This window comes from Emydura macquarii, unplaced genomic scaffold (genome assembly GCF_026122565.2).
Source record: "Emydura macquarii macquarii isolate MOO-44397 ecotype Brisbane River unplaced genomic scaffold, CSIRO-AGI_Emac_v2 contig_3390, whole genome shotgun sequence".
NCBI classification, from domain to species: Eukaryota; Metazoa; Chordata; order Testudines; family Chelidae; genus Emydura; species Emydura macquarii.
The window spans coordinates 4,961,588-5,105,766 of record NW_027133527.1 but is presented as its reverse complement, the minus strand read 5'-3'; the positions used below and the strand labels follow the sequence as shown (position 1 = coordinate 5,105,766).

The following is a 144,179-nucleotide window of genomic DNA, read 5'->3' as shown; positions in this document are numbered from 1 at the left end:
TCATCCTGTCCCAGTGCAAAGTTACGTACATTGCTACGGGTCTGATTTTATAGAATTTTACCCCACTGGCGAAAATGACTGCGCAGAGTGTAGGCGGATAGTAGAAATATTCCCCAGGGCAGGTACACAGGTGGGAGTGAGATCAGATTCAGACCTGATATACATATATACTGTGCATTGCCTATCAGATTTGGAAAAGCAGGATTCCCTGGAGCCTCAACATCAGCTTAACCTTTCATCTTTGAGCTAAACAGGATCAATTCTGTATCTGTGTCTTTTGTTGTCCAGGTGTCCCCTTTCCTCTACTTTTGTGCAGTTCACAGTGTGGTGGTTGCTGCCCTCCACCCCAGACATAGTCGCATTTTGGTGGTGCTGGTATGCATAGAATATCCAGCACTTTGTAAAGTGCTATTATAGGATGAAGAGCATTAAACAAATATAAAATACGATTATTTCTTCAGGGCTAATGTGGTGTGTTGCCCAAGTCCAGTGTAAGTTTTGTAGCAAGATCAGCCTTTGCTACATATATCAAAATAGAATAAGCAAAACTCTCAGTTCCAAGAACAGCTGTGTGAACAGGGCTGTGTGTGCAGGCACGTAAAATATTTCCCACTATTTTGGTTTGGTGCTTGGTCCAAATGACACATTGTTGTTTGCAGGATCACGCAAAAGCTGCATCGTTTCTATGCTTTCCTAGGACAGGAAAATATCATCACTCAGCAATGACACGGTTTCAGTGTGGAAATGCTAGTCCCAAAATGGAACTGAGATAGAATTCCCAAACTCAGGCGAGAACGTTCAAGCACTTTGAAAGCTGTTGCTAATATTTCATGCAACTCGATGCTGGTGATGGAGCTTCTGGGACCCGAACAGCTCTGCCTATTTTAATCCAATGTGCAAATTTCATATATATAATAAAATTGCAGGCTTTTGAAGCCATTGGGGTTTGACTGTTTTGTCCTGTTATTCATCTAAAAAGTAGCACTCGGGGACGGCTGTTTCTGCAGCTCCACGGGGGCTGGAGCCAGACAAGCCTGGGCTACTGCGAGCAGACAACAGTTCTAACCAGGGAGGAACAGAAAGGGTGGGTAGCCGAATAGAAAAGAAGGGTATGGTTGTCAGACCTCTGCCAGTTTAAATGGAACGCCAGCAGCTCCGGTGCTGTCCTCCTGTATCGCATCTACACCGGCCCACAGCTCGGGGGGAAGGAGAGGGCCAGACGCTTTCCCATGGGCCCCTTAGGTTTAGCTTCCACCTACCATTCACACGCCATCCTGGCTCTCTCAGGCCGGTGACCGCAACCAGGTGAAATGTTCTGTCCCCAAAAGCACTCAGCAGCAGAGGTGGGGTTATAACTCGCTAGGTTCTAGCTGTCACGCTTTGCTGGCTCCCTGTTGCTTACTAGAACAGCGTGGAGCATAGGCAAGGCAAACAGCGGGCTCGAGGGATAAGCATCTGGCATCCTCCCAGCGCTGCCCGGATGGTCTTGTCCCACCCAACGCTCCCTTCTGCCCCCACAGGACTTAATCGGCCCTCCCTGCTCCATTGCTGCTTGGCCTTCACTACTCAGGAGCTCGCTTCTCTCTGAGGCCAGTAAGGGACAAAGGTCTCACCCTGCTCCAGACACACCTCACTGGGAAGAACCCCTCAGAGACTGAAACATCCATCGCAGTCACTCCCCTGCTCAGGCGCTTGGCTGCACAGGGAAATCTCAGCCAGCTCTGGAGGCAGCATTCCAAAGCCGTGCCTTGTCTTACATCCCAGGGCGCTCGTAACTATCTGTGGCCACAGGCACACAAACACTGTGGTCGTGGGTTAACCACGTACAGACTTGGGGGTATGGAACTCCCGACTTTTCACTCTGCCGCCAGGATCCGTTCCTAGATACACAGGAACAGCGCTGGGTCCAGCCCACAGAGAGCCGTGGAGCAGATCTGCAGCGGCCAACAACCCCGCTAATACCAGCCTGTGTTACCATGCAAACACACACACATGCACCGGGGCGTGAGTTTGAGATAGATGCACCTTCCTCCTTTAGTCTGTTAGTTACTCTGCGTGCCCAAGGCACAGAGACCAGATGAGCCTTAGCACCTCGCAACATGCTCATGAAAACATCTTAGCCCAGGCCCAGTATTCATTCCCTCTCCTAATGACAAAGAGGAGGGAATCAAGCACTGGAATGGGTTACCTAGGGAGGTGGTGGAATCTCCATCCTTAGAGGTTTTTAAGGCCCGGCTTGACAAAGCTCTGGCTGGGATGGCTTAGCTGAGGTTAGTCCTGCTTTGAGCAGGGGGTTGGACTAGATACCTCCTGAGGCCCCTTCCAGCTGTAATATTCTGTGATTCTAAGTTAGATTTCATTCACCTGTTCAAAAATCCCTCCTGTCCCGGGGGCAAAGAGGCAGGGGGAATTTTGCAAGGATGCTATAGAGGGGTTATTTGATTACTGGTCCTCACAGCTCTAGAGAGAGGCGAGGCAGGAAAGACTAAATATATAAAGACAAAGCCCTGAACAATTGGCTAGTGACACAATGGTGCAATTTGACAAATACTAGGTGCCCCAAAATGTTTCGGCAGCAAGGAGGGAATCCGCCAGCCAGGCACTAGTGTCTTTTGGTTGTTCCCTTGTTCAGATGTGCCCAGATGTTTCTGACCATCTCGCCTGCCTCCCTCTCCTGTTCCAGGCAGCTGAAGGGCTGTAACTCACATCAATAATTCCTCCTGCTCGAATGATGTTTCCCGGATGTTAGTGAATGTGTCCGTTGTCAGATACGCCTGCCATCTTGTCCCACCCACGGGGAGCAGGAGGCAGGAATCCCGTTTCTCACGAGATTTGCGTGGCATCGCATGCAGCGGCTCTCAGAGATGACTCACGCGTACGCACACTTCAGCTCTTTCCAGTTCAGCTTTGCTGGCGTGACCCACCCAGGATACTATCTGGGGCTCGATCCCTGCTGGCCATTTGTCGGCACTTATCCATTCCTGAGCCACTGCTGGGTGGCGACGTAGCATGCCACGTGCCCTGCTCTCATGCCAGGTGCTTTCTCAGGCAGCATCTCCACGGGGACAGAGTCAGAGGATGAGCGACAGGAAGTGTGCTCCCATTTGTCCAAGCACGTCGTTCCAAAGTCCCGGCACCAAAATGGTTCTCTGCCCAGAAATTTCTATGCACAGCTGTCTTCTATTTGCTGCCACCCCCCATGGTGCCTTCTCTGATCCTGAAGTAGGGAGGGAGGGGAAGTTTGATGAGAGGAATTAAGCATTTCAGGGACTTGGGAGGAAGCTGTGGGGGGATATCTGGGATTCAGTGGGTACTGATGGAGGATAGATGGTATCCAACAAATTTGGGATCTGTCCAGCCCCTAGAAGTCAGCGCAACTGCACAGCGCTCCTGTTCGGTTGTGGGTAGCAGACTGCACCTTTAAAAGCAGGCTGGAGGGCCCGATTCTCTCTGTTGGAAGGCAGAGCGTCTCTCCTGCCAGCGACCACCCCACCAGCTGCACCGTGCTTGCAAAGCGCGGCCCGGCAGGTGTGTTGTGAAAAGCTAATTGTTTTGTGCTACATTAAAAATGAGTCACGTGCGTGTTGACATTTCATGATGTGCTTGGCAATTAAATAACAAAGCTTGCACGCCTCTCCTGCCATCAGCAAATGCCACGGGGTGTTATTAAATAGAAGCTGGAGCTGCTAATAGGAACAGGATCTAACAGCGGCAAACAAATCCCTCCATGGCACTGAAGAATGAGATGGCTAATCACCGGGGACTGGCCTTCTCTGCTCCTTCTTACGGGGATTCTAGGCAGTGGAATGATTTGGAAAGCGCACACCCCATGTGCCCCCAAAACAGTTAGCAGCTGAAACAGACTCTCCAAATCTTCCCTGCACCCATGGGAGCCGGCGAGGCAGTGAGCAGGCTGGAGCGGGCTCTTTACGGTGTTGAGAGCACAACCACAGAGGCCAGCACTTTCCCCAGACCCAGCTGGCATTTGAGCAATGCAGCCACCGCCGGGGTTGGGGGACTGGGACACTGCACCCCAGAGAGTGGGGGAAGGGGGTCAGGAGCACGTCAACTTCCTGCTCGCCCAGCCTGGTAGCCGCTGAGCCCAGCTGCACCTCAAGCCTTTCCTCTGCAGTGATCTCCCTGCTGATGGGCCGGGGACTTTTCCTCTGAAGCCCCAGTGCGTTTACGATATCTTGGCTACACCGGTACCCTCACGGTCTTTGTGGCGGAGGCCTCCGCCTGCCAGAAAGTGCTAGGAGGCCAAGACGCACTGTGGTCTTTTTCCCTCTGTAAAACAACCATCATCAAGGGAAGGGCAGGCAGCCTCCTGCTTAGAACACCAACGATAGCAGCCGGGAACCAGGCCATAGAGCAGGGTTGAGTAAATGCAATACATACCTGTGAACACTAGAGGGAGCTTGACCTAAGAGGCAGGAAAACAAGAAAGTATCAAGACAAGGTGGTGGGAGTTTGCATAAAGAGTTGGAGCCCTAGCCCACCCTGTCTCGGAAAGCTGCTTCAGAGCTATGAGCGGGCCACGGATCTCAGGCATCCCAGTGTCAATCTGGAATCTCTCATTGGAACCACTCTGGATTATACTGGGCTAAAGGTCAGCAGGGTCTGGCCTGAAGCAGGCTAACTCTGAGCGACTCCCACCCCTCCCCAATGCCCTTCATTTCAGTCCCGAAATTCCTGCTGGTGACATGAATTTGGTGCCCCCTCGCTGGGACTGTTGAAAATGATTTCAATCAGAAATGAAGACTCGGAAGTTCCAGGATGAGTCCGGCATACTGAAGGAAGAGATTCCCACAGCATGTTGAGTCTCCTGCAAGGATAATATTTGTGTGTCCCTCCTTTTGGGTCTTTGTCCCACAGTGCATCGTTCTTTGGGGCCTTCACAGATCGAGAGACACAGTCAGCCTTGAGCAGGGTCCCTTCTCTGCTTATCTCAGTGGCAGGGCTGCATACTTACTGCAGAGGAATAGTTTGTCCAAAGCTGGCTTGAGGATGCCCTCGTATCAGGTGATCCAAACCGGCAGCTAGCCTGTGCTGGAACTAATATTATGGAAATTCACACTGTGCTGCTGACTTGGCGTCACAGTGGTGCAGTATTTTCTTTTGAGACTCTAATTGATATGTTTATTTGCAATTTATTATTCAGCCACTAGATGTCTCTGTGTGGAGTGCCAGAGATGATGCCGTCTCTGGTAAACAGAAAAAGTTGGGACTCAAGCTTTGAGGAAGTCCATCCGCTTGGTCTGTAGCTGTTTTGTTTAACAGATGCCTCCTGTTAAAGAATGATTCTGATTCTTGTATATCTTGACAGAGACATATCACAATATCTAGCAAACAACAAATCGTGCAGCAATAAACATAAACACAACAGCACTGACTGTGCTACTCAACACATACTGAGAATTATGCACTTATTTATATTTATGAGGTTTTTATCTTGTAAATGTTTCAGTTTCTTCCATAACAGGACTGCCTGTAGCTCAGTGGCATCACTCTAAGTTACAGGCAATTTGCGATATTCAATTTTTGTAGAACACGTAAAGAAAGATCTAGCCATGGTGATACTGGCTCTGTGTCACTTTGGGAAATTGTATGCTCCTTGCATAAAATACCTTCTGCCATTTCAGATGGATAATGTACAACTTCACTTTCTGTCCTGAACTGTTTAAGGCATTGCTGTGCATTTTAAAAACAGCTGCCATCAAAGGTAACGTGTGTGTTTGGGGGTCATGTACCCCCCCCCAGATTTATGCCAGGGTTTATATGACCTGTCCTGAAGCCTGCTGTATACCGTCAGGGGCTTTAAATTGTGCCCCCCACCCCCACTATTAACAGTTACATGTAATCTCTGGCTGCCATGTTCCAACCCAGAAGTGGCTGCATGGGGTGATCCCTTTAGAATAATTTTGTTGCATGAGTTGGGATCTTTTTATGAAAGGTGCTGCATAAACAGCAATCACTAAGAACAATCCAGAGGATTTCTATCCAGACTCCAAACTCAGCTTTGGATCCAGATCTCATGACCACCCCTTTTAATGAATCAAACCAAACCCTCAGCTCTGAAGCCCGCGCAGACATCGAGAAGGTCAGAATCCAAATCTGCATTCAAATTGTGCCACTTGGGAATCTCTGGAATAAACAATGAATACAAATCGACGCCCAGGTCTGAGGATGGAAATCCTGGGGGAGTCTATAAGAAAGTATTTCTCCTCCCAACACGCTTATTCTATATTCAAACCCATGCCCCCCGGAGTAGGAGGACAAAGACACTACAACCAGTGGGAGATCAGTAACAAGCTGATTCTCATTAACGGGACAGCCGCTCCGTTCCGTAAGACTCTTTGGAAATTTCCATTGGTCCTGAAAGGTCCTTTCCAGGCTCTGTACCACAGCAGCCAGTGGTTACTCAATTAGAAAGAGAGACAGTTCAGTCTTCCTGCTCTGTCCTCATAAAAATCCCCATGCTAGTACACATCAAAGGAAGAAAGGCCCCCGCCATAAATCGGCTCTGAACTCAGACAAAAAGCTAAAGTTTCATGATTATATTTTTCCTCCCCCAAACTATAAAAAATGCTTCTTCTGCTCTGACTCCAGCAGGCAGGATCATTAAATACAGGCTCTTCCACTGAAGCAGAGGCTGGTCATGCCCGCAAGGTTGCAAACAGTTATCATTAGTATCTCTAGTTTTCACATGCTCGTAACTTATCCCGAGGGCTGAACTTTCCCAGGCTTGGTCTTTGCCTGATGGCAATTTTTTTGTGTATGGAAAGTTTGAGTAAATTCCCTTCATTCATTTAATTTTAGTTCCAGGAGAGTAAAAACCCAAAGGGAACTGGGCATTGTAAAAACAACAACTTCTAACAACCTTCTAACCACACGGTCCTGATGCTTGAGAGCTGAACCGTGGGCCGGAATATAGCCCTCAGTGAGGAATGTGTGATCACGGCTGTGATGTGTTCCTCACCACCACGCTGCGTGCAGTTGGGGAAAGAGGGCCTGCAGCCCAGACATCTGCAGGCATCGCAGCCCAGATTCTCAGAGGGTGTAAGTGGGAGCTTAGGTCTCGTGGGGGCAATGAAAGTTAGGGTTCAAAATCCCTTTGAGGACCTGGGTCCCTTCTGCTTTTATGCAGCTCTGGGCTTTACCTGTTCTCTGGGGATTAGCAAGTCACTTTTTCTATCTCGATACTAAGCTGGACCTTTTAGATCGTGCATGTGGTTTAAAAACCTTTACTTAATTTAATCTAATAAGAGAACTGTGACTTTGGCTTCTGACGTTAGTTCTTCCACTTTTATCTGCAGTGGTTATGCTGTAGTCATACGTATGTGTCATGTATGGGTATGCATGTGTCACTGCGACGGAGATACCTGCCATAGAAGGTTATTTGATAATGAATGAGACCATCTATTGTTAAAGCAGAGACTTGGGAAGGTCAGGCGAAGATATGGGGCAGGTGGATCTGTTGTTGCCCTTTCCAGGAGTAAAATAACTGCAAAAGGACTGTCCGGCATGGTCTAGATAATACGTAGACCTGCCAGAAGTGCAGGGGACTGGACTAGGTGACCGCTCGAGGTCTCTTCCAGTCCTGCGATTTTATGACTTTCATGTGTCATCCTTTTCCCGTGGGATCCCTGAATCCACTCATGATTCACTAGCGTAACAAAGGAAACCCAGCAGTTCTCGCCTGCAAACGGTCCTCAATGGGGCTCTGTTGGACCGGTGATTACATAGCCAGAGATTATAGCCGCATCCACATTTCGGTGCCAATAAACCTTTGATGGAGGAAGCAATAACTCATGGATCCTGAAGGCTAGCAAAGGAGGCCAGAATATTAGCAAACTGAAACCCAGAGACTGTGGTAAGATTTTCCCACCTCAAGCCTCTCTTTTTTTGTCTGGCTGCTACATTTCGCCAGTCTTCACTCAGGAGAAGGTCTGCTGTAGCCTCTAGCCAATGGGTCAGAGATGGTCCATACACCATCTGCATTTTCCTTCTCTTGAGTGACCTTTATGAGGCCGAAAGCTGACTGACATCTTCAGCTAGGAGCAGCCGTCCATCAGCTTACCTGCCGGGCCATGTGACACATCCCTTCTCCAAAGCAGGGTGTCTTGCGTTGCTGGGCAATGGTGGTTTTTCCGACCATCTGCCTTGCACGAAGGCACAGATTGAAAAATAGCCACTGCTTTCTCCCCAGCAGGAGAAAGTCTTGAACATCTTTTCAATTAGGAGGCAGTTACCATCCTCTGTCAGCTGTTTTCCTCCTCAACCTCCCGACCCTCCAGCGGCCTTGTGGGGCAGGACTCCTGCTCTGCTGCACGTGATCCAGCCGGCTGAGCAGAAATTTTTAGTTCCGGACACACTCAAATGCCTCTTCGAAGGGGAATGCAGGGACTGCAGCCTGTGACACTTGTCATTTGTCCTCCCTTCCCCCCTCCCTCTGCCCTGTTTAGGGTCTCCAGTAAGGAGACAGCTATGCCCAGCAGCTGGTCGTGCATCAGTCCGCCTCTGAGCTGCCGGGTGGGGGTGGTACGATCTTGAAATGGGGTCTGCTGCAAATTTGGGCTGGAGGTCTAAGCTTCCCCGGTGTCTAGGAATATTCGGCTCAGAGTTTTTTCTCTGGAGCCATGTCCAGCGTTTGGGAAAGCTGGGTATATTTTCCCCCCGGTTTCTGATCACCCCAAGGAGCTGGTTTTGTCAAGGTATCTCTCCCATGCGGTCCTAAGGCTTTAAAGACTTGGCCCCGGGAGGCTCAAAGCATCCTCCGCTTCCACTGAGGTCCGTCAGAGCTACAGAAGCTCAGCAACTCGCTGGATGGCGCCTTAAAACCACATGTGCAGAGCCAAGCCGTAGTGATGGATGCTAGGCCCCAGGCACACACGCATGCAGCTTTTCAATATCATTGCCCAGACGTTGCCCAGCCGATGCATCACCACAGGGGCTGCCAGCGCAGGCTCCAGAGAGATCACACAGCTCCAGCAGCCGCCGCGGGGGAAGCATCTGCAGCTGATTTAGGCAGATGTTCCATGGCAGCGTCCCCGTGGTCAGCTGGTCTGGAAGCAATGAAGGCTGGCTGCAGGGGAGGGCGTCCCCAGGGCATAGCCCAGTTCTCGATGGGAGACCAGAAATCCGCGTTTGGGGCTTCTGTTTAAACGGCACATTCACCATGGAGATCAAAAGCCGCACTGAGCGGGGCTCCACCCCGATAGATTGCAAGGTCCTCATTATTGCAAACCTCAGACAGCTTGAAGGGAGAATCACGTCAGGGAGGGACTCCCCAAAAGCAGTGAGGGGTTAAGGCAGGAGCCACCGGCCTATGTTCTGTGGAGGACTGCCCACGTTCAGATGGGCTCTGCTTGGCACTTCTCTTCGCACATACTCAGCGGGGCCAGGGACCCTCACGATGGAGCAGTTCAGGCTAGCTTTAGTTTGAGTCTGTCCCTGCGGAATATGGCCCTGAACCAGAGCCATAGAACTCTTGTGCTGGCTCTCTGTATAAGGATGAATTTCACCATTGCTCAGTGCATCCAGCGGTTACATGCTTTGCTGCTTCGAATGGCTTTCTGACCAGGGCGTCGCTCACGTGTAGCTTGAGTCAGGCTCAAAGGTTTTTGTGGTCCAGAGACTTCTTGTAGCCTGTAGCAGTGACTTATGTTGTCTGGCTTCAGGCCCCATTAGCTGCCTCAGTTTACCCTCTCTGTCATCCCCCCAACTCCCAGCGTGGGTAGGCGGCTGAGGTGACTTGCCCTCCTGCAGAGTCACCAAAAATCCACCCTTGTCAGGGTTCATCAAAAGCCAGATGGAAACACAAAAGCCACCACCCCAGAATCTTGCCAGGGTTTTCTCTGAGTCGGTCCTCTTCCTTCCTTTCCCCTGGGCTCCAGTCAGAGCCTCCTTCCTCTTGTTGACAGGAGTGATTGTACTGCCTCGTAAAGGTGGCAGCACAAGGGGAAACCCACATCCACCCTCGACTGCAGGTCACCGGCCTTAAGACCCTAAACCATTGAGCGATCTACCCCATTACTCAAACTGCCCCGACTTTCCTTCTGCGGCACCAAGCCTGGTCTCCTCCACGAAACTTTCCTAGCTACGCTTCAATAGAACATCCCCTTCCAAGGTTGCCTTTGTAGCTCCCAGAAGGCTAGTTCTGAGTCACAAGACCCGCTTACCCATTTCCTTCACCTTAGGAGGTGGGCTACACCTGTCACAGGTGAGACTGAGATGCAATCCCCTCTTAAAGGGCCAGCTCACCTTGAGACATACTCACTCCAGGCAGCATTTGGTCCCATGTTGAGTTGCCCATAATAACCCTTAAGAGAAAAGTCCTAGTGAGAAAAAAATCACTTCTTTGGTTCAAAACAGTCTTTCTAATGGAGACTAATGAGCTCAAAGCCACTAATCATAATATAATAAGTGAAAACCCCCCAGCATTTGCATTTGATCTGTCAGGGATAGTAAATGGAGAGGGTCATGTTCCCATCCATTGTGTCTGCATGTGATTTCCATTGAATGCTTGGCACTTATCAATAAATTTGCAGAAGCTTAAATACTTTCAGCTGTGTTGGAGGGAGGAAGTGATACGCTCAGACGTGCCAGGTGAAAAATTATTCATTGATAAAGCTGAGTCCAGACAGGCCTTCTTCAGAGCAGGCCAGCTCAAGCTTCTCGCTGTGGAATTTGGAACGCCAGCCAGGATTCCAGATGTTTTCACCCCCTCTTCCCCCACGCTGCTGCCACAACACGCTGGGCCCAGCACCAGTTCAAAAGCAAAGGCCAGCTGCTCAGTCAGTGCAGACTAGCGTTCATCCAATGAAGGGCTAAAGCAATTGACACCAGCTGAAGATCTGGCCCCCTACTTTATAAAAGATCTTTATTCTGACACGGAGCGTCCTGGCTGAATGATTTATTGACAAAAATGGACCTGATTCTCCTTGTCTTACCCAGTGTAAATCAGAGCAACACTATTAAACGCCATAAAGTTACACTGGTATAAGCCCGTGTGAGACAAAATCAGACCAGAATCCAGTCCTTTTCCTGATTATGAGCCAATCACAGTTTTTTTCAAATGTGCTCATGATTCATAAGAATTCATTGAAATAGTTGGATGAAATTCTTCTAGGTGGTGGGATTTGCACAAACTGTTCTCTTCAACTAATCATAGAATCTTAGAGTTGGAAGGGACCTCAGGAGGTATCTAGTCCAATCCCCTGCTCAAAGCAGGGCCAACCCCAACTAAATCATCCCAGCCAGGGCTTTGTCAAGCCGCAGCTTAAAAACCTCTACAGATGGAGATTCCACCACCTCCCTAGGTAATCCATTCCAGTGCTTCACCACCCTACTAGTGAAAAAGTTTTTCCTAATATCCAGCCTAGACCTCCCACACTGCAACTTGAGACCATTGCTCCTTGTTCTGTCATCTGCCACCACTGAGAACAGCCTAGCCCCATCCTCCATGGAACCCCCTTTCAGGTAGTTAAAGGCTGCTATCAAATCCTCCCCCCCCCCATTCTTCTCTTTTGCAAACTAAACAGACCTAGTTCCCTCAGCCTCTCCTCATAAGTCTTGTGCTCCAGCCCCCTAATCATTTTCGTTGCCCTCCGCTGGACTCTCTCCAATTTGTCCACATCCTTTTTGTAGTGAGGGGCCCAAAACTGGACACAATACTCCAAATGCGGCCTCACCAACGCTGAATAGAGGGGAATAATCACTTCCCTCGATCTGCTGGTAATGCTCTTACTAATGCAGCCTGATATGCCGTTGGCCTTCTTGACAACCAGGGCACACTGCTGACTCATATCCAGCTTCTTATCCACTGTAAACCCCAGGTCCTTTCCTGCAGAACTGCTGCCTAGCTCGTTGGTCCCCAGTCTGTAGCAGTGCATGGGATTCTTCTGTCCTAAGTGGAGGACTCTGCACTTGTCCTTGTTGAACCTCATCAGATTTCTTTTGGCCCAATCCTCCAATTTGTCTAGGTCCCTCTGTATCCTATCCCTACCTTTCAGGGTATCTACCACTCCCCCCCCCCCCAGCTTAGTGTCATCTGCAAACGTGCTGAGGGTGCAATCAACCTCATCCTCCAGATCATTAATGAAGATGTTGAACAAAACCGGCCCCAGGACCGACCCCTGGGGCACTCCGCTTCTGACTGGCTGCCAGCTAGACATGGAGCCATTGATCACTACTCGTTGAGCCCGATGATCTAGCCAGTTCTTTATCCATTTTATAGACCATTCATCCAACCCATACTTCTTTAACTTGCTGCTAAGAATACTGTGGGAGACTGTACCAAAAGCTTTGCTACAGTCAAGGTATATCCCATCCACCGCTTTCCCCACATCCACACAGCCCCTCACCTCTTCATAGAAGGCAATCAGGTTGGTCAGGCATAATTATTATGTATATTGTGTGGCTGGTCATCCAAGTCACCCGGTAGTTTTTCTGCTCCCTAATTGAATGACTTGAAACTTTTAAAAGAGGAACCTAGCAAAGAGCGAACGTGAATTTTCAGATGAATGATTGCACATGCTAAAATTCATGAAAACGTCAGGGTTGGTGGACATCCTCATGAAAAGCCAGTGAGCATCTGAGAACTTGTAAATGATGAAGAAGAGAGCCCATGAATAGAAGGAAATGTAACATGGGATTCAGAAATAAAGTCCCAAATCTAGTTTCTCAGCTCTGTTCTCTATACCCAGGCGGGAGCATCCAGTAGTTTGTGAAGAACTGTGCACCTAAACCCATGCAGTATCTCCTGCTATTCCTGTCCTGGGCCACCCAGCTCAGCTTTGCTGATGTACACCATAGGCTATCCTTGTTCTGTGAACAGACAGCTGCTAACGTGCTGTTGGTTCCCCCAAGGACGTGAATGGGTGTTAGAACTCCTGGCGTCTTAGCGGCATTGGGAAACTTGTAAATCTTAAGTGGGTTTGAAAATAACTTCCCCAGCCTCTGAGAGGGCCAGGTTCAGATCCTGCTTTGCCAGTGGTCACGAGTGTGAATTGTTAGTGTTTCATCTGAGTTCTCTGGTGGATATTTGTCCATATCAAACATGAACCAACCCTGTCACAGCTGAGTGTAATTGGCAGTCTTTGTAGAAGAGACACCCATCTGGGGGTCCTACTGGTTGGGCATGTGATGCATCCATAGAGCTATCTGTCTGGGCATCCATCTCTCATATACACTCAGCCCCGCTCCTCCCTCCTCCCCCCCAGCACCTTCCCGGACATCACATACCTCCCATTTACAAGCACCACCACCAAAACCTCCTTCAGGAGCAGCACACTCCTGCTACTCTGCGGTGTCCTGGAGAAAACTGACCCCCACCCCCGCATGCTACTACGTCTTTGCCAAAAGCGTTTTCACTTGACAATAAAACCAGGAATGGTCAACTCCTTAAGGAAGAGGGGACTGGAGAGCTCCTTTCTCCAATAGGCCGCAGATGTTGAACTACAGCAGTAAGTTGGTGGCAGGGCAGGTGTGTCTGTGTTCATGCACCCGGCTAATAGATCTTCCTCTGAGTCTGTCTAGTAGAGGCCACCTCGCCCGCTGGTGTGAGTCAGGAGCAGCTCCAGGGCAGTCAGTGGAGACAGGCCAGTGTGAAACCAGTGTGGGAAGAGAGCAAGGCACAGTTCAAATGCGGTGTACATCGGTGCTCTTCTCCCATCATTGGGGACACGTGATCGGCAGTTCAGAAGGCGTTTCCATTCTCCCCCCTGTAAATTCAACCCTCCGTTGGCTTGGATTGGCCAAAAGAATCTGCCCAGCGTCCTCTTTGAAACAGCAGCCTCACGCCCGCTTTGAGGGCTGCGATGTCTCTCTGCTCCTCCCAAGGGGCTCAATGAATCTTCAGCTGAGCGCTCCCGTCTCTTGCCTTCATCTCCGTTCACAGAGGGAGCAGGGGGCGTGAGCCCGGCATGCCGCCCAGCCATGGACCCTTTGCATGTTTGCACTGAGCTGGCAGCTCCTCCTTGAATGGGGCGTGATGGCTCACGAGCCTGGACTAATGACTGCTGGGAGCTCACAAGTGCTAGTGGGGGCGGGGAGGTGAGAGAATCATGCTTTCTAATCTGACATCTGCACTCTCTAGTGGGTTGGCTTTGGCCAGGCGACTTGTCTTGCTTGCTGAAGGCCCGCTTTAAAACGTGGTGAAGGCAGATAATTGCCTTGACCCTACAAATCCTTGCCTGGGGCACCTGCAGAACATCGGCTGCTCAAGTCCCCGTGTCTCCCGATGCACCTCAGTTCTGACCTGTCCCAGTCCTGGACCTTCTCCCCACTGCCCTCCCAACACATCTTGATCCTGGCCTGCAGCACCCCTGCTAGTCCACTCCCGCTATCCTCTGCCCAGCTCTGCCAGTGCATCGGGATCCAACTAGCAGCATGTCTCCTGCGCCTTTCTGGGCTTCTCCAACCATACCACATTTCACGATGGCTGCAATATAAACAGATATCCACTGTGGGATGAGGACCGAGAAACCACTGAACTAGAACTTCACGATTTGAACCCGGGTCTCCTGCCTTAACGCACTGGAGCCCTGGTGGGTTCCTTTCTATTTCTGGTGACCATGTGCCCAGCACCGAAACCCCATGATACATTAACATTTTGAATTGGCCAGGAAAGAGATCAGACACAGCATGAAAAGACATATTGAAATGGCATAGCTTGTATCCAGGAAGCACAGTTGAAAGACCTCGTGGCTGATGATGGGACAAACAGGGATCTGTCAATACACCGTGGCCATAACCAACAGCATATTGAGTGACAGTGGCAAGGGATCTTTCAACACCCTTAAGAAACTCACTAAAACCTTCACTCTCCAGCAAACTGTATTATCAGGCACAGTAGATGAAAAGGTGCTAACAGAAGGGGAAGACATCAAGCAGCCCTGGAGAGAATACGGTCTCAGTGAAGCCCTTATGGATGGCCCAGATGAGTGACCAGTGCCCATGCATTATCCAAACAACAAGAAGTCACTTCATCTTTCCTCTCTCCGTGCCTCAATTTCCCCCCATGTCTGTTCTGTCTATTTAGACTGTAAACCCTTCAGAACAAGGACTCTCCCTTACTGCATGTCTCTGCAGTGCTTAGCACCATGTGTTGTGGGTTGGTTGTTTCCTGAGTGCACCCCCCGTGGCCAGGGGAAGCTTTGCAGACATCCTGCCCCTTTCAGCGCCCTCTTGCTGGTCCCGTAAGAGCTGCATGCAGGCGTTCATGTGGATAACAACACCCTCTTCCTGGGGCTGGTTCAAGAACAAAAGCAGTTCTTAACAATCCTCAAGGGCCCAAAATAAAGTCCCACACCCCACAACATTCCATACTTAGCTCTGGTGTCATCAACACTATTGACTTTATCAACCAAACTTGTAATCTCATCAAAAACAGCTATCAAGGTAGTTTGACAGGATCCATTTTCCACTAACCCATGCTGATTTGCATTAATTACATTACCTTCCTTTAATTCTTTATCGACCAAGCCCCGTATCAGCCGCTCCATTATCTTGCCCAGGATCCATGTCAGGCTCATAATTATCCGGGTCGTCCCATTTACCCTTTTTAAATCTTGGTGCAATGTTCTTTTTCCGTTCAGTTTTCTGGAACTTCCCCAGTGCTCCAAGACTTACTGAAAACCCACACTGATAGGCCAGTGAGTTCTCAGCCAGTTTTAAAACCCTTGGATGCAAGTTATCTGGACCTGCTGAGTTAAAAAGTCTGACTTTAGTAGTTTCTGTTTATTATCCTCCAGAGAGACTAGTGGAATGGAGAGAGAGTGTTTTATCACTACTACATGGAGCTATATCATCTGTTTTCCCCCCAAATGGAGAACAGCAATATTTATTGAACATTTCTGCCTTTCCTGCATTATTATTGATAATTCTACCATTTCCATCTAGTAATGGATCCGTATCACTTTCAGGATTCTTTTTGTACCTAATACATTTAAAGAACTCCTTTTTGTTGTCCTTAACGCTGCTGGCCATCGACTTCTTCCTGTGTCCCTTGGCTTCCCTTATCAATTTTCTGCAATTCCTAACTTCACATTTTTTCTGATTAAACTCTTCCTCCTAGCTGATTTAGCTTGTAAGTGCTTTAAACATTGTGAAAATGGCCCTATTAAAGCACCAAGTATATATATTACTGGTCTGGACTTTATTCTGCTTCCACATTAAAAATACGATCAAGTCATGATCACTATTACCTTAACTACCATTAATTTTTAGTTCTGTGATCAGTTCCTCTTTCTCTCATAGGACAGGTCGAATAAAGAATTCCTCCATGTTGGCTGCAACACTTTTTGAGTTAGGAAATTGTCATCTATAATGTTAAGAAATGCCAAAGATGTTTTAGGACTGGCAACATGAGACCTCCAGCATATCTCACTCAAACTGAAGTCCCTCATCATCTTGCAGCTTTTTTCCTACACATTGTAGATAGGGACATAAGGACCCAGTCATCCCGTTCCTTCATGTCATTTGTTGGTCTGTAGCAGACACCAACTAATACCCCATCACGTGCTTTATTTGTTAGGACATTGATCCATAAGCGTTCCAGATAATTTTCTCCTGAGTTACCAGTGACTTAGAAACAAGTACTGCTGTTTTGGACATAGAGAGCCAATCCCCCGCTTCTGTGAGGAAACCTGACCAGAGTTTGGGCCTAGAAGTTTGGAGGCATAAAGCTGGGGCCAGAAGGTTGAAGTCCAGCTGGGAAAAGCTGGGAGGATGGGCTGTGGAAGAAAGGTTCTGCCTGGCCTGATCTACTGGGTTAAGGCCAGGTTACATTGGAGCAGCAGTATTGCCCACCTCAAACATGCAAAAGTCATGATGTGCGCCCCCAAAATCATGAGATTGGCTTAAAAATCATGAGATTTAAAAAAAAATTTTTTTTTATAAAAGAAAAAACCCGTGTGGGTGTTTTGTCTTTGCCTCCTGGTTTCTGAGCCTGTATGGCCACACTCAGGTCACATTTTCAAGCTTTTCTCTGCAACAGTGAGGGCTAGAATCTTATTTCTTTTTTTTAAATGAAAACTGAGATTCTCCCCTAATTAGTGCCTGCAGGAGCAGCCGTGGCTTTATGTAAAACATGAAATATCCTGAGCCTCATGACAAAAATCAAGGGAGTTGGCCACGCTGAATCAGGCTGCATCCCGGGATCTTAGCTCGGACTCTCAGTTGGAGAATCTTTGATTGAAAAGAGCAGATAATTGAATCAGACACTCTACATCCACTTCATTGATTAGCAGAAGGCCCTGGAGTGTGTCTCTTTTAGACACCATGTCAGTGCTCAGCACATATTTTACTGCTCACCTAACTGGATTGTTTTAAAAGCTGTTTGGCAAACACAGCAGTAGGAAGTGGAGGCTTTGATCCCGGGGAACATTGTCCCGTGGGGCTGCATCTTCTCGCTCTGCTCTTTGTAAACATGAGGACGTTTTTACCAGGGATGCGAGTGCTGATTACTCTTGTGCATCACCTCATCAAATCTCTGCTCCTGAGGGTCTGGTGCAGGGGATGCTTAGAGGATCCCGGGGGGTGGCATGTTGGCTGTCTCCTCTGAAGGCAGGAATGGATGGTTTTAAGTACAGCAGAATTTGGAGACATTATTTTGACATCTGCTGGGCATTTACCACAGTGTATGGCATATGCTTTGTAGGAGAGATGCAGGCCCATTCTGTTTAAAGGTTGGTTCCTCAAAGTGCTCTAAAATCTGCATCCTTGCCTTGCAGTTTGCTGTGCCTCATACAGGTGCGGGGTAGGATTCGTGATCTGAATTTGGGATCATAGATTTGTGCTTGTAATGCTTATTGGCCGGTCTGCAACCACAGCAGTAAGCCCCAATGCTAGTGACAGCTAACTGAGAATCTCTTCTATTGCACGAGGGTAGAAGGGCAGCTGTTTTGGATCTAGAAGTTCTTGGTTCCTCTTCTTTCTGCAGAAAAGGACCTGGGGGTTACAGTGGACAAGAAGCTGGATATGAGTCAGCAGTGTGCCCTTGTTGCCAAGAAGGCTAATGGCATATGGGCTGCATTAGTAGGAGCATTGCCAACAGATCGAAGGAAGCGATTATTCCCCTCTATTCAGCACTAGTGAGGCCACAGTTGGAGTATTGTGTCCAGTTTTGGGCCCCCCACTACAGGAAGGATGTGGACAAATTGGAGACAGTCCAGTGAAGGACAACAAAAATGATTAGGGGGCTGGAGCACATGACTTATAAGGAGAGTCTGAGGGAACTGGGCTTATTTAGTCTGCAGAAGAGAAGAATGAGGGGGGACTTGATAGCATCCTTTAACTACCTGAGGGAGAGTTCAGGGAGGATGGAGCTAGACTGTTCTCAGTGGTGGCAGATGACAGAACAAGGAGCAATGGTCTCAGGTTGCAGTGGGGGAGGTCTAGGTTGGATAATAGGAAAAACTTTTTCACTAGGAGGGCGGTGAAGCACTGGAATGGGTTACCTAGGGAGGTGGTGGAATCTCCATCCTTAGAGATTTTTAAGGTCCGGCTTGACAAAGCCCTGGCTGGGATGATTTAGTTGGGGTTGGTCCTGCTTTAAGCAGAGGGTTGGACTAGGTGACCTCTCGAGGTCTCTCCCAACTCTAATCTTTTATAATTCTATGATTTTTTTTTTTAACTGCTTTTAACCTCAAGGAGAGAGTTTACAATCAAACAACTAACATGAAGGTTAGTTTCCTGAATCCTTACAGAAGCACGTAGTTATGCTAATATGGCCCACGTTTCCAGGGTGTTGCTCCCAGCAACCAACTAGCCGGACAGCAAAGAAAGGTTTGATGGCGCAAAAGTGAAGAGGAAAAATATAATCAGAGCAAGCGAGCAAACTTTAGAGCGGTGAAAGACAGACAAGGGAGGACGGAATCCCTCTGGCGCTCACAGGCAGAAGATGCAGAATTTGCCACCCCTCTTGTTCAGTCAATACCAGGCCGTTAGAGGAGACAGAATGGGCTGGAGGTGGATGACATGGCACTCGGCTCTGATCCTCCTTTCTGAAGATGCAGGTGGCAGCGTTCGTTGCTTTCTGAGTGCCTGGCCACAGAAGGGAGCTGGAGAGGAGAACAACTGGTTGAAACTCAGTCTGGAAAAGGGGGAGGCAACTTGAGGGACTGATGTTTTCAGCCATTCCATCTGTGGTTGGCGTACGACCACTCCTTGTGAGAGGCTCTCCGTTTTGGGATGCTTTCGGGCCTCCGGTTGCTCTTGGATTCTCAGGTGAGAGTGGCAACTTGCAGCCCGGTTTTCAGTCTGTGCTAGGTGAGAGCTGCAGCCTTTCCTTTCTGATGGGGCCCTTATCACAGCCATCCACTCCCAGCTTGAACACTGCAGTGTGCCCTAACTGGGGCTACTCTTGAAGATCCTACAGCCGTTCCAGACAGTTCAGCATGCCGTCTGCCCCTCCTAGTGGAGTGAGTCAGCGTCAGCTTGTTCCACCTCACCTCCATGAAGTGCATGGAACAAGACGCTTTATCTGCTTCTGGGAGCGGTTCAAGATCTTGACTGTAATCTGGGAACCTGCCTGGTATCTATTCTCGATGCCTTAGAGATGGGCTACGATCCTATGAACCATCAGCTTTTATGGTGATGAGGGTCATATAAGTACCGGGATGGGTGGATGGATTGTGGTAGCTGAACTCCTCTGAAGTGCTTTGCTGACCAGCCCTAGATATGTTCTGTCTGAAGCCAGCATCTGAAGCCAGCATATATAAGGATCTCTGCCCAGGGAATTGCTCCTGGAGTGTTTTCCAGAACCTGAATTTACCAATCTTCAGAGCACAGAGTCCGACGCATCCCGTTTGTAAGCCATTTCCTTTGCTGGATTATGTATGAACTGGCGGCATGGTCTCGGGAGTGGGGGTTGTTCATTGTGGCGGGTTTCACGGGGATTGAACGGTTAATCTGTACAATACAGCCAGATGCTACGGTGATGGGTGTGAAGCAAATATGTAAAGGGGGACTCTCTTAAAACTAGGCATGCAGTCTTCCATCTTCAGACGCTGTGAGAGGAGCCTAGTGTATCCTTACTCAGTAGATACAAGATAATTTCCCTGCTCTCTTTCAGTCGCCCTGGTTTCTCCTCTCTGCTTTAACAAAAAAGGCTGATCCAGACAGCCAGGCTGGGAAATTTGGCGGATCACTTGCTATCTCTTGCGGAGAAATGTCATATGACAAAGGGAACTGGCTAGACTGGGATGTGTGGAGTCCCTTTTGGAAGGACATGGACAGCCCAGGTCACAGGAGAGGGCAGACTTATTACACCCACACCCCTGCCATTGGGGCTGACTGCCAACCCGGAGCAGCCGTACTGCGAGGGGACAATGGGTTGGTCCCCCATCAACCAGGCAGTCTCTCGACTCTCTTCTGAGAGGCTCCCAGCTGCACTGGCGCCTGGGTCCCTATTTACGGGCAGCAGGGCTGAGACAAGCAATGTTTCACACAGACGAGTCTTCGGACACTGTTAATAAGCTAAGTGGCATTCGAGTCAAGCGGTCTAGAGGCAAAAGGATCCCAACTATTAAGCTCCCCTGAGCCATCCAGTCTCCTCGGCCGACTTGACTTTGGTGTCAGTTCTGGAGTCATCCAAATTCTCAGCAAGCAGAAAAAAAATCTGCTCTAAAACTTCTGAAAGACACCCAGAGATCCTGCCTCCTGTTTGCCAGCAATGGCGTCGTGCAGTGGTGGGAGGTGGGGGTCCGGGCGCCTGGTAGGATCCTTTCTCCCGTAATCGACGCCCTGTCACTGCAAGCTCTCTCCAACCCCTCGATGCCTTGAATGAAGTTGTTCTTACCGTGAATCAGTGCCGTCACGCTAACAAGAGCTGGCAAGCGCTGTTGGCGCTTTGCTGAAGACTCAGCGTTAGTTTCTATTTATTAACGTGCTCCCTGTAACAGACTCACTTCCTTGTCTTGAGCTTTATTTCTTTTCCTCCCTGCCTGGAGATGTGAGCATAGTGGAGTGGGAAGGCGGAGTGGGCGGTTTATCTGTTCTCCCTGGAGCGTCTATGTCCTCTTGCTAAATAGCTACCACATAATTTCAGAGTGAATGGCAGCCTCTTACTTCCACTAGTGCACTAGGGGGCGATACTCCCCCCCCTTTCTCCAGCAGTGGGAGCACATCTGTGTTACAGAAAGCTGTCCTGCTACATTCCAGCATTCTGATACGGTTGCCACTCTGATATAAAAAGGGGGGGGTTTGTCCCGGAAACCCCAACTTGCCTGGAAATGTTCCCCCTAGTTCTCATGCACTGTGTGAGCTGATTAAAGCACACTGTGCTTTACAAAACATTTAAAAGACAAGGTCCCTGCCCTAAACTGCTTGCAGCCTAAGACAGGTAAAACACCAAGCGGGGGACAACCAAACAAGTTTAGAGACATCAGGCAATGTTTTAAAACTCACTTCAGATGGGGACAATTTGTAGAATCTTGGGAAGTAAGGATGGAAAAGGAATCGTGGACCAGATTCACCCTGTGAGCAGATACAACTCCGTTAAAGTCACTGGGCCACATTGAAGCCCTGGCATAAACTGATGCAACTGCCAATTAAACCCCGCACATATGCCCCTTGGATCTCACCAATACACCCTCTGATGCTGTTGACTTCCCCGTATAACTGGACTCCGTTTGGTCCCCAAAAGTGCACTTTGCCCATCCAGTTCATTGAAGCTTGCCTAGTGCATTGCGATCCTTAGATGGAAAGCACTAAACAAGAATTATTATTTATTCTGATTAACACGCTGTGATTTCGGAGTCTGGTTTGTAAATGTCACCACTGTGCTGTTTAGTTTTTTTCTCTAGACCCGCCCGTTCTATTTAGAAAGAGCAGTATCTGGTAATCACCCATAGACGTCTCCAGCTATGACGTGACTTGCGGAGCCAACATTTCTAGTGCACTTTTTGGGTGCTTTTGGGGTAGAATCATCTGAGCATTAATAGGGTGGATTCCACTGGAACAAAATATCATCTTACTGCTCCTCTGCCTGCCTGCCTTAACCACTTAATCTTGTGCCTGCCTGTCAGCCCCTGCATTTTGCTGGCACCTCTGAGATTGCTGATTTTAGCTAAAAAAGGCCTTAGCACAGAACTGGAAATGATTTAAGTGGCAGTGTTTCAGAGAGCTACTGATGGAAGGACTTTTCTGTTAAGTAGCAAGGATGTTCCATAAACTTAGATCAGCCTATATATGCTACTACTGAGGGTGTGGGGTGCAGATGTGTACAGGCGTACTTAATTTAGTAAGTGAGTCTCTGTCACGTTTTATTTCCATTTCAGTGATAAAATGTTCCTGGGGTGAAGAAAGGAAAAAGATGCTGAGAGCACTGGGTCAATATTTCCCCATTGTAAAACAAATTTGGAGCACACATTAATCCTATAGCCCCTAGATGAAGGTCCAAATTATGCTGCCAGATACAGGGTAAAATTTTCAAAAGTGCCTATGTCCCATTTTCAGAAGTGATTTAGGCATTGGGGCTAGATTTTGAAAGGTATTTAGATCTCATGGGGGAAAAGGTCAGGTACATTGTAGCAAATCTGTAGCTACATATGCATTTATGGTTGTCACTGTGCTGCATGCCTTGGCCATTTGGAACTTCACAGCCACAGAGAGGATGTAACTTGGAGTCTCTTACTATAAAAGCCAAAGGAAAATCTCTATGAGTTGTTAGCAGTATAGGGCCTATGACACACAAGCCAGCAGTTCCAGTCCCATCTAGCAGAGGGCAAAAGTATAGAAACTAGTCACTTGACACCCAGTCACATTCTAAACATCAGACAAAACTCCTTTCCCAATGTGTGTTGCTTCTTTCTCACCGGCAAGTCACATAAATAAGGTGTCGGCGTGTTTCCATGGGGTTATATTTTTCTTCCCATGGTCAGTGCACTGTGCAAGTTTTGAGTAAACTGCACAAGTGACAGAGGTGTGCGATGAGAAGAGTATTACAGTGCGTGTGTTCTGCGCGCTTTCTCTGCCAGCATCAATGCAGAGGCATACCTGGTGCAACGGGCTGAAATCCCACAGAGAGAGAGAGAGAAAAAAAAAAAGAGCATTCGCATAAAAACTCCCTACACCAATGACCTTTCTTGACGTCATGGCTTGACAAGAATATCACTGCACATTGCAAACGTAGGGTCTGCTCCTCCAGCTGCTGGGTGCCCTGTGACTCAGTGGGAGTTGATGGCACCAAGCAATGCAGGCTCTTGGAAGAGGGGAAACTTTCAGCAGCATCTGCAAGGTTCAAAGGATATATTTAGCTGTCTGCATCGGCTGTTTCTCATTACACGATAGCTGCTATGGCAGACAAGACAGTGCTCTGGTGGAGAGGACAGTGGGATAGGTATGAGGAGTCCTGGGTTCTTTTCTTGCTCTGCCACTGACCTCCTGTGTGACCTCAGGCAAGTCACTTTGCCTTGCTGTGTGGCTCAGTTTCCCCGTCTGGAAAATGAGGACGTGTGGTACATAGATTGTAAAGCACATTAAGATAATCTCATCATAAGGATTAAGTGTTATTTATTGCTTCCATCAAGATACAGGCTCTTACACTGCTGTTTCAGGAGGCAGCACTCAAAAGATGTAGTCCATAGAACAACTTAGGTCAAATCCTGCTTGCCTTACTCACAAGAGTAGTCCCAATGACCTCAGGCTAGCATATACATTGAATACCAGGGGTGCTGCAGAAAGTTAAATCAGATCTAGTGAAGATGAACAGGGTGAATAAGACCTAACCTTCTACAAATGTATAGATCTTGTGCTTAAGTCACTATCATAGGATTCAGGAGACCTATGCTCTGAGTGACTCTGGGCAAATCGCTTACTGTCTCTGATCCTTAGTTCCCCCACCCATATAAGGGCTGATCATATTGCTTTGTCTGCTTTGTCTATTTAGATCCTAAGTTCTTTAAGGTAAGGCTGTCTCTGTGTATTTGTAAAGTGTCTAGCACAACACAACCCTGATTGCAGCTCTGAATTTCAAGTGCTACTGTAATAGAAATAATCATATAATACAGGTATTGTAGTAAGAATGCACTGGATTTTCCACGAGAATATAAGACTTCTTTTTGTTTGTTTGTTTTGTTCTCTGTGAGATTTGCAAAAAATGTCTTTTTAGTATGACCCATTTCAAGCGTGATTTTTTGAGTTTGAAAAAAGTTCCAAATTGTAAATTGCTTCCTTTTAACTTGTTTTGCGAGCCCAAGGTAAGCAAATAAACCTTTGAATTGTTTATCCCAATCTGAATACATATAGACAACGTACATGCAAAGTATTTATACTTTTACATTAAGAGCTGATGCAGTGTAATTAAAATGGACTTTCTCAGTGTTGATTGTTAATTGCATGGCATTTGGCTATCATCACAATAATAATCGTTATTTACAGCATATTTTCCCCCTTTGATTAAAAACTCTGCAGTAAAAATTTGTCGCAAATCCCTTTGCATGATGTAAGTGATTTAAAACAATAATTAGAGCCCCATAAAAATGTGCAAACATATTTAGTTAATCTACTGTAGGCTGTAAAGCATTTTTCACCTTCCAGTTTTATTTGTATTCAATCTGTTTGATCTTCATTTTAATTTCTGTCTTGGGGGAAAATAATTTAGTAAGAGACAAGTGTTCCAATTTCCTCTCTTTTTGTCACGGTGGCGGTCCCGTTCACTTGGAAATGAGGCAGTTTAAAGATTTCTGCAAAGTTAACAGATTGCTTTTGGGTTCAACCTCCCACCCCAATTGAATGCGTTGCAAACAATTCAGTGGCACCCACGGATGCTGTTGTCATTAAGGCTAATGTGGCATTTCCATCATAATGTTGTGCTTTGGTGCTCAGCAGCCCCCGTCAGGGGCCTGTTATGTCATTATCGCACACCTTGGTTGCAGATCCTATGGTCCCCGTTGGGAGTTGAACCAGAATTTTCAGGGCCAAATGCACAAATTGCTACTGTTTGAGTCTGGGTCTAAATCTCACCTCGTTTAAATCAGCTTAGTTGCACTGACTTTCATGGAACAATGTTTGATTTACACCAGCTAAAAATCTGGGCTGAATTCTGTCAATAAATAGCAAGTGCTTCTATCCCCTGGAGCCAGCCATTAAAGAGAGAGAGATGATCGTATGCTCTAAGGCAATGAACTGCTCCTCTCTGGGTGAGCCAGCAGTGGTGTTCATGCACTGCAAAAGGAATTACAGTCAGTCCTCTGGGACATACCACGGTGTTATCCAGACCGGTGCGGGGCTGTGTCATCACCTGCCCTATAACATGGGGTGCCCTGCAATGCCTGGCTGCTGTAGTTTCCAACCTGCATCAGTCACAAACAGCTGCCACCATCCGTGTGTGTGTGTAACTGCAGCCTGCCAGCCAGCCTTGGATTACTACTGCAGGGTGACCCCAACGCACTCCCGGTCCAAAAATGGACAGTCCAGAGATAATAGGTCCATTGTCCCTCTATGGGAACAATACACAACAGCTTGCCACCTTAAATGGAGTTACCCAGACAATTTAACTTGAACACACTTGATTGGATTAAACAATAAAACAGGTTTATTAACAAAAGAAGATAGGCTTTTAAGTGAGTACAAGTAACAGGCATAAAAGTCAGAAATGGTTACATGAAAAATAAAGCTAAAACACTTCCTAGTGCCTATCTTAACAAAGGATACTTGATCCAAGGCAAAGTCCTAACCACATCCTTCCAATGGCATTCCTGACCCCAATTTTCAGGTCAGGACCGCTCCCCAAAGTCTAGTTTCTTTTGTCTTCTCAGGCGCGAAGATGGAGACGGCCAGGGAGGGAGATACCTTGGGGTGTTCGCTTTTCACTTTCATAGTTCAGCCCCCTCATGAAGTTCTATCCAGCTGAGCATGAGACATGGAGTACAGGGAGGAAAGATGTTCCATGCGGTATTCTTTCACCTGTATGCACTAAGAGGCAGATTTTCTTGGTCTCTCTTTTCCCTTTTGCTGGCCGACGACTCTGTTTACAGCTCATATGCAAATGGAGGTAACCCTACACCCCTTTGTTTAAGACATCCTTGACCCCTTGTGCCTCAATTTGCACAGCTTAAGTTTGAACATGTGCCTTTAACATCATACAGGGGGAATTTCGTAACTTGACACACAATGTTCGTTGCTACCTGCATTTCACCAGGATATCATTGACCAGTGAGTTATTAGTTTTCAAATGATACCTCGCAAGGCAGATTTTGTACAAAGATTATTATAAGTGTGTAGGGCGTGAATACGGGGTGCATTTGGTCACCCCTCTTAGCAGTGAGGAGGGTGGCTATTGCAGGTGGGAAGGAATGTGGCATAGATAAAGACCTCCTCAGCCCCTCAAGCATCTCTTGCTCCATGCTGGTTCTGACTTAGCTCCTTTAAATGTAACCCCCTTTGTTGCCTGGAAAATAGGAATGGACAATCCTCTAAATTTTGGCTCTGTATCCTACTAGGGATTTTTTACTAAGAACGCCCTATTGAATTCAATGGAGAGTTTCACATGTGGATATAATAGCAGTGGATAATTCTGAGCATTCATCCTGGAAGCTAATTTGCAGCCTTCAAGGCGCAGCTTGGTTTAATTATTAATTTAACAATTAATGGAGCATCTCTTTTAAGGTTCAATAACAATACAGCAATACTTGGAAATGCATTTATGTTTCAGTGGCCGAGCTGCTAGCAATACTGAGAGTTAAGGTTCCATTATAAAGCCCCGTTTTCCAGTTGCACAGAACTTTGCAGAACTTTCATCCCTTCAGGTCAAAATTTTCCAAGCTGGGTGTCGGCCTCAGGCTGAATTTTTTGGGGGAAGTTTGAGCAAAGATGGTTTAGCCTTTCCAAGAACAAGGATAATTTTGTATGCTGTTTTGCCCATGTTCACTCCTATTATCTGTGTTTTCTTGAGAAGCTCCAGCGCCTCCATGCTTTGGGGCAGGGACTAGAAATTTGGCAGGGGATCAGCCTGGGATCAGAGCGATGCCTTTTGCTGTCCCTCCGCACATCCGCACAGATCTGATCAAGTTATTAACACCTGGACACTGCCACTGGCACTCACACCATAGAGGTTTATTACAAATCGGGGCAGCAACATTCCCGGGGCTGCAGGAGCTGAGCCCGACTTTACCTGTGTTTGCTCCTCCTGGCAGATACCGGAAGGGAGAACATCCTCAGACAGAGAAAACGGTCTCCCCTGTGTTCCTCCTGCTCCGGCCGGGGGAAGCCTGAGTTGAATCAGAGAGAGGGGCGAGGAGCAGAGGGAGGACCAGGCAGGCTGGGAATAGTAGCCGCGGCAGGGGCTAGGCTGGAGTTAGTCGGGGGAGATGTGCCGCGGGCAGAAGGCATGAGGCTGGGGTGCGGGAAAGGGGAGCCGGGTCTGTAATAACTCCGAGAACGGAACCTGGAACTCAGCGCGGGACCCGCCTCTCCATACCCCTGGGCTGTCTAGCCCACAGCCGGCCCGTTGTATGTCCCCTGCCCCCAGGCTGCTGCCTCGCCTGCCTTCCCGGGGGGGGAAGGTGTGCTTCGAATTTAGCTAACGTGTCCAAACCCCGGTGTGGACAAGGCCGGGGGTCCTTTCAACACGTGCTCAGCCGCTCCCGCTATTCCCTGAGGCTCCCCCTTACCCCGTGACACCCCCGGCGTGAATCACTGCCGCGTGCGGAGCGGCCTCCGGGGTGGCACCAGGTAACACACCTCCGCACGCCCGTCTAGACAGCGCCGGGGGGGGGGGGGAATCCTGGCCCCCCCCAGGTAGATCCGTCCCGCCTCTTCCTTCCCCCCCCCCCAAAGTCCTATCGACTTCCACAGAGCCAGCCTTTCATTCATCCCCCGCCTCAGCCTCCTGCGTGTCCGAGCCCGCCGCCAGCCGCCGGGGCCGTGTGTGTTGTGTTGTGTGTGTGTGTGTGTGTTGTTTTGTGTTGTGTTGTTTTGTGTGTGTGTGTGTGTGTGTGTGTCCCGCGGCCCCTCCTCCCCCCAGGGCGGCTCGGTCAAAACCTCCGGAGGAGGGCGGCGGCTCCCAGCCCGGCTCCCGCAGGGGAAGGGACGCTCCGGCCGCCCCAGCTGCAGCGCCTCGCCTCCGCCCGGCTCCGCGGGGGGCGCACGGCACCGGGCGCAATCTCCGGACCGGGGCAGGCGGGGGACGCGGCTGCAGCAGCCCGCCCGGCCCGGCCCGTCCCCCCCGGGGGCTGCTCGGCTCCGGCCGGCTGCATGTGCCCGTGGGCAGCGCTGGCCCCGGGACGGGGCGGCGGGCGGCGGCGGGCGGGCCGGGGCGGCGAGCGGCGGGCGGCATGGGCCGGCCCGGGCTCCGGCTCCGGCTCCTGCCGGCCGCGGCGCCCCATGGGCGGTAGCCGGGGCGGGCTGGTGGGGCAGCTGCGGGCGCAGCCCCGCGCCTCCCTCGGCCTGACCACGCTGCTGCTGGGCTCCTACTTCTTCTACTGCCTCTCCGGCTCCTGCCAGCCGCTGCCGCCCGCCGCCGCCGCCGCCGCCCCGCAGGAGTCGGGGACCGGGAGCGGGACCGGGAGCGGGAGCGGCGGGGCGGGCGGGCGGCGCTTCCCGCAGGCCATCATCGTGGGGGTGAAGAAGGGCGGCACCCGGGCGCTGCTGGAGTTCCTGCGCGCCCACCCCGCCGTGCGCGCCCTGGGCGCCGAGCCCCACTTCTTCGACAGGTGCTACGAGAAGGGGCTGCGCTGGTACAGGTGAGACGGGCCCCCCCCCCCACACCCTCTGCATCCCGCTCCGGACCACCCATCCCGCCCCTGCGCCCGGCCGAGGTGACTCCGCTTTAGTGTAATCCGCATTCACACCCCCCCCACTCAGTCCAGGTCACTCCGGTGTAAGCGGGGTTCACCCCGGCTCCCCTCCGCGCAGTCCAGGTTCCTCGAATGTAATCTGGTTTCGCTGACCCCCACTCAATCCAGGTTACTCCTCTTTAGTGCAATCCAGGTTAGCCCCTGCTCCCAAACATTCTATCCGGACTAAGCACCCCCTAATCCGCGCCGTTCAGGCTGCTGTCGGCTCCCATTCAACTCAGTCCATCTTGCCCCTCCAAAATTCACTACTGTCTCTTTAAAAAATTCCCACACGCTCTTTTTGAAGGAGTTCTGCTACAGAAAAGATGACCTGGTTGTATTGGTTTTCTCCCCTCCTTCCCCCATTAGCAAAAGGCTATCCTATCTTTCAAGGCATGGATGGGATGTCGGATTTAAAAAAAAAAATCATGCCAGGGAATGTGTATGTGGGAACTCTTTGCCTAATTTTTCTTAGCAGAATGATTAAAAAGCCATTTGTAAATCTAGGGGTTGGGTGGGGGCAGATTATTTACTTTGTGAATGGCCTTTACAGAGGTGCATCCAGCCCTTCCTGATCTCTTCTCCCTCTGGGAATCATTCAGCTCTTTGGGCCTCTGCGGATGCTGCTTTCTCATAACACAGCGGGAACGAATGCCCTTGTGCCTGATAAATTGTGAGCCATTGCTCTGTGGCATCACCGAGTTTAAAGTATGCCAACATGTGTCTTATCTAGCAGTGCTGGTATCTAGTAGTGCCGTGGTCTCTGTCAAAGCAGCAGGTTTACCAGGTATAACAACTGCCTTCTTTAAGGCACAGACTACCTCTTCCTGTGTGCTTGGGTAGTTCTTAGCATATGCTGGGTGCTCTCTGTCTAAATAACTAAAAATAATCATCACTCTCATTTTTTTTAATCTTAACACTCAAAAAACAACTTCTTTTTTTTTTTTTTTAAAGGGAAGCTGACAGAAGTTGCAATAATAAACAGTATTTAAAATGACCTTTCATGCCAGCTAGCAGCAAGGCTGGCTTTCTCTGCAAAATATTTATCAGAACAAAACCTGTCTTTGTGTTGCAAATCCGATGACTTCTTGTTTCGTGAGGATGAACGTTGTTTCAGGGATTCGGGGGCCAGTGATCAAGAAATCCGTGTTCCTAACAAAAATTAAATTGCAAGCGTTGATGTGACCGGAGCTCCGTTACAAGTTGGTTGGTTAATGTCAGCATTAACTCAGTGAATCACACAGGAAAGGAAGCCCTGGGTCTGTTTTTCAGCCAGCCCTTCTCATTGACTTCAGCTGGAGTTGTGAGTGCTCAGTAACTGTGAAAATCAGGCCCTCTGTTCTTAACACACCATACTGTACCTGTCTGTGGCAGGCTCAGTTGGTTCTGGGACAGATGGCACAGTGTAAGGAAAGATTGATAAATCTAGGATAAAGTTGGGGACTTGACTTCTGAATAACATGGGATTTACGGTTTTAACCCGTAGTTTTTTATCCTTGATGCTCCTGTAATTTTGCCCCCATTTCCTTTTACAGTGTTTCATTTAGAGAGTTTAAACAAGAGTGTAATCATTAACACTGCATGGCATAGTTGAACCTATCAATGGAATCACCTATTTTCAGTGGGCTGAAAAATACAGTCACGGTGGAGAGAAGGGGGGGGGGGGGGAGGAAATCATCTGAATCCCTTGATACGTTACGGTCGGCCCATTGTGTCAAAGGGCAGAACCGTATTGATTCAAGCGAGTTGTTTGGTTTCAAGGTTTTCAATGGAGTTGAACTCTTCAGGCGATAAAACGTTCGGAAGAGTAGCTACTGTGCATGTGGTGTCTATTAAACTGCCATATCTTGGCCAACTGAAAGTGTCTGGGCCAAATATACCCCTGGTGTAAGACCCCTAAAGTCAGTGAATGAATCTAGCGTGTTAGTTTGAAGAGGGCCAATGTGCAGATTGATAAAGTGTCAATCTGTTTTATTTAAACATCTGACAGTAATAAACTGGGGAGGCCCGTCTGTCTTTCTGTCGGTCTGTCTTTTCAGCTATTGTTTTCTCTTTTAAACCAAAACAAAAAAGATTTTCACTTTCCAATTACTTCAGCTTTCTTTCCATTTCTTTCTGTTGTGGGGAAGGTTTAATGTCATAATTCTCACTGAAACACAAATCCTTGAACAATCCGTGCTTTCAATGGAAAGTGTAACTAAGTGGTAACTTTAGCCTGACAGTTGCAGCTCTGTAATACCACATCTGGACTGGAAAGCTGTTGACTTAGTGCACCTTCAAGTACAGTGAGCAGCACAATTATTTTTATGATTGTATTAATGTTACAGTGATTTATGATTTCATTTCTAAATTCCATATAATCCTGTGGCATTGACAATAATCAATAGTTTCTTTTTTGTTGAAAACTAATAGATGGATCTTACGAGCCAGAAAGGCATTTTAATGACAATTTTACAGATTATTAAACCCAGTAGAGAAGTCAGAATACTCTTATATCGCAAGAAATAGAGCTAAGAGAAAGACGCAGCATATACCATAGAGGTATAAAATGAATAAATATTGTGCTTATTGCCGCATTCATTGTGAACTTGGAGGGATATAAATGTTTGCAGGGAGTTTAGTTGGGGAATACCAAATAAATGTGTAAAATGGTTCTGAGCATTGTGAGGTCAGAGGAAATACAAGTAGAGAACATTTTTATATCATTAACTGAACAACAGAAATGAGTGCAATATTTATAAAGATGAGACCATTTTCTCTCTGGTAAAGAAGAATCTTTGAAGAGACTTTACTGTGATTCATAGTAGAGCAATCTGCATTTAAAACAAGATGCATACGAATATTTTCTTCTATTACGCTTTGCTCTTATGTTTTTATATTTTCTTATGAAAATGTGTTTTCATTGTCACTTCTTTTTTCAAGGCCAGGCGGAGCTAACTCTTTAAAGCCGACCTGTGCTTGTGTGAAAAGAAAAGTTGGATGAAAGTTTAAACTTTTCCTAGGACTATCTCAAAGTGGCATAAACATTTTAAAAAATATTTGAATGAGCCAAGAAACTAAAATTACGTGAAAGCTTTAATGCCAAAACATTGGGCCCTCAGGCACTTAGACAGTTGTTGCTTGTCTTAAGTAAATTAACAAAAATTCCTCTAAAATAAGGACAACCCCAAATTTCCCTTCTTTATAATCATAGTTTAGTCTCTCATTCTTGGAGCAATTGCTGTGCTGAAATGAGGAGAATTTGGTTGTAGTTGTGGAGTAGTTTGTTATATTACCCACTTAAAGAGTTGTGTAGTTAATTGATTATAAACATTCATTCTAGGTTAGTCTTTCACTGTGTATTTAAATTCAATTTATCTGCCCTGCTTTTTTGAAAAGGGGTCTTTATTAGTGACTTAGGAAGCCTTCAGCATAAATCAACCAAATATCTAATGTGATGTTTTTCTGGTTACTATAGGTTTAACTAATGATATGAGGTTAAACAGCTTTCCTTTCTGGATTATAACACAAATAACCTAATGGACAATCTAAGCGTGAAGTGAATTTTTATTCTAAAGCAAAACTACTTTTTTTTTTTTTTTTTTTGCACTTACCATTGTGTGAACTAAACCTAAATGGAAAGTAACCTGATGTTTAGAGTTAGTTTGGCTACTGAGGTAACAATGCTTAGTGTTAGGAGAGGGATTTTTTGTGTGAAATATTAGCACTGTATTGTCTCTCTGTGTAGTTATTTCTCTGCTTTATGGAAATAAACAAAAGGGAAAATGTAAATAACACCACAAATTGCAGGAAGACCTAAGCTGACAAGTGATTTTCAGAATTCTAGCAGGAATATTTTTAGGGATGCTAATTAACCATGAAGATATGGGGGCAGTTCTGCCCTCATTTGGATTGGTGTATACCTCCACTAACTCTACTGAAGGAAAGCGCTTGATCATCAGCAACTGTAAATTGACAGAACTCCTTCATTTCATTGGAGCTGTGCTGATCTACACCAGCAGAGTCTCTGGCCCAAATGTAGTTACTCTGTATTTGCCATGAGATCAGAATCAGGATCACAACCTGTATTTAAAGGGGCTGGATAGAAATAACTACAGAATATTTCTGTTCAGTAGAACTCTTACGTAGAGCATTTCTAGTTTTAACAAGCTATGGCTGATTTACCATACAGCAGAAGTTGCTTGTCTCTGGTTATATAAATGTGGATTGTTTTTTGGGGGGGAAATCTATTTAAAATATTGCATTTGATTTTTTTTTTAATTATTATGACTAGTGCTGAGATTTTTCTTTCAGGTTGTTAGATCTTAATTTGCCCTCGCTGCAGCTATAAATTAAACTGATTCTCTGAAATCTCCCAGTTCCTTGCTTTATAACACAGCACGGCCTCAGTGATTCTAGTCTGATGGGGAGAATATGGAAAAGTTTGAATACTGGAGGTTTTGGTTAATTGAAGGAACTTTCAGTGGAATTACTAGATCTTTAGAGACATTATTTTAGAAAACAGGGAGTTCTGAGTAGTTAAGAGTTTTAAAATCAGCTGATGCAAAGAACAGTTTCCCTGCACCGAAGCAGTGCAAAATGCAACAGCGCAGTCTAGCCAGTTCATTGTCGATTGAATCAGCAGACGTTCATTTGCTATTTCCTCATATTATTTACAATCCTATTTGTCCCGCAGCCCGTATTTTGATACCTGAAGGAACCAGGTTTATAGATGAAGGATAAGTGTGGTGCTGTGCCAAAGCACTGGATAACTGATCACATCTTTGTTGCTTCTGAACAACACTGAAAGTGCAGCTGCTGACAGATTAGCCTCTTATACCACAAAATTTCACGCTGCGGATTTTTACAGGAACTGAAAAAAAAATTCATACTTTATTAATTTTTTTGGCATAAATAACAAAGCCACAGAATCATGGCTGCCTGTATGCAATGGTAACAGCTGGCAGGCTGTTGTCTATGAATATCAATGCTTGATCTGTGGACTGTGCTGTACAGCAGATAGCTTATGAATAGAAGTTGCACCCGTAGGCCTCCATCAATTTAATAAAACCATTTCAGCACGCTGAATTTCTTGAAGGCTCTTCCCCCAAACTTTGTTTCTTAATTTTCCTTTTTTTCAAAAACAGTACACGTAGGCCAAACGGAGGAGCTAACTGTTAATATTGGTGTTTGTGCACACACTTGAGTGTGTGTGTGGTTGTATGTGTGTGTGTGTAGAATGGCACTACATAGACAGTTAGGCCTGGTCTGTGCTACAAACTTAGGTCGACAGAAGCCGCCTTACGTCAACCTAATAATGTCTGCGTCTACACTACCAGATCCCTTCCACCAGCCTAACTCGCCTGTAACATCCACTTAATTACTCCACCTCCACAAGAGGCGTAGCGCTTAAATTGTCGGTGATGGGTCAACAGCCGCAGTGTTGTGTAGGTCAACTGAACTGGCTTCCAGGAGGTGTCCCACAATGCTCCGCTGTGACCGCTCTGGAGATTGTTTTCAACTCTGCTGCACAGCAGCTGGGTACACAGGAAATTGCCTCACCCCCGTTAAAGCCCCGGGAAATTGTGAATTCCCATTTCCTGTTTAATCAGCCTGGAGAGCTCGCCAACCCAGCTGATCATGACGACTCCACGCCCCATCCTGGAGTACACAGGAGGTGGTGGATCTTATCGCTCTGTGGGGAGAAGAGTCTGTGCAGGCACAGCTCTGATCCAAGTGAAGAAGTGTAGACATCCACAAAAATACCATGCAGGACATGGGGGAGAAGGGCTACCCCAGGGGCATGCAGCAGTGCTGCGGGAAAATCAAAGAACCTGGGCAGGCCACAAGACAAGGGAGGTGAACAGTCATTCTGGTTCTGCACCACAGACGTGCCACTTCTACAACGAGCTGCATGTGATTCTTGGTGGGAACCCCACTACTACCCCCAAATGCAGCGTGGCTACATCCCAGGAGTCCGAGTCTCCGTCCTCCTCAGGCAACAATGAGGAGGACGTTCTGGTCAAGGAAGAGGAGGAGGAGGAGAATGGGAGAGAGGCGAGCGGGGGATATGTTTTCCCTGAAAGCCAGGAGCTATTTTTAACTCTGGAGCAGGCCAGCCGGTCGCAGGACAGCATGGCGGCTGAGTGTGATGCCGGGAAGGCACCTCTGGGGAGAATGCAATTTCAGTCAAACTGTAGGTGTTACATACTCTTATATTTTATGTATAATATGAAGAAAAGTGGGGTGCAGTGGGTATCTGCTTCCCCAGTGGCCGTTCTGACTACGCAGAGGGTGCCTCCGGAAAAGAGTGTTTATGAGTGCACTTGAGTGTAATAAGGGGCATGTTTTTTAAATAGCAGCCTTGCACTAGACCCAGGGTATGCACTGACAACAGTTGCCTGGTGCTTTTCATGCCTCATAGTGGAAGGCTTGGTCTTCAGCGCATCCTCCACACCGGCAGCGAGACTTTCGTAGATTAGAAGGCGGAAAAAGAGACTGTGTGATGACATGTTCACTGAGATAATGAATGCCTCTGGGACAGCTGACGCAAAGCTAAGAGCCTGGAAGATTGCAATGTCTGAAAAACTGGACATGGACATGGAGAGCAGCAGAGCATCCGAGGAGCATGAGCGTGCCACTCAGGATGAGATGCTGCAGATAATGAAGGACCAATCAGACATGTTGAAGCATCTGGCTGAGTTTCAGGAAAAGCAGCTTGAGGCTAGAGTCCTTCTGCAGAACAGCCTGCAAACATCGTCCTGTTCCCAGGCCCCCTCCCGCAAACGTTCCGGGATGGGGGAGGTGCAGCATCCCTTCCACTCCACACCGGGGGAAGGTACTAAGAACAAATGGGGGCCATTGAAAGACCTTTGATGGGCAAGACTTCTGTGCTTTCACAGACAAGCTGCATTTGTTTCTCCCCTCCCCATTTTAATCACACCATTTGCCCAAGGTTAAATGATTTTCCTGTTCTTTCAGATTCTTTATGTTTGTGCAATAAAAGTCAACGTTTTGCGAATGAAATACTCTTTATTTATTCCAATCATGGAGGTTGGGGGAAGAAGGGGAGGTAGATGGGAAGGCACAACGCAGATAAGCAGCACACATTACTGTGGCTCATTACTGAAGCAGGTTTTCAAATCCTCTTGGAGATGCAGAGCTTCTTGCTGGGCTCTTCTTATTGCCCTGGTATCTGGCTGCTCAGAATTAGCTGCCAATCTATCCATCTCCATGCCCCAAACTTACAGAAACTTCTCTCCCGTTGCCTCACAGATATTATGGAGCACACAGCATGCAGCGATAACAATGTGGATATTGTTTTTTTCTGAGATCTAACCTAGTAAGCAAGCTGCACCAACGACCCTTTAAACATCCAGAGGCACATTCCACCACCATTCTGCCCTTGCTCAGCCTGTTGTTGAACAGCTCCTTACTGCTGTCCAGGTGGGCAATGTACGGCTTCCTGAACCATGGGAGCAAGGGGCAGGCTGGGTCTCCCAGTGCCACTATTGGCATTTCAACATCATCAATGGTAATTTTGCGATCTGGAAAGAAAGTCCCTGAGTGCAGCTTTCTGAACAGACCTGTGTTCCTAAAGATGCAGTCGTCGTGCACCTTTCCTGACCATCCCACGTCGATGTCGGTGAAACGCCCCCTGTCATCCACCAGTGCTTGTAACGCCATTGAAAAGTATCCCTTTCAGTTTATGTATTCTTTAGCAAGGTGGTGTAATACCGATGGATGGCCCTGCACGCTTGGATCACAACAGCTGCCACGGTGGATTTACCAACTCCGAATTGATTTCCTGTTGAGCAGTAGCAATCTGGTGTCGCAAGCTTCCACAGAGCTTCTGCCCTATCGGAGCAGGTCTCGCTGTCCCTGCGCTTCAGGGCTGGGGACGGCACTGCACAAACTGCCTGGAAAGTGGCGTTCCGCATTCGACAGTTCTGCAGCCACTGCTTGTCATCCCATAGCCGCACAACGATGCGATCCCACCAGTCAGTGCTTGTTTCCCAGGACCAGACATGGCACTCCACCGTCTTCAGCAGCTGCGCAACTGCCGGTAGCAACCGGAAATGGTTTCGTTCTGTGGCTTGTGGCAGGGCTGCTTGAATGACATCACAATGTCCCGCGCAGCGGCTCCTGTCTCGGCTCTGGAAAGACTGCAGGATAAGGCGTGAGGTGTTTGCAGTGCTCGCAGCAAGAGTGCACAGCTGAGCGGGGTCCGTGCTTCTCGGGCTATGGCGTATGCATGGCTAAACCAGGCTTTCGAAAAAAGGCATGAAAAGGTAGGGGTTGTTTGCCATCGATCTCAGGGGAGGGAGGAAACTGCATCTTGGGAGGCCAAAGGCATGTTCCCCTTCTCCCCTGCAACAATGTTTTGGTCCCATGAGGCTTTGCAAACCCTTCCCAAAACCCCTTGAGGCTAGTTGCACTGTGGGATAGCTACCCATGGTGCACTGCGCTGTGCATCGATGCGACCGCTGCTAGTGAGGATGCATTCCACCAACACGATGAACATGGTGGGGACACGCCCGACCGACTTAATTACTGCGGTGGCTGGATGTGGACTTAAATGAAGTTGATTTAACTTAGTTGTGTAGACATGGCCTTAAGCCCTGCCATCTGCAAGCACTTTTTCTTCTGTCTCACTGTTGGAGGCCAGTAACAATCCTGAAAGGAAGCTGGCAGACAGTCTTTCTTGTCTACGAACCTGTTGTCCTTTAATCTTTACGAGGCGTGGAGGAGATACACAAAAAGACGCTGCGATTCCCGTGTTACTCTTTTGACTTTAGCAGTGAATGTTCCTGGCAGTTGAAAAGCAGAGTCAAGTGGAGGCCCCAAGGGATTTTGTGTGTGTTGTGATTGTGCAGACAGATCGAGGCACCCGGTAGCATGATCTGTTACATAAATGGACATTTTAGTTTTCCAGTGATCACCAAGATGCATTTTGGCATGAAACTTACATCCTTTCTTGAGGAAAGCTTTTCACAGAAGCATTTAAGAAGTAATATAGATGGAGAGAGACAAAGAAATCTTACAAAATAAACATGGAATCAGATGACAAAACATTGAAGGAGCTTGGCTTTAGCACATTATCTTTATTCATTGACATAGGCTAATCTGTTTTCCTAATGAACTAACTTCCAAATACTCAAAGTTTAAGAGCAGTCTTCCTTTTACAGTGTGTGTCGTCCTACAAATTGAGTTCCAGGGCACACTTATTATTTATAATTTTATCATCTCCTTTTTTTAATGACAGAAGTAGTGACCATCTTCACCACCTCCAAACTCCTGACAACAGATCATAATCGTGTCCAAAAATATAAAATACAAACAAAAATACAGGAAAGCCCGTCAGACTAGTAAGAAACATTAAGCTTTGTGCATTAAATGATCCGGGTCTGGAGAATAACGTTTTAACTTTCTTTACGCTGAAATTATTTATTTGTTATTAATAATTGAAAATAGTAAAATTCAACTCACCTGAATAGCAAACTCTCTTGTGGCTCAGTGTGCTGTCAGTTATGTAACATTTAGGCAGACCCTCATATGCAAGCCTAAAGATCCTCACATTGCAGGATTGGGGCCTCATTGAATGTTATGCCCGTGTATTGCTGCTTCAGGATATTTGGTCTAGACAGTAGTCAGGAAGCAATCTGTTGGGATGCAGTACATGCAGATTTTGGCACTTTGCAAACTGCTTTCAAGTGGGATTAAAAATAGCTTGGCTTTTCTGCTGCTGCAGCGGGGAAGAAATATTTGAAAATGTTTCAGATGATCACGGGGCAGACGTGATTCATGATGACCGAGGCGGGCTGTGCTGCTGCTGTTTAGAAAACTCTCTGCAACCAAAGCATAATCTGCTAGGGGGCAAAGAGCCGGAGTCTGATCTCACATACATCAATTTCACACTAGTGTTACGCTGTTGACTTTCACAGGGTGGCTTCTGGTGTTGGCCCTAATCCAAAACCCATAGAAGTCAATGAAATTCTCTTCACTCACTTCAGCATACTTTAGATCAAATTCTTCGACTGGCGCAACTGCGAAGAAGTTAGGCCCATTTATTCTCTGTGCTGTTAAACGGACACCATCAGGTTAAAACTGATTAAAGCTGCATGTTGGTGTTCGCTATGATCTTCCTGATAAAAGCTCTGACTTCTAGGGTGTAAGAAGTTTGTTTTTTGTAAGCAGCTGAGCAAGACTTTTCTTTCAATTGATATTTTAAAACAAATTCATAAAGTAGTGGAGCGTTGGAGCGTGACCTGGGTTTTTAAATGGTTTAAAACAGTATCGCCAACCATGAGCATTCAAAAATCATGAGCCAGGCCCCAAGAAATCATGTGATTGGCTTAAAAATCATGTATCATTAACAAATAACACACTTGGAATTTCTTTTATATTTGCTTTCTGGCTTTTAAACCTTTGGAATTCAGATTTTCAAGCTTATCTCTGCAACCACAGAGATATATTTACTATATTTTACTATGTTTTTTTATATGACCGCTCAGATTCTTGTGTAGTCACAAGACTCCAGGGTCTGAAGTTTTAGGAAAAACCTCAAATATTTTAAAACTTTACTAAAAATTAAAAAAAGCAAAAACTGCAACGCTCTTAGCTTAACTATTATTGAACAGTTTTGAATAATTGTCATTGCAAAATAAATGAAATTCAGCACAAAATAACATGCCGCTGTGAAATTTGTTCATGTTTTCTATGCATTTGTGAATTTTGCATTTTGTGGTGTGTGTCATGATTTTTCACTGACAATCAAATCAGCATTGCAGTTAATATATTTATTTTAAAATGTCACATATGTTGCAGATAACTTCCTAGATTATTAAAACTGAAAGAATTTAAAAAAAATCTAATTTACTCTTTGCACTTTTTATGCTCTTGTTGACTTTCTGCATTTCTCTGTTCAGACAATGAAAATAAATTAGCCAGTTTAACTTTCGTTTCTAGTCACTTTCTCTTCCAGATTTTCATGCTTTAGTCCTGCGCTGCTGTGTCTGAATTGCACCCGCTACTTTTATTTATAAACTATTTTCATTAGCATAAAGACCATCATGGAAGTATTGGTCTTAAACTTTTTGAAAGCTTTTATTTTTTTTATGCTAAATATTAATTCTGAATCAAATTTGCCCCGACAGTATGCCTTTAAGAAAGGGACTATTTCAAAGTACTATTAAAAGAAAAGTTGGAGCTGCTTTTCATAAGTTCCACCTGGGCTTCCTCTTGAATTTCAGCTGGGGTTTGGGTTCTCAGCTGTTCTGAAAATCCAGTTTCTTCATTGTAACAGGGATAGATACAGTGCAACGTTGCTGCTTTAAACGGAGATAATACATTGCAAAGTCTTCTTGTCTTGATGACTCTAAGTTGATCTGTCCAGTGTATGATCGTGCACATGGTAACTGCTAAGATGAAGTAATTGCGATGGTACTGAAAGACAATAATGCCTTTCTTTGCAGCAACACTATTTATTCTTGAAAACACCGTGTTTCCCCCCCACCCTCTAGACAGCTTTTACAAGTAATAATGACAGGAAAGTGGAAAAGGCTAATGGAGTTAGATGCTGCCTAAATGCAAATGGAATCTGTTACTTAAGACTGCGCAAAGATTTTGAAAATAGTAATTATAGTCGCTCTGAGAAGGAAATGGGCTGCTCAGAGGAAGTTATGGAGGGAATCACAGAAGTTAATTGGCAAACATGCTTAAAAGCTTATTACTGACCCTTTAAAAAACTCTGCACTGTATTAAGCCTGGGTGGGGACAGAAAACTTGGCTAATGAAAGGGCTGGTTTAATACCAGGATTTAGCTCTAAATGGCTTTTCAAAGAGCTTTCAAAATCCATCTTCTTACAAAGCTTATCAGCAATGGACTGATTTTTTTTCTTTCTTTTTTTTCCTTCTGCAAAATGGTGACCTGCCGAAGCTGCCACATAAGCGCTGTCTCTGATGGCAAATGCTTTAGAGTCGTGGGGTTAACTTCAGCTCAGCTCCCCCGCCCTCTTGCTTGGGTGCTCAGGGGAAAGGCTATAAACAGGCAGCTTGGGAGACAGTGGGGAGAAGAGAGTTTGGGTTTCATGCCCAGGGTCTGTAGGCTGTGCTGAGCTCCAAGCTGGAGATTTTCCCCTTTTCGTGTCCATTTCTGCTCACTGACCCATTAAGGTGCTGATTGTTCTGACCCTGATCCAGCAAAGCACTTATGCATGTGCTTAAGAGTAAGAACATGATTAGATCCCCAGGAAGTCAAGGGGAATTTACTCTCATGCTTAACACTAAGCAATGCGGGAGGCGGCATCTGCTTGTGGCTAGAGCTCCATTCAGGGACCTGGGAGACATGGATTTTATTCCCGGCTCTGCCAATGGCCTGCTAGGTGACCTTGGGCAAGTCACTTGACCGCGCTGTGCCTCAGTTTTCCCATCTGTAAAATGGGGGTGATGATACTGCTGTCCTTTGTTAAAGCACTTTGAGATCTACCGATGAAAAGGGCTATAGAAGAGCTAGGAATTAGTGCTGTTGTTGTTATTACTATTTTATTTTAATACGTAGTGAAGGAAAGGCCTTTCTGATGGCATCTGGATATTTCTGCTGAGTCTCTCCACCTCTGTGCAGTCAGCTATCCATCTCTATGTACTGCACAAAGCAACAGTATCAAATCCCGAAGCATCCTTCCTCTTTTTCCCTTCACAGCCTCCATTCCCCATTAACTGAAATGAAACAAAAAATGGGGTTTACACAAGAGAAGGGATTTAAAAAAAAAAGGGGGGGATTTTAACTCCCTGCCCCCAAAACCCAACTTGTTTAAGGTTCCAAAGCTGCTTTTGATTCTTTAACTTTCCTTCCTGCAGTTCCCTCCCTACCTTTTGCAACTTCATTCCTGGCGGCTGCTTTGAAATAGTGTGATGTGCATTAATCCAGCAGGAAGATCTCTTGGTTCTAAACCACATCAGGCTAGGAATAAAAGGGAACTATAAGTGGAGAATGGCGAAATCTCTTTAGCTTCCTTTGTTTGTTAGATATTTGACCTGTGGGCAAGGAGATGGGGTGAATGTGAGGAAGAAGGAGATATGGGAGGCAGCAGTCAAACAGCTTTAAGGTTTTAATTTTGAAAGCTTCAAAACTTGCAGAGATTATGGATCAAATCCTGCTCTCTGTTGGAGTGTAAATCCAGAGTAATTCCAGTCAAGTCAGTGGTGTGAATCTGTTCTCTTGTCTCAGGTTCCTAAGCCAGGGTTTAATGCTGTGATTTATTTTAAAGTGAGCCTTTATTTTATAAAAGCTCTCTGGATGTGATCCTGGAAATATTTACCGCCAGGCACAGCGCTTATTACCATGAGTAGTTGCACTGGCTTTAGTGGGACATCTTGCGATATTCTAATTGAGTAAAAGTTTGCTGGATCATGCCCTATTTTTGCTGCATTTAACAGATACATCAAGCTAATTCCCAGCAGGGGCTTTCACAACAGCGGTGCCCAAATGTTGTTCTGCCTGTGGCAGGAGGTGTCACACTGGCAATTTTCTAGGAGCCTGAGGGGCTGTACTGTAGTTGCATGAAATAAACAGATTGCAGCTTTCCTCACCGTCGAGCTGGGGTTCATACCCACTGCAGGTCTTGACATGCAGTGCCCATCAGTCAGTGGTTCCAACTGCATGAGCTGTGCATACTGGGCTCTGAGGGGTGTGTGGACCAAGAACCCCTGTGTTAGGGTCCCGGGAGCTGCGGAGAAGCATTCAAGAGCTGCAATTTCCCCATTGGCTTCACTTTAGCAACCCCACTCTATGATTCCGTGATCCCCAAATGTTTAGAGCCATGTTTAAAGGTAGAATGTGCTCACCCATTCTTCAAGAGTTACGAACCCTCGTTTTGTGCTAATGAACTTGATATCTTGATATGATATCTTGGCCATCAGGACGTAAGTGTAAAATTCTGTATTCAAAACAGCCCATCTAAAGGAGCTGGGGGGGGAGGAAGGGAGAGACAAGTGTTTTCAGGCGTCAAAAATAGCTGTGCATTTTAACACAGAAAATTGATTACAAGCCGGAGAGAATTACGTTAATGTAGTCACTTGTCACTGGGGTCTTATTAGTAATCTTCACTCATTAGTCTGGAGAGAATAAAGAATGTGACCTTGTTAAGCGTCCTTGCTGTTGGAAGTACTGACCATTCTGGTATTGATTTACTACCATAAATACTCTGCGTATGTGCCTTTGCGTTCTGGCGCGCACATTCAGCAGGTGTATTTGCAGCTATAATGAAGAATTAGCAATCTCTTAACCTGCCCCCATTTGTACTCCTTTGGCAATTCAGCTGGTGAATTAGCAGGGGTTTTGGACGTGCACCGTCTTGTGCAGAAAAGGAGTCTCTGGTGATTGATGGGAAAGCATAAGGAATCTGACATCTGTGGTCCCCATAGGCCAAATCATGTTTCCTTCTCTCCTCCGCTTTTGTGTTCATGCAGGGACCTGGATGCAGCATGGGAGTGGGCAGCATTCTGGGAGCCCGTCCATGGTGTCCGAACGCTGCATTTGCTGGGAGAGCTCCCTAGCCCCCAGTGCTCAGAAGGATGGGGAAAGCATTGGGGCTGGGACGGTTGATCCCCCAACCATTCCCCACCCTGGATTCCTTCTGACCCCTGCATCTCTTGCCCGCACTCAGCCCGGTCACTTTAGCTGTGGGGGGAGGAGAGGATTGACCCCTGTGTGAGTTTAACATTCAGCCTTTCTCTGGCCCCTTTCGCCAGAAGTGACCCGTAACTCCCAACGCTCCACAAACCCTAACCGAGCCCTCCCGGTATCCCTCTGAGCGGGTAAATATTCTTCCCTTTCACAGGCAGAGGTACATAGAAGCACAAGGAAGCTAAAGTGACTTGCCCAAGATCACATGCCGCGTCAACGGCAGATCTGGAACTCGCAAACCAAGATTCCAGTTTGCCGAGCTCTGTTTTAACCACTGGGCCGTGCTGCCCCAATAGAGAGTTTACAGCTTTGGATTTGTGACGACTCTACCCTTGCCCTTCGCCCCTGATTGGCGGGGTTACCTGACTCTAAACAGGCTGTGAGCTAGGGCCGCTGTAACGTGGCTGTGAGATGACACAGGCCGCAGGCGCCGCTCGAGGCACTATTTCTTACGGCGACTGGGGGGCGCCTTTTGTTTTCCTTCAGGCTCTTAGCAACATGCCGTCTTATCTAACAGGCAGCATGCGTCTCTGTCTAAGTGCACGTGCTGGGAGAAAAATCCCCAAATCAGGGAGATCAGAGGGGTGCTGAGGGCAGCCTGTTAGTCCTTCTGTCCAGATGTATAAATGCGCACTGTTCAAGTGCCTGCCTGACCCCAATAGCTTCCTGGGTTGGATTTTTTGAACACCTACAATCAGTGGCGTTGTTTCTAATCTTGCCCTGTGCCTTTAAGTCGCGCTGTAATTCCTACTGACAAGTTATCTGTGTCAACACCCGATGGAGGAGTTGTCAATAATGATGGACGTGAAAGCAGCCTTCCAATTACCGGGTGCACAGAGCAGGCTGGCCTGGCCGCTAAAGGAATATGAAGAAGGCTCAATACGTGTAATTGATCAGGTGCTTGACTATGAGCTCTCCAGCATGTCAGCGCGCAGTCCCTCATTACTTACACTTGTCAATTGATGCTCGGGGTTTGGGATGGAGCCATTGGCAGCCTATTCAGTCCCTTGCCAATAAAATGCTGTCCGTCGCCGCAGACCGCTCAACGAAAGTGGCATGCTGAGGGCTCACGGATTATTGATGGCAATGCAAACCTTTTCATGGACTGTCCTAACCTTGCTCGCGTTCGCCTGCCAATTCCCTTCCCTGAAGTGACAACTCAGTGGGGTGTGCGCTGGGGCTGCCTTTGAGCCGCTGAGCTTTTGGCATAAACGGAGAAGATTGTTCTCTCCAGTGAGAACATACGCCGCTTCCTCTGGCTGCTTTTCTGTTTCAGAAAGTCATATTCCTAAGCCACACAAACGCTGAGAAAAATCCGAGGGCCGCTGCCAAATCGTTTAGGCTCAGAATTTTGGTTTTGTTGAAGGAAAGAAATGTTTGTTTCAATGAAATGCTTTTTTTGAGGGCGATTTAAACGTTCCCCTGCCGTGTTGGAGACCCAAGCATGACAATAGCATGTCTCCGCTTGGAATAATGCTTGGAAGTGAAATTGGTTTCACTTTGCCTGGAGAGTCAATCGCTTTTATTTTGTGTCCAAGGTGAATGAAAGGCAGAAAGTGAGCAGGTAGGTTGCGGAACGTTTTTTTGGTTACAAAAAAGGAAATTCAAGTTCGTCACAGAGAGTCTGGTTCTCCCCTGACTTGTACCTGGTTCCGTCATTTATGCCTGGGAAACATGGGTGTAAAATGTTACCAGGTCACAATGCACCCATGTTGCAGATGCATAAATTATTATTTATTTCAGTTATGGTAGTATCTAGGCAACTCAATGCAGGATTAAGGCCCTATGGTCTAGGCAGACAAGTATAGACAATAAAGAAGACAGCGTCTGCCCTGAGAGCGTATGCGATGACCCAGGTGCAGGTGAGATCCGTGCTCAACTCCTCTCGCACTATAGGATGAATAGAATGAGCCATATTTGGATTTCAGCTACACGGGAGTCAATCCTCTTGGATTATTTACAGCAAGAATTTAGCCCCTTGTGCAATTTAGCAATTTAGAGCAGAATTTGGCCCCTTGTGCTTCACTAACGAGTTTGGACTTGTTTGTCAGGATTTATTGTGAACCTGTTGGGACTTTAGTCTGAGCTGGCTACTGAAGTTATTTCTTATTAAGTATTTACAAAGCATCATTAGTGGATATAGGACTTCACGGCCATAAACAAGATGCATCTTGCCCAGCGTGGACCTGCATGTTTTCACACACTCAGCTGTATATTTGCTTTCTGCATTATGGCTTGCATGGACGGAAGGTCGATCTCATTGGCTGCTAGACAGGCCTTGTTCCAGAATGAGGCATTGTTTGGAACTAATTGACTATGGTACTCATCACCTTTCCCAGTCTCTTCCTCCATGGCACTGTCTACACATGCTTTGAGTACAACACTGGGGGACAAACACAGAGGTCCAGTCTCCCCGCTACCCCGCTACTGAATGGGTGTTGGAAATGTTCTGACGGTGTCAACTGTATTGAACCCCATGTTAAGGACCTGTGCTCAACCCCTCAGTTTAAACAAGGGCTGATCATATTTTCCACTCTGGGTGTTAAATACAGTTTATTCTCTGCACATACCAGCACCCAATCCAATTCAACCAGTCAAGGGTCCTACACTGCCCACAGTTCCTTGCAGTGACTTCAGGTTCCAGCCAGGTCACATTGTTTTTTGTTACAACCACAACTGCTTAAAAGGGCACAGAAGATTCTGAGGTCGAGTGGAACACGGGGCATGCATCATAATTTGCATATTGTTACCCAGGATACCTTGCAAGATCCTAATGAATCTCACAGCAGGTGCTGGTGGTAGACTTCCGCTAACTATTCTTTGTATAACAGCGAGAGTTCTGTGGCACCTTAAAGACTAACAGATTTCTTTGGGGTGGGTTTCTGCCCATGAAAGCGTATGCCCAAATAAATGTGTTAGTCTTTAAGGTGTCACAGGACTCTCGCTGTTTTGCTAAAAACAGACTAACACGGCAGCCCCTCTGGAATTTTTTGTATAGCGCATTTTCCGCCTCCTGATTTTCTTTAATTTTAAGAAGCTCAGTGCAGAGCATCTCTGTCTCTCTGATTTGAACTCTTACATTATTACTTAAAAGTAACTTGTGCACTCATTGGAAAGCCATTGTTGGCTGACTTAGCATTTCCTGTTTTATAATTAATTGGCAGGTCTTCTTTTTTAAACTCAAGTTTTTCCAGGCCTTAGTTTTCTCTCTGTTCTCACTCATCTCAACACCTTCCTGGGCCACTTTAAGCCAAGTAATGGGAGAACCTCCAGAGACCTCTGTTTGGCTGATCATCCAAACCTTCTCTGAACCTCATGGGTCTGATAATCAAAGAAGGTGGTCTCCTCCTGAGACGAGGCGTTCTGGAGAGATTTCTGGTGTTTCCAGCTTCTGCTCCACCTGGAAATACCCAAAAATCATGCTTTTTTTTTTTTTTGTGTGTGTGGGTATTTCAACTCATCTGCTTCTGGTCCTGGCCTCATCATGAAAACGCAGAGGCCTCAGAAACGGAACAGATTGAACAAATATTTGTTTGAAGGGTTTCAAATCTCAAATAAGAGATGACTGTTGAGTTTGGTTTGGTTCAGTTCCTATGTCACATGAACACAGTCTGCTTCCGTACTATTTTCAGAGTCAAGAACCCTTCCATCCCTACTTCTGCAGCCCTGAGTTTGTTCCTTAAATAAGAAGCATCCAGTGGCCTTGGCCATTCCCTAAACCTTGTTGAGAAGCCAATGTTCCCCATCCCAGATTTGTAAGGACCCAATCCAAGCCCATTGGGGTCAATGCGAGTCTTCCCATTGACTTCTGTGGTGAAAAGGTTGGGTCCGATGCTCAGTTGGTGCAGCGGCTTCTTTCCACTGTCTTCAGTAGGTTGATGAAGATCTGGTGCATGGTGTTTCAGGGTCTGGCTACTCAGCAGCTGGGAGGTGTAATTCTCGGCTTGTGTAGACATATGTACACCAGTGCTGCTTGAACTAGCACCTAAAATTAGCAGCATGACTGTGGCGGCACAGGCAGCACCTCAGACTAGTTGCCCAAGTACAATCTTGATTGACCCTCTGGCCAGCTGCTCCAAGCCTCCTACCGTGCTGCTGGGGCTACATTTGGGGGCAGTGAGTGTGTGTATGTCTGTCCACACTGGGAATTACACCTCCCAGCGGCTGTGTAGACATACCCTAACGGTCCGGATTCGGCTCTCATTTACATGGGTGTGTATCTGGAATAACACCATTGATTTCAGTGTAGTTGCTCTGGATTAACACCAGAACAACTGGAGTCAGATGCTGGCACAAAGTCCACAATAACAGTTTTGATGATGATGATAGATAATATCAAAATTCATCTGGCAAAGCGAAGAAGAGATGCAGCTGCTGAAGATGTTTGAAAGCACAGAGTCCCAATGAGCTGTCGTCATCAGTCTGGACAGGGTCTTGCAGTTTGGTGTTCTGGTTAATTTCCTAACATACAAATGAAAGAGAAACTTGGTGGTCCAATCCAGCTCTCTCTTCATCTAGGGATATGTTTGACTTCATTCTGATCTTGTTATAAGGCAGATACAAGGGCTATGTGTTAAAACTTAATATGTGCTTGGTGTTGAGTGTACTGTGGAACTGTTTAAGAGTCTGATTCTGCAGCCTTTACTCATGTAACTTAGAGTGAGAACTAATCATAGGAGTAAGGTGATGCAGGATTAGAGTCCTACACTTCGGAAATAGTTTGCAAAGGGCGAGTTGCTGAATGTGTAACATGACCGAATATGTCAGTGAGTCAATCCCATATTTATCATTAACCTCTCTCCCCCAATATCTCTACCAAACCTATTTTCTAGTGATACGTTAATTGAAAATAAATTTAAAATTTAGGTCCCCAGTTTATCTGCCGGCAGTATCTGTAACTGGTGGCCAGCTGATTTCAGTTCTGTGTTTTTTCACATTCGTGACTCAATGCATCGGCATGGGCAAAGAGTTCCGCAATCGGACTGTGAATTTTCAAACACGGGGCTGATGTCAGCTGATCTCTGGTAGCTGTGACGTTACAGGCCAATGAGTTATACATAAGATCGTGTGTAATGTAGCTTGCGTTCACCTGCGTGGAAAAATAAATTTCCATTTAAATGAAATGAAGAGCCATGTTCATTTCCAATAAGAGAAGTAACAAAATACTTTCTGAAGATGTGACTTGGGAAGGATTCTGACTGTAAAAGTCCGTAGCATTCAGCTGGGATTGTTTAAGCAGCAGATGCTGGTTTTAATGTCACCATTAGAACGAACATTTAAAACATTATCTGTGTGAAATGCAGCACTGCGGACTCTTGCAATTTCAATATGAGTCTCATGGTGTTTGTTGTTTTCCTTAAAGCCCCAGATCCTGGATTCACGTTATAATGGGAGAATCTCTACTTTCACTTTAAAAAAAACATTTCTTTGAAAGCGTGAACCCTCAGAAATTAGAAGGCCAATAAAAAAAATCCCACATTTATAATTTTTAAAAAAATACTCCATGATTTTTAAGCCAATCACATGGGCTTCTGGGGCCTGGCCCCTGATTAGGTTGGCAGTACTCGCAATGTTCTGTGCCAAAAAACCCATTGAGAGTTGGGCAGCGGAGCGTAAATGGGAGTTGTGTAAAGTCCTGAAGGGCGTGTTTCCTTTGCAGCTGGGAGTGAGCCGCCCAGCCTGTGTAGACAGACACATGCATGAGCTCTCCTTGAGCTCCTGTGCTCAAAATAGCCATGTGGATGCTGTGGCTCAGGCAATGGCACAGGCTTGCGACCCAAATACAAGCCTGTTCGACTCACCAGATCCATCCTCGGGTGGCTACCCCAGGCCAATGCATCATCTTGTTCTTCGGGGAGCAAACAACGGAGGTTTCCCATGCCGTATGTGGGCTTCTCTTGTGCTGTCTTTGTCAGCCTTGCATGTGCTAAATGGTAGTTTCTTGGTTACTCTGCAGGAAATGCAAGAACCCTTTAAAGCACAACAAAAAAGGGTTTTCATCTCGGAACCGGTCTCCGAATTGATGCCAGGATTCTAGACTAGTGATGTTCCTTTATTCTCCTTTGAGTTGATTTCTTTGCCTCTGTTTGAGCACCATGTTAAATTCCCAGGTGCAGTCGGGACACTGCAAGCAGCCAGACACGCATTAGGAGTAGATTGCTCCAGCTGTCTTTAACCTTCCTGTATCAGTGACTTATGTTTCTCCCGCCCTACGATAACACATCTGAGGCACACTTGTGGAATATGGAGATATGACTTTTTTTTTTTTTTTTTTTTCATCATATGAAGCATGGCGAATGCAAAGTCCCAGACTCAATTCCCAGCAGGCAGGTCTATTGTCCTGAATGCTTCATACGGTGGCATAGAAAGAGAGCCCAGTTAAACCTGTTTAAATACCTGAGAAATGTCTGATGATTTATGCTGGTGTAAAAGGGCTATAAGAAGAGTAGAAAAGATTTGTCACATCTGCAGCTGAAATCCAGCCCTGACCCTAACACCCGAGATACTGACCTATTAAATATCCAAACAGGCATTCAGGCGTGCAGCTCACTTTGACAGAGATCCCTTCACATCTGGGAACACTTGGTCTGATATTTAAGACCACGAGCAGTGTGTAATTAAATGTAATACACTCTCTGTCCCATTGTGGAGCTGCCCTTAGCTCCAGGATCCCCAGTTCTCTTTGAAGGAAGGTTCCTCGGGCCTCTTGAAAATTGAATGAGTGGCCAAGTCAAACCCAGTGTTAAGTGTGCAGCTGGGAATCTGAAACAAGCGCTTTGCAAGGGATGGTTATCTGGAGAGAGTCATTTCACAGGGAATCTATGATTGCTGGGCAGGAAAGGATTCAAGATCAATGTTTTCAAGCCTTGGTACCTAAATTTAGGGGCCTAAATCTTCCTACATAGCTGACCTGGTTTCCAGAGATGTGTCTTTCTGTTGGCCTAGTATATTAGGAGCAAACATAGATGTGAAGCAAAATCCTTCTCTCTTAAGTCTCTTCTCTAGATGCCTTTGTCTTGTGCTGTCTGGCGTTCACGTGTTGATACTTATCATTGCTGTCAGCCCCTAGAGGCCTGCAAAAGAGGATATGAACAATAGGTTATTAGCACCTCATGGAGATGTCTGTTAACTTAGGTGGCGGAAGCCTGTGTCTTTGGAGCAGAAGGTTCCCGTGTTGCCCGTGTCGAGTTTACCTACTCACTTTTGCATCTGTTGTTTGCTGCTATAGGTTCATGGCACCGTCAAATGAGCAGCATGTTGTGTTGGAAGAAAGTTCACAGCAGGAAACAAGACCAGAGAGGAATGGAGAGAGAGGAGAATAACCACGGTAGAATGGTGCTGAAACAAGGCAGGACCTAATGGTAATAATATTACCATTGTACAAGGCACTGGGGAGACCTCATCTGGAACACCCTGTGCTGTTCTGGTCTCCCACGTTCAAGAAAGATGAATTCAAATGGGAACAGGAGCAGCCCTTCTCTGCCAGGATGATCAGAGGAATGGAGAACTTTCCTTACGAGTGGGGAATTAAGGAGGGTTGGCTTGTTTAGTCTAACCAAATGAAGGCTGAGGGGAGATGCGATTGCTCTCTATACATACATCAGAGGGCTGAACACTTGGGAGGGAGAGGAGTTATCTAAGTGAAGGGCCAATGCTGGCAGAAGAACAAATGGATATAAACTGGCCTTCAGTAAGTTTAGGCTTGAAATTAGATGAAGGTTTCTGACCATGGGAGGAGTGAAATTCTGGAACAACCTTCCCAGGGGCGTAGTGGGGGCGGAACACTTTACTTATTTTCAGACTGAGCTTGATCCGTTTTATGGAGGGGGTGGTCTGATGAGGTTACCTACAATGGCACGTGGCCCATCTGCAACTGATTTGAGGACTTGAATGACTCAGTCATAGGCCAGGGGTCTATTACAGGAGCGGGCGGGTGAGGCTCTGTGGCCTGTGTTGTGCAGGAGGTCAGACGAGATGATCATAACGGTCCCTTCTCACCTTAGAATCTATGCGTCTATTAGCAAATACCGGCAGTGGCTGGAGATGGGACACTAGAGTGAACACAGTGGGGCTCTGAGTTCCTACAGTGAATTCTTTTCCAGGTGTCTGACTGCTTGGTCTTGCGCACATGCTCAGGATCTAACTGATCGTCGTATTTGGGATGGGGAAAGAATTTCCCCCCAGGTCAGACTGGAAGAGGGACTGGGGGGTTTTCGCCCTTCCCTGCAACATGGGACACGGGTCACTTGCCGGTTTAAACTAGAGCAAATGGTGGATTCTATGTAACATGACATCTTGAAATCAAGCTTCGAGGACTTCAGTAACTCAGCCAGAGGTTATGGGTCTATTACAGGAGGGGGTGGGTGAGAATCTGTGGCCTGTGATGTGCAGGAATGCAGGCGAGGTGATTGGAAGGGTCTCTTCTGGCCTTAAAGACTATGAGTCTGTGGTATGACTGATCCTGGGGGAAGGAGTTGTGGTGTTTTTGTGTAGTGCTGTGTGCTCAGAAATCCGTCTGTGATCGTCTGAGTGCTTACGAACTGTGTTTTGGGAAAGGCTCTGCTTGCTTTGAGGTGCATTGCCAGTGACTGCCAGGAACAGAACAGTAGGCAAACGTTCTCATCGGGCCTCACTGCCCACTGCCTTGCAACTTGAGTAGACCTCGAGGCCCAGATCCTCTGCGGGATAAGTTGATGACGTTCCATTGGCTTCGGTGGAGGTATGCTGATTTACAGCAGCAGAGGATCCGGGCCTCGGTGTGTCTGACTCAAAAACTCCACGTGACGGGCCAACCAGAGCAGCTTTATTTCGTAGCAAAGACCCTTTTCCTCTTTGCCACCAATGCTAGACAACTGCTCTGGTCGGTAGAGATGGCTGGAGCAAGCGGGTCCATTTGTTACAAATGCTAAAATGTGCCCCCCACGTGGCAGGACTGGCATGGAGCCAGGCTGAGAATGGGCATGGAAAGTATGAGGTGCATGTGTTCAGAGACCAGGGGAAGCTGGGGGCTGTGGGAGGGGATAAAAGCAACATATGTTGAATCATATAGATGGAGACATGCAGGCCAGATGGCTACACATACAGAGATTTTGTTCAGCAATTTGTAAGATATTCACTCTATGGAGCAAGATCACGGGGACCCACACTCTCTTCCCCTTTACTTGGGACAGGTTCCTAGCATTAATCTTTTGGCTCCTAGGTAGAGTTCTTAGTAGGGATTTTTCACCTACACCCTGGGGTGTGGGGTGCTTTGGAAGTGCCAGTGATAAACTGGCATCCTTTGTGGATTGAATAGTCCCATATGCTGTGCACCACTGATGGCTAGAGGCAATGTTCTGGAGTAGTAGTTCCCCAGAGCATCACGTCTGCGAGGTCTAGACGCACTGGGTTCCGTTCTGATCTCAGCCTGCTACATCTGGTGAAAGTGAGCTTGGAACCAGGAGAAATGGAGCCAGGCCACTGAAATCGATGCAAGCTCCCCGGTGTAAAACCGGAGTAAGGGTGAGCAGAATCTGGTCGCCTGACTTTTTTGTGGAGTTCGTTCTAATTCTCGCTGGCGTGAGATCAGAATCTGGCCCCAGGGGGAGAGGGATTAAAATCTCATCAGGGTCCTCTCAAACCTGCATTCTTTCTGTCTACAATAGCTCCATTGAGTGCTAAGCCATTGACACACTGTGGTTGAGTCTCTTCTGTGTGAGTACTTCAAACAGAGGTCATGTCCGTTGGCTCTCTGTCTCCACCTAAGAGATGGCTGGATTTGGGTGTTATACGGGGGTGTATAGTTTTGTGAAGGACTTTGGGATGAAGGCAAGGGCACTACACTATGGAAGCGTAAATGATGATGCATCTAGACAGAGCATGTTGCAGCCCAGGCGGTTCGTCCTACTGAACACACCAACCCAACATGTTCCATTTAGAGCCCAAGATCCTGTGAAATATGAGTTAGTGCTTATGCAAGGGGGCTGATTGGTAAGTCTGGGTGCTGACCTCTTAACTCTATGGTGTTATCCATAGAATACATAAAGCACGGGCCTGCCGTTTTGCCAGCTTCCCACCCACTGCCCCCTCCATCTTGGCCTGAAAGAAACACTCTTGAGGAAGAAGGGATATCCTTGCTTCCATGCCAATGCATTCACCGAGGTTGCCCAAGAAGCTAATTGTGGAGCTGGCTGTTGTGATATGGACACCTGTCCAGTCCACAGTAAAGCCAAGCTCACCACCTCCTGACACAGAGGTCTGCAGATCTTTTTTTTTCTTTTCTTAGTCTGACATGTATTGTCCTATCCAAGTCCCAGAAATCTGAATTTTCCATGCAGTATACAGGAATGTATTTTATAGAACCAAATATTCCACCTGAGTTATGGAAGGGGAAGGATATCGTGCCAACGTGCTCCAAATCACAGTGAGACACTAGTAAGTGCCAACGCTGGCGAAATGTGTTATTCCAAAGTAGAAAAGGAGAGCATGGGATGCCGCAAGCCTGCCTCAGCGTAGCACCTCGGGATGTGATCTTGTCAGTTGTCACAAGCCGAGCACTTTTGGCGTGGTCCGAAATAGGGATGGGTAAATTGATTTGGATTAAAAGAAAAATAGCCCTGTCCTCTGGACTTGCATCTGTTCTTCTAAGAACCAAACCTGAACAAAACCTTCTGGGAGGTTCTGAAATGTTCAGAGAAGCCGGTTTTCTCTTTACGTTTCCAAGATAACCCAGAAACCATGGAATAGGCAGTCTGGAAGTAGAGATGTTAGAAATCCTGTTCTCATAAGATTTCCAGACCAGTGTTGCAGACTCGGGAGGTTTTTGGACCATTCAGAAAAACCTCGGATTGATCCGTTCGCCCAACAAAACCTGAATTTGGATCCTTTTGAGGTTCCCTCAGCTCTAGTCCATCCTCCAAGGAGTGCCCAGTTTGTTGAGGGAAGTAGTATTGATGACTCATTTGGGCTTCAATTCAGCATCTCTGTTGGGGGCAGGACAATCTAAAGCCCCACTGAAGTCCAATGAGATTCAAGTGCATGCTTAAAGGTAACCGTGTGGTTACATGCTGTCCTGAATATAGGTATAGACTTAAACATTTACGTAAGTTCTTTCTTGGACTGGGACTGAGGATGGTAGCTATAGCATACTGGGGGGGGGCTGGACTCCTGCAGGAAGAGGATATATAATAATAATGAATGATACTTACCTCTCATATAGCACCGGTCATCCATAGATCTCAAGTGCTTCACAGTCTTTAATGTATTTCTCCTTATCCCACACCCCTGAAAGAAAGTATTATTCTCATGGGACAGCTGGGGAACTGAGGCACAGAATGGCAAAGTGTTCTGCCCAAGATCACACGGGATGTCCATGGTGGAGCCAGCCAGCGCTCCCCGCTCTCCGTGTAGGTGCAAGAATATTTTGGTGAAAGGTTGTGCAGGAGTGTGTGCATTTTCATTCCACTTTAAACCCCACACGTTTTGGTTTTTGTGAACTGTCCACTCTTGCATTGAAACCTGGGTAGATGCTGATTTTTTTTTTTAAAATGCAGAAACTGATCTTTTTCCATGTGAGATTTTGAATTTCGTGAGTGTTGGTGGTTCTGCCTGAAAACAGGGCTGTTTTTGAGTGGGAAACCTATAATTTGGGGCGGGTTTGAGGCAACGTGGGATTGTTTTTGTGAATAAACACCAAAATGCAAAGTCCTTGATTTCATTGTCAATATTTCACTAATTCTTAGAAACAGAAACTATTTTTACATGAGACTTTCTGTAAGATGTTAGCTGTTTTATCCTGGCCAAATTCCAACTGGGGTGATAACGTTCTGCCTCTTAAGGGACCACTCCTGCTAACACTAATGAATAAGCTTAGGTTTTGCAAGATTGGCCCCTGTTTATGTGCTGTTAAAAAGAGCTGCCATTTTCCATCCTGGAGGTGGCTGCACTTCAGAACTGAACGACATATTTTCCGTATATAATGTTAATAAAAGTCTGTGGCTTCCTTCAAGATGAAGGGCACTATAAAAATGTACGTTCTTATTCCAATACACTGGAAGTCCTAAGCATGAACAAAAATAAACAAACTTCATATTTTGAAGGACTAGCTTTCTGTTCTCACTCAACTAAATCTCCCCCCCCCCCCAACATATAAAATTTATTCTGTGGGACATGAAATGGCAAATAAGAGAAATAAATTCTAATATTCAGATTAATTCATTTATTCCCAGTACAACTTCGTGCAGCATTCTAAACATCGAGGGATTCAGGGAACTGGAGGCATTGTCAGTGTTTTTTGGTAACAAGTATAAACTGTAGTGACTTAGAAAACTTGAGAACCTGTTTCTGATTAATTTCTCTTCTTTTGACAACTTTGTTTTTCTTTTCAGAAAAGAGAGGGAATTTTTTTAGGTAACATAGCTGGGTTAAAGAGGGAAAAATCAGTTTAAAATATGCAGGGAACTGAAAAAATCTTGAAAGCAGAATAAATTTAACTGACCTTAAAATATCTCATTGTCATAAGGGATTGGAAAGTAATACTTCAAATGGATTTTTGATGAGGCATCTAAGGCCGTGAGGAAGAGAATATTTTACCCAGAATATTTTCTTATCTACATTTTTTTAGGATATCTATTAAAAAAATAAAAAAAAAAAAAAACCCAACCCTGAGATGCATTAAATGGTTTTTGTTAAGTTACTGAGAGAGAAGGAAAAAACAGGTTTCCTTAAAATGATTTTCAGATCTCGCTTTGTGTGTGCGGGCGGTGGGCGTAATTTGTACTTTGGCATCCTTGGGGCAGATCCTCTGTTGGCACAGCTGTATTGTACTGCATCTCTGCTGATTGGCAGCAGTTTGGGACTAGTGCGATGTCTTTTAATGTTAATCAGACATTCTGGTAAATCCTCCCCCCTACTCTCTGCACCAAAAGCCGGCCACTGCCGGACAACTGTGAGCTTCTTTAAAGACGGTGCTAAAACTTGCTGCCCAAGGACTTTAAGGCATGCTTTGCATCCTGTGTGGAGCTGCAGTTTGCCAATTCAATCTGAGAGCTCCAGTGTCTTTCCTTGGCATGCACGTAACTCTCTTGGGCTATGAGTGTAGTTTTGTACAGTGGACGTGCCCTGAGAGATGCCCTTAGCCTGTAGGGATGGAGTAGGATTAAGCACCTAGTGGACAAGGCACTGGACTGGAGACCCTGGTTTTCTCTTCCCAACTCTGCCCCTGACCTGCTATATGGCCTTGGGCAAGTCTCTTCCCCTGTCTGTCCAGCCTGTAAGCTTTTCACTGCAGCGACTGCCTCTCCCTGTGTGTCCAGACATTGCCTAGCACAACAGGGACTCCAGCTCAGCACTGCTGTAATACAAATAATGAATAGCAATAGCGCTTGTACAGGGGAGAGGGAGTCAGGGCACCTGGATCTGCCACTGACTTCCTGTTTGACTTTTGGGAGGTCATGTAGCCTCTCTGTACCTCAGTTTCCCCAGCTATAAACACCCAGATAATTCCCTCCCTCACAGGAGTGGTACGACGGCTCAGCATTAAGGTTCGGAGAGGGCTTTGAAATACCTGGTGAAAGGTGCTCTAGAAGGGTGAAACATTCAGAACCGTGCTGCACCGAGAGATGCTCTGCTCCAGTAACCGCACGCTCCCCTGCAACACCTCTTTCTGACCCTGAAGGGATGAAGGTGTTTCAAACGACGTTACCTTCCTCCCATCTGAGAGACCAGATTCAATTTAAAACACAAATGTCGGGCTTCCACCGTGGCCAGCAGAAGCCCTGAGAAATTGATTTCTGTGGGTTTCCAGGGTGGAGGAGCTCAGGGGATTGTTTTCATTCAATACAGCCCACATCACATTTCCCCCTTCCCTTTAAAAATAACCCAACAGCACAAACCAGCATTAACACCCTGCTCTCTTCCCCCCCCCCCAATCCTCTGATTTCGAGTCGGTCCGGTTTCAGGAGTGAAACTCAAAAGCTCCACCAGTGTAAACATAAATTGGTATTTGGGGTTCGGTGCTGAGTGCTATTCCATTGCAGTTCCCAGGAATTATGAACACAATATTGTCATAAAAAGACTGGGAAGCTTTCACAGTGTGTGTGTGTGTGTGTGTGTGTGTGTGTGTGTCTTTTGCCATTGAAACGCTTCTGACGTGCGTACTCTGGATTCCAGTTGACTGCTATTAAAAATGGGAGCTTTATATTCTTTTGGCACCCATTTATACACAAGTGCTGCTCAGCTCCTGACTGTGCAGTGGATGTGGTTTTTTGGGGTTTTTTTTAAAACACTGAAATCATTTCCTTATGCTGCACGTGTAGTTAGGCCAACTGGAAATGCTGAGATTTCAATTCCTGACTGGAAAACCAATGGATGGATCAGCTTTAACTCCCTTGCCTGGAGTTGTCTGTTAGGGAAAGACTCTGGATGAGATTTGATAGGGAGGCGACTGTCCTGTTTCAAATGCCATGACGACGAAAATGTGCTCAGTGAACTTCAGCGGCGTGAACGCCCTGCTACCGCCAGGAGATAAAAACGGATCTGTTTAATCTGCTAACAAAGTTTGAGTTGTGGAGTATAGAGGTGGAACAGATGAGTTTAGCAAACGGAGCAAGGGAGATGCAGGCAGCATGTATAAATATGGTAGCATTGAAGCCCCAGCCAAGATCAGAACTATGTTGTGTGAGGTGCTGTACGTACAGACAGAGGAGACAGAGAGTTTACAATCTAAAGAGACAAGACAGACAAAGTGTAGGAGGGAAACAAAGCAATGGAGAAGGGAAGGGACTCGCCCAGAATCATCCAGCAGGTCAGTGGCCGAGCCAGGTCTCTGATGCCCAGCCCGATGCCCCACCGACTAAATCACACTTGCTTTTAAACCACGCGTTTAAGGCCAGAAGGGACGTGATCATCTAGTCTGACCTCCTGCAGGTCACAGGCCTCTAAACCCTCCTTAGTTGTGCCGGCATTGAGCCCAGTAATTTGGATTTGGAGTAAAGCTCAACTGTTGCGTATCACAGGCAGAGAAATCCTCCAGGCATCAGCAAAGTCTCGGCCAATCTGAGAGAGAGACGTCTCTATGGCTCCTTCCAAAGCTCCATGATGTCAATGATACACCCAATGTGAACTCTCAGCTCCAGAGGAATATCCTTGAACTTTCAGAGATGGGCAAAAATCAGCGGTGGATTTTGTCCGTCAAAACTATGACTGGGGACATGTCTTCACTGACGGCGGCAAATTCGCCACCATCAGATCAATTTCTCGGGATCAATTGAGCAGCAGTGAAAACCCGCTTAATTGATCAGGAAATCGACTTAATAAATCCACCCCCGGAAAAAGAGTAACACTGCGTCGACCGGTACGCATTTCCCGTTGGCACAGTGTTGTGGGGATGGCGCACAGAGCAGACTTTAGGAAGTCAACGGAAGACACACAAGCTACTGTACGTAGCTCCCCTCAACTGCTGTTGAATTTGCCAGTTAGTGTAGACCAGGCCTAAGTGAGGTTCAGAGCTGAGTCACAGTTCCTCTGACACTGTTGTTAGGGGAGAAGTTGGATTGATGGGTCCATCTCTAAAAAGAGTCTGGGCAGTAGAACTAGCAACTTTTTTTGGTTGAAACTTTTTTTTGGCCAAAAAATAAATAAATGCAGATTTAGCAACATTTTGTGAATTCATGTTGATTTCTCTGAAATGTTTGTTTAAATTCTGAAGTGATCGAAACATTTAGATTTCTGGGTTTAAGCAAGAATTAGTTTAAAAATGTCCTTTACTATTACTTTTAAAAAATCAAAAATGTTTAAAAATGGTCAAAATCAAAATGATACATTGTGTTCTCCCCAAAACAATTTTGGTGTTTACTTTTCAAAATTGCAAAAAAAAAAAAAAAAAAAAAAAAAATCTGTTATTTCCTTGGCTGTAACTTGCAATCTGTTTTACTTGTGTTTCTCTCCAGGGGTTAAGTTTCCTCTTGCTACGACAGGTACTTTGTCATCCTGCCTGTGTGTTTCTAACCTTCGCTGTTTAGACCACGCTGCAGGTTAAGAGCCATTTAAAATGCAATTTGCTATGCTTTGCATTGCACACGGGAAAGGCTGAAACCTAAAATCCTGCCTGAGAGTTCCTATCATAGTTTTTGCAAACGCTGATGAAAATCAACCTTGGATTAATTTGACATATGCTCTCAATTTCTGCAGTATGCAGTTTGGTGGAGATCCAGAACTGAGCTGGTTACTTGAATGTAAAAAGCCTCATTTCTACAATCTGTGGGATTTTCTCACTGTAAACACCTGAGTCTGCACGCCTGGCACAGATACATCCTCATGTCGACTGCCGTGTGTCCATTACTGACTGATTTACCCTCCCTGCAAGCATGAGGGCAAAACCAAATTCATCTAAGATTCATCCATGGCCGTTGTGGCTACTGGGAATTTAGCAGCAGGCGGGAGAACTCTGATCTTCCCCTTCCAAAAACCTAGGTCCATCACTTGGGCTAAAGGAGAATCTGTTTAAATTGCCACCCAGGATGCTTCCATAAAAAAGGAGACTTGCTGTCCGAAAGAGCAGAGTTCCCACCTTTCTCGTGAGGACTGTAAGAAGATCACAGAAGTAATGTAAACGGGGCTCTTGGAAATACTTGTACTGAGCTGTAACATACGCCCCCGCCTGCTGTACGGAGCAAATACTTAGTGCCTTTAAACCCCAGATGAAATTCCCAGGCTTGCCTTGACAGCATTATAATTAGCTGAGTGTGCACTGCAAAGACAGCCTCTTGGTGACTGACCGTTTACCACTCTCCCAACGTCCCAAGACGTTGCTTTTATTCCCCACACGCAAAAAGAGAGAACGCTGTGGTCCCTCAGCAAACTCCCCGTGCTTCGGGTAGGAGAATTTCCTCGGATCCTTCCCAGGAAATGCAGGGGCTAGCTAGACCCCGATAGCTGAGGCTGATCCCTGAAGCACTGAACTTTTGGTGTGTGCTGGATGATCACCTGTGTGCAAACCCTTCCGTTTCCCATTGTTTGTGCTGCTGTTGCGCAAGGGACCCGGGAACAAGCAAACCAGTGTTATGTGAGTGTCTACGTAAGCAAAGGGTTCTGTCTGGGCTTGTGCCACTTAAGAATACAAGGCCACGTTCTCAGTGGGTGTAAATCTGTGCAGCTTTGTTAATTTCAAGGAGCAATGCTGACTTACCCTAGCTGAGAATCTAGCCCGTGATAAGGCCTCTTCTGTACAGTTTTTGCTGATTTAACTATTTGGGTTAGAGGTGGGATTTTTTATGGCTATGGTTAAATCGGTACAAACCCCACGGTTACACTGATGTAAAAGTGCTTATACCGGAATAGCCCATTTCTCTCCATTTATAGGAATAATTTATAAGGGGAACCTTTAAAACTGGCATAACTGCATCCACACTAGGGGGCTGCGCTGCTTTAATTAGATCGGTCTCTGAACAGATTGTGGGAAAGCGGGACAGATTTTGTGTGCGAACGAGCCCTGAAATGCTTTCAGGGGAAAACTGTGATGGTTTTGTTCTTTCCTTCAAAATCTCGGAGAGCCATCCCAGTGTATGATCCTACGCTGGAGTAAATCAGCGCAGGAAGCAGTTACCCCGATTGAGGCCTGCTGAGAAATCTGGTCCTGTATGTGGAATGGCGCCATCTGCACAGAATTGATGCTCATCGGTGAAATGTTTGGAGAGATGCATGGGGCAAAGGTGCCGGCGTCACCATGTTCTTTCCTCTTCTGTCACTTGCTCGTTCTCTTCTCCGTTGCTGTATGGCGTGTGTATTCAAAGGCCATTTGTCAGCATTTCCAGCCCCGCTCCAGTGGGTAAGGCGGGCAACACCCTTTCTGCACTGGCGGCAGGTCAGTCTGTGTTTTTTTTTTTTTTTTCTCCTTTTTTTTTCTCTGTTAACCACATCTGTTTGCAAGCCGGCAGGAGGCTGGCACGTTAGCTGCTTTGTGGGGATGTAGATCGGCAGCACCGGTTGCTGCAGCTGCCAATGACAACGAGACGCTTCCAATTGCACAACATTGCACAGTTGGCCTGGTGCATGATTGCCTTTCCAGGAATCCTGGGTGTGAGCCACTGCCAGGAACGTGTCCTGGGCTTGATGGAACTATGGGCTGATCTGCTCTGACAAATCCTGCATCTGTGCCTTCCTTTCTGGGATGCAGCATATTTCCCTCATGCGCTGGTTATGTTCCATGGGGCCAGCCCCAGTCTCACCACCTGTCCTCACTTCCTGCCTCCCCTTTGGGACGATAAGCAGCCCAGATCAGCCCTGAGCTCACTTCTTGTGCTTGGGAGGAAGACGTCAGAATTGGGGCCCTCCCGTAGGGCCTGATCTGAGACCTGCTGAAGTTAATGGAAAGGCTCCCACTGATTTCATCGGAGCTGGACTAGACCCACGAGAGGCAGACAGTGATCTGCCAGCATGCCTCTCCCCTGCCTGGAGAGATGTGCCTCCAGAGAGGTCAGTCTCCATAGTCTATTCAAGGCCTCTGTCTATTGAGATTCTAGCAAAGGGGCCAATGTATTTTTAAAATTTCTTTATATTTAAGCAACAATTAAAATAAGCCCATCTAAAGAGTTCCAGGTACCCTAGTCACAGTGAATCAAGCTTACGATAGCCTGGTGATGACCGTCTCACAGCATTAAATACTTGTGTGCAGGTAACGCACTAATTCGAATAGCCATTGTAGTGGAAGTGATTTTTGTGGTGTGCACATCTGACTCTAGGCACCAGATTGGAAGCACCAGCTTATTCCACCAAGGTCACACAAGAGCCATCGCATGGTAATGCTTTTAGGTCAGCTTAGAAACCGTAAGAAACCATTCATACCAGCTGCCTAGAAATGAAAGAGACCATCTCCTACAGCCAGTTGACTGAACTATCTAATCTTCTAATATCTTGTTACTTTGAAACGCACCAAGAGCATTAGGTATGAAGTGGATGGACGGAGGGGTTCCATTTCTGTAAGGGACGCTTAACTAATAGATCCAGGATGGAAACTGGTTTAAAAAGGCAGCTTCATTTAAAAAAAAAAAATTCTCTGCTCTTTTTTGAACTAAGAAAAACAGATAGTTTTGTGTCTTGAAGGTTGTGAGAGTTTGTGGCAGTTATGTTTTTAGTTAAGGTAAATCCCTCATTATACCCAGTGAGACCTGGCCCAATAATCTCTATTAAAAACAAAAAATAATGGGGCATAAACCTAGAATATTTAGCCTTTAGGCTTCAGATCCGTCCTTTCCTGCTCGGATGACCAGCTCTTGTCACCCATTTGGAGTGCTGTGTAAGACCGTCTGCTGTTTGCAAACACTCTGCAGTATCTCAGCTGCAGCACGGTGATTTTAACGCCAGAGCGTCGACTTCTTCGGATGGTTAGTTGCTGACGGACTTTTCACTTGACTTTGACGTCGTTGCAAGCAGGGTTGTGGTTGGAGATGGCCAGCTGTCAAACTGATTTTGCCTGTCCCAGTAGAAGATTCCCAGGCACGTTCTGATGTGTGGGGTGGTTTCTGTGACTTCCCTTTGTCGCTAATTTCAGTGGCTGGGTATTAGCAGAGAGCAGGCCAAGTTGCACTGTTATGCTTTGTGTATCCAAAGCTGTGGTTTCTCAAGTGCTTTTCCAGCTCGGCGGCCCTTCATTAAGCTTGTTCTTAGGGAAACCATCAGCCACCGCACGCGTGAGCCAGGAGGAAGGATCAAGTCCCCCTGCGGGAGCAAAGAATTATTGCAAGTTTCCTAGTTGTGTGTGCAGATTGCGGATTAAAGTCGCTCAGACTGGTGATCGCTATGACCTGGGCATGGAGCCTTGGTAAGATGGAGACCAAGAGGTCCCAATCTAGGGTGCTTACTACTTTCAGTGCTTTACTTTTAGGCAAATTCCAGGTAACTATTTTACCAGTAAGAAAGCTCTTTGATGCTGCTGGGCCCTTCCTCCAATAACTGTCCACCCTGCAAAAATAGCCAGTTTGGGGGATTTCTTCAAGTTCTAGGGTGGCTTCTGTTTTGGTCGACCCACTTCGCCCATCCTTAGGGCAGCCTAGTTAATTCTCACTCCAGCTGTGGTTCTGCAGCTCACCCCAAAATCCTGACGGTCAAGCCCTCTCCGCCCCAAAGCCGTTGCTTTGGTGCTGATCAGATGCTGCCAGCTGGAACGGGTGACTCCTCTTAAAAATACCTAGCTGGGGTTTGAAACTATTTCTTTGTGCCAGTGCCATAAAAGCCATGTTGAAAGTATTGGACAAGATGGAGCTGAGGCGGGGACCCCTTTCAGTGGAATGAATCCCCCCATGTGAGACTTACCAGAAGGGGCTGAAATGTTAGCGCAGGGAACAGGAGTCTTTCCATTTAATTTCCAGCATCGGTTGCATGGATTCTTTGCCATGTTTGTACAAAATAAGAAGGCCTGATCTCCAGTCTCCCCTTGCCAGTGTACAGCAACCTAACGGTGAAGCAAAAATGTTATGCTGCTAAGTTTTTATTTCGGGGAAGGGGCCGGGTGGAATATATGTAAAGTGTCTTTTGTGCAGTTTTTCGGCCTGTATTCTGTATTCAGGGTGGGATGGCTGTCTCCTACGTCATCTGCAGCTTGATGATCTAATGATTACATAGAATTGATTTTTCTGTCATGTTTGAGTGGCTCTTGGGGGTCGATCTGTTGGAATGTGACACTTTAATCAAAGCCATGCTATGCCTCCCGTCTGCCTTGTGTGGTTTGCGCTCGGCTCTGGAGATTTACGATTACTTGTCACACTACTTGGTTTCTTTATGCTGTGCTGTTTCAACCCCACTGTACCCTCAGCTGGCCAGGCAGGGCTTTATACAATGGAAGCTTCTTTCAGTATTTCCCCACCTCTGCATTTTCCTTTCCTTTTTTATTTGCTCTCATACCTTGGTTGGAGCTTGGATCATGGTGTCCTCAATTGGCCTCTGGGTCCCTCACCCCCAAACTGAGCTGGGTGACTTTAACCTCCTCCCCAGAGCATCTTCTCCAGCTCTTACAAAGCAGCCATGTCTTCCCTGCTTTGGATCGAAATGGTCAGCAAGGGTGTCAGGCTGGGAATGGCATGAGTTTGTGGGTCAGCTGCCGGACAACGCGTGGCTTGATCTGTCCGTCCGTCCATCCATCCATGTAGTGTACAAGTGCTTAGTGAAAGATGCTAAGGCAGGAAATACATTCAGATTAGCGTCTGCTGGTTTAATTGTTTTACTCACACACGTACACTAACGTGCATACGCGCACACACTTCTACACAATGGGATTTGTGGAGCTGAATCACTGGGTACTCTGTTTCATCATGACTAAAGAGTGCCAGAATCCACACCACAGTGTGCTGGGACGATGTGTGGCCGAAACTGCTCTCTCCAGGTCTGATGACCATCCCAGACCGGCTAGATGTTTCTGCTACAGTCATCAGCATTGAAACAATTAACAGAGATGATGTTTAGGCTGTCATCGTTATGCTCCAGTGCAAACGTCCCATAGAGACAAAGGGTCCCACTTCACACCTTTCTTGGGAGTTACTGTTTCTGTCTGTCTGCAGACGCAGGAAGATGACACTGCATCAGTTCACAGTCGGACTTTGGCCGGGTCAACACTATAAACTTACATCGGTAAAACGGTGTCACTCGGGTGTGAAAAATCCACACCCCGTATGCCGACCTAACCTCCTGCGTAGACAGCACAATGTCGGTGGGTGAGCTTCGGGAGGTGGATTAATTACACCGATGGGAGAAGTTCTCTCATCGGCGTAGGAGAATCTTCCCTTAAGCACTACGTGGCGCAGCCGCATTGATGCAGCATTTTAAGTGTAGACCTGCTCTCTATCTCTGTAGCCACAAAGGCTAGAAACTGTTTTAAAAAATAAAACATTAAATTCTCCAGCCGCTGCTGGGATCCTCCATGAAGGGCTGACCCCGCGCTCCATTCTTTCACGGTGCAGTCTGACCTTAGCCATGCTCCACTATCTCACCGAAGAGTCGTTTCATTCCCCCCCCCCCAGGTATATTAGCTTGCATTTCCCCACCCAGGCAGAGTCGCACTTTATTTCATGCCCATGGTTCTGCCCTTTCTCTGGGTCACTCTTTTGTTACAGCTGGGCCCTCACTGGTTTTTCCAGTATACTGTCAGCTGCCTGGTGCATGACTCGCTGTTTGCTCCTGTGAGGGAGAATAGAAGCCCCACCCTGGACTGCGCGGGGTTAATGAGCTAACGGGTGGTCAGGTGGCCCCGCCCCATCACACCCGTGAGAGAGAGGTCAGACTTGGAGGGAGGAGCTTAAAAGGGAGAAACCCAGCTCAGCTGATGGCAGAGCCGGGAGGGAGAGCAGGTCTCCGATGCTCTGCTCCCGGAGAAAGGGCGGGCTGAAGGCAAGAGCTCCACAACTACCTCTGCCTGACGGCCAGAAGGAAGAGAGGGCCCCCGTCTGACTCACCTTGAAATGGGACTGTTCCTCTCTCTTGGCTTGTGAACTCAGTTTAATGACACAGCCGGACGGATGCCGTTGGAAGGGAGAGAGCTTTAACCCAGCTTCGGGATGGTTTTTCTGTTCCCTGACAACCCCGGAAGGGGTGGTCTGTCTGGGGCCCAGCCAGAAAGCAGAGCCTCTTATGACTAGAACTGGAGTGGGAAAATCACCCGGACGTCACAGAACAGGGGCCTGGGAGAGTCCTGGGGCCGTGCCCAGAGCCTTGGGGATGCCCAGGGGGAAGGAAGCCTGGAGACATCTTCATCTTCTGTAAGCTGACGAAGATATTAAATAAGACTGGACCTGACCCCGCCTGCCAGCCCGGCCGGACGTGGGATTATCCACCCAAGAGCCACGTTCCACTTTGCTCACTGTAGTTGTGTTTAGCAGGGAGCAGCTTCAAGCCCTAACCTCAGACATGCCCACTTTCCTTTGCCAGCCAAAGCCCGCAGCTCATTCCCTGGCAGCCCCAGGACACGTCCCCCACATTCCCACGGCCCTCATGCTCTGCCCATGAGCGTGTGCGGCAGCTGGGTCAGAGCGCCTGTGAGCCAACCCTTTGGAGAGGCTGAGTCTCAACACATCCTTGTGCTCCGGGAATGCACCGACTCAACCCTTTGCGCTGCCGTGCCAGCTTACCGCCCTTCTGATGGTCCTTGGTTTAATCTTCAAGGGCCGTTGATCTTGGGAGAACTGCTCAGAGTAGTGTGGGTCGGGAGTTATCAATGAAATGTTTTTCCATCGGGAAAATACCGATTCATCACAACCAAACATTTTTTTTTTGCAGACATTTATTGATTTAGCCAAAACTTTTGTCCGGAAGGTTTCTCGGGTTCGTGGGATTTCTGCTCAAAATAAGAGCGAGAGATCCCAGTGGTTAGCACACCCCTGGGACGTGGGAAACCTAGGTTCAAAGAAGTCCTTGCTTCAGATAAGGCAGAACTTGGGTTTTCCACCTCCCACTGGGCTAGTGGTTGTGCTAGGGTGAGTGGGTCTCTCTTCGCTCATTTTTCATGAGAAATTTCAAACGGTCCAATTTTCTGTTTTCATGTGGAATGAAAAATGCTGCAATGTTTTGCGTAATGGAATCCTTGTTTTCTGGCCAGCCCTCGCGCTGAGTGTTCAAGGGAGGTGGGTGTCATTGTGGGGGAAATCAGAACGATCTTGGAACCCTAAGACCTTTCAAGGTGACTCTACGGGATATTCCCCAAGACACAGAAGTGATGCCATCTGAATAAAAGGGGTCACCTTAAAAAGTACCCCCGCATGGTTGAGTGCTTTTGCTAAGAAAGGTGAAATACGTTAGAACCCCAGATATTTGGGCGTGGTATCTCTTGATAAGCACTGCCTACAGATTCCCATAGCTCTGATCGTTGTCTCTTCGTGCTCAGCGCAATTAAAAAGTAAAGGAAAAGGTGCGACAATTTTTGCTGTCGTAAGTTGTAACCGTTTCTACTCCTCCCCCGTGTTCTCTGGGCCAGATCCAAATTGGTGTCACTCCTTTGAGTTCAATGATTCTGAAAGCCCCTCCTTTCATAATTCTATGTGGAATCGACTTTCTGAGAAGCAGTTAGCATGAGGGAAAGGAAAGACAAGGAAAGACAAGTATGGGTTGGATGAATGGACACTGGCCTACAGATTCCCATGTCTCTGGCATCGTTGTCTCTTCGTTTTGTTCAACATCTTTATTAATGATCTGGAGGATGGGGTAAATTGCAAGCAAGTTAAAAAGTAAATACCCTGGAGGGTAACAGGTACAGAGTGACCTAAACAAACTGGAGGATTGGGCCAAAAGAAATTTTTGAAAAGTGCAGAGTCCTCCACTTAGGAAGAAAGAATCCCATGCACAGCTATAGACTGGGGACCGACGAGCTGGGCAGCAGCTCTGCAGAAAAGGACCTGGGGGTAACAGTTAAAAAGCTGGATAACAGCAGTGTGCCCTGGTTGTCAAGAAGGCCAATGGCATATTGGGCTGCATTAGGAGGGGCATTGCTAGCAGGTCACCCCCTCTATTCGGCATTGGTGAGGCCGCATTTAGAATATTGTTCCAGTTTTGGGCTACAAAAAGGCAAGTTGGAGAGAGTCAGATCCAAATTGGTGTCACTGCAAAAGAGAAGAGTCCTTTAACTACCTGAAAGGGGGTTCAAGGATGATTCTGAATGACAGAACAAGGAGCAACCTCCTTTCATAATTCTATGTGGAATCGACTTTCTGAGAAGCAGTTAGCATGAGGGAAAGGAAAGACAAGGAACAGGAGCCACCAAGGGGCTACCGAGAACAAGGGGTTTGGGACCAAAAGCCATCACCATCTGGATGTTCCGTGGCCTTTGTGACGTGAATCAGTGGCCTCGAGTTATTTCTTGAGTCTGCTTCACAGTTCTTTCCAGTCCACTCCCTTGCTGGGCAGGCTGAGCAAAGAAACCCAAGACTGAAATGGGCCGTGGAGAGGGAGCTCCCCACTCCATCCTCGTAGGGGTCCCTGGGTGAATTGTCTCTGTTGGGTGTGGGCAGCTTGGATCCGCCTGAAATGCACCTGTCCGGTAGCTAGACGAAGGAATTCAGTCTAGGGTTGCTAGTCTGGCACCGTACCAGCGTTGCCTTCGCGCCGATCAATAAAACCGATGCACAACACGCCATCGAGAGGAAGAGTGGGGTTGTGGGTAAAGGCTGCAGGAGATCTAGGTTCAATTCCCAGCTCCCTGCCCTTTATAACCTTGGGCAAATCGCTTGATCTCTCTGTGCCTCGGTTCTCCTTCATCTGCAACATTGGACATTTAAAAGGTTAATTCAGGCTTCAGGCAGAATCTGACTTTAGCACTCTTGTGGGCGCACTAGGGTTGTTCTCCTCTGTTGTCTGGATGCTTGCACAACAAGTAACAAATTAGACACTTTAATTCTGGCGCCTCTTCCGGCTTCTGCCGTCCGGATCGCAAACTCCTCTAGGGACCGAATGAGCCGAGGTGGGGTTATTTTCTTTCTTGGCCCGGCCGTTCGTCTGGATCTATTAGTATTTCTCCTGGCATACTTCTCTCAAGCCCATCCCAGAGCCTATAACCTAAAGCAGGGACCAAACCACAAACATCATCCAAATCACCAGCTGTAATTTACTCTCTGTGTTTTCAGAGTCTAAATGGACTCACACATGGAAACGTTTTACTGCTGATAAATTTAGGAGAGAAAACTACAAGGTTCTTGGGAATGGCTCAGGGCAGGGGCGGGGGAGATGGAAAAAGGGGGACCCATTCATCTCACTGGAGAGAGAAGGATATTTCTTTTCAAAGGCTTGCAGTTCGTGGTGTTGCTGCTGTGGTGTGGCATGGGTGCAAACAGATCAGTGGCGACATGGTGGCAATCAGTAAATGATAGGCAGAGCCCGTGCGTGCTTACCTGCTTTGCTCTGGTTTTTGCTGGGAAAGGAGCAGTGGAATAGAGCTCCGCATAGGACTATTTTTTTAATCCTGTTCCCATTTTTACCCCGCAATTCCTGCTCCCACATTTTCTTGCATTTTTATCCCACTTCCACCTGCAAAACCTTAGATCCCACAAATCCTGCAAGAGAGACAGATTCCCCAAAGCTACTACAAAAAAAACCCAACCAAAAAAAACCAACCAACCAACCCTCCCCCATAAAGTCAGTGAATATGTTCTATATAAACAGAATTCGGACACAAGTTTTACTACTAAAAGAATAAAATAAATCTTACTTAAGCCATGTAAAAATACTTTAACTCCTGTTATAATAGACATTAAATCTCTTTCTATCCCTTGCTTAAACTTAAGAATTAGAACCTTCATTTAAAAAAAAAAAAGAAAAACTTGCTTTACATGGTAGAAAATCTATTTATGAGAAACTGACGTGAGATTTAGTGTTTGCCCACAAATAACCGCAGTCTGGTTTTTTTTTCTTTTTTTGCCCATCCAATCCCGCCCGCAATAAAGTAAATTTTACCCACTCCTGCTATTATGGCAGCAGGTCCTGCAGGCCCCGCGGGTTTCCAGTCCTGCTGCTGGGCTCTGTAGTGGAGGATGAAGCTGAAATTCTTTTCCATGTTGGATTCCTAGAACCAGCCTTGTGTATGCCCAATTCCAGAGTGGACTGTTTGTCTAGAACTATACTAGCAGGGTGTACTTGCCGGGAGGAAGAATGGGCTTGTGGGTAAAGCACTGCACTGGGACTCAGGAGATGTAGACATAATTCCCAGCTCTGCTACTCTTGCTGTATAACCCTGAGCAAGTCACTTAATCTCTGTGTGCCTCAGTTCTTTTTCAGCTGTAATATCGGGATAGTAATTCTGTCCTGTCTGTTTGGGAGTATTCCCCCTCTTACTGTGTGTCTGTAATACCTAGAAGAATGGGGCCCTAGTCTCAACTGGGGTCTGAGAGAAGGACCATCTTCCTATTTTGTGTTTGTGTACAACACCTAGCACACTGAGGTCCTGGGATATGACTCAGGCTCCTAAGTGTTACCACAATACAAATAAATAATAACAATAAATGCTACCAAATACAAATGCTGATGTAAATAAAGATACACAATAAAATACTATACTGCAATTTTGCATGTTGCATCTTACCTAAGAATGTTACTCCAAACCATATCAGTGTTCCGCCAATGCTTGTTGTGGGGTTGTGGATGCTGACAGAACTGAATAACCGCAGAGAATAGGGCCAGATTATTTCAAGAGCAGAACGTGCGAGCGAGTGTGCGAAATGCCCAATTTGCTAACAGGGTTACTGTGATTGTGCATGGAAATGGCTGGATTTTATGCTCACCCGGCTAATGATGGGGATTGCATGTATCCAGTTTGCAGGCACGCTCATGGTAGGTGCACAGCTGCATTGTCATTTTAGGCATGCAATTGCCCAACCCCCCCACCCCAGTCCTTACTAGCTATTTTTTTTGTGTTGTGTACTGTTAAACTCTGGCAAGGTTCATTTTTATTATCTGTTTAAAAAATACATTCAGTGCTAATGAAACACGCCTCCCGGTGATCAGTAGTGCAAATACAATTTCTTTCACGTAGGGTGACCAGATGTCCCAATTTTATAGGGACAGTCCTGAGATTTGGGGCTTTGTCGAATATAGGCGCCATTTACCCCCGCTCCCATTTTTCACGCTTGCTATCTGATCATCCTACTCCCATGCTGCCTACTCAGTGTGTGTCAGCCTCGACCAGCTGGGTGAGAGGCTCATTCATTGTCCACTGCCCGTTCAGTCCCTGATGTCTCTGCAGAGATGGCCAGCAATGGGTGTGAGGCGGTGGGGTCAGTGCAGGTGGGGTTTCTTGTGAAGTGGGACCTATCTCCTCTAGACATTAGACTGGAGCTACCTCGACATTGTCACAGAGAAATGGCTCTTGCGGTAACTCTCCAGCTGTCCCTCAGCTGAGATGACAAGCCAGGCCATCCTCTTTTCTGGGGGCAAATTTTAAAAAGTGCTTAAGTGATTTAGGAACCTACGTCCAAATGGACTTTTAATGGCACTTAGGCTTTTCCATCAGGTGCTTTTGAGAATTTGACCCCAGGTCTTTTGAAGATCCTACCATGGTTGTTTAATGCCAGAGTTAGGGTTGTCAGTCCAGCCTGAGCAAATTCTAACTCTGGTCACTGCATCATGTTTCCCGGTCATTTCAGTTTTGCAAGATAGTCATTTTTTATTTTTCTTGCCCTAAGTGAGTAGCTGCTCCATTCCCCTCCAGGGAGGGTTGCATTTCAGAGGTGGGTGAAGTGACTTTGTGTACAGTATACGTAGGCTCGGCAGAATTTGATTGTTAGTTTTTTTTATAATTTTAATGGATAATATAGATGCTTGTTTTTAAGGATTTTTTTCTGATTTTTATCAATTTTACATTTTCACGATTGCGGGAGATTAGGGGAGGAAACGGACGATAATGAATGTCTGTAGAGGGTGAGGTTCCAAAAGATAAAGCTTTATAACTGCTAAACACAAATCTTCAACATCACATGTCAAAATGTGCAAAGTAAATATCCTTAAATCAAACTCTGTTAAGGTCTCAAGCAGCATTTTTCTTTCTTTGCCTCTCTGTAAATTTTGATTTTCACGGATGGAAATATCTTCTTGTCCGTTTGTGTGAGTACAATGGAATGGATGTTTGCTGCTAAAAAAAAATGTAACCCTTCCAAGCCGAAGTATGCTGTTACTTGGGGGTCTGTTTGCTTTTATATTAAATACTCAATATTCCTCAGCATTTATGGAGTGAGTCTCCCACTTAAAAGAGTAAATGATTTTTGAGGGCAGACAAACATTTCCTTCTAGTTCTTTGGTGGGTTTAGGAATAACACAGTAGTCTCTGACTTCGCAGGAGACACCTCCCTAATGAAAGCAAAGTAAGTCTCCATCCTGATTTTAAAGTGACAGCAATTAATGGACCTTGTTAGTGTTTTTTCCATAAGGGGCCAAATTCAACCGTGGTGTAATTTCATTGGCTCTAAGGAAGCAGCATTGAAGATGTTCCTGGCACATGGAGTTTTCTGGGAGGGAGGGTTGTGGAATCACCCAGTTAAAATTCTATGATATCAGATATTAAAGCAATAAAAAAAAGAAGAAAAGAAACGGGGGGGGAAAAAAGCAAAAATCTTTGTGCCTGGGCTCTTAGTAGCATTGGAGGAACCTCAAGATCTTCAGGCTTGTGGTTCTGAAGCCCCTTGGAAGTTCAGCTGCTTTTCTGACACCATCTTCTTCCCCCACTTCCGGCACTGCTGCCGCCTTGAATTTGCAGAATTGTGCTCAAAACTTCATGTTAACTGGCTCTCTCACAAAGTTACTTGCTTCTGGGTAGGGCAGCAAATAGCACCTGAGTAACCTTTGAGCACTCCTGGATGGAATCTGGTGGGGCAGAAGCTGCAGCAAATATGAAAAAGAAAAAAAAAATATTTCTTGAACCTGCACCAGGAAAGGTTTTGCTTAGGTATAGTCACGGCTGGAATCTGTTTGCCTTTCCCTGTCTTTTAATTAGATCCTGAAGGGATCTTTTCAGAGACTAAGGAGACTTGCACAGAGATTCAGGGAGATCCAATTTTTAGACAAGGCTGCAAAATTCAAACGCTGGTCTGCATTTGGAACACCTCAGAATCTGAATGCGCTTTGGATCCAGTGTTGTGGTCTGGCCCATTACCAAGACAGAAGCCATGTGGAAAATTCAGTTCCAGGTCCCAATTTCGTACTTCCAGGACATAGGTTGGTTGAGATCTGTTGTTCTGGTGTGGGCCTGTATCTGGCTAGTCTACCTATCTACGTCTTAGATCATGCCCATCACCTATTGCATTTGGGCCAGATTGCCACCCTTTTTCAAATTGGTGAGTAGCTACTCACTGAAATAGTCCCATTGACTTCAGGGTGACTTTTGTGAGTAAATGCTCACCAGGCTGAGAGAGGTTTGCAAGTCTGGCTTTTGGTTTACATCTTGAATGTAAACTCTTTGGGGCAGGAACCGTCTTTTTGTTCTGTGTCTGTACAGCACCTAGCGTAGCGGGGTCCTACCGCAATACACACAAATAATAACACATCAGTTGGAAACACTTTTGTGAGGTGCTCTTTTTTCAAACACTAGAAAGTGTTTGAAGGCGAACGTATTTTCCTCTAAGCAGAGTCTAAAAGTTGATGACTGTAAAGAGCACAAATTAAATTAAATATGTTAAATATCACCGCTGCAGCGGTGGAAAATGCCGTGCAAGATTTATTTCCCTCTTTGGTGGAAGCAAAATGAAAAGCAGTTTCTACTTCTCATAGCACTCTGGGCTTTCACCGTAGCTGCCCTGCTGGCTTCTGACTTCTGAAGGCTTAAGACCCTGACTAGCATATTCAAGATGACACGTAAGAACATGGGAGGAAATGCTGTCAGCTTTGAATTCCTATTTCAGTGATTTTTTTTTTTTTCTCCGCAACCCTCATACTGAGGCTTTGAAATAATGCCTTGTCCAGATTGCCAGGGAAATGAGTTGGTGGGTTTTTTGTCGCTTCTGTTTTGGGATGGAGAATTCTTCCTGACTGGGAAAACTTTCACCCCATGAGAGCTGCCCCAACCAACCCTGGAAGGAGGAGAGGACACCCTGCACTTCTTATGCCTCTGCTCCGCTTCTTTTGAATGGCTCATCCTGAGATAAAATAAGGTATTGGGTGTTTCAGAAGGCGGAGCTCTGCAGGAGGAGAAGTTGTGGGGCAGATGAAACACACCCTGTGTCTTGTGTCCTGACCACACACATCATCAAAACACACATTGTCTACTGAGAACTGTTGCGCCAGCCAGTGACCACAGCTGATGGCGTCACACCAGGCATTGTGTAGTGAAGTTCCCAGATCTGGCTCAGTCCTGCAAATCCACAAATCTCTGGGGTGATCCCATGGGTGGATCCATGTCGGGTCAGGGCGCGCACCCCTTCATACACTGATTGGAGAGTTTGAGAGCACAGTGTGCTGGGGTGTCATTGTCCATCCTGATGACGCGGCTGAAGAGTACGCAACACTGCTTTTGATTATAATAAGCGATTGGAGGAAGGCCAGGTCTCTGTGAGATTGTGACATTTTGCAAAAAGTCAAACCATGTTACACTCAGCATTTGATGCTGACAGCATGTATGGAATACCTCTACCTGCTCCAGCTCTGCCTGTCCGAGGGTCCGGGCCTCTGATCCATATAGCAATACAGGTAGTACAGAGGTTCGCTAGATCCTGAACCTTGCCTCAGCACGAAGATGTTTTTGCGAGACGTGGACTTGATGCAGGAGTCAGCGAGACCTATTCAGAGTCAAACACCCGGTTTTCTGTGACCGTCTGAACTCGGCTTGCAGCCGAGGAAGGTGAACTTGTCAATGTTCTTCATGGTGCTCGACTCCATCTGCTCCCAGGGTTCTGGAGGCCCAGCTCTGAGGTTCTGGACCTTGGTCTTCTGCCAGGAGACAGTCAGCCCCATAGTACGGGCAGTGTCTCGGAGACCTTGGTCTGAAATTTGCTGACTTCTCCTCAAGCAAGGCAGCGTCATTGGCGTAGTCTTGGTCGGTGAACACTTCTTGACCGACCTTGATTCTGACGTGTGAAGGGGCAAATCTTGATATCAGTCGATGGCTCAACAGAACAGCACCGGGGTGGGAATACATCCCTGCCGCACACCTGAGGTTGTGTAGAAATGCGGCAAAAGCTGGGAATGGACATGCACACTCACACTGGAACTGGTGTGACGATCGCACACCAGATTTAGCAACGAACGTGGAACGCCACTGCCTTCCAGTGTGAGCCAAAGTGCTGGCCTGGTGAGTGGATCAGAAGCTGCTTTTATGCTAACATAGGCCACATGAAAGGGGCGGTTACGTTCTCAGTGCAGCTCAGCCAGAAGCCAAGGGGTGAGGATAGCGTCCGTTATTGACTCTCTCGACAGTGAAACCTGATTGCGGTAGAAGACAACGTCTGTTAAAGAGCGGCTGCATCCATCAAGCAGAAGATGACGAGCAAAGACCTCTCTGGGGTCTGATCGCAATGAGGTTGGCCTGTCGTTGCCGCAGACACAGTTTGAGATCCTTTGCCCTTGTACCGGGACACCACGATACCATCTTTCCATTCTTCTCGCACTTCGCCTGACGCCCAGGCTTGGCTGATGATCACCGTCCCAGGGCACCGTTGAGCAGCCCAGGTGGACTCCCAGCCGATCCGGCTGCATATCCTTTCCCTAATTTTTGGATGGTCTTTCGTACTTCCTCTGAACTCATGGGAGATGCTGTTATACATAGAGACCAGTAAAGAGCGGTTTGGGCCAGATCTTGTGTAGAGGTCCTCAGCCCACTCCTCCCAAGAGGCAGAGTGGAATTTGGAGGAGATGGCCTGCGAACAGAGTGGAAACCAGCAGGGAAGGGTAATTGGGATAAGTTGGTCTCCTGCGGTGTATCTGGACACCCCTGCTGAAGTCTTGTTGACTTGCTAAGTGCATGAAGTTGAGTTCAGCGGGGTCCGCCGTTCTCCGTCTTCGTGTGCTATGGAATCAGCTGAGGAGATGGAGCTACCGTACCAGCCAGCGAGGGGACTGGAGCCGGGACGTTCTTGTTCAGGGCTCCTTGCATATGGAATTCGTTTCACCAAAGCTAAGATGCATTGCCCGCCAGGCCTTGCTGCGCGGCCTAATTATCCTTCTCCACTCAGCCTGCAAGGCATGCTGGGAGAAAGCTCTGGACGGTTCCATCTGTTGGACGTTGGTCCTAGCTGTTGTGTATACCGAGCATCCGTGTACTGAGAACGTTGGGTGGAAATGTCTAGCCGCTGTTTCTCTTTTCCCAGCCCTCATTCCAGATGCCAGGCAGATGGATCGCCGCCCACTCGATAACCGTTTGTTTAAATCCACACTAACGACATGCGGCTGGAACGTGCTTTGATGCCGATGAGTGTTTGATGATTTCCTTCTGAAGAAGGCGGTTTGGGGGAAGCACAGCAACGGGGTTTCCTCAAAGGTGAATGTTAGAGGTTCAGCACAGAGTTCACAGAGAGCAGAATTGGAGCCTCATGGCTTTGGGGTCCTTTCAGATCCTTGATGTGTCTGGCCAGGCTGTAATTACTTTTGGGGGCTTAAAATCTGGGCAGAAGGAAGGACAAACCACGCTGAGTCCTCCAGGCAGCAGGTGCTTCTCTTTCCTTTGTCTGCCTCCTCCCCCTTTTTCTTTTCGAGAGGGAGGGACAGTGGCTTGTGGAATGTCCAGCGACTGTTTTCTATTGTAACCAACTGCCAAAGGAAATAAGCCAGAGGAAAGCACATGGGAGGTTTCCTGGAATTAATTCCTGACATGCCAGGGGGGTGCTCACCAAGCCCCAGAAGGAGCTGGGTGGTCCTGGCTGTGATGGTCAGGGTTTTCCATCCTGACTTAGCAAGTTCAGGGCAGCTGTAGAGAAAAGCTTTGAGACGTGACTGTAATAACAACAGTACCGCGTGTCTCCATAGTACACTCCCCCTGAAGGGCTTCAAAGCGGTGAGGGGCTGATCTAAAGTCCGATGAAGTAAATAAAAACTGTTCAAAGGTTGCTGAATCAGGCCCAGAAACTACTCATCTGCTACTGAAATGCAGCCACCTCTGGTGTGCAATGTGGCAGCTGTTTAAAGGGCCATCGTCCGATGGATTTAGGTTCTGTAGAAATGGAGTTCAGTTCGATAGAAATATTTCTGTGGATTAATATTTAAACTTTCAGTGAATGATATTTTAACTGGAACTGGAACAATCCACCATCTGCTGTGTTTGCAGGCCAAACATTGCAGCGTTGTGCTGGTATCTGAGAGCTTGAAAGTGAATCTGACCAGAAACCAAACTTGATTTCATCCTCCAAGCTGAGTGAAATGCCAGGACTTTAAATAAGTGATGAAAAGAAAATGATTGAGGGGCAGATTTTCAAAAACGCCTAGAGTATTTAGGAGCACGTATTCACTGACTTGTGCGCCTAAATCTTTTAGGCACTTTGGAAAATCTTCACCTAAATATTGAAGCAGTTGCAGCCATGTCTACACTATAGATTTTTTTTTTTTTTTTGGCACCAGTGTTGTTGTACTAATGTTGCTACACCAGTGCAACTGGTGTAAACCTCTAGTGTGGATTTGCTGTTGCTGTCAAGTCATAGTTTAGACTGATGCAGTGTGTCTACCCTAGGCGCATGCTCTGGGGTGTCAGTCTGACAAAAAAAGCCGCCACCACCACCAAATCGCATATAGAAGCTTAAATTGCTTCTGATAAGCCCAGTGTGAAACAATTTCCTCCCCCTCTCCCCCCCCCCCAACCCCTTAAATATGTTTTTAAATGTGACAGTGTCTGTTTAACAGCTCAGGGCAACAAAGCACCGGTTTAGGACAGGAAGTGAAGACTCTTGCATAGGGGTGGATGAGGCAGGGTGTGTGCCTGCGTGGGAATGGAGTGGGTGAGAGAGAGGATTTTTCTGCACTCACCATTTCCAAGCAACCAAGAGACACTAATTAACTGGAAAACAACCCTCTGCAGAAATGTTAATGGAACCAAGCTGGGGAGCCTTTGCCTTTGAGAAAAGATTGTCTAACAGAAGCTTTGGGAGCTGTTAGCAGCAAATGTCTCAGACTTAGTTGGAGCTGCCTCGGCCAGAATGGTGCCTGGTATGAAAACGTACCCCAGAACAGAAAGCTTCCTAGTTTCTCTGGTCCGTTTCTGTGCGCGGGAATCAGAGGAATGGCTTTGTGCAGCGGCATGCACGGATGCGTCAGGCCTGCTCCTTTCTGCATTGTATGTGCTCCATGTGGGTACCAGCTGGGTCCGATTCTGGGGCTTCAGGGACAGTGGGTGAGATGACCTCTTACATCCCCAAAGGAGACACGTGTGTGTTCGCAGGCACCCAAAAAATCCCAGTAGTTCAGGAAGCTGGATTAAGTTCATGAGCTTGATCCGGACAGATTTCTGATCATTTAGCATGATCTGTTTGCGGGGAAGCGACTATCAGATAATACTGAAGTGCAATAGGTGGGGCTTATCCACCGGTATGGAAATAGCTGGACAGGTTGTCAAGAAAAATAACCAGGGGGCAGCCACACTTCAGCCACAATCTGCTTTTGAAATACAGGCTGGTGCTCCTTGGCTTTCTCTCATCTCCCTTTTTCAGCCTCTCTGCATTTTTCTCAGCAGCTCCCGTGAGATGCTCCTTGTTGCAGGCCTGCTGCTGGTAGGAATTTTGCCACTGGCAGGTAGGCCGGGTGGTGGGTGGGGTGGGGAGGGGGAGCATAGCACTCTGAAACCAGCTGTTATCTGCCCATGTAACTGCGTCAGTGCTGCGGCCCAGCGTGGAACGTTACAGTGCTTTCTGCCAGCGAATGGGGGGAGGGGTGTATGGTAAAAAGAGCGAAATTTGTTCCTTATCTTCCCCCAGGCAGAACTGCAAATCTGACACAGATGGGAATTTTCCCCTTTTTGTGGGGAACGTTATGGCCATTTCCACCTCGCAGAGAGTCTTTCCATGGCAGGTGACAGCTTTTCTGCCTGCAAAAAACCCACCTTCCGTGGCCCAGGGGAGGAGGAGCGCGAGGGAGACACTCTTCCGTAGCTCCCCGAAGCTCCAGTGTGCCTGAGGGCAGCCTGTGAAATGACCGGGACCAGGCAAGCTGTTGTTTCTGAATATTTCGGAGGAGGTGCCTGTTTTGTCTAGCACCTCACTTCGCCTGGAGAACCCGGTTGCCCAGGAGGCTGAGGGCTCGGTCTCACCTGGTTCGTTTTCATGCTGATTCCCTACTCCCTTTCCAAGTCTCTTCAGGCGCTCCCAGTGCACGGAGGACGTGGCTTGCCTTACGGGGTGCAGAGCCAAACCCCCATCTCCTCCCAATGATCCCAGTACGGGACAGACTCTCTGGGAGCTGTTGCCTCATCGACCCGTTTTGCGCTGTCCTATTTACCCTGGACAGGCCGAGACAGAGCGTGCGGCCAAGAAGTCCCGGAGCCTGGGGGAGAGATGACAGGAGGCAGCGTGTTCCAGCCAGGGCCATGTGGGCAGCCTCCCAGGAATCAGGAACTGGATTCCCGTCAAAAGAAATATCCGGGAAAAGGGGAGACGGGGGCACTTCATTCCCACCTCCAGCAAAGAGGTGAGGTTGGCCAGCCTAGATGAGCTCTCTCCCTGGCCTATCCTCCGAGACCCCTCGGCTTGGCGCAGCTGAGACCGCAGCTGTGGTCTTCCTACCTCCGCCGGCCCCCACCCTCCCCTTGGTGCAATGGAACATGCTAATTGCTGCTGCTCTGACCTCACCTGCACCTGCCGAGGTGACGTGGCCTTCTGCTCTCCCTGCTGTTCACATGCAAGGCGGCTGCTGCTCCTCCTCGTTCAGAACCAGGCTGGGGCCCAGTGTCAGCCCACCCCTCCCCGGGCTCCCCAGCTGAGAGCTAATGATGCAGATGGCACCGTTCACCTGCCGGCTATTAAATCTGCCCTGGGGGGCGTCAGGTCGGCTGCCATCGAAGCTGTGCTGAGCTCAGATAATGCTGTCAAATCAGCACTCTCCAATCGATGGGCCAGGTCCGGCGGCCTTCACTCAGCTTTCCTGCTGCTTTCCAAAGGCAAACGCCCCCTGACGTCAGGGCTACTGAACCAGGACCTCTGGATTTGGGTCTGGTTTTGGCTGGGCGCTTCCTCATAGCCCTGAGCTGCAGCAAAGCCACCTAACACCTGCGGTACAAAAATAATAACATAGCATCTTTTAAATGCAGTTTAGGAACCACGTCGGCTCTGATCTGCATGGCCTCTGTGTTGGATCCAGTGCGCTTGGATGTTAACATGCTGAATAGCTTAAAGTTTAAATGCAACCACTTGATTCTGGGGAGGCGGGGGTAGACCTGTTCTAATGAGGGATTCAGTTAGGCTGAGAAATGCCAAGTGACCCGTGATCCATGGCACGGATCCGTATTGGCATCCTTCTCCTCTTCTTCCGTATTCATTTGGCAATCCGAAAAAACCTCAAAGGCTTAATGCAGTTCCCCGGGTCATTTCAGTGACAGTCCCCATATGGCCCACTGCCCTTTTGCAGACGAAGGTGCAAATATCGCAGGTGGGGTTTCTTTCCTGTTGAATCCCAGTCCGTTATTTTCTGTCTTCCCCCGTCTGCAGTTATGTCATTTACAGTCAATGGAAATTATGCTAAGCAGAGTATTTCTGAGCTTTCTCTCCCCCTCCATGCCCAACCTCTCCCCCCCCCCCCCCCCAGCCATTCACACAATCAATAGGAAGAATGACAAGTGGAACCAAATTAAAGGTCTGGAAACTCAGCTGCCGTCGCTGTCACAGGGGGCTGCTTGAAATGGACGAAGGCTCACTTGGTGGGATGGCGAGCTGCACTGAGATGGCGTGAGGGTTAAGGGAAAAAACCAGGCTTGATTCTAACACACCATCTGCAGCTTGGACTGGTTTGCAGAATCCGATGTCAACATCTCATTTAAATAGCTGGGTAGGGATGGGAGAAAGGGAGCCGCCGGCGGCGGCAAAGCGAGGAGCCTCTTAGCGCTCTTGTCTTCCTTGTAAACAGAAGAAGAATTTGTGGTGTGGATGCAAAAATGTTCTCTGAAAGGTTAATTCCCCCACAGGGCTACGGGCTCTCTCTGTGACTGTGGAAAGTCGGTTAAAAGGATTGTTGAATCTCCCTGAAGAGGCTTCTGTCCCTCCCCTGTTCTCCCTCCCTGTGTGTACAAGATACAGGCCTGGAGAAGAATTAGTCGTGCCTTCGGCTTCCAGGGCCTGATCCAAAGCCCACTGAAGTCAGTGGGGTCTTGTCTACACTGTAGCTCGGAGCACGCCACTCGGCCTGGGTAGACAGACTTGCACTAGGGCCACTCAAGCTACCGCGCCCAAAATAGTGTGTTGTTTCATGGGCGGCAGCGAGGGCCAGTCACCTGAGCTTGGACCCGGGGGTCTGTGGGGCTTGGAGTTGGACGGCTACTTCGTGCTGCTGCCCATGCCGTGACGTCCACTCTGCTATTTTGAACGAACTAGGCATTGTACACTAGGCATTGTACTAGGCACTAGGTATTGTACAAACTCACAGGAAGACCTAGTCCCCACTCCAAAGAGCGTGCAACTGACATGAGAAACTTTCCTGATGGAATCCAAAGGGTTTATTGCAGACGCCAAACATGGCTCAGGTTCCCCAGCTGGGACTGAGCGGTGATTTTTAGGTGGAAACCAGGCGGTTTTGGATGAGTTCGACTGAGAGACATTGGGTTCATTTGAACCTGAAACTCAAATCAAAACTCATGGAGTGTTAACATAAGTGAAGCCAGGCTGGAAAAGAGTTTGCACAAATCCCCGTGAAATGCAACTGCCAAACTTCACAACAGCTCCACTTAATGCCCTTGAACCTTCACACGTGAGTGCAGAAATAGCAGACAAGTAATGCAAGAATCAGTTATTCCAGGGGCTAATGCCAGGGTCTTGCCTTGTTAAAGATTACTCTTGGCTCCCAGGTCATGGTTGACTTTTAAATACTACTTGCTCTGTCTACACTAGGTGCAAGGTCCTGTTTCAAATCGCATTAGTCAAAAGGCATTAGCTAGCATGTTTAAAATACAACTTATTTTCCTAGTATCGACATAACAAAGGCTATGATGTGTATTGTGGTATCGAGACCCCATTGCGTTAGGCACTGTACAAACCCAGATCAAAAAGGTGAGCCCTGCCCTAGAGAATGTCCAGTCTAAGTAAATGTAAGCTGTAAGAACATAAGAACGGCCAGACTGAATCAGCTCCATGGTCCATCTAGTGTCCTGTCTTCCGGCAGTGGCCAATGGCAGGTGCTTCAGAGGGAATGAACAGAACAGGTGATCAGCAAGTGATTCATGCCGTTGCCCGTTCCCAGCTCTGAAGAGAGGGACCTGGGGCAAGAATCAGAGGCAAGAATCTTGGGCTTGTTAGCATGTGTTGCCTGTTTATATATTTAATACAGAGTAAAATTCCCTCTTCAGAATCGTTCCTGAGTTTTCAAGGAGACTAGGCAAAAATGTAGGTCAGGATTCAAAATCCAGGGCAGCCAAATGTGGAAGTTTTGGCTAGACATTTACATACACCAGGACCTCCGATATCTAGAGAACATCTGTTATCTTGTATCTTAGCCGGGAATCAAAGCTTTTGTACTGCACGGTTGTTTAAAGAATTTTAAATGGGGACAGATCAGCTGGTTAAAGCCCTCAACTCAACTGGGAGCCATTCTTCAATCAATGACAGCCCAGTCTGGTACTAATCGGGGGAGAAGGAACCCTTTTCTTCCCCTGGTGCAGGCAGTGCGGGGGTGGGCGTGGACAGGTTGTATCTATATGGAAACGCAGCGCCAGTCTGCTCCATGTCAAATGGCAGGCGGCTAAGGGCCAAGGCTGGATTCTGATCTCCGTTGCACCAGTGTAAGTATTGGGTAACGCAACTGATCGCTCGTTCTGCTCACAGCAGGAACCCCATAGATTGTGGCTAAGGCAAGTGTATGGATCGGTTTCTTTAGCTAGACACACTAGCCCCGTCAGTTTCTCTTTGATTTTATGGTCAGTGTCACTTCTTGGTTCTCGGCCCTGGCCCGATAACGCTGTGGCCCTGTTGGCACTGAAGATATACGTAACTAGCTGAATCGGTTTGGTTTTGGACTATACCTGTGCTCTGAACAGAACCTAGGGGCAGAGGGGGCAGCTCTTTGAACTCAGGGCTCATCACAGTGGTATGGGGCTGGGGCGGGGAGGGGGGGGGGAACTCTCTGTGCCGTGTGCCCATTGTTGCAGGGGCTAGCCCAAATCCCATGAAGCAGGCTGGGTGGGGCACACGTGGCATCCGCCAGGCCTGTGCATATGCCAGGAGAGCTCTGAGGGCCGCAGCTGCAACGCGTCACCCCTGCACCCCCTCTCCTGTGCGCTGGGGCCGAATCCTGGGCCAGGGTCTTCCGCAGCACTTAGCCCCGTGGGTGAGGTTCTGTGAAACTTTTGGCGGGGGGGGGGGAATTTCTCAGCGCTATTCTGCAGGCGTCTGAGCGGCTCTTTAGCCTCCTGCCTCATCAGATGTTTTACTCCGACACATTGTTCTCCTCCATCTTGTGGTCCATTTCCTAGAAGGAAATAAGATGGGGCTGACTCACTGCTGGTTACTCTGGGGGTGTGATTCCACTGAAGCCAGCAGAGTTACTCCAGCGCCAGGCCCGTGTAAGGCGGCAGTGAACAAAGCCCTGTGTGACTCGGAGGTAAATTTCCTGCAGGCCAGCCTCCAAACCTAATCGAAAAGCCGCCGTGAACTCCGTTGCTCCTACCCAGTTCAGAGCAAGCCCCGCCACCAAGGTTTATGACGTGCTAGTGATCCCATTTGGCCAGCCCCGCCTTCCCCAACCACAAGCGATTCTGCATGGTGAAGGGGATGTGTAATTATCATCCCCGGAGCAATTTCCCATCGATCCCAAAGCGGCCTGTTGAAATCTTTACAGCCAGGTAGGGCAGGCTGCCCTGTTCAGAGTTTACAGCCAAACGTCAACGCTGGCCTGGCTCAGATTTTCATCTCGTGCTGTTGACAAAAGGCAGATGGCGGCTTCTGATCTGGTTTGAATTACAGCGGCTGTGATTCGAAGGCATGGCCGGGTTTCCTCTGCTGCGGGTTTCCTAGCTGCTCGGTACGGGCAGACCTACCGTGGAACAGAAGCACAAGGGGCTGGATTCCCACAACCCGTTGGAGTGGGGCATACGCTGAAACGGTCTTCAGCCATCTGGGGGGACAAGTCATCCTTAGGGGGGCTGAGCCCCGCACGGGGACTCATGCTTTCCTATCTTGGGGCTGCCTGGTTCAACGCCTGGCATGGATTAGAGCTGCCCTGACTTGCACCCTGGTTGCAGTGGCACCTATGGGCTGCTGCTACCAGAAAATGATCGGGGCACCCAACTCCTCCTAGATCAGGTGCTTCTGGAAAGGGTTTCCCTGGGTTCCCCTGCCGCTAATTTCCCTCCACGCTCAGTCAGGGTTGAGAGCTGAGCTCTGCGTAAAGGCAGGAGCTGATTGGCTCTCGTGTCCCTAGCAAACCTCCTCAGCCCTTGCTGTTGTCTAGACGTGCTCCTCAGACCCACCTGAGCTGCTGCTCACTGTCCTGTGTGAGAACTACTGAATTAATTGCTTTGCTTCTTCACTGCAGCGTCCCCTTGCTGCCAGATGCCCAGAAGCCAGCATGGCCTCGGGGCTTTTCCTCTGGCAGGCCGGGGGAAGGCCAGGCACGTGCGGGGCATCCCGAAATGGTTGCAAGGTCCAGAATCTAGCCTCTGGGATGTTTTCTAGCATCGTTTGACAGCAAGCCACATTGGCTGGAAACAGCGCCTGGCTTTAATTCACCTGGGAGACTGGAGCCCCGCCTCTGATGTGTGTGGTTTGCGTTCCCCCAAGCCAGCCCAATCAGTGGTATAGAGATTTCTCTGCCACCCCAAATTCCTGCTGCCCCCCACCTCCGTGCTCACGGAAAAGACGCTCCCCTACAGCCAACTGATCCCCAGCTGCTGTATGAACCCCTGAAGGCTGCTGGCTGCCAATCTAGTTTAGCACGATGCCAGGGGACGGTCCAGTGCAAAGGCCGTCTTTGCTGTCCCTCTCCTGACCCCCTAGCAGAGGGACCAGGTCTCTACCCTCCCTCCCACTCCATTGGGTGGAGCTGCGTGCAAGTCGAGGACCTTGGTGCTGGATCTACGTGAGAGCAAAGGGTCGAAGCACGTCCCCCTCCAAACCACCCGGGGACTGACCGTGCTCTGCTTGAGGCCGCTGGGAGGTCTGCCTGAGCAAGGGCTTTCAAGCTTGTGCCCGTGAAAAGGAGCTCAGGGTAACCACAAACATGCCTTTCAGTTTGTTCCCCCAGGCCTGCTAGGAAATGAATTCCTCCACCCAGCACTGGGGTTTGCACACACCAGTCCTGGAGCCCAGGGCGTGTTCAGCCCAGCACCGGCTGAAAAGACTAGACAGAATGATCAGGGGCCAGGACGCCCTGTCCTTTAGTCCTTCTTTCTTCTCTCCCTGAATTACCCCTGATTCCAAAGTCACGCCAGCCAAAGGAGGGGTTTAATTCCTGGCCCCGTAGCAGCCGCACTGTGCTGGACAGTGCTCCCGGATAGATACAGGAGACACCGCGGACAGGGCCAGCTCCAGCCCAGCCTCCTGCTGAACAGTGATGATGAAGGCAGATCTTGGCTTTTGTGGTTTTGTGATGTCTGCTGTCCGGGGCGGACTGACAGCGGCTGGGACTAGCTAATGCATTTTCCATAGCTTAACACATGAGCTCAACGCGGCTCGTTAGTCCGCGCTTTACACTCCCAGGCGTGTTTAAGGAGCCCATGGAAGGCGCAGGGGTAGAGAAGGGAAAACTGCATTTAGAGCGTCTGCAGTGAGCATTTGTTAATCCAGCCTGGGTCGAGATACAGTAGCTCGATGAGAGGAGATGAGGGTGGTGAGTAGTTACATAGTTACATATAAGACCCATTACATTATTTTTTACCCTAAATCAACTAATGATGGTGGCTGGAAACAGGGTGGGAATATCCTGGTCTGATGAGCTCTTGAAACCTTTTCAAATACATTTTCCATCCCTCTGCCCCAGTTGATTTTTTTGTTTCAGTTCCCAGCTCCAATCCCATGCAGACACACAGCAGGGTGAGTATCCAAAATATATGACAAATGTGAATAGACTTGTTTTTCTCTCTAATTAAATTACAAAATCCATAGACCTTTCCTATAGCCAGATAGCCTCAGCGGTTGTGACTGAGTGTAGCTCCAGTTGCTGCAGTGGCGTGAGGCTGAGGGGTAGGAGCTGGTGATTCGGCCCATGGAATATTTGCAGTGCATGGTTCATCCAGTGTGGCGAAAATCCCAAATCTCTCTGAGTTACCGACAATTCTGAGAGTTTTGCAGTCTGCTCGTGAGCAGAAAAAGGGGTGGAAACTCGGTGACTAAATTGTGTTACAAATTAAAATGCTTGGCTATCGTGATTGCCCAGCTTGGAATGTGGCCATGATTCTGGGCCTACACCCCTACGCTTGCAAAAAGCGCCTGGGGAATGGTAATGACCATAAGTACGCAGGAGCTTTGGTTCATGTTTCTTCAGCACATGTTTACACGGCTCCTGTGCCGCGGACACAGATTTAGCCATTCTTGTAAAGAGTTGTTACTGCTGGTAGGAATTACTTCACAGAGATTAACATATAATCGCCTAGACTCATGTCATGACACTGTAATATTTTATCAGTCGATGGTAAAACTGACGACTCCTGTGTAGTACGCAGGCTGTGAACTTGTGTTCGTCTCAGACGAAGTTTTTAACAAGAAATGCCACCGTTCGAAGCAAACACTAAATTCTCCTTCTTTATGAGAGACCTGGTCCAGCTAAGGGAAATTCATAGCATAGGAAACATGTAACGCTATGAAAAAGAAAATCCTATAATGTTAACTAAAAGGGGGGGGGGGGCGGAGGCATAACCTCAGATGAAATACTGCGCTGGGAAAAGCAGCTAGTAAATAACTACTTAAAAGGAGGAAGAAAAGCAGGGTTGGAATCTAAACCAGAACTATGCAAACCAGTTAATAACAACAGTAATAAAACAACAACTGGAATTTTCTGCAGGAGGCTTGTTTGTGCAGCTAATGAGTCCTGTTCCCATGAACTCAGCAAACTCCATCATGTGCTGGGTGGTGTTGATATTCAGCACAGTATATAGCACGCTTTCATCCATGGAGCTTCAAGCATTTTGCAAAAGGGTATCATTGTGCCCATTTAAAAGATTGGGTAAACTGAGGCACAGAGAGGGGAAGTGACTTGCCCAAGGAGATCAGTGGCAGAGCTAGGAGTAGAAACCAAGTCTGTTGCCCTATCCGCTAGAACACACACTGCTTTTCTTATAAGCCTTATGCAGCTGGCCAGCTTCCCATGGGTACAAAGAAAGTCCCCTGTCCTCAGCCTTCTCCACTGACGCCCCATCTCTTTTAGATCCAGTTCAAAATTGACCTTTTGTGGCTGCAGTCCTGTTCTCCAGCCCAGTAGGTGTTTGGGTGCGGGAAGTACCTGGGTATTTGGAGAAGGTGGAATTCTCCCCAGATCCCAATCTGGAGGCAAGACAACAAACAGAACCTTCTTTCCCCTCTTTGGCGATTTGCAGCCCAGTAGATCCAGGCCGTTAGCAGAACTTCTAGCTATGGTACAGCTGGTCCCCTAATCAGGCCTACGATGCCCCGCTGCAGACTGCCTCACTAACCTCTTCTCCCTCCAGTTCATAGAATCATAGAAGATAAGGGCTGGAAGGGACCTCAGGAGGTATCTAGTGCAACCCACTGCTCAAAGCAGGACCAACCCCAACTAAACCTTCCCAGCCAGGGCTAGCTGCTGACTCTCTCCAGCCCGTGATGGGGTCTCGCCGCATTTGATAGCATAACTCCTGCCTCCTAGAAGAGCCTGCCTCATCCATTTCCCATCCCATTCCAAATCTAAGCTGAAAACGTCCTTTCCCTTTTGCTTTTAACCTCTCTCCCTCTGTGGTTTAACTCCGCAAAGCAGTTAAGGACACAGTTCTGATGATATGAGATGGTATTGTAACAAACGAGGCTCTCCTTCCTCCTCCTCCTCAGACGCTTAATCCATTTCGTTCTGATGAGAGTAACTGAGATGGTTTTTTTTTTTTGCTCTGTGGCGGCGCAGCCATTCTATATGATACAGCCCTATGCCTAACCACAAAGCCGTCCCATATTTCTGCTTCTTTTAAACCATCCTCTCTGTTCTCTCACACATGGTGGTGATTTGCTTTGAGGTTTTTTTTTATTCTGCAGCCCATCAGAATTGGAGCTGAAGTTCCTCTCAGTTTCCCTTCAAGCAATAAAAAGAACCTGCTGAAGGAAGAGGCTTTTTAACTCTTAATTCAATCAAGCATCGAGTTGCCCACCCAAAAAAAAAGCCTCATCGGTTGACCAAATTTGTCATCTTTTCCACACCAGATTAGTTATCCCAACTCAGGAGTCTGCTCTTATTTCATGCAGCAGATTCATCCCGCAGAGCAAAATATCAGATGTTCTTCTGCCGTTGCGTCCTGTAGATAACGGAGGTTCCAACAGCTGCTTCCGTTTTGTGCCATGGAGGAAATCTGAATATCGGTTACGTGTTGGGATTATCTGGGCAGCATCAGAGAGGCCCAAGGTTGGAATCTGTTGCTGCTGGCGCTGTCTAGGATATCTTTTAACGATGAAACCTGGCTGCATGAGGCCTCATCTCACCTTGTTCCCTTTGGTGAGATCCCTCTCACGCTGCAAGGTGCCCAGTAGCAAAGGGGTCTCTGCATGTTGTGTCGGTTGTATGTTGAGTCACGTTAAATTCCCCTTTGTCACTGGAGTTAGTGCTACAGGAATATGAGGAGGGCTGGGTAGGAAATGGCTTTCTCATTCTGCCTGAATTCTCCTGATTTTTTTAAATGTTTCCCTGTCCTGAATTGGGACAAAAAGTGAGAATCTGTAACATATCCGTGACTCATCAAAGTGAATTTTTTTTTGATTTGTGTCAATCCAAAGATTTAGTTTTGATCATTTTAAAACGTTTTGTTCCAATTTCACCCCTTTTTCTTTAAAAAACAAAAAAACAAAAACAACAACAACAAAAACCCCTTTAAAAATATACATTGTTACATTTCTAAACAAAACGTCATTTTGGAACAAAAAGCCAAACCGGTTTGTTCGGACAGTGTTGACACGGGGCTCTGCGACAGATTCATAAATCCCCCCCCCCCCCCCCATTTTTGTCAGGAGACTTGTCGAAAGCGACCCGTGCCTACCAACTGTTCTGGTTTCCACCAACTGGCATTTTTCGGGTGGGGGGGGGAGTTTTTTGTCAAAAAACATTCCCAACCAGCTCTAAATATCAAGTTTCTTGTTCCCCGCCTGGGTTTGGTCCAGCGCCTGGGAGCTGAGTGATGCTGTGTGTGCAGAGGTGCATCTGCTTCATGACGTGCTTCCCTCCCATCGCCCCCACAGAAACCCCTCCGCAAGGAGGTATCCAGGTGGAAAAGAGGGGGGACTGCATGGGCTCCTTCCAACTGTCCCTTTCCCAAACCTCTGCAGAGGAAAGCAACATATGTTAATCCAGCCTGAGTCCTGGGTTCAGATCCTTTTGGCAAGCTACACGGCCTCATCACCACACCCCTTATGGGTGTGTGTGTCCATGTGCGGGATTCGCTCATTTCACTCGGGTTGATATGTTTTGGCAGCCTCTGCTGAGGTGAAACTAAGGGATGAAAATTGCAGGAGTGTCGCAAGTCAGAACTGAGGCGCATCCGGGCGGCGAGCCCAGGGCTGGAACACCAGAGGAAGGGTGGGTGCCGCAGGCCAAGACTTAGGTGCATTGCACAGACGTGAATGGAGCACCCAGAAGTGGATTAGTGTGGGAGGGGGTCAAAAGCGAGGTGTCTTACTGAGGGGTGGGGAGGCGGGGGCCGGGGGCTATGAATGGGCTGCATTGCAGAAGAGCTAGAGAGTTTTGCATAGCTGCTGCCCCACAATAGATTTGGTTCTGCCCTGTCCGGGTGAGTGTGAATGAATCATTCGCTATCATGAGCATCTGATCTGTCTACAGCATCTTCAAAAGTTAAGGCCGAATTGCCCATGAAGCATTAGCTTCCAATGGAGACTCAGGCTGTGTGATGTAAATGGGGACGTCCAACCCCTCACATCAGGCATTCCCAAATAAAGGAGCAATAAAAACCTTCACCTTGACATTAGGGTGGCTAAATGGCTTCAGGTTAGGAAGATATTTCATGCCCAAATCTTAAACTTGGGCTCCCACTTTCCAGCCGCCATTGCTCCTGCTCTTCCTTTCATTGGCACAGACTGTGATGGCGCTCATGACCGGCGTGGGTGCAGGCTTTCATGGCGGAGATTCCAGATACACCTTCACCGAGCCTGTATTTGTCTTCCATTGGCTGCAGGATCAAGTGTCGGAGGCTGGGGTTTGTAAGAGCTGCTGATCAAAACACAAGCAGGAGCAGCCTCTTCTGAAATTATTCATGGCTCTGGGGACTCATCCAGATGTCATGGCAGCATCTGCTACTTGAGAAATGGACAGAAATCAAAGTGTCTGTCAATTCAGAGACAAATGGGCAAGGTCTCGAGATTAAGGACGAATCCTTCCTTCCTTCTGTTTGTTCTTCCTTGTCAGACCCCTAAACAGGGACTGCAAATTGTGTGCTTGCGCTGGGTTGGGATTGACAGCTTGCACCTCTTGCAGTGAGCGTGGGTTCAGAATTTACCAGGATGCTGTAGAGATCCCTTTGCAAATCCTCCCTAGATTGAAGATCTAGAGATTATCTGTTCACTTGGCTTAATTGTCTTGCTTTCTGTTTTCCCTCTGGGCAAGATGAAGCATGGGAATCCAATCTATCATTCCTAGGAACACCCCAACTTCCTAAACACCCCAGTTTCCCTAGGAGAGTTTCCTTGGCCTGTCAGGTTGTCGTATGCAAGTTAGAGAGCTGCTCCAGAAGAAACGGCACAGACGAGGCAGCGAGAGAGCACAGTGGCAGTGATTTACCCCCAGTGTTGCTGGTTACTTTCGTATGGTGTATATACTGCATTTGTCATATTCAGTAGTTCACCCTTTTTTATATACAAATAAGACAGAGCCTTAATATTTCTGAATGCGCCAGTTCCAGGGTTTTAATTACCCACTGTGATTTTTGCCTTTATGATTGAAGGGTTTTGTGGGTGGGTGATCTGATGTCTTCTGGTTGCGCTAAAAAGGAAAATAAATGTGTCCCCTCTGTGGCTTTCCAAAATCCATTTGTCAGTGATTTAGCAGGGATAACATTCGTCATATCTGTGTGAATTACGCCTCCTTAGTGTGGAAAAGAGGATGTGGTCCATGCAGACTCTCATCTCTTCCACAGTACCACTGAGAACTCAATGGCAAAACTGCTGAACTGTTCATTTTTTTTCCTTCTTCAAAACATAACAGATATAGTAACCGCGTGCATGATGTAACACCATGGGAGTGAAAAATACTGCTTCCTTAAAGGAGCTGCCTTCCCAAATGATACTGGCGCACACAGAACTCCCATTACTATTCGTGGGTATTTCATGGATGGTGGGTTCTTATCCAAAGCCCATTGTAGTCCATGAGTATCTTTCCGTGGCTGGTGGATTAGGTTCAAAGGGAAGGAAGATGAGAACCATAACACCGTGAGGTTTCATTGATATTTTATATCAGAGAGCCCTCCCTCTACTGCTATTTAGGTGAGAGAGGCCAGTGTAGGAAGTCATTTAGTCAGCGTGTGATGAACTTCCACATACGAATCACTGAAACCAATAGGAGTCTTTTTTTACTGACTTCAGTGGAAGTTGGACTGCCCCCTAAGTCAGCCAAGAACCAGTGTGTCAGCAGAGTGGCTGGAGATCTGTGCCGTTAGAGGTACCAATCCCTGGATGAAATGCAGTTCCTCGTTATTTTAATACCATATCTTGAATCTTTTCTATAAAATGCCATGAGGACACAGCTGCAGATGCCCCAGCAGCTTGGCCAAATTGCACTTTGGGTAACTAAAGTGCCCAGCGAAAATGCCTGTTGCATTTACTCCTGGAGAGAATATTCTATTTTAGGTTGTATCCTGAGCTGTTTTATACTGTTAGAAGGCTAACGTTCCACCCCAGCAATAGCTATGTTTCAATGGCAAGTAAAACGGTCCCTGTGTATATGGTTTGTACAGGATTCTTTAGTGTGGAAGGTGCAATATAAGGGAGATGTATAGAAACAATTCTGAAATTCTAACTTCAAAGATATACTCTGACACAGTCAGCTCAGGATTTGGCTGAGAATTTGACTCTTGGTGTTTAATAGGATGAACTCTCATGGGTAGAGAAGAGGGTGTTCTGAGTGATGTAGGATTGATGTGCTTAACTTGTGCTAAGGAGTGTGAATCCCTGTGCATGTTTTATAGGTGTGTGTGTGTAATATAAATATCCCCTATGTGTGTATTACAAATAACACTTTAGATTATTAAAAATGAAAACTGTTAAATATCACCTCCCCTTCATTTCGTTCATCATGTAAGTTCTTTGTTCACAGCTTGGGCAATGAAACAAAGAGTGGTCAGTTTTGCTTCCTGGGTTTTGCACACGAGCTCAGGGCCGCAGGAGAATGTTTAAATCAAAAGCCAAACCCTTTTTTCCCCACAGGAATTGGAAAATGTTCATAGAAATGCTTATCCTGATCTGAGGGGTTTGTTTTTGGAAGAACCTAAGTTTTGGGCCTAAATTGTCTCGATCGAAAATATACTGCCTCAGCACTCGGTATGAAATATTCAAACTGGGAACCTCGTTTTTTTTAAAAGATGGCCAGTTGTTAACAAAATTAATGGAGGCTCATATGCTTTTATGTCTGTTGTAGAAGTGTGGTCACACCTGGGATTGTGTCCCATTTGCCTAGTTCAGTTTGGTGGCCTCCTGCAATAACAGGCCTACGTTCTTTTCTGCTCCTTTTCCCACACTTGTCTTGTTGCAATGATTCAAAGCCCCAAACTTGGCAGCCTCATAAAGTTTTAAAAGCAAATTTTCCTTATTTATTGGCATGCTCAAGAAACCCCAGTTACCAGAGGTATAAAATTTGTCACTGGTGCCTCCTCGCTCTTTGCAGAAGGGCATAATTTTTTGTTTCAACGCTTGCAGACAGCAAGTCAAGTATCTTCAGCTGGCCGTAAAACACGAGATGCCTGGTTTAAGAAGTACATATTTAAAAGGCTGATCCCTCTGAAAGGTGTAATAATCTGCTGGATTACTAGCTGGGTAGCTGCCGGCAAATTTACTGCTCTGGGAATAGGTAGTTAGCAGCCACTGTAGCCAGCAGATTTCTTTCTGTGTTATAAAAGAAAAGGAACCTTTGGACTGAGTTTGTGCTGTTTTATCTCCATAACCAGTGTTTTCATTCCAACAGTAACACTGATCAGATCAGTTTTAATAACCAGCTTCTAAGAACCCAAGCTTTGCATTTATCCACTCTGTGGCCCTGATTTGACAAAATACTTAAGTATGTGCTCAACTTTAAGCACCTGCTTTCAGTCAAGCACGCGATCGAGTGCATTCTGAGCGGGAAGCTTAAGCACGGATCCTACAACGGGCTCTCTGTGGGTATTGCAAGACCGGGGTCATTGGGTCTGGAACTATCAGGTGCTGAGTCCATCCTGACTGATCCGTAGCACCCTCAGCAATTCTTGGCATCATTTGGGGATAAGGGAACTCAGCACCTCACGGGTTTGGGCCTCCAACTCTCTCTCCACTCCCTTCTTGGGCTCACTGGCTCAGACGGATGTGCCGTCAGCCCCAGTCCAAAGCCTGGTGTAGTCAGTGCGAAATCTCGCCCTTAGCGGCTGTGGGCGTTGGATCAATCCCTTAGGTTGGGATGAGAGGCCAGGAGTTAATGCTGGAGCTAAGTGATTTGATAGCCAGGTTCAACAAAGAACAAAGTCCTTCCTATGTGGAGATCGTAGAGACTAGAAAGAGATCTTTAAAGGGGTGCGGTCAGCTGAAAAATCAAATACTTTTAAAAAGTCCCTGCGGGTGTTGCTAAGCAACACTTCTGAATAGTGGAAGGAAAATTTGTAAAACTTTATTTTTCCTAGTATTTGTGGGGGGGAGGGGGCGGTGTTCCCCTTCTGCATTTCACTGGGCTTGCACAGTTGACAGAGACTAGTCCGCACACTTTTTGTTCCTAGTCAGTTTCACTTTCTGATTCTTGCCAGGTTGCAATGTTTTGGCTTGTTTAAATCTAGACAAAGGTTATTTGCAATGATGTATTGTTTTTCAAGGCATGATTTAAAAAAAAACCGAACCAAACCTCCTGTTTTCAAACATAGTCTCTCCCTTCCCCCAGATTTTGGACCTAACCCCCCTCGCGAGCATCCCTTTTTAAAAAGTATTCAGATACCAGCCATAAACGAGAACTTTTTTGTCTGGTGGTAGCGTGGGACTGAACTCTCTTCCCCATGGGCTAAGTGAAGAGCTCCAAACCCTTCTGCAGACAAAATCTGCGAGAGGTGAGAAAATCTCCACAGATATGCTCTTGCAGAAGTCACCTCTCTATAGTCCCGTGGAGGGGGCCTACACTTGGATTTTCCCCACCTGGAAAACTCACGGGAGCCCTAAAAAATGAGTTAGATCATGTCGCTGCTATTCTGAGCAGTTACGATGAGATGAGCCCCCGTTTTAGGCACCACACTGTACCTTAGAGGAATCGGGGGCTGGTTTTTGTTCTTATTTAACGGAGAAGGGTTATGACAGACTTGGGTAGCTAAGTAACCCCTTTAATTGTGCGCAATGAAGGCTGACAGTGGAGGCTCAGTCTTTAAGAGGGGTAGTGAACCTTTCATTCCTGAATAAATCATCTCCAGTCTGTTGCCCCTTCATCTGCAAGCTGTTTGAACGCTGTACATATTCACGGATGGAAAGGGTCATTTGGAGATCCAGAGCCCTCAATTGACCTGGTCACAGGCAAGACACCTGTCACAGAACCTTCTCGCTGCCCCCGATGGCAACAAGCACTTGTGAATCAAAGAGACACCCAGGAGAGAATATCAATAAAAGGATTTCTAATTGCTGCTTCGCAGACACATTTCATTCCAGACGGATAGGAGTGGGCTGTGTATGTCCCGTTCTCTTCTCACCCCAACCTCCCATCAATCCCTCTCGTAAACAAAATAATTCTTTTATGGTTTGGGTTTAGTAAATCCTTAGAAATCTCCCTTTGTAAACACAACAGAGAGAAGAAACTAGATTCCCCCTCGCTTTGTATCACTCCTCTGAGCGCTGAGTTTGTGTGCAAATATTAATAACAACCTAACAACTCATTAATAGCTGTTATTGAAATGCCTGCAACTGCTAGGAAGGTCTGTTTTGCTTGTTGCTTCCAACCCTGCATTGGTGTAGAGTGTTATAGCAGGGTCCAGCTATCGAGTTTTATCTCATCATTGAACGTCTCCAATCTGCTAATCCTTAAACTGTGCACTTTACAGTGGACAATTGGTGGTCTCCCACCTTCTGTCAGTAAAGCATTAATATTACTGCTATTGCCAGGCTTCTTTGTACCCGAATTTCCTTAATTCTAAGATTTAGTCCTGTACTTTTCACTGGTATTCTGTGGGGTAGTTCCCTTTAAAAAAAATCAAACAAAACTGCTATTTGCAAATCAAACAAATACATTACACTTTGGAGCTGACTGTTTTGGGGCTGACCATTTTCCCGTACAGCACAATGTTTAAATATGTGCTTAAAGTTAAGCATGTGCTTAACTGTGGATCTGGTCAAAAATGGTAAGTTTTCAATTAAAAGAAAAAACCCTACGTTTTTCAATGGGTCAGGTTTTATGTTTTTAACTCTTTCTCTCCCCCTCTATCGCATTCCTCTTTCAATGACAAAATCGGAAAAAGGTGGGAGGGAGGGAAAAATCTGAAAATGGAAAATTGTTCAATTTGTCTTGTCTTGAAAAATTGAAAAAATGAAATTTTTTTTCTAAAGGCCACTTCTTAATGTTAAGAACATTTCAGATGGAAAAAAAAATACAACCAACTCTACTTAAACGGGTTGAGTCCTTAATGGGCTAAATTTACCGGCTAAACTTGTAACATATAGTCATTCTCAGTGGTTCCTCCCAGTCATTAGCATGAAATAACGATGTTAATTACTTCTAGTGTGCCCATCACCATGGTATCTTGGCACCAAAATACCAGAGTGAAACGTTTTGCATGATGCCCTAATAAGAATGATCTTCTCTGCTCTTTTTTAAACAAGGTTTCATTCCGTTGTTTCTCCTTGTACAGAAAGGCAGATGACGGTAGTTTTGCTGACAAAACCATGTTTTGTAAGCCAATTTGTTAGTTATTACAAGAATTAATTGAGCTGTTTTGTGTGTCACAGCAGCTTTAACGGGAAGATTGGGCTTGGCTGCTTTTTCACGAATTTAACTTTTAAAATATCTTTAAATGAACTAAGTGGAATGCTGCAGTTTAAGTATTAGGCTGTCTTTCCTAAGGATCTCCCTAGTTAAGTGGCATTTTTCTCACCGTATAGATTTATTGTATTACAGTAGTTCTAAACGACAACGAAACAGCGTCACATCCTGAGCCCCATGAGCCTGAATCAGCTGGCACGGGTCAGCCGTGGGTTGTTTTTTTTTTTTTTTGCTGTGTTTTTTTTTTTTTTTGCTGGGTCACTTAGGTGCCTAAATATTTTTGAGGAGCTGGGTCTAACTTCAAGTGAAATTAATGGAATGACTGAAGGGTTAGAAAACATGCCTGATGCCGATTGAGTCAAGTAGCTTAATCTATTTAGCTTAACACAGAGAAGGTTAAGGGGTGATTTGATCATTTGCTATAAGTACCTACCTAGGGAACAAATATTTAGTAATGGTTCTCTTCAATCTAGCAGAGAGGGATCTAACGCAATCCAATGGCTGGACATTGAAACTAGACAAATTCAATCTGGAAATGAGGGGTACATTTTTAACAGTGAGAGTACTTAACCATTGGAACAACTTACCAAGGGTGGTGGTGGATTCTCCGTCGCTGACGATTTTTTTAATCAAGATTGGATGTTTTTCTAAAGATCTGCTGTAGGAATTATTTGGGGGCAGTTCTCTGGCCTGTGTTATACAGAAAGGTCAGACTAGATAATCAAACGGTCCCTTTTGGTCTTAGAATCTCTGAATTGCTGGGGGCCTGTGTGAAATGAGTTGGTGGGTGGCGGTCCAGTTCCTACCAGAACTAGGTGTCCATGTCACAGGAAGCCATAATCAAATAGACATAAATTGACACCCTTATTGACAAGCTCAACAAAGAGCCCAGGAAATGGATGAGAGATGCCCCCACTACCCCATCAGAGGTCTCTCCAGACTGGAAATGAAGCACACGGTTAGGATGGATAAACAGAGGACTCCAGTCTCTCGGGCTGTCACCTTTCCGCTAAGTTAATGTCTTTTAAGAAGAAAAGAAACTGCCCCTTTAACTGTGTCTTCTGTCCTGCTCTACATAATCATATGCTATTATGTGCATTCACTAGTAACCCTCTGGCCTTAATGACCCTGTTGAAATGAGCGTGATGGCCGGCCTTGGAAAGAAAACACCTTAATTCCTCCCAAAGGAGTGAAACGTTATTACTACGGACTGTCCCCTATGCTCTCCAGAGACAAGGCACTGAACCTACGCTGCCGTCTGGGAATAAAGGCTTCCTTGTCTTCACAAGCTGAGATTAAAAGGCGGCACTTGCGGGCGTGGTGCATGGGCCGGTGGCGTTCGGCGTCTGAGGAGAAATCACTCAGCCGTATTGGATTTTCCAAAGCAATTGGTTCAGAAGGAAAATCTTGTGTTAGTCACTTATAAACCTTCAGGGCCTTGAACTGCCCATAATTACACAGCCTGGGTCATAAAAATTAACATGATCTCAATGTAAATCAAATGCTGAGTGAAGGGGGGCGGATTATGCCTGAAAGGAGGGGAGAACTACTGGAAAAGGGTTGTGGCCACCACATGGAGAGGGGGTGACCCTTCATCTCCCCTGTCAGTGGCTGTTTCCAGATTCAGTCCCTGCCGCATCTGGGACAGATTCTGATCTCATTGCCATGGGTGAAAATCCAGACTAACTCCATTGACTTCCACGGAGTCCCTCTGGATTTACAGACCTGCAGAACTGAGATTGGGATCCAGCCCACCATTGGCTCCAACTCTGCAAATGCCTCTGAGGCTTCAGTGCTTATGGACAGGAGGAGCTACTTGCAGGGGCTAGAGTGTGGGCAGATCACGTACAAGGCTACTCCACGCATGTCCCAGGGTATCCTGGTTTCTGTGCTCCATTCTAGCTGCTATTCCACTCCTTGGAAGCCACCCAGCTCCTCCAGTCTCGGTCTTGGGATCCCACTCAGCCATGCCATTGACACTCAGGACTGACCGGGATAAATCCACCCTCTTTCAGTCCTTGGCGGGACCCCAACCTCCAACTCCATCAATACACCCAAACCTGGTCTGTATTACTTGTCCTCCTACACAGCCCTCTGCTAACGCCCCTCACTACTAACCGGCAGCTTCCCTTGCTCTCCCAGTCCTTGGCGTGTCTCCCAGTAAAGCCAGACTGCTCTGGCTGTGTGCAAAAATGGGCTCTGAGACCACACCACGCAAACCAGCATCCCGAGCCCAGCTCTGCTGGAGCTGCTGGCTCATGTGCTCCCTCTCCACTCCTGTCCCTCCTCGGGGATAATTGCTTTAGGCTGTGCTGTTGTGTTTTGCAGATGACACCAATTAACTCTTCGGAACTCCGAAGGGCTTGCTGCGGTGTCAGAAATGTGCGCGGCTCTCATTGGAGGTTAATAACCGGGCGTCGGGGAGCTTTATTTAAAGTGAAAATGGCTCAGAAATGGAAATGTTCATATCGGCTCCGAGTCAGGATTCTGGCCTCTCCAAATCCCTCCGGGTCTGGAAGGTAAAGAGCTGGCGAAGGGAAAGGGATAGCTGTCTGACCTGCAGCCCCCGCCCTGAGCAGTCACAGTTATTACAGGCCGCTTCCGGGTCAGGCCCCCCGCTGGGATCATTGACTTGTGCGCACTGCAGGCCTAACTCTGCTGAGAGCCAGAGAGCTGCGTCAAGGAGGGATTTGTCTGCCTGGGGCTAACTCCCGCTGTCTGCAAGCCCAGAGCGAGCAAGGGAGATGTTTTGAGCATCGCTGTGCCTTGCAGCAGACCCAGGCTTGATGCTGTAACTTGGGGCTCTCTTTCCCTGTCCCATCGGCCCCTGTGAATGTACCGCAGCCCTACACTGGATGGGCTGCCCCTCGAGGGGAGAGCAGGCAGTTCACTCTCCAGGGCCCATTCTTTTCCTGGCCTCTCTGCTGCGGTTGCCAGCGGCGGGTTTTGGTGCGATACAGACACTTGCCCAATAGGGACTAGACCCAGACGCCCCATTTGGCGCACACAGTCGCCAGGCCTGATGGCTGCCCACCCAGATTCAAACCGAAAAGCTCCAAATCTCAGCACCAGGTCCCAGCCTGGGGCTTTGCTTTGGAGAAAGCAAAAGGGGTTTTGTAGCTGTCAGAGTTCGGGATCGCAGAATATGTTCCTTCAAGCAGCAAATATTGTGTGTGTGTGTGGGGGAGGGGGGGATCATCCCCCCTGCCCAAACCTCGGATATTCTTGTATCAAACTGTAATTAGGTGCAAAGGGCAGAGTGTGTGTGTGGGGAAAGCGCATTAATAAATTACCCGCCGTGTTGTTAATTGACGGGTCTCAAAGTCAGCGGATTGTCGAGCCGGGGGGACGGCTTTCATTCCGGGGGCATCGTCGCCTCGTTATTTTGCCTCCATTAGCATATTCAGGTTTCCCTTCTTAGATGCAATTAGCTCATGGCCAGGCCTGATTGGAAAGCCGCAGCCTCATTTGCACGTTTTTTGAATCATTGAAAGACTCAAAAATAATAGATGGAGGACTCATATTGAAAGTGCCCGGAGGGCCAGTGGCTGGCTTTGTGAGTCACTTGAAATGAAATGCTGGATCTTCTGAAGGGGGGTGAAGATTAAAGTAATTAGAAGTAAAAAGGTTTCCTGTTGCCAAAAAGAATTTGGCCTAATTTGCTCCCGGGCAGCTTGCTGGAGTGCTAATGCTTCCCCGCCTGGCGTGTGGGGAGGAAGGGAAGGACATTAGGGATTCAACAGCTGCCCTGACGCGCCTCTCCATGGGGAGCCTCTGGCGGAGGCGGGGGGGCCGCGGCACAACTGCCGAGCAGTCGGAAGCGGTGCCAGCTTGCTGCGGGGGCTTGGTGGGAACGGGGTCTCGGGAGGGAGCGAGGTGGCAGCTCTGCTTCCGCGCCCGTCTCTTCGGAGACCGGCCACATCCTCGTGAACCAGGAATTTCAGGCGCCTCGTTCTGTCCGTTCCCAAGTCGGGAACAAAAATACCCAACCTGGGCCAAGTTCATCCTGCATGTAACTCCGTCTGCGGTAGCATGGGGTTACCCAGCGGTGGCTCCGGGCCCTTGTTTTCAGTCTAGGTGCTGTTATTTCAGTGCCTACCTTGCTCCCCAAAAGAAAAGGGCTGGTGTATTTTCAGTGCACCTAACTTACATATAGTTTAATAACTTCGCACCAGGGGCTTTCCGCAGTCACAAAGGCTGCCTTGTCCCAACTTTACTGCAGATAAGCCTGTTGTTGTGATTCATATGCAGATCCGGGGGGTACTGTATGTCTGGTGCGAGCGGCTAACTCTGCACTCAGGCTTGTTCCCCTTTCCTGGGTCCAACCTGTTTTACATCTACACAAAAAAGGTTCCGTCCCCCTAAGCTCCGTTCCTGGGGCAGCCTGTCAACGCTGCCTTTGAAAGAGGCGCGCCCGGCGTAACTGTGACCAGACTCAATTCAGAGCCTCGCTCCTGCTATTATACGGGCTGCCTGAGTGACCTGAGGAGGGGAGGGGAAAGGGGCGCAAAGGAAAGGGGAAAATAATCTGTGTTGGCTTTGCTGGGAGTCTTGTCCCCACAGCCATCGGCTTCCTTGGCTTGAAAGCTGACTCTTTCTTTAGCCCTGGAGAAATCCTCCAACCATATCAGCCTCCTCCAGGGTAAATCCCATTGCCTTTCACTTGCTTTTGTTGGGTTTTTATAATAATACAAGGTTTCTCCCCAGGTTTGCTAATAACTTAAGGAACAGCTACCCTGCAGCTCGGGGCGTGCTTCCCGGCTCGGGCAGACAGACGCATGCTGGCTGTGCTCCAGCTAGAGCGCTACCATTAGCAGGGCAGCTGAGTAAAAACCCACCTGGACTTGCTGGGTACATATTCTGGCAGCTAGCGTGCGTCTGTCTACCCAAGCGGGGAAGCACCTCCCGGCTGCTACGGCAGGTGTGGGCTGAGGTAGATCCATATATGGGTATCCTTTGTTTATGATTCTGATCTCTAATCTATGGAAGAGGCATCCAGAGCATTGGATGGCCGCCAAGGGCTGTGTTTTAAAGAGGTGAAGAAATAAGTAGTCTAACGAACGGGCTCACTGGCAGTAATGGTCATGGGAAACGATGGATTGAAATGGAGACTGTTGCACACACAAGCATATTTTGAATTTATAACCCTGAGTGCTTGCACCTTCATTTATTATTTGTATCTGGGTAGCATCTGCAGGCGCCGATGTGCTAGGAGCTGTACACGCACAGGGTATTTTCTATGCTGCAATTAGACACCCGCAGCTGGTCCGTGCCAGCTGACTCGGTCTCGTGGGGCTTGGGCTAGGATCCTATGAGGTGTGGGGGGGGCCCAGAGCTCAACATCTACACTGCAATTAAATGGCCCCGCAGCCTGAGCCCTGCAAGCTGAAGTCGGCTGGCACGGGCCAGCCGCACGCGTCTAACTGCTGTTTAGACATAACCACAGAGCAAGAGACAGCTTCTGCCCCCAAAGAGTTTACAGCCTAAACAGAGAGAGGGGAAAGAGAGGCAGGAAGGGACTTTCTCAAGGCCAGGCAGTAGTTTAGTGGCAGGGTAGGGGTTAAAACCCAGGTCTCTTGAGTTCTAGTCTAGTGACCTCTCTGCTCGACCAGTCTACCTCCTTCAGACTGGAGGCTAACGGGGAACATGTGCCTTACATGTGCCGTCCAGCGTGTGCTAATTTAGAACATCAAATGGTCTGAGGGAGCTGTTTGCAGGCCATGTGAAGGTTACTCGTTGGAAGGGTTTGGACAATAACTCAGAAATAAATCAGAGAAAATCCAGATCCGTTTGTGGGCAGTTTGCAAGTAGAAAAAGAGGTCGCGTTCCCGGACTAAATTAATTGTGAATGACTCACCCAGTTTGGCAGTTCTCAAACAAGTTTGCCCTTCTAGCTGAGGAATTGGCTCAATCTTTCCTCACTTACATCCGACCCGGGAGACAATATTTCTTCTTCTGATTTAAAGAGCTCCATAAATCAAGACACTTGAGAGTGGATGGTGAGATACGTAAACGATCAGCTTCATTGATCATGTCTGCCCTGAATGTGTATCTATACAGCGCTGTTAGAACTCCAGAAGTCCTCAGTGCAAAACCTGGGGTGGATTCTCGGGGGCAGCTTCTTGGTTGTTCCAAAGACCTGGTTAGAAAGAAGGAGGGCAATATCCACAAAGTATCACGGCTTCTTACTGACCGTACAAGCTTTGGACTTAACTATCTTGAATAGTTTTGTATCATCTGCAAATTTTGCCACCTCACTGTTTACCCCTTTTTCCAGCTCATTTATGGGTATGTTGAACGGTACTGGTCCCAGTATGCATCCTTGAGGGACACCACTATTTATCTTTCTCCATTCTCAAAACTGACCATTTATTCCTACCCTTTATTTCATAGAATCATAGAAGATGAGGGTTGGAAGGGACCTCAGGGAGGTCATCTAGTCCCAACCCCTGCTCAAAGCAGGACCAACCCCAACTAAATCATCCCAGCCAGGGCTTTGTCAAGCCAGGCCTTAAAAATCAGTATGGATGGAGATTCCACCCCCTTCCTAGGTAACCCATTCCAGTGCTTCACCGCCCTCCTAGTGACAAAGTTTTTCCTAATGTCCAACCTAGACCTCCCCCACTGCAACTTGAGACCGTTGCTCCTTGTTCTGTCATCTGCCACCACTGAGAACAGCCTAGCTCCATCCTCCCTGGAACCCCCTTTCAGGTAGCTGACGGCCTCTATCAAATCCCCTATCTTCCTATCTTTTAACCAGTTACTGATCCAGGAGAAGAGTTGCTTTGCTGTGTCCTCCATCAGCAAACCAACGTCACACAGATGCTGTTTGAAACAGCCATGCTGTTAATTAAAACCTACTGACACAGAGGTGCTTGTGAAGGCTGGTGTATAGTTAGATCCCACCTTGCCCATAATTGGAAGAGGATATATCTCAGATCCCAACCAGATAGTTTATGCGGCAGGGCAGATTTCCCAAGGTGACAGAGTGGGAGGACAAAACCTGTGGATTGGGGAGATCTTTCCTCATCTCCAGTATCTAGTGACGAGGCAGGTCCCTTGCAATTGTCAGATCTGCAGAGGAAGAGACGCGGCTAATTGAAGATGCCTCTTAACACACCAAAATGGTCGTGCTCTGTAGTGGGGAAAGAGATTCTTTAGCAGCTGCTGGGGATCTGGCTTTTGTGGCTAAAGAAGAAGAGGGGCTCCATCTCCCATGGAACTTTCGAGACACACCCCAGGTGCTCACTGCATTGCATGCTGCCGGGGGCTTGCCGGAGAGGGCATGGCCTCTGAGAATCATGGGAGCTGCTTCCTCCCTGCCCGTGAGACATGCCCTGAGGGGGACTCTGGGTAAAGTTTTGGGGCCGTGGTAAATGCTGCGTGCGATGCTTAGATGATCATTTTCCCATTGGGAAAGGTGTCTGTTGCGATTGAGGTTGTATCCCGGACCGTTTGCAAGGTGATGGCTGAAAGGGATTTCAGGGAAGGAGCAATGGGAATGGTTAGACCCTGATTTATGAGACGAGAGATTAAAAGCTAAATATGTCCAGCTTGGCGAAGCGGTGATTAAGCGGGGCGAGGGGAAGGGAGCAAGACAGGATAACTGGCTGCAAATATTTGAAGGGGCTGAACACCAAGGAGGGAGAGGAATTATGAGCATAATAAAAGGGAGTTTAACTGGGAAGGAGGGGAAATGTAGACAGAATATCCTGTAAAACGTCCTGACAGCGAGGCCTGTTAATCTTCCCCAGGGAAGTGGTGGGCGCGCCATTGCACGGCACCTTTAGGCCGTTCGCTAATACACAAAACTCCCACTGGCTGAGTGAGGGCTGCACTCAGGAGCTGGTCCGCGTGCAGCCTCCTTCCCATATATCGCCATATGTTTGTATGTGACAGTAGCTCCTAGGAGCCTTAGTCAGGGACAAGAAACCCACTGCGCTAGGTGCTGTACAAACTCAATCCAAAGGTGATCACTGTCCCAAAGATTACAGTCCAGGCAGGCTGAAGGCAGAGAGCCTCTTTAGCTGGTGTAAATTCGTGTGGCTCCTGTGACGTCCATGAAGTGACAGTGCTTTGGACCAGCTGAGGATCTGGCCGTCTGGGAAAATGTCTCAAAACTCTGGTGAGGGGGACCCCCTGTGCTGGGCAGGGGATGCACAAGCACTAAACCTCACTAGCATGTAGTGCACTGTGGTTGGAAGAGCAGAAGGTCAGTGCCGCAAACTCCTCTGTGCCCTTGTTATGTTTGTTAGCGCCCCGGGCGGGCCGGATGCTGTCCAGGCAAATGACATTTTCCCTTTGAAGGGGAAGGCGGGAAAGCCAGGTTTACTCTTTTTAATTGAGCATGCACCCAGAAAGCCTTTATCCCCAGCAACGTGCCTCCTAGCCAGAACGAGACTTGGCGATGTGAAGTCAGTCCCGTCTCGTAATGAAGCTGGAGCTCTGGCCTCGTTAAAGCTTTTTCCTGATATTTTTTTTAAAAGGAATAAATTGTGCTTCTCCCCCTCCCCCGTGTTTTAAATATTAAGATGGCTCACGGGGATTCTGCCAGAAAGGCACCCACAGCCAGACAAGCGAAGAGCGGGAGGCTCATTTTATATGATCCTCCAGGACTGAGGGGAATTTCTGCTTCTGCGGGGCCAGTTCTGACAGGTAGGTCTCATTTCAATCCCTGTAGATCAGATCTCCTCATCTGCGTTCTGTTCTGGTCAGGGTTCTCAGACCTCGTCCATCGCCGTGGTGTCAGAGTGCGTACAGCTCCCGACGTTCCAGAACGTCCACGAGAAAGAAAAAGAGACAATACAATGGGCGAAAGCTCTTTATCACCAAGGAGATAGGAGTCTCAGATTGTGAATTCTCAACCTGGAGGGAGGCAAACAGGGGGTCTGGAATTGTGACCACCTGTGCCCACGTTGCAAAATGTCTGTCGATAGCACCCAGCTAAATGGGAGGAAGGGTTTTCCCCTGCTTTGTGTCAAAGAAGCGTTCTGTTTTGCTCCTCTGCAGGATGTTTCATCCCGGCACCTGAAAGCACAATGTAGATACTAGATCATACAATCTCCTTTGAAAGGCAGTGCCCTCTGGGATGGCAAATAACATGCAGCAAGCCCCCCTTGCACGCTAGGACAGGGAGAGAGTAAAAAGATTATCTGTAGTTTAAATTGCCCTTTGGAAGCAGACATCAACCAGAGCTCACGGGACATTTCCCAAGAGCCGGGCCCTTGGCCCCAGTCTACTGGCCAGATTCGAGTTTGGGTCTTTACTGTTCTCTCTGCTGTCGTGCTAACTGCTTTCTGACCTGTAGATGTGCTGTGTTTTGCTTCTGTATGTCCTCTCAGGCAGGAGGCTTTGGCTTTGCGTCTTATCTGTCAGTGAGTTTACCCTCCCTCAAACAGCTGCTTCCCTTACGTGATGGCTTCAGCTTATCAGGGGAACTTCTTCCTCTGCAACAAAATCATGATCCAGTTAACACTGGACGGTTATCTCCACCCAAGCTTTGGAATTCTGCCGTGGTGACTTACCAGCCATAGCTAATGATCTGTATTTAATGCAGCTATGCATGCATTTTTATCAGGGTTAGACTTATTACACTTCACTACCTAAATGCCAGAGGTCATTAATCTTGCAAGGCATGTTGGCAGCATGGTCTTAATCTGAAATTTCCCTTTGAATCCAACATACCTGCCCTCTGAAATGACCAGCAAGGTGAACCTTCGCACAGCCTCAAAAACACATCTCAACGGATTGCAGTTAGAAAACGTTAGAGAGATGAGCTTGTTAGCTCAACCTCTCCATGACCGATAATTGAAGCCCAGGGTCATGTTTCGTTTCACATGCAGAGTATGAAATGGTCCGGGGCAATTATGCAGCCTCAAAGTAAACGAGCACGTTCTGAATGGACGAGAGCACTTGCATGGAGATGGTCCTGGCTTTCTATTGTCTACGTTTATGTTTCTCCTTCTGGACCACTGGTGACTCCTTTTTAACACTTTGAATGCTGGTATTTCCCAGAATGCCAGACAAATAAATACTTATCTGAACTCTCCAGTGCTTTCTCTCTACACCAGTGGTTCTTAACCTTTCCAAACTACTGTACCTCTGAAGCCTGAGTCCCACCCCCACGGGGCTGAGGCATGTAACTTAGTTTCATGGCGCCCCTGTGGCTCCAGGCAATTGCCTTTCTTGCCACCCCCAATACCAGCTCTGCGCTTGCGACCCCTCTAAAACCCCAGGTTAAGAAACACTGCTCTACACCCATTATCTGATAGGGTTTGGATTAGGATTTTTGGTTGGCTGCAGAGATAGGAATCTACTGTTATTTTACATTTGTATTGCAGTAGCTCCTAGACGGCACCAGACAAGGGCTCTCTTAGGCTGGGCACTGGGACCAGGTTAGCGCAATAGATTAGATAGAAATGGATACTGAAATGGTAGGGCCTCATTGTCTGGGACTTCTTCATTTGCATCTGTTGGAGCCAGTACATCTTCCACTAAGTCCTGGGGGACCCTCGGAGGCTTTGGGGTTCTGGTTCTCATCCGAACCTTCTGAGTTTCCAAACATTCAGTCTGGAAATCTCTGAAGGACTGACTTTCTTGCAAAGCATCTGCGCTTCCTGATTCAGGGCATATGGGAAAGGGGGTGCTGCTCCCAGGATACTTCCGCTTCCATCCAGAAGTGCCTGGCTGCCTAAAACAATGGAGTGGGGAGAAGGCGAACCTGCCATTTATCCTCCAGCAAGGGCTTGGATTCAGTATGGGTTTGTGGCCAAACTCTGAGCAGCCTCTTATCTAATCCTAACCAGTTTGCCCACCCCTAGCCCCGCCAGAACACGCGGGTGCAATCCTGTCTTGTGCATGTCAGGCACCTGCTCCTGGGGTCCCACGTGGGAGGCAAAACATGAGGAGCGAGTTTAAAGACTCAAAGTCAGACTTTGGGAAGCCGTTGCTGAAACTCCTCTCTTGGGCTGCGACCAGTTAGACCAAAGTCCATTGGAGCACGGTCTGCAAACCATGCAGACGCGCCAGATTTCCATTGCTCTCCCCAGGAGTGGCAGCCCCGGGACGGCGCAAGGGCCTATAGCGTTATGTTACCAGTGTGTAATGCTTAAGGCTCTTGCAGGGTGGGATTTTACCCTTCGGGGGGCTATGATGGAGAGAGTGGCAGAAATCTGGATTCTTTTTCTTAGTCTTTCATTTAATGAAGCACAAAGAAGACGCAGGGGTCTGGGCCTCAAATCTTAAGGATCCTGCTCCCAAGGCCCACTCTGATCAGAGACCAGACACATGCCCACCAGCACAGAGGTCACTCTCCCACTCCACAGTGAAGCTGTGTCCTTGGGATCCGCTATGGGGGACCGTTTCCCGATGGTGCAACATGCATTCTGCTCCCTCCGGTCCTCAGCCTTCTTCCCATCCTGCAACACAGACCCCCTGAGCCATCTGGAGAGCCCTCTGCCAATGCAGGAACAGGGTGGGCGATGCCATAGAGGCAGGTGCTGCTCGGAGCGCGGAGATCCATGCACAGAGGTGCTGCTCCATACACAGATCCCGGAAGAGGAGTAAGGCTGGAGGAGGCAGGGAAGTGAGCACTCCCTGCCCCCCCCCGGGGGGCTGCACAAGTTTCTGTTTTGTGGTTGGGAGCACAAGATTCGGACTTGCCAGGAACAGAAAACATGGAGCCAGTAAATCTAAAGGCCTGGATTCCCTCGCTGAGCCAGTGGGACTAATCCTATGGGGTAGCTTGTGAACAACTGCCATGAACAGTCATGCTGCAAGGGGAGGGCGAAGGAAGCAGGTTAGGTCACCCAGGGCACGTGGAAAGGAAAACTTTAGAGAACAAAAAGATAAACCCCCTTGGCCTTTACAGAGACCGTGACATTTTCCATACCTCTCGGAGGTTTTCTAAACGCTAACACTTTGATGCGTTGAATGCTCCCACCTAGGATATCCCATCTCCGATGCCCGACGAATGCCAGTCACGTTAATATTTATTAAGGATGGAAATGTATCAGCTTTATAGAGAGGCAAAAGTGTTTTATTCCCCCTCCTGGGCATTAGCTGTCCTCTGGAAATATAAATTCATCCGAAGGCTGCCTGAGTGCTCCATCATTTGAATATCTCAGCCCGTACCCAGAGGCAACGCTTAGCATTCCAAAGATAGCCTCTTAAGGTCAATAAGAATCAACTGTAAATTTAATTAGTTTCCAAGGCTTTCGCTGAAGTGGAGTGTAATAGAAGCCTGGCCTTTCCTTTGCCTGTTTAATCTAGATCTGGAGGGAGAGTGGGATTGTCAATAATTAACTGATGTAATTTAGGAGAAAGTATTAGAGAGTTAATGAACATGTGAAATAGTGTAATTATCTGGCAGTAGCTGGGAAGTTGTGGGATTCGAGCTGCAGAGGAAGACGACGCCTTGCACAATTAACTTCGGAGGCGGTGGGTGGAGTTTCCGAGGTGACCCCAAAGTGAGGGAGCGATCGGATCCCGAAAATAATGTCAAGAATATATTTTTCCCTCCTTGACCTGATCTGTGCAGATGGTTGCTCTGGATTAACTAAAGGCGAGGGGCTTTAACTGAGTTAGTTAAATCGGGGCTTCGTTGTACAGTGACTCTCGTTTCAGTTTAAACCTGGCTTAGATCAGTTTCGCCTGCAAGCTAACCTTGTCTAAATCAGGGTTAAATTGATCTGAGCATCAGGGGTTTGCACCGGTTGCACTAGCTCACTGCTGGAACTGGTGCAGCCTGTGTGCGTAGAGAAGCCCTTGGACACAAAACTACACACACAATTGGAAAAGGGTCCATGAATGGCATTGATTTCCCCAGGATTGCCTGCTTCGTGCAACAGTCAACTGTCTGCTAGTGACAGAGGGGTGGCAGAGCCAGCGTGTCCCTGCCTCATCACAAGGCCTCTGTAGGGGTGCAGAATGTTTGAGGAACTGGTTCACCCTGGCCCTACCTCCAGCATGCCCCCTACCTGTGGCCCACCCCCATTCTGCCATGCCTTTATGCCCAGGGCTGGTGTCAATGTGGCTCTGAGCAGGAACCAGAGTGGTGGTGGAGATTGTCTGCAGTGGCAGCTGTTTTCTGGGGTCCCTTATCTCTGGCTGATAGCCCCTGAGGGCCATATTGAACCTGACCCTGCTGTCATTCCCACCCGTGCAAAGTGGATGTAAAATGCTTTTAAAAAGCAAATATTTCACTCCCGTCGGTAGCAGCGTTTCACACCTGCTTTGCACAGGTGGCAATAGCTCAGAGCAGGACCTCCAGCACGGACAGGAGCCTTTCTGTTGACTTTAGTGGTGTTTGGGTCCCTGAATCCGGTCGGCCCTTTGGTAGCGATTGGGCCCTCTGTCCCTTGCTACAAACAGCTCAAAGGAAAATGCACTTCTTCTGTGGAGAGAATTTGGGGATGTCGAAATGGTTGGTGTGAAATGTTTTAAACAGTGCAAAATCCATAAACCTTTCCGACCACCCACGTCCAATGTGCTGTAAAAGATGGCAAATTCTGATCTGTTTGCAGTGTGGTGTCTCCAGTGTATTGGTGGAGGGGGTATTTTTATTTGCACTTCACCTGCTGTAAGAAGTTTCTAAAATAAGATTTTTACAGTTCCAGATGGTCAAACCATTCCTACATTTGTGTAGCCAGTTTTAAAGAAATTACTGCTAAAGCAAGATTGCTACCCACCACCTCTGTTTGTTACCAACTCTTATGGGTTTCCTATTGAGTTTGTTTTTAAGGAGCACAGGTTTGGCACATAAAATAAATTTGATCCCTTGAATTCCTGCACTCGGGTCGTATAAATGCCATGCTGTGTTGCAGGGATTTGGAAAAGCGGCATTTCGGTTTAACGTGGTCCCTTCCAAGATCTCAGATGACATAATCGCAAACTTCCTCTGCTCGAAAATAAACATTTTATTGCACGTTAAGCAGAGTGATTAATTTAGCTACGAAGTCTGCGTCTGCTGAGTGATATTTTTGTGTCTGTTAGCAGCACATGGAAAGAATCGTTTTCCTGTACAAAAATATCAGTGACATCCCAGGAAAGCACTGTGGAGAACAGCACAAATTCTTCAACAAGTCAACATGGCACAGCTCTATAAAACAGCATGGCTAATCTTATGACAGATAATTAAACGTATATTGCCTGCTTATCTCGTGGAGCCAAAAATAGCAGCAGGTTTTAGGTGCGCTACTCGGCTCTGTAACAGAGGTGTGGAGCTTCAAAGGCAGTTTGGCTTCCTTCTGAAATCGGAGAGCCTCACTCAACCAACAGGCTCATGCCCAAAGGATCGCTGAATCCAGTGCCGCCAGCAGGCTTCAAAGACCTGTTCCTATTCTCGTTCAAGTCAATGGAAACCCTCCCGTTGGCATCAGGCCCCGGGTTTATACTAGAAATATAAACGTCCTGGGCTAGTCTTGTTCTCGTGGAGATTGGCGTGGCAGAATCTGGCTGTTTTTGCTGGAGTCAGTCTCCAGATAAAAGTGCAATGGAATGAAGGATGCAGCCCTGTGACCCAAAGTCCTCCCTTGAAAGAACCCAGGTCTCACTCGGTTCCATGCAACTCCCTAAATGCACGCAGGAGGGATGAAATTTGGCCCTCGGCAGAGGCCAGTACAAGAAACCCACTGATGAGTGTGTTGCAGGTTCCTCACTGAGCCCAAACTTCAGAGATCTGAGTGTTACAGCGCCAGTTAGGGAGCTCTGGCTCCTTATTTCACGCTGTAGTAGCTTATGCTTTGAGCTCTGGAGATGCCTGGTTTGATTCCTGGGGTGTAGGGCAAGATAACGGCTGACACCTATACCCCACTTAGGTGTGGGTTCCCTCACCTGTGTAGGAACTAGGGCAGCAGGTATGCTTCTAGGGCAGGCTGGAGTTTCACAGGTGCAAAGAGGGAATGCATTCATTGGGCCTCCCTGCCCGCTTTGGTGACTTCAGGGGGAGTTTTGCTTTGAATGAGGGCTGAGCAAAGACCTGGCCCCATTAAGAAGGAACTAGGAGTAAGTGGGGAACATGGGCTGAGCTACCTAAGCAACGTGTAATGAACGCGTGGGGCTAAACTGATCACCAATGCAATCACTGGACTAGAGTCAGTTCTCCCCTGGCCCCAGAGTATGCTGGTGGGGAGACGGGGTGGACGGGAGAGAGGGTGTGCTGTGAAAATGTAGGTGAGTGAGACTCTTATGTCCCGGGTAAGAACCACCATGCTGGATCAGGGAGCTATGTCCCTGTCCCTAACATCCCTGCATGCAGATCACACAGTTGGGTGGAAAGAGTTCCCCCCACCATACGTAGCTAACTCCCTTTGTGATGTAACTGCACGGCACATTCATGAAATCACCCCATGCCCAACTGGCGGTGCCTGGCTTTAAACAGCAGGAAAAGATATGCCTGCGTAACCGTGGACCCTTCTCTGCAAAGAGGCGGCTTTGGTAAATTATAATCAGAGCTGCAGGCTTCTATTCAGTGTAATCTCCTTAGGAAGCTCACGCATAGCTGCAAAGTGGCACCCAAGGCTTAGATCCGAGACACAGTGGCAGCGGGATGGCCGAGGGTGAGCGAGAGCAGTAACCCTGTAACCAACGCCTTTCCGCACCAACGCATGCTGCTGCACGTAGATCTTTGTAAATTAAGTCTAATCCCTGGTGCAAAGTCAAATATTCCCCAGACAAGGATACAAACGCAGGGTTAATTGGGGGGTGGGGGAAGTATTAAAAAGGCCTGGGAAGCAACCCTATCTCTTCCCGTCCTGCAGCTCCCAGCTTGCCAGCACGCAAAAGAACTGGATAGCTGCGAGCCAGGGTGGACCAGGAGCACATGAGACATTCAGCCCAGCTCTGCTCCCGGCACTACAGACATATGGAAAGTGCGTGCTGCCCTGCCAGTTGCTTCATCGTGTTTGCAAAACCGGGAATAAATAGGTGGCACTGTACATGCTGGTCCAACCAAAAGCCACAGTCCCTCTCACATGGCATTCCAGGGGAATAACCCTGCAAATGCTTTTAATAAAATGTTCTTTCCTGCATTCAAAGCCCCCCCAACCTCCCGTCCTTTTCCCAAGTAGCAGGCTCTGCCGGATGGAGAGCTAGCTTTGAGAAAGCACAGCCTCTTGTAAGTGGGAGGGCTCCCTAGGCCATGGGCTAGCTTCCCAGGCAGATTAAAGGAATTACTTTGGGGATATTGGTGCACGGGGTTTGCTGTGCTCTGCTCTGGGAGGACGTCTCATTCGTCAGTCCTGCCGGCCGCTGGGGGAAAATGTTCCGAATCCCCAAAAGGTCACAGGTTTTAGCACAGATGAATATCTGGTGGAAAATTCATCCCGGAAAGTGAGCTTCTCATCAGTTACATTAACTGGGTAATGGCCTCTTGTTTGATCGGTTCTGGCTGTCCATGGAGGAACCCAGAGGCATGGTTACTGTACAGGGGACCCTGTGACATTAGCAGCATCCCAGTCTGAGAGGGCAAGAAGCTCATTGGTATCTAGTTGTGATTTTCAGCTGGCCTGACCAGTTCAGTGGACCCCAATTTATTAATGTCATAAACTGAACCTGCTGTGTGTCTTGTAAGGTATCATTGGAAAACTAATTATACACTGATCATTGATGTTCTTGTGTGGTGTGTGTATGGTAAAGGCCCAAGGGACCATACATATAGGAAGGAAATGTGGAACTAAACCATTCATTTGCATTGGAGAGGGCTGGAACAACTCAGTTTGCATTTTAGCAAACACCAGCTGGGGAAGAAACCAGCATGGAATTTCCTTCCCCACCAGACTCCAGGTCTCCTTCCTCACAGCTTGAATGAGCTCTATTTCGATGGGTCACCTTCAGAGGAATCCATTTCAGAGGTTCACTGGACTATAAAAGAAAGGGACAAAAAATCCTATGTTATCTTTCATCTTCTGTGGAAGGTCCTGACTGAGAAAGCGTCAGCCAGGCTGGGCAAAGGCTGGTTGGTGAGAGAAACCATCTTAAACAAAGGCTCTTCCTTTCCAGATGAAGTTGCAGACCGTGAGAGGCGTATTTTTCACTTTTAGTGGCTTGTAACCATTTCTACCTTTATTTCTTTCACTTAGCATCACTTAACCTGTCCATCCTATTGGTCAACAGTCAACTTAACCTGTTCATGATCTGGCCACCAGATCAACCCTACTTCATCCTATTGGTTGGCCTGTTCCCTGCTGTTAATAAACTTGTTTCGTATTAACCTAAACCAACCCAGTGCTGCGTTTGAATTGAAGTGACAGTTAACTCCAGTTAAAGTGGCAAACTGCTGGGTATTGACTATTTAAAGCATAGTTTCTCAACCTGTGGTACAGGGGTACGCGGGACACAGGCAGGGGGTACCCGGGAAAAAACAGAGTGAAGGGGAGGTGAACGGCAGCTGCCGACTTCTGGGGAAGCCGGGCGGCAGCAGCCCGCTTCCCACCCGGTCCCAGCTCCCAGATGGGAGCCCGGTGGCAACCTCCTGCATCCCATGAGCTGGGCTCGTAGCTGGGTGGCAGCCACCCGTGCCCTGGCTCCGAGCTGAGGGACAGGCTCCAGCACCCCGGCTTGAAGATGGGCATCAGCCGCCTGCCCACATCCCTGGCTCCTAGCAGGCGCGGAAGCCGCCTCTGCCCCAGCTCGGATTGAGTGGCAGTCGACCACCTCCTGGGCTGGTAGCCAGGTGGCAGCTGCCTGCAACTTGCCCAGGGGGCAGCCCCCCTCCCTGGCTCAAAGCCCGGTGCCCAGAAAACTTGTCAATTTCACTGCTCTATGACAGCCCCAGATTTTACCAGTTACCCTCTTTTCCTGTCTGTGTCTCTCACCTTCCTTCCTTGTCTCTCTCTCACCCCTTCCTCCTCTCAAATCTATGGCAAAAAATTTGGCGCAGCGCTTTATATTCCCCAGCATCGGCATGCCGCTCAAAGCCTCCTAGCTTTGGCCAACATCACCTCTAGCCCAGGGACATACTTGAGTTGTGCACCCCTGGTGTAAAGGTGGTACCCTTACCCACATGAGATCTGACATCTGTCCTATCACAGCCTTATATACTCAGCCCTTCTTCCAACATATGGCTCACATTAGTCTGTAAATAGAAAATCCTGTGGAGAATGGAGTGTTGGGTACTTATTAACATTTTCAGAAGTTAGGGGGTACTTGCTTCTTAAAAGGTTGAGAAGCACTGCCTTAAAGGAGCAAACAAACCTCACCAGTCCCCTGAAAGGTTCAGGAAATGGCTGGACATTGCAGAGCTCAGGGTTTTGGGAAAATTCAGGACTGAGGGAGTGTTGGGGTCACTTGGCTAATGGTAACCAAGATTGGCAGCTGGGGGGTGGCAAGCAGGCTGCTGGAATCAGAGCGCCGACCCCGAGCTGCTTAACACACAGGCCCTCAGTGCATGCTTGTCCGGTGCCCAGGGTTACAGCATAGGCAGTGACACAACCCCTCCCTGGGTCTGGATTGCACCCCCAGGACGTGACAACCCTGGGTCATTCTTTAGTGCTACCCCGCTGCCCCTTGGCACTTTCTGGGATGCATTTTCGGACCCATAATAATCTGCGTTAGGTCAGTGCAGGGCTGTGGCCCCATCTCCTCCTCAGTCATCCCCTATCCTTTGAACCCCCCCGTCGGACTCTGCACTCCTCTGGAATGGGGCTATCCGATTTGTTTTCCAGCTTTCCACACAGTGCCTGCAACTCTTGGACACCCGCTTGTTCCCCAGCAGATCACTGAGTCTGACAATATCCCATTCCCTAGTCGGCAGTCACACATTGACACCCGTCCTCTCGCATGGTTCCTGGGCTGTGTGGATTCTCCAGTTAGCAGGAGGTGCTGAGTTTGCCCAGTGCAATGTGGGAATTTTCCTCAAGCTGCGCTTCCTCTTTCACCCCTTGGATTGAGTTAGGGAGAGATACTAGTTAAATACAAGGAGTGAAGTCCTGTCTCAATTACACTGGTGTCAATCTCAACAGCTTGTCGGGCTGACCAGTATTGTCTCATTGTTCCCTGTCTGTCTGTCTCCATCTGTTGTCTCTTGTCTAATGCTTAGATTGTAAACTCTTTGAAGCAGGGACTATCTTTTTGATCTGTGTCTGTACAGCTCCTAGCACACTGGGACTGGGGTTCCTAGGCTCTATGGTAATACAAACAATAAGTAATACTGACAGTCATTGTTCTGAATTGTTCTCCCAGTCCAACTGGAAGCCTGTGGCAGTGATGAATAATTTTGATTATTTGGCCATCTTTGGGTTTGGTAGAGGCGGACAAATATGCATCCCGCCAGACTGAGCGTGCCGGCTTTGCAGTCTAAGAAACCTCTGTCTGCAGGAAGAAACCCCCCTTGTGCTGCACTTGCGGGTGGCAGGAATAGCTAAGAAACCGTAGCAGTTACACTTCTGGAAATCTGGCTTTTAACAGCCTTTTTCCTTTGTTCCAACCTAACTGAATGCAATGCTGCTTAATATATGTAGGTAGGAAAATCCTGATATTGCATTTAGAAAGGCCAATGCAGGCGGCCCCGTGGGGACTTGCCCAGGTTTTGGCACCAGCCCTTTCTGCAAAGCTCCAGGTGGGAGATACTTTTAACTCAGCCGTTCTGCTCTTGCCTCCCTTCCTTGGCTGCTAAAAATAGACGGGCAGTGTCCGCAGGGCAAAGAACGACTGGCTAAGGCAAGGTGGCTCAGCCAGGGATGTATACACCCAGTTGGCTGCTGCACTGGTTCTGAAGCTGTCAAAGGTCGGGAGGAAAGCCCCAGTACAAGAGACCCAGGAAGGGGAAAGGTTGCCAAGCCATGGGATCAATTTGTTTTCCTGTAAAGCTCAGATTCACATACCAGGCTCCCCATTTCTGATTGCTGGGGCTCATTCTACCACACGCCTGTCCGAGCTCTGAAGGCTTCAGTGGTTTAATTCACTGGGCTGGATTGTCACCCTGTATTCCTGTTGGTGGGAAGCTGCTCCCCTTGGAACGAGTGGATGCCTCATGTGAATAACTGCTCGCCGACGGGGGATGGAGGGCTCGCAACCAATCTGGCCCTGAGACAGGAGCGGGCTTTAGAGGGGATTGGAAGTCTCTGGCTGCTTCTCAGTCAACCTGTCGGGGTTTCCCCTTCGTGCTTTCCCTGCTGCTAGGTGTCGTCCTGAAGTAACCGCCAATTACGGCTCGTCTAGGCATGCCAGAGAGCTCTGGGTGAGTGCTGAGTTTGGTGACTGCACTGTGTTTCTGTGTGCGTTGGAAGGGGAAGAGATTCTGTGGTGAGGACTCTTCTGGCGCAGCAGTTAGTGTGAGCTTTGGGTCTAGGTGTGTTAAAGGTGGCTGCTTCAACCGGCCAGTTCCTTGTTTCTCCACGTTTGCATTGTGCGGTTTTGCATTTAAGCAGCCCTCCCGATGAATCAACCATTTTGGTTGGTGGAAACCATCCCCAGCTGCCCTTCTCAGTGGGGTGGGAATGAAAAACTGAACTAACAAGACACATGCCCATCACCACACTGATGGCTCTGCTTCTGTATGTTGTGTTGTTCCTCTTCCACCTTTCATCTCTTATTTAGATTGCAAGCTTTTGTCGGTCAGGGCCTGTCTCTTCGTACGGCGTGTAGCCCTTTTGGGTTGCTACTGCAAATGCTAAAATGGGTTGCTAAAAATGACCTGGATATGCTTTGACTCGAGTTCTCCATGATCCGTGACTGCATAGGCTGCATCTTAACTTTACAGAAGTCTAACATTAGTCTGGACTTGTTAGTTTCAGGTGTCCCTGCAGTTGCTGAGTATAAGAAGGAACAAAGCTTTCAGTTAGGAAACTCATCAAAGAGAAGCTTAATAAGCAACTGGTTTAGAAAAAATTCCCCAGGCTAGGGCATGCGGCTGAGCTTGTTCTCAGTCACACTCACACAGTGTAAAAATTGCTGCCATAAACTGAATTAAAGAAGCAGAAAGGCGCACTTCTGGTGGTGCAGGGTAGGTCTAATCTTTTCCAAATACTTCTTTCCAGAGACGTACAACTATGGTCCTGACCACTTATAATCAGTGAAGATTAATGACAATTTCAGCATGAGGAATTCGGGAGGAAGGATGTTCCCATGGTTAGAGAGCTCGTTTGGGACTTGGAAGACAGATTCAGGTTCAATTCCCTGCTCTTTCACAAACTTCTTGTGTGGCCTTGGGAAAATCACTTACCTTCTCTGTACCTCAGTTCCCCGTCTGTACAATGGGAACAAAAGCATTGGCTTTCCTTACAGGGGTCTTGTGGGGATAAATACATTAAACATGGAGATGTGCTCAGATACTATGGTAATGGGGAGCATAGAAGTACCCAAGATACCTAGTTGCACCCTAGCCAAATTGCAACTTCATCTATCTATCTTTGCACCTGCAGTGTTTGTTTTCTTACTGTTTTGTAAATTAATTGCACAACTTTTAGCCCCAACATCGACAAAAATGTGTCCTAGAAAGTGCATTATTCGGCATACCTTAGACACCATTCTCCCCCTCAAAAAAGTTTATCTCATCGGGAAGCAGAAACAATACCCTGTGACTTTAGGGGACCAACCGCATACCACGAACAGCAAATAGCGAAGTGAACGTCGCCATAGCCTGAAATTTGTTTGCATAAGAGCTGTGGCGTGAATACTTGTCAATAACAAATACTTCCTTAGAATGCAGGATCATGATATCTTTGCAATGAGTAATAATGGTACATTTCCTACAGTGGTTACAAAATAGGACCCTTTCTCTTTGAATATCAGTTGCTGTTGGACATAATATAAACATTGTTACTTTTTTTTCCCCCCTAGAGGCATCTCAGAGCCAAAACGTTGTGCTTGCTTATGGAAATAAGCAGGGTAGAAAAGAAATTCCAAAGTGAACTTTTCCCAATTTTGCTAATGCATCAGGAAACCCCAGTGTGAGAGATGGTTTTTAAAAATATTGCATTTGGCTGTAAAAGTGCCCACTTATTTCTCTACTGGCTAATGCATTATTAAAATTGGGCCCACGAAGGGGCAGCCACGCCTTATGGCAATTTTCAAAGCCAAAGGGTCAGCATATTTTTTAAATTTAAACAAAATGATCTGATCATAGACATTAAAAAATCTGTTTTGAAGCTCAGTGCTGAATGAGCTAATGGTAGGGGGGGTGTATGCTTAGCCAGCTCGCAGGCCAGAGATGAGTTTTCATCAGAGTCATCTGCATTAGTGCTAATGTAATGTTACTGTTCAGAAACTACGTGGCCTAGTGGTTAGATCAAAGTGTTGGGCGGCAGGGGGAAGCACTGAATTTCTCTGGGGTCTGGGGTAAGTCACTTAATCTCCTTGTGGCGTGGTCTGCTGAGCTGTAAGAGTAAAGCGGATCACTACTGCCCATGTCCCCACACACAGGGTTTCAATTCCTGTTCATGCCTGTTTCCCAATCTGCAGGCAGACAAGGAGCCAAATGGGTAGTCAGGAATTGGGATCCATGTTCACTGTAGATCAGAGAGGAAACATCCCCCCTAGTTCTGGAGCAGGCTGAGCATCAGGTAGCGTCGCTTTCTACATGTGGTTAATACGGACAATACTTTGCACGTCTATAATGTTTTTCATTGGAAGAATTCAAAGTGCTTTAAAAGCCCTAATTAATCCAGCTCCGTAGCCCTTCACCATTTCACAGACGGGGACTCTGAAGTGTAGAACGGGTAAGTGATTTACCTGTGAGGCCGGGACTAGAACCCAAGCCTCCTGAAGCCGAGTCCCCCAGCTCTAAGTAGCAGACAGAACTAGAGTTCTCCCCGCATAGTCTAAATATCACAGCTATTCTCTCCCTGTTGATAGGTACAGCATGCTGCATAGAAAGCTAGACAGGAGCTGCCATTTATGCCTCAGCAGAGAAGTGTGTGTGTGTTTCCCTTGGATTCTAAAATACATGCCCTCCACCCTCTGTGCAAACTATTTTATGCCAGACAAATAGATTCCCCTCAATTACCAACATCCATAACAAATCCTCCCAACCCGTCAGACTAACAACTTGCGCTTCCCTTTAACCCACATGCAGCCTCCTTCACAGAAACCTGGCAAAACACACGAACCTTGCCAAAAAAAACGGGGGGAGGGGGAAAAGTGAGTTTCCTTAGAGGCAGTGTGATCTAGGATCCAGAGCACTGGACTCGCACCCAGGTGACTTGGGTTCTATTCCCAGTTCTGCCATTGGGTGAGCATGGGCAAGTCCCATTCGTTACCATTTCCCATCTGTAAAATGATGCTGACGTCCTGTATGAAGTGCTTGTGAAAAGAGCTAGATGTGAGTGTGTGTGGACTTCAATTCAAAAGGACCCAGCTGGGGCATTTTAAAAAGTTTTTAGCAAATACCTGGAAGCCCAAAATCAATTCCCTTACTAAGGTCTGCCTTCCCTGTGGCTGTGCCCGTTTGTTATTACAGAGCAGCTCTTGAGTGCTGGGGTTGCAGTCAGCGAGGAAAACATGGAAGCACAGCTTCTAGAAAGGAGCATGGTTATATCAAGTGCCACATGGGATTTTGCAAAAAGAAGAAGAATGCAGAGCTATGTTGAGATTCCCTGACCTAGCCTTATTATTATTGCAGTAAATTCCTAGAGGCCAGGTCCCGTTATGATGGCAACCATATTTTGGCCAACATCAGATATTGAACCAGGGACTTCCAGAACTAGAAGAACGGCCTCTACTGCTTAAACTGAAAAACTAGGCTTTGTAGCAGGCTCACATCCTCAAATCCATGAATGCTGCCAGTGGGCTACATGCTTCCTGGGGACACAGGACACCTCAAAGCAAATTGAATCCCCAATAGGCCCCCAGTTATGTGACCGCCACCAACTTTGCTGACACACTTGGGGTGGAACCCATGGCTCTCCATACCAAAGGCATGAGCTAGTGAGGACGGTTTGAGCACTGTGTTGAATTACAGGTGAGTAAAGATACACATGTGCCTAAGCGTTTCCCAGCTGGAGCCCTTGGGTTGGGGGCGCCGCAGGCCAGGAAACACGTCAATCTGTGCTTACAAAGTGCTAGGTGATACAGGTGGGTGAAATTTTCTGGCTGAACCCCTTTTTCAACAAGAAACACAAATTTAGCAACACCAAAAGGTTTTGCAAATTTGGGTTGATTTTGTTGAACTTTTTCAGTCGGGGGAAAAAAAAAGACCCTTAAAATTCTGAAAAAATTGAAATGTTTATTTTGACATTTTCAAAACGAAATGATTCAGGTTTTTGGTTCAAAATGACTTTTTCTTTCCAGATTTCCACTAAGGTTATTAAGACCCCCCCCAAGAAAAGGTTTAAAAATGGATACAACCAAAATGAAACATTTTCGATGTTGTCAAAACAAAACATGGCATTTGACCCCCAAACAGTCATTTTGGGGAGATTTTCCAGCAATGACAGCCAATCAAAAAAGCCATTATTTGCTCATCTCGACTGTGTCCATCACATTCGTGGTCCTATATAAAGTGAGCAAGGACCAGGGGAACTCGCCTACAAATAGCAGCTGCTTCCATTTCACCGTAACTTGCTGAGTGTGTCTCCAGAGCACCAAACATCAATGTCGCATACATTGTATTTAGCAAACGTAACTGGGTGCTGGATCAGAATCAAACGGTGGCCATAAAGTCATTATAGATATTTGTATTACTCCTTGGAAGCCATAACCCATGATTAACAAATCCCCTTGGGCTTGTGCTACCATTATCACTTCTGTTTCCTGGCTCCAGCCCACTGAAGCAGCAGATCCAACAGGTTTTAGAAGCTGGTTGCAATGTCCTTTCCTTCTGGCTCGAGCAGAAAGGTTCAGGTTAAGCAATTTTCCCCAGCGAAAGCAAATCCAGTCTCACTGGAAATTCCCTGTGCTACAGGAAGTGCGTGTAATGGGAGTCATGGAATGTTTGTCTGACTTCAAACAAGGGAGGAATTTAAGGAGGAACTCTCATTTCACAGGGTGGCTCAAAGGATCTGTTGTAAGCAAGGTACTGAGAGGCAGTGTGGTCCCCTGGATCGGGCACTGGACTAGGAATTGGTAGATCGGGGTTTGATCTCAACTCTGCCACTGACTTGCTGTGTAACTTTGGGCAAGTCTCTTCACCTCGCTGAGCCCGTGTCCGTTCCCACCGTCTGTATTTCTGCAGACGGTACGCTCTGCAGGACTGTCTCTTATTAGGTGTTTGTTCAGCGTCTAGCACAAGGGGGCGCTGCACTTGGCCGGGGCAAACAGGTGAGAGTGATTTCTCCATCTGGCATTTTAATGTTTGGAATCCACTATTCCAGTTGCGCGATTGGTCAGGCCACTCACGTGGTCCGGCTCCTCTTCCTTTATGAAATGATTGAGAGCGATGGACATCGTGGCAAGGGGTCAGTGTGTACCAAATCTAAACTCCCTGGGCCTGAGTCGCCACTCCCTTAGGGCCTAACCAAAACCTAATGAGCGGCCAGTCTTCCATTGACTACAGCAGGCTTGGATCGGGCCCTTCTACTGGTGTAAATCAGGAGTAACTCTACTGAAGTTAGTAGTTATGCTGGGGTAAATCAGAGGAGAATCAGACCCTCAGGTCTTTGCAAGATGGGTTGTGTCCACATTGACACTATCAGGGGAAGAAGAAGGGTGTAAATAATTGGCCAAGTTGTGTATCGTAATGGGGAGGTCTGTCTTGGGAACATCCCTCTGATGGCCCTTCTTTCTGTGCGATGTTTTAATTGTAGCTATGCAGGATCTTTGTGTCTCATGTTCTGTTCACACAGATGATACAGTGATGTGCCTTGGTAATTTCTCTGGTAATTAATGACTCATTATAAATGAATCAGGGCGTTCATCACTGCATTGAAATCTATGAAGTACTGATTGCTAAAATGCTTTCTGCTTTTTTCCCCTTAGACATTTTGTTTCCTCTGGCTAGATCCTTACGGTGTGTCTACACTGCACAATAAGCCCTGGTCTGTGGGAACTGGGCTTGTGGACTTGGGGTTTCCGAGCCTGTCCTTGAACATCTAGGTTACACTGGAAACTTGGGTTCACAGTTGCTGGACTGGGTTCTCAGAGCCTTGCTAACACATCCCTCCTGCACTATGCAGACCTTCTGATGGGTCAGTGGCTTGACCTGCATCCACACTGACACTGCAAAATGACAGGGCTAAGACCAGAGTCACAGCAAGACTTGGCCTCTGACCTAACCCCTAACAGCATCTTAGGATCTGGGTCCTGAGTGCTTGCTGACCCGAGCCAGACTGATTTGTGTGTGGACAGAAGGGGGCTGGGGCTCAAAGCTGAATCACTGCCTGGGTTTAGTGTGCAGTGTAGACATACACTACAAGGCCCTTCTTCTAACTGGAAGTCAGATCCTTCTCTCCTGCTAAAGTGTAAGGGAAAACTGCCACTGACTTCAATGGAGGCAGGATTGTGCCATTTACAGTCACACGTCTTTGGATAATCCAGGCGCAGAGCATTAGACTGATGCGCAGGTTAAATAATACCAAAAAAGACTGTCAATCATGCAATGATGTGATGGTGCAGGCGTGAGAAATTGACCTGGATTTTATATATATATAAATACACGTTTAGAAAAGTGAGACTGATTATTCTGATTTCATCTTCTGAGTTGACTGAAATGCAGGAAGTCAGCAAAAGGCCTAAATACTGAAATGTAGATTAGTGCCTGAGTTTTAGCTGAGCCTTAACCCAACCTCCAGTTTGTAGGCCCAAGACCGAGGGTGTGTAACTGTCTCATTTCTAGATGCAATCTGGAAGTTATTCTTGAGCGCAGTCAGTTGCATCTGCAGTTTTGTGCCTACATTTATCTGAAGATGCAAAATTGGGCCCACAATTTTGGAAGTTATTTCTGAAAATCCGGACCTTAAAATTCTGCCAGGGCATTTGTGTTTATTCAATTAAATATGTGATTTTCAGAAAACTGAGTGTCCGTTTAATCTCGAAAAGTCAAGGAATTCAGCATGAAAGCTGAAACAGCTCTAACAGCTCAGCCCTGTAGCGTATGTATTACAATCAATTTTTCATTAAATGATCTCACAATACATCATATGCTATCTATGTGTACCTCGTGCTACTAAACTTCTGTGTGTACCATAGAGGAAATATTTCTCCATACAGATCTGTAATACACAGCCAATTTACCTAATCTCATCGGAGGTGGAGCATTCAAATACAATACAGACTTGGCAGAATTCAATTTTTTTAATAGTTTTGATGGATATATCAATGTTTATTTTAAGCATTTCTTATTTTTATCTAAATTGATCAAATTTAATTTTCACGGTTGTGAGAAGCTGGAGGGGTCAACAGCAGGGGAGTTAGACAATTATTTAATGATAGTAGACACCGAGATTCAAAAAGCTTTATAACCAATGTTAACATCACATGTCAAGATACACAAAGTAAATATCCTTAAATCAAACTCTAATTGAATGTTCTCAAGAAGCATTTTTCTTAGTTTGCTTATGTGTAAATTTTGATTATTATTGATGGAAATATTTTTCTGTCGGTTTTTGTGCATTCGGTGAAATCGACATTCACTGTTAAAAATCTAACCCTTCCCAGCCTAAATATAAAAGGATCTTGCAGAGTAATTGGCCGCAGCCCTGACACAAACAGCAACTCCTCAAAATAAGAGACGGGGAAGAGAACAATTGCTGAACGCAGCTAGGAGCTGCGCTTCTTACACACACTGCTCACAGACCCACTTCAGTGGCCAATCATTTCAGATGAGCTCTCTGCCTAGTAAAGCTGCAGATGGAGCAGTTGGCGTCAGATTTTTTCAAAAAACAATACATTCTGATTACTCGAGCATTCTCATTCCATAGCATCTTTCCTTTATTTGATTGCCCACTTTGTGATCTTTCCGGTTTGAGCGGCGAAGACATTTTTGAGGATGTCTTATATAATAGCTGTTGGCAAAGGCTCCCTTTCGGATACTGGCTGCTAGTGCACGATAGACGTTGAATCAGTCTCTTTATTTCCATGTTGTTTTTTAAACTGTTTAGAAGATTTCATTCACTTTAAGGTACTTTGAATTTGGGGAGTAGACAACACAAAACCCACCACCTCTAATAACGCTATTGGGCAGGGCCAGCGGTAGAGCTGATTGAAAGTCGGAATGTCCAGACCATGGAAATTCCAATATTTCGATACCTAGTTTTGTCCTGAATCTGGGCGAAAAGTTGAAATAGTGACACTTTTCGTGGAGCAGAAAGTTCCAGTAAAATTCCATTCGGAAAAGTTTCAGTTTATTGGTTTATGAAATGTTGATATTAATCTCCCTGACCCTCAGCCACTGTGGTGCATCATGGGAGACTTAAGAGGTGCTGCGGTAGCTCAGCCACAGGGAGACACCGCTGTGCATCATGGGAAGTGTAGTCTGGATGGGGAACTTGCTTGATAGAGGAGAATGGGAGCAGGAGGGCCGTGGAACTACAGTTCTTATGAGCCCCTCAGAGATGAACATTGATCCGGAACAAAACGTTTCGTTTTGTTTCACATGAGAGAAAATTCTTGGCAAATTGATCTTTTCCCCCTGGATAATTTAGATTTCAGCAAAACTCCATTTTCTGACAGAAATGTTTTCAACCAGCCTTCTTCAGTAAAGAGGCCAGGAACTGAATGGGCCCTAGAGACCGAACTCCTTTCTCCCTCCTAAAAAGGCTGCCTCCAGAGCAGGGTTAAGGGTCTAAGGCAGCAGTTCCCAAATTCTGGTTGTGACCCCCCGTTAGGATTACCACCTGACTGGTATTTAACCAGCCTGGCCAGTTTTTTTATGCATTTGCCAGTTGCCTGAAAAATAATTTAATCTGCTGGGCTTTTTTGACATGGGTCTAAAATGTGCATTGTTATCACAGTACAGTGGGATAATTAATTTTGAAAGATTCTGTGTCCAGCTAAAAATGCTGCAGTGTTCCCACTTCCGCAGTTTAAGTAAGAAAATGATGTTATCAGTCTTATCTATGTGTGTTCTCTCGCTGGATGCTGTAAGTGGCTATTGAATGTAGGGGCGAGCCGCAGAGTTGCCTTGTGGTTGGGGGTTGGCATTGCAGTGGACTTGCCCTGTGGGGTGGGGGTGGGTACCATTTTGTTTTGCATTTCAAAGGTGGTAACCCTATCCCAAGTGGGGTCGCGCCATCACTGGATGGGGTTGTGGCTATCCCGATTGTGTGGCATCTTCCATGCAGCGTGAGCTCGCAGATATGATACATGTGAGGTCGCGCGGCGCGGAGGATGGCACTTTGTAGAGACTGACCTCACACATGTGGTGTGGTGGTGTCACGGCTGGGAAAAGCTTGGGAACCGCTAGGCCAAGGGTCTCTTTCCCCTCTCACTTTCACCTGCATCACTCCATTGACTTCATTGGCGTCTCTCCCAATTGCTGTCTGTCAAAGTGAGAGGAGGATCACACTCACGGGTTGGAGCGAGCTTGCTGTGCTGATGCCTGAGCTGTGCCGGTTCTGTGGATGCAGCCCACTGACTTCAGGCTCCAGGCCTGTTAAATTAGCATCTGTCGTCAGCATGGAATTCATTCTAAAAAAAAAAATGCACATCAGTGGCAGAGGCAGGAATTGAACCCAGGTTTCCTGAGTCCCAGGCCAGTTTGGTTTATGCTCTGAGCCAGGTTTTATATCCCTTCCAAAAGTCTGCTTTGTTTTAATCCTGACAGTTGTAACTCCTAATTGTGCCATTACGACATGTAGCTGGGTGTTAGAACAACAAAACGTTTCCTCTCTCCCACCCGAATCTGCATGCTGCCCTAAAAATAGGAACAAGACCAGATTTTCAGCTGTGTAAATTGGGATAGCTCCTACACCAGTTCATACCAGCTGAGGAGTTAACCCGTGATGTTCATCATCATTGATAAGCTTCAGTTCCCACACAGCACATTTCAGTGAGACGAAAGGATGTGCTAAAGACACGTTTTACTTTTTAAAAAATTGCTTGAATCTTAGGTTGTCAAAAAATCATCTTGGAGTGTTCATTGGACGAGTCCAATGAGACGCTGAGTATTCCACGCGCTTTCCTGGAGGAAGCGTTGTTCAATGGAGCGGACGGCAGGAGAATCAGCAAAGGAGTGTGCAGGACTCCGTCTGATGTTTTGTTTGCATTTTTGCTCACACCTCGTGTATGTGAAATTGCGAACTGAACGGTTTTTAATAGAAGGAGTTAACTGTGCTGTTGGCAATCTCCACTGCATCCCAGGCTGGCCTCTTATGGCTGTTGATTAAACAGTAACATTGCCATGAATTCTCTGTCCCTCACTGCGATGGGAACTCCAGTCATGAAAATGCAAGACCGAAAAAAAGCCTTTACGATTGCAACATGCAGCTCAGTAAATGAAGAGTAAAAAGCCATTGAACTCCCTATAAATATTTATTGGCACAGCAATAAGAGAAGTTTGCTTTTGTGTTAAAGTCTTGAGACTGGATTTGTTGCGTGTGTGTGTGTGTGTGTGTGTGTGTGTGTGTGTGTGTGAGAGAGAGAGAGAGAGAGAGAGAGAGAGAAACTGCCTCCACTAAGAGAGAAAGTGGACTGAAATTGTTTTGTAGCAGTTGGATTGTGATAGGGCAGGTTTAAGTGAGAGATTTTACCTTAGTCACTTCCTTAGTAAAGTGAATTTGATTGGGCAGATGACAGTGAGTAGCAAACTTGGGCCGGATTCTTCTTTCTCTGACACCAATGATTTCAATAGACTTTCATAGTTCTTGCACACCAATGGCCTCAGAACGCCTGCGGCAGGCTCCCCGGGTCCCCCACTGACTTCAAGAGGAGTTCCTCAGGTCCTGCAGGGAGAGAATCAGGCCCTGGAAGCACAAAGGGGGGACCTGCCTCGGGTCTAAAGAGGAGAGCTCCCTTTTTACGACAGCAGCCCCTTCTGTATCAGAGATCAAGCAGTGGCATCTGAAATCACCTCACTTCCCCTGACCCCTCGGGGTTCTAGTACAACCCAACAGAGTTGAATTTGTCCAAACTGGGCTAACCGGTGTGGGGCAGACTGAGATTTCCCATCTCCCTGTGCAGCCTAGAGCATATCCTAGAATCTCAGGGTTGGAAGGGACCTCAGAGGTCATCTAGTGACCCAATCCCCTGCTCAAAGCAGGACCAACCCCAACTAAATCATCCCAGCCAGGGCTTTGTCAAGCTGAGCCTAGAAAACCTCTAGGGATGGAGATTCCACCCCCTCCCTAGGTAACCCAGCCCAGTGCTTCACCACCCTCCTAGGGAAAAGTTTTTCCTAATATCCAACCTAGACCTCCCCCACTGCAACTTGAGACCATTGCTCCTGGTTCTGTCATCTGCCATCACTGAGAACAGCCTAGCCCCATCCTCCCCTGGAACCCTCCTTCAGGTAGTTACAGGCTGCTATCAAATCCCCCCTCATTCTTTTCTTCTGCAGACTAAACAAGCCTAGTTCCCTCAGCCTCTTCTCATAACTCATGTGCTCCGGCCCCCTAATCATTTTCACTGCCCTCCCCTGGACTCTTTCCAATTTGTCCACATCCTTCCTGTAGTGGGGGGCCCAAAACTGGACACAATACTCCAAATGAAGCCTCACCAGTGCCGAATAGAGAGGAATAATCACTTCCCTCAATCTGCTGGCAATGCTCCTACTAACACAGCCCAATCTGCCTACCCCATACGGCTACCCCAGCTGATAACTCCCCATCAGTGAAGAGTTAGTGCCGTAATGCTTCTCGCTCTTCGACGTTGCAATAGAGACCGGTCTGCTAAAAGACTTTCCTGTACAGTAAGTCCTTCCAGACCGTCCCCCCAACTCCTCCCCTCTCACTTTCAACCCTCATTATTTTCAAGCAGCTCTGATGGTCCTTGGAGCAGCACCCAGTAACTCGTGTAGTGTAGACCATCATCCGCCTGCTACGGTCTTTATATGGACAGACTGATTAATTCTCCCCCCCTGAGTTCCAGGCAGCATGGGCCCACTCTGCGTGTCTGATACTCACACGGCACCAAACTGAACTCAACAGCCCAGGAAGTGGGCAGCTCCCTTTGCTTCAGATGAGGAGCAAGTTTTATGGGGGAAGCAGTGGGATAGGGGAGTCGGTCTGAAATCAATCGCTGACACGGCTGGCGTTTTCTCTTCAAGAATCATGGGCCAAATTCATGTGTACTCAATGTACTCAATGAGGTGTTCTCAATGGGGCCATGCCCCGTGGCAGTGTGCCCCTCTGAGCTCTTAGAGACAACCATTTCCATCCAGAAATTCACACTGTGGAAAGTTCCTTCCATGTTTCTTTTAAGGAAACCCAGCATTTTTCTAAGCCGCTCTGAATGTTTAGTTTCTGATCTTCCTTTAATAAAAGTGGATGCTGGCTTTTTTTGACAGCTCTTCTGAGGTCAGCCCTGTATGATAAATAGTGTAACAATCCATGGGTCCTCTGGTGTGGATTTTAAAGCCAGAGGGGAGCATAATAATTGTTTAATCTGACCTCCCGCATCATACAGGCTGGAGAACCTCACCCTGTAGAGTCTATGTTGAGCCCATAACTTTTGTTGGAGCCATAACAAACCTTTAGAAAGACGGCCCATCTTGGCTGAGAGCCAACAAGTGATGGCAAATCCATCATGTCGCTCGGGTGAGCCCCATGAGTGTGCTGAGCTCCCTCGTGGCTCAGAGCTCCACGGTGACAGAACTCGGCTCCAAAGATAACAGGCCCTTCCCCTTTGAGCTGACGGAGAATCTCTCACCGCTGTCAGCACTGGGGCTGGCTGGAAAGCAGCGAATCTCTTTTGCAAAGAATTCCCAAGTTTTGACATTCACTTTCCTTCTCCTGTGGAGTGAAAGCGAGACCTGTGGAATTTTTCCCACAGGAAAACCAAACCAGCCAAGAGAGTTACCTACCCACCCCAGAACCCCAGTTAAAGTCACTGCTCTGAACGAGGCAGAGTGGGGACTGGGGCCTGGGTCCTCCATATCGCTGGTGAGAGCCTTAACTGCTGGACTATAGACTCTTCAGGCTGTTCGGTTTGGAATCGATGGCCTTTTTCAGTAGGAAAAAGTGTCATTGACAATTTTTCAACCAGTTCTAATTAGTACTGTTGGGTTTCTGATACAAAGCTGAATGGTTCTGGGGGTTGACAGCTCAATATTATCAGCTTGTTCTTGCACTGGTGCCTACCACTAGAGATGTTAATGAGTCAAAGCTGGACAGATCCACTTACATCATTGCCCTTCTGCTTTCCTTTCCACAGGAACCTGATGCCGCGGACTCTAGAGGGGCAAATCACGATGGAGAAAACCCCGAGTTACTTTGTGACCAAGGAGGCCCCCAAACGTATTTACAACATGTCCAGGGACACCAAGCTGATCGTGGTGGTGCGGAACCCGGTCACCAGGGCCATCTCGGACTACACGCAGACCCTGTCCAAAAACCCCACCATCCCCAGCTTCCAGGCGCTGGCCTTCAAGAATCTCAGCACTGGGCTGATTGACACCACCTGGAGTGCGGTGCGGATTGGCATCTACGCCAAGCACCTGGACAACTGGCTGCAGTACTTCCCCCTTTCGAAATTCCTCTTCGTCAGTGGGGAAAGACTCGTGAGTGACCCAGCTGGGGAGATGGGACGAGTGCAAGATTTCTTGGGTCTCAAGAAAGTCGTGACGGACAAACACTTCTATTTCAATGAGACCAAGGGCTTCCCCTGCCTGAAGAAGCCGGAAGGCAGCAGCCGGCCCCGCTGCTTGGGGAAGTCCAAAGGGCGGCCTCATCCAAAAATCCATGGGCAGGTGATCCAGCGCCTGCGGGACTTTTACAGACCCTTCAACATGAAGTTCTATCAGATGACTGGGCAGGACTTCGGGTGGGACTGACATCTTGCCAGGCCATTGGCGTTCTAAGCCACCGTGGAGTAAAGGCAACTAGTCCCCTTAGCAGACCTACAGGACCCTTTGCACATTGCGTGCCAAGCCGCCCAGGGACTCTAGCATAGGGGTGTCCAAGGCAAACTTTTGGAAGACTCTTCCCATGTTCTAATTTATATCGGACCTCTTCCTGGAGAGAAATGTACACTTCCTGAGTAGAGAGAAATATTTAAGAAAGAAAAACAAACAAAAAAAATCCCAACCCCAGATCAGATTAAATATTCTGCTTTATAAACGTTGCTAATCTGTATTAACCTGGATGGTTTTCAGATGGTGAGGGTGAGCGTGTGTGTGTGTGTGCATGGATGTGGGCCGTGACACAGACACTAAGATCCACAGCTTCCTACTGCTGCCCTTTCTCTGACCACACTGAGAGCTGCAACATTCACAATCAGCCATCCCGACCCTTCCGCTAGCAAGGGAGAGGACCCCGGACATCCGTGCTGCGTTTAGTTACTGGATGCCTCTCTTTCACAGGGCCACTATAAAGCTAACAACTGCAGCCAGGTTCGAAGCTGCCGTGCAGCAATGTATCTCCATTGAATTCAAAGGAGCTAGGTTGCTTTGCGCCAGCTAAGGATCTGGCCTGGTATATTAAAAACACAAGGGACTTACGATGATAATATGTTAGTAACCTAATCTTGCTCCTCCCGTTGGAGTCAATGGAATTTAGGCCATTGACTATTGGGGCCAGTAGCATGCCCCAAATTAAAAAATAAAAATAAACAACCTTATTTATCAATGACTTTTTACGCTGTTTGTTTTTCCTTTTGTGCTTCACTCAGTTGGGCCAGTGAACTTTGGCCTAGATCCTCAAAGGTATTTAGGCACCTAACTCCCCTCCACATACCTCTGAGGATCTGGGCCTTTTGTATTTCGAATCAGTTTCACTTCCCAGCTTCTGTGCCTACACCCAGCAAGTCTGGTTTTCAGTTTCCCATGCTATCAGAGAAGCATCCTCCTCTTTCTAGAGTCCTTTTTCATTAAAATTTACAAAACATAAAATAAAATGTTACGTTTATGAGAGTTTTGTAAAAGCCCTATTAAAAAAGACTATCGAACTATTGGACCTACGTGATGTTTGATGTCCTTAGAAATGGTTACCTGATTTGATAGTTTCTGCCAGATCTGCAAAAAACAGGACACAGTGCATCTGCAAAAATAATAACTGTCTGTGTGTGATTTATTGTTATTTAAAGGCTTGATTCTGCACCTCAGGAGTCAGTGGGAGTTTTGTTATTTTCTTCAGTGGGGGAGAATTGTGTCCTAAATGCACAGAGTGAAATCTTGGCCCTCTGTGAAGTAAATGGCAAACGTCCCATTCAGTGGGGCCAGGATTTCACCCACATTTCTTTTCCGGTTAACTGTTTGCATTAAAATTTATATTCTGGTACTGTTTCAGGAACATACGATATCAACAAGTCTGGGCAAAAAAGAGTAGAAAAAGCTCCTGTTCTTAATTGTGACAAAAGTTGCAGCTCTACAAAATAGTTATAAAAATTTCCTAGGCCGTATCACCAAATCTGCTGGCTAGCCCGCTTCCCCACAATAATTGATGAGAATAAAAAATTACTGATACTTATTATTTGTCTTGGTGAGCAGTCAAGGAGCATATGACAAGATTGGATAAAACAGCTGTAAACTGGCAAAGTTTGAAATAAAAGGAAATATTAATTCCACTCCTAATAAGCAAATACTTACAAACACAGTCAGCATTAAGTTGGTGCTTACATCTAATTGACCTCAATGGGAGTGAAGCAGGTGCTTAAATGCTTTGTTAAGTCCCTGATTCCACACTCTCTTGGATAGAATGAGACCACTCATGTCCTTAAAATCTTGACACATGTTCCAGTACCTTGCAGGATTGAGGCCCAGGACACTAGTGTTTTATTTTGCTCATTTTCTCTTTCCCATTTTGGAGCTGGTTCTGCATCTCACACGTTGAGATGAGCTTCCTTTCTGAGACTAGGCAGTGACAGTCGTTTGACGATACATCTGGTCAAACAGAGAATCCAGAGAATGGCATGTTTTTACAGATTTAAAATAATCTGAAAGAATACAAACCATTAGTGACGGTAGTTGTGAGCATATTGCAGATCCGGTTAGATTATGTATCACATGCCTTCTTAAATTTGGCATGTAACACAGATGATAAAGTTGGAGACTTCCAAGAGTGAATACAAAAAATCCCCACCTCCCAGACACAACTTTACCCACGAATACATAGCAAAAAAAGTCTGACCCTTAGCCAGTTGCCTGCTAGTCGGTTTCCAGATCTGCAGCCACAAAGGGCAGTCCTAGGAGGCTGGTGGAATGAGTTTAAAGTTTCCTCATAATTAAAGAGGGGTGGAAAAGACTTCATTAACCTTTCATAATCCTATTAGTGACTTGTATTTGTCTCTTGAATTAGCTCATTACATGTTTTTTGGAGGGCTCCCAGGCCTTGCACAGTTTTGTACTACGTGATAGATCCATTGGATCCCATTACAACATAGTTTCAATGCAGGCTATCGTGTATGGCGTGGGGTTGACTTGCTGTTTCCCACCATCACAGCTGCATTGTTAACTGAAAATGTTAAACTCTTTCAGGTAGGCACTGTTTTCCTAGACAAATACAATGTAAGCAAAGGGTCTCTGCCCCTTCCAGGGGGTCCCTTAGTGTTTCACTCATTCTCAGGATTGATTTTGCGTCTGGCATTTTCCATGGGGTGTTTTTAGTTGATTTGCAAGACAAATCTTTAAAGCTTCCCCTATGTCTTTGATTTTTCTACCATAAGAGGCTCCTCTTTGTTCTTCATCCTCTTCAGTGTGGCATTTATTTTGTATGGGTGATGCTGGAAGCTTCTAACGTCGTGACTAACAGCTAGCGCGTTTGTCTGTCTGAGACAGCAGGTTAATCTGTTTACTGCCGAAACAAACAACATGCAAAGTGATGCAAATCAGTGTTAGGACTAAGTTAAACACAAACAACTCAGCTATTTATATATTGAGAGACAGAGGCCTGGTCTATAGTGCTGGCAAAATTCGACGGCAGTCGACTGCGTAGCTTGCATAACTCTGGTCGACTTCTTAACTTCCCTTTAGCACGCCGTCTCCACTGCGCTGTGCGGACAGGAAATGCATGCCCGTCGACGCAGCGCTACACTTTTTTTGGAGGTGGTTTTAATAGATTGACTTCCAGATTGACTGAGCGGGTCTTCACTGCTGTTCAGTCAATCCGGATAGATCGATCTGACGGCGGCAAATTCGCCACCGTCAGTGTGGACATTCCCAGAGAGAGAAACGTGAATGTTTTCTGGTTTTTTGGCATATTGTAGAAATAGACGATTTCTAAGTTGCGTTGTCTTTGCCCTGCTTAAGTTCCAGTCCGTTTCTAAAGCCAACATAGCTGCATTGTACCTGGTTAAGATGCTGCGATAGGTAAAAACCACAAACAAAAGCTCGGCTGAATTAGTTTTGTGTGGTGCTCGAAAGGCCAGATCCACACCTGGTGAAAGTCCGAGCCGCTCCATTGATTTCAGTGGAACGGCGGCAATTTCAGGCCAGCTGAGGATATGGTCCTGGAGAGGCGACTGAACCAGAAAGAGGTTCAGGCTACACATAAATGGCATAGAATCATAGAAGATTAGGGTTGAAAGGGATCTCAGGAGGTCATCTGGAGCATCTTCGCTCATTTCCATTGCCTTTCCTGTGAAGTAATTCTACAGCTTCATATGGTGGTTTTTGTCCAGCTTTGCTCCTGCCCCTTTGAAAATTCATGCTGAAATGAGGCCCGATCCCAGCTGCTGCTGAGTGCTTTTTAACCAGCGGGAGCTAAGGGTGCTCAGCCCTTAACAGCAGGTGCCCAGCGCCTTGTAAAATTGGGCCCCCCCGTAAGTGGTGCAAATCCTGCCGAGGCGAGCAGCCCAAGGAAATCAAAGTGTCCTATCAGCCAACCTGCTGGGGGGTGGATGTCAGAGCCGCCGGAGACTCTTGTCAGTTTCGCTAGCGGCTCCCCATGATGGACTCCACTTTGCTCGTTTAGGTTTTGTTTCCAGCCACGACATTCGACCAAATTATTCTCCACGAAGGGCTTTAAAGTTTCCCAAGTGCCTGTGAAAGCCTGGAAACGCTGATAGTGATCCTATTTCTCAGTTGAGTGGCTACATTCAGCCAGAGCCATATTGATATGCAAAACGTCAAGGGCCCCGGGTCTAAAGATGGTTTCTGTCTGCCTTGTGAAAGGGGTCCATACTTTTTAAAGCCTCGGCCTTTCTAAAGCTGCACAATACCATATAGACTATGCCATTTAAAGCATCCGAAGCAACCCAAAATGTATTGAAAGCTTGCTTTGCAGACTCATTGACTACTCAATAGGTTCTGGCAAATACCGTGCCAGGGCTGACCGCACGGATTAAGACTTTTGAAGTGATACACAAACCCCCTGTTTAAACTAATTGCTGCCCCACGGCTCATGAGGTCAAGTATTTGTATTCATTGCATATTAGAGGAGCCTCTTCTGGGGCTGTCCAGGTGAAGTCTGCACTTCATTAGGCCAGGACAATAAGCTGGAAGTTCCGCGTAGGAAGGGGAAAGGTAACTAAGATGGAAATCTCGTGGCTCGCTCAAAGGAGAACCGTTGAATACAAACAAACTTGTGCCCATCGCAGCAGGGTTTTTCAGTTAAAGAGTTCCAGAACGGAATAGTGGATTTTCAATCCAAAATACGAAATGCGGGGAGGTAGCCGTGGCAAATGCTTCATTAAGGTCTTCGTTGTGCTACCCTAAAATGGCCAGTTCCAGCCAAAGGCAATGTAACGTTAATGACATGTATCAGTTCAGTGTGTACAAGTCTCTGTCACTGTTTTGGTTCACGCTCTGTGCTGCAGTTTTTTGTTGCTGTCACCCCCTGGTAGTTCCTTTGAAACCTCTGACTTGAATGCTATGAATTTTGTGACAAGTATACCGAAAGAAAAATTGCAAAGGTGACTGAGATCAGAGAAAATCCATTGACATTTTATTTTCTTGGCCTTCAGCCCTACATGTGTTTGCTGAGCAGCAAAATTGCATTCTTGCCTACACTGTTTTGGGCTGTATCTTCCATATCCTGCCTTTAAACTTTCCGATGCATTGAATAAATGGGTCTGGCTTGTCCTAAAATATTTATCTTCCTGTTTTGGTTAGGGGGACTTATCTCATCCGTAAGGAAAGAAAAGCAACAGTAAGAGGCTCTTAAGCAGAATTGGCACTCAAGGTCGTAGTGCATTTCCTGCTTGAAAACCTAGAGGGTGAATTAGGGAAGAGATTGGAAAGGGAATGCTCCACATCGTATCATCGTGGTGGCTTGAAATTCAACGTTATCTCCTTAGAGTTCTCCATTGTAACATATTAAAAAATGCCACTGCAATCTTAGCAAATTGCTGCCATCAGTTAAACTGTTCAAAAGGCAACGTTATCCTGTGACAACACTAAAGCATTGTGCCCAGCATGAGAAATATAACATGCTTCAAACATCCATCAAGTCATAGCACTAGCATTTCAATTTATGCAGAATCATTAGCCTGTGATAACCCTTAAAGCCAGGGGAATTCCAAACTATTCACTTCTGTTTGCCATCAGTGGACAGTTAATGATTGCTGGAGAAAACCAAGACACAAAGTCTACATTGGACTGGTAGAATCAAATCCATTGATAGAGCAGTGGTTGCTTTTGTGATGCATTATTCCCCAGTGACAAGTGGGTTCCTTTCAGCAACAGAATGGGGACCCCATTGTTTGTTAACACATGTGCCTCGTGTGTAGTCTGGAAGAAATGGCCTTTGTCGTCACTTGCAAATGGGCCTAATTAAAAAAGCAAATTTAGAAAAATTAGGGGCCAGATGTTCTAACGACCTCAGCCAGCTTTTTCATGTAGGCGCAACATACACTAGATCCCATTCTTCCCAATGGGGGCAGCTGAGTGCTGAGAGCTTTTGAAAAAAACTTGGACCTCTTGGTTTCTGGGTGTCTAAGTGGGACACTTAGAAAAATTTTGGCCCCAATTGTGGGTATTGATTATTGATGAAAATCTAATCCAAAATGTCTATTCTTCCCCTCCCCCCCACCAGCCAATTTCACCTAATTTACAACTTTATTTATTTTTTAAAATTCCTATAAGTATGTGGGCATCAGATTTGCTTTGGAAGAACCAAAATGCTACAGTCTTTATTCAGGCAAAACTCCCCCAGAAGCCACTGGGAGTTTTACCTCAGTGAGAATGCAGCAGCTGGCTCTAGAAATATTGTAGCATGATGTGAAATTTATTTGAATGTCCTAAATTGTCAGATGGATTGTTTGGCTTGGATTATGCTATGCATTGACCAGTCATATTTTGATATTTTTTTCCTGTTCCCTATATGGAAGATACATCTTCGTGTTTATATTTTGTTAACAGAGAGAGCCTGATTTCAATCTCCTTTGATGGAGTTTTCCCACCACCTGTAAAACTTGTACAAGCAGTCTCCACTGGGGTAAAAAAACTGGGTGAAAATATGTCAGAATTTTATCACACACAAAAAAATAACCACTATATTTTTCTGCACAAGAACTCTGAAAATAAAGTTATGAAGAAAATGATGCTGGACTGTATTGTTTGTTTTCATCTGTGTATATGCTGTTCTGGACCAGTGTGAAAAATAGACCCTGATTATTTTCATGTGTTTTTTTCCCCTTTAGTCCCTATCTTGAATTTGTAAAAATCCAGATTACTCGGATTACTTGGAAGTCAATATTTATTCCCCAGGATGTCTAGTTATAAAGGAACCTTCCCTCGAAACATGAGAAAGTGAGTTTGACATATATCAAACATTTTCTTCCAGCATGCTGCTGACAGCTGTTAGGTCAAGACATTTCCAAATTAGCATGTAAAAGATGGTTTGGATAACGTATGTGGACCTCTGTTTGCTCAGAAAAAGACATTATGAGGCCTCATACAGCTAAAAGTGTAAGGATCATGCATACACGATGCAAAAATCATACCCGGAGTTCCCTTAACTAGGCATACTCTGGATACATTCCATTCAGTAAGACCTTGCAGCCTCCGCCTGTAAGCTGAAATTGATCACAGAGAGAGAGAAGGCAAAGCTGAGCATGTTAATGTATCAAAGGCACTTTATTGCCAATGAATTCTGGTCATGTGACCCTACAGCAAACCGTAATTTTTGTAATTTTGTTCCCTTTTAATGCACTTTAGTCATTTTGTTTACCTAGATTAAAATAATGATGAACGTTTTCCCATCACCTCTCAGGGCTTTGGAAATCGCACCTTGCCAGGATTGTTCCGTTCTGTGAGCGCTAGGAAGGTAAAAAATTGTAATAGAGGCTCCTCTGGCATATCAAAAGAAATGGTCGTCTTCTGCACATATTCCCCTCAGCCCTCTTCGCCTGCCCCCCACCCTCAGAGTTTTCTACAGGGATTCTGACTATTTAAACATTTTTGGTAAAGTGTCAGTTATATTCAGACTTTCTGGCAGGGTCACCAAGTGATCACGTGACCTTGTCAGTCACAGATCTCCCTGGCTTTCTTGTCATGTGACCTTGTCAAGTGTTTGGACAGAGGGCAGCGTTCACTGTCAACTGAGATTAACTTGTGCTGAGAAAGTTACACATATTGATAAGAATGTTTGCATGCAGAGACGATCACAATCTATATCTGGGGTCCTGCTCAATGACATTTTCTCTGGTTCAGCTGAACCGATTAGTCCAGCATGTTTAAGAAGTTTGTTAAGGAGTCTGCTGATGAAAATGACCCTGTTCGTGAGCTGGCTGCACTTTTGTAGGGTGACCATTAATAATTGTAAGCAACGCCCATTTGCCATGGAGAACACTTGACTAGAAATAAAGAATTCTATGCACAAAGGATTCCCCTCTCCACAAAGCTCACATTTTACTATGTGATCTGGCCTTCCTCAATGTTGCATGCTACCAAGATCTGCATACATCAAACGCCAGAAGCAGGCCTTGATTGTTTTTCTGCTTTGAAGTGGTCTTGAGCATGCCTGACTCTGAGTCTGCAAATGTTGATTACAGCCAGCCTATTGATGAGGGTGTGGAAGAGGTAAATGGTGCTGAGGCAATTGGCCAATGGAGCTAGTGCAGGAGACAGCGCTTATTTATATTTAAGCTATGGTCACGAACAGGGAAGCAGCTCATTACCATATTTTGCAATCTGCAGCTGATTGGCTGGGCCACCATCAGGTCTGGTAAATCACCCACTAAATGGGGCGCAGTTTGGACAGTGACACAAACACAAAATATTAATGTTACTGATGCACACAGCTAGTCAGAAAAAACATTTTTCTCCCATGAAACATTTCAGCTGGAAACATTGGAAATTTCTCATGAGAAATTCTTGAAAGGAAATTTTCATAGTATTTTGATTCAGATCAAAATTTGCATTTCAAACAGATTTTTTTTCCTTTTGGGTCAGATTTTGAAAACTGATTTTTTTTTTTTTAAATTGGATTCCCCCCCCCCCCCCCTTCAGCTTTTTTGGCCACGGAATGCACTGGATGGAATGATGTCTTGATTTTCTTTCCATTTTTTCCACACTGTAAATGTTCAAAACTTCTCCAACTTTGGAAAAGTTTCAGAGTTTTTATTGCATTTGGTGGACCACCCCCCAGCCCCCTCCCCCCCAAAAGGAGGAAAACAGCAAAGGAAAGGCAGAAAAACCAAAAATCTGAAAGCCCTGTTGTGTCAATATGAAATGAAACAATTTAATTGTGCAATTTCCTGTACAAGAACATTAAAAATAACTTTGATGAAAAAATGATATTTTGCCATGAAAAATATTTTCAAAGAAAACCCAGTTTGGCAGCGAACGTTTTCAGTTAAAATACTGTAACCAGCTGTACACTGTGGCTATTTATATCAACCTATCTCAGAGCTCCTTACAAAGGTGGGTGACCATCATCATTCCGTAGCTGAGATAGCAGAGGCAAAGTGATTTGCTGAGGGTCTCATAGGGAGGGAGTGGCGGAGTGGACCATAGAACCCAGGTCCAGCTAAAGAACATCTATAAAACCCATTGCATCAAAGGGAAACGAAGGAACATAAACATTGCAAAACCACCAGGCTCCAGCCTCAAGAAAGCCCTGGGTGTCTTCTACCCACTTCCTAGCCCTTAAAAAAAATGGAACTTCAGCCCATCTCAAGGACCTTATTTCCTCTATGATCACTTGATGTCCAGTGTGGGCTCACTAGCATTTCCCAGCAAGCTCTCCTGGTCACAGGCCCTTTAAATTAGAGAAACTCAACCGCTGCAACCCTAGGATGTAGCTACCTGCTGCAGACTGCCCATGGCTCCCTCCCTGCTGGTAAGTACTCTGCGCTCCTATACCTATTACAGGTCCCTCTGACTTGCCCTTCTTCCTGAGCAGATGGAAGATCCTCCCAGGGATGTTAGAAAACAGTTCTGAACCATGAGACCAGTTGGGCAGTGGCACAGGCTGCTTGAGAGATGTGAGCAGAGGCACCATCCCTGGATACAGTCAAGAAACGAGGAAATTAAATTAAAAAAAAAAAAAAAAAAAGAGTGGGCAAGATGTGACGATGGGAGCAAGGGGGGAGGGTCACGGCGTGTGGCCCTGGAAATTTCTAGTCCTGATGATTTATGATGATGTGATCCTGTGAAAGAGTTGGGTGTGCCAGTAAGATGAAATTCACAACTGTGCAGGGCAGCACAAAGCCTAGCTTCCACTTAAAACACACCATCGGTGTGGTGTGAGCGGTAAATAGGCCACAGGCTGGTGGCGGATCATCGCAGTGGGACTTGAACCTGGGGCCTCTGGACCTAATGCAGGAGCCTCTAGGGCCTCGTCTATAAAAACCGAGCTCAGCTATGGATGTAGGATGTAGCAGGCTCATCAACCTCGATATGTGACCCACCCCACTGCTGGAGGGGGGCACTGAATGGGGGTAGGTTACATCTGTATGGGTCAATTTCACTTTAAAAGGGCAGTAGAGGTGAACATTACTTTACGAATGCACGTGACAGGCACAGAGTAGACAGCAGGGATCCCTGTGTGTGTGTGTGTGTGTGGTTTAGCTGTGTTAGCCATGTGGGCTGCCACAATCCATTTCATTTGGCGGGTTAGGGATTCTGGAGAAAATATTTTTGCCCGCCATTGATTATTTGAATGGAAATGAGACCTGAGCCCTAGAAGAGAGTCTGTCTAGCTTAAAAAACCCTGCATGGTGTTACTCTGGGTAAAACTATGACTGTTCAGGTAGAACTGGCTGGGAATTTTTTGGCCAAACATTTGTTTGGGTAAAAAAATGCCGATTCGTAGAACGGAAACATTAAAGAGAAATGTATTGGTTTCTATAAAAAATGTTATTGGGAAGGTTTCTCGGGTCCAGAATGAAATTTGTGGCGAAAATAGTCAAATAGCAGCCTTTAACTACCCGAAAGAGGGTTCCGGGGAGGGTGGAGCTAGGCTGTTCTCAATGGCAGTAGATGACGGAGCAATGGTCTCAAGTTGCAGCGGGGAAGGTCTAAGTTGGATATTAGGAAGAAGTTTGTCACTAGGAGGGTGGTGAAGCACTGGAATGGGTTACCTAGGGAGGTGGGGGAATCTCCATCTTTAGAGGTTTTTAAACTGTGGCTTGACAAAGCCCTGGCTGGGATGATTTAGCTAAGGTTGGTCTTGCCTTGAACAGGGGGTTGGACTAGATACCTCCTGAGGTCCCTTCCAACTCTAATCTTCTATGATTCAAACTGGTTAGAGCACTCATCGGGGATGTGGGAAACCCAGCTTCAACGCCATGTTCTGCTTTTAGAACAGGGATTCAAACCCAGGTTCTAGGTGAGCAATCTAGCCGCCACGCTACTGAGTCAATTTCTGCTATTAAGTCACGCCCTCCTTTTGAGCTGTTCCACTTTGTATAATGGACAATGATTAGGGTACTCACCTGCAGTGGGGGAGACGCACTTCCCTACTCCAAATCAGACTCATTCAAATTCAGCGAGGAGATGGCGAGGACAGAAACCATCTTTTGACAAGATCTCTTCAATTTGAAGACATCCCATTGCATAACAGTAAGACGCAAACTGTATAACCTGCTTTAGGTCTGGGGCCAAATTAGCTCATTTGTCGCTCCATTGATATCAGCATAATATATTCATCACTAGCCAAAGGGACCGTGATCCTGTTGCAGTCAATGGAGTTGCACCTGCTTTCCCCAGTGGTGAATTTAGCCCACAAAATTTTGTAAAGTGCTTTGGGATGCTCATACAAAAAGCACTATGTGTGTGAAGGCCAAACATGAATCAAGGCTGGGGGCTCAGAACATGGCCATGAATTAGGTAACACCTGTTTTACAGATGGGTAAAATGAGGCAGAGAGAGGTTAATATAGTTTGCTAAGGGTCACATAGCAATTCAGTATCAGACCTCATCTGGAATACTATGTGCAGTTCTGGTCCCCTATGTTTATGAATTCAAACTGGAACAGGTGCAGAGAAGGACTACTAGGATGATCCAAGGAATGGAAAACCTGCCTTATAAGAGAAGACTCAAAGAGCTTGGCTTGTTTAACCTAACCAAAAGAAGGCTGAGGGGAGATAGGACTGCTCTCTATAAATACATAAATACTTTGTGTGTGACCTTGGGCAAGTCACTTAATTTGTCTGGGCCTCAGTCTCCCATCTTTAAAATGGGGATAACAGTAGTTCCTTTTTCCTGCCCTTTGCGTTGTCTGTTTGGATTGTAAGTTTTCCAGGGCAGGGGCTGTCCCTTATTAAGTGTGTATACAGTGCAGACCCAATCATTGTTAGGGCCTCTAAGTGAACTTAGTACATGCAGTGCTTAATTTGTAAAGAAAGAGGTGCCAGGGCCCAAGCAATAACGCTGGGGTCCTCGGCACATCATGACCTCGCACACACCCTGTGTGTGAGGTCGTGCTGTGCATCCCACTGACAGAAGAGGTGCTGGGGCTGAATCCTGGCCAACCCTGGCACAAAATAAGGTCTGGATCCATGAATAAATGCAAAGGCTGGCAACAGCAGAGTGGTCTGGTGAATGGTTCTGAGTCACGATACCAGGATCTGGCTCGCTGAGCAGCACCTTCCTTCATCTGCACTTCTACTGACATCAGTAAGATTCTGCTTGCAGACTAAGTTGCTATCCAGCAGGAGCAAGAGGATGAGAATCTGGCTCTATATTTGCAGGTGGTTAAATCTGTTCTCAAATGCCTCATCAGGAGAAGAAAAGGCTAAACTGACAATGGCTATTGTTTCACAAGACATAATTCCATCTGCTGCATTGTCAGCACTAGGGGTATGAACCAGATCCATCCTTGGTGCAACTCAGTTCACTCCAGGGATGAATTTAACATTTTGTTGATCCAACAGCCTCTTATAGTGAAGAGCTGTCCACGATGAACCCGAATGAAAAATAAAATCCTAACATCAGCTGCAAATCATTTGCCTCCTATCATCAGGTACTTCCCCAAAAGACTCCTTTAAGGAAAACAGTACATTTCCCTTCAAAAGACATAATGGATCCTTTCCTCGCGATGTCTGGGCAAGATGCAAGGTGACAGCCTAGAGAATAGTTACATTCCTGGGGAGAAAACTCCCCAAAAGCCAGCAACATTTATCTTTCTTTCCACTGACATTTCATGCAAAGTATTCATGGCTTTGAGCATGATTTTTGAGCTGCAGAGAGCCAGAAGAGCTGTGCAACATTCAGCCCCGCCAAGCTCTGCATTTTATGTTCTGGTTTCAATCTCCATGTAATTCCAATACATAGAATAAACTCATGCCATATTCCTCAGTCGACAAGAAAATGCCCACGCCAAAGGAGAGAGTGTTGTAATAGCATCCACATGCCAAAGGGCTGGCTCCAAGTCATGTGAAGTGAAGTCTGGTCTGCACATGTGCCCATTATCAGGCTGATGCAAGTATGTAAACGAGAGGGAAACCAGAGACGCTCAGAGTATTTTCTAATTTTCAAATCAGTTGGGCGGTTTTGGTTTAATATCTGCCTTAATTATAGTACAAGGTTATCGGTTACCCAGAATGAGAGCGGAGCAAATATCACATTTGACTAATTTAGCCTCTAGTTCAGTTTGCTAACGGTCTGCAAGCAACTTGCTGATTCTTAGAAGGCATTTTTGCAATTGTTTGCCCAACAATGTCAGCAGATAATTCTTATTCTGTAGCCTGTGTGTGACAATCTGCTGTGATTATTTACTATTGGAAATCTGCTCTGGGTTGGTTCATGTTCGTTGGACACACAGGTCACAGGGTTTGTATTTCCTGACTGTATGAGCATAGCATCTGACACACAAAAATTCCCTTTCCATCACTACGCTACTCTCCACAGTCCTTTAAAATTTGTGGCGTCTGCAAATATTTCTCCCAGTAAACTCAGTCATTAAAATATCTATTGAAATCGACTGCAGAAGAGTGGCAAATACACTCAAAGTGCAGTCATGAAAACAATTCACATAAACTGTCATGGACGTTTTTCAGCAACACACACCAAAGGTTTGCCCAGCATGCATGTTTCAGCTCCATATTGATGATGATGACACCGCAAACTAAGACTCAGATGAGCAGACATGAATTCTTCAGTCCAGCTGCAGAGGCGGGAGGTTCTGTAAATGAAGGGTGTTGTGTGTGCGCATCACCAAACACGTTGTAGTCAGTGTCCAGAATGCTAACAGGTGACCAACTAAGGCCTGCAGGAGCGATCAGCTAGGTGCAGAAGCAATTATACGCTTTCTGTAGGCACCCACAGAGCCCATATAATGGCCTCCCTCCTGCGGCCTCAGAAATCAATAGCAAAACTCTTTGCATTTGAGAGGAGCAGGCTTGGGCCAGAGAGTCTCACCTACAGCAAGAAGGTTGAAAGCAGGAGGCTGTGTGGCATGAAGCTACAGAGCGCAGGGGGTGGGGTGGGTTAGTACCTATCACCCAGACTTTGTGCCGTCACTTTTGCTGACCCGCTTTTCAACCGATTCCCTAAGCCCCCTCCA

General features: G+C 47.1%; 1 protein-coding gene across 1 annotated transcript; it reads left to right on the top strand.

The window, feature by feature from the left end:
* Positions 1-28,013: 28,013 nt before the first annotated feature.
* HS3ST6 (heparan sulfate-glucosamine 3-sulfotransferase 6) lies at positions 28,014-131,805 on the top strand. Its single transcript, XM_067534257.1, has 2 exons — positions 28,014-28,688; positions 129,508-131,805. The coding sequence occupies exons 1-2, from the start codon at positions 28,201-28,203 to the stop codon at positions 130,124-130,126; spliced, it is 1,107 nt and encodes a 368-aa protein (XP_067390358.1). The 5' UTR covers positions 28,014-28,200; the 3' UTR covers positions 130,127-131,805.
* The last annotated feature ends 12,374 nt before the right edge of the window (positions 131,806-144,179 follow it).

Bases quoted from the DNA above. Each gene is read 5' to 3' on its own strand.
- HS3ST6 (XM_067534257.1), top strand. From the start codon at position 28,201: ATGTGCCCGTGGGCAGCGCTGGCCCCGGGACGGGGCGGCGGGCGGCGG. The intron at 28,689-129,507 runs GTGAGACGGGCC...TCCTTTCCACAG, and splicing joins AAGGGGCTGCGCTGGTACAG to GAACCTGATGCCGCGGACTC.